Genomic DNA, 144,179 nt, shown 5'->3' on the forward strand with positions numbered 1-144,179 from the left:
TCCTCTGTAGCAGGAGGCATGGCCCTCTACCTGGGATCTCTTGGGCATATATTGGCAATATTTTACAGAAGCAGGACATGGGCCACCATGGTTCTCCTGTTTTACCTGTGGCAGGTTAGGGTGTTAGGTGTGTTTAGTCAGCATTGATGGTCATGTTATGTAGAGTTTAGATTATGGTTTGTATAGGGTGGTTTGGATAGGGATGATCATGTTTTAGGTAGGGGGTTGGATTAGATGACCTCTGGAGGTCCCTTCCAGTCCTGCTTCTCTGATTCTGTGATTCTTTATGGAAGCTGGAATGTCCATTATGAGACATTCACTGCATCCATTTTAAATAGCCACCATGTCATGGTTCATTCTAGTCCATTTGAGAAACTGGTCCAAATTTTATGATGCATCTTGTGTTATGCTAGTGTACCCTAAGTAGGGGTTCTTGAACAGAGGTGATTGTTAATAATATGAGGTGGTACTTTGAATGTTAGGTGGAAAACATCCAGGGAAGGTCTCTTGACATACTTAATGTCACAGTGGTCTTGATAAGGAAAGAAGTATTGCATGTATATGATGTAGATAATTTTAGATATCTTGCATCACCGTGGTGACTTTTAAAAATATGCTTATAACCATAACATCCAATTTTGTAACTAATCTTATGTTCAGTTCTTAATCATGGCCTCCTTATAGGATATCTAGCCTATGTGCTGTGTATTCATTAGGCAGGCATGTAAATGACAATTTGTTAATTCAGAAGTGAGATCTGAATATCCAGAGTAGCTGTCTACATCTGTAAAGATGGCTATGCATTGTATTTTGAGAAACTATGCAATATTATTCTTACCTGGATAAGGATTTCATTTTCTGAATCTACCAGATGTTACAGACAAAAGCAAACAATATGTTAAAGAGACAGCAAGAGAGAAATGACAGCAGGTGTCACTTCAGTGGTAAGAAATCCAAGGAAAGAAAAGTTATTTCTTGCTAATACCGTTCACTCTTTCAGACCTCTTCTATGCCACAGCTCCAAATGGTGAAGGGGACACAGGACGAAAGTGTCGTTTTGTGCTTCCCAACCTTCAGATTTTTAGGAGCCACGTCAGCTTGCATCAAATCTTAGAGGAGGGGTAGACAAACCTTAGAGGAGGGGTGTCTTAAGTAGCATGGGTAGATTCTGCATGTGGCACACAGCATATTGGTTAGTGTACAAGCAACACAGTAGCAGAAAGAGCGAAAACATCTACAAATCAGGCAAGGAGCAGGAAGCAAGGCAGTAGTTTAGGTGGGGGCACAGGGCAGGGAACAAAAGCAGAGCAGCCAATCAAGCAATGGAAGGGGATGGAACTGGTATTCAAGTAGGGTGTAGGGCTAATTTGTGGCATACCTGCCAAAAGACTGGTCCTCACTGTCTCATAGCATCCTCAGGGGAAAGTTTTTATTAGAAGTACCAGGAGCATTTGGGAGGCGTTTCCATGAAGGAAGAGAGAATATTTCAACTTCAAAAAATAAAAGGAAAGAAAAGGCAATACCAGTTGGAGGCTTGCACTATGCACACTGAAGCGTTTGGAGGAAGTAAAGGCAGCACATTTAAAATTAATAAATATTTTATCTTAAAGCTGGCATACTATTCCATAGTGAGATGTACATAAGTGTTCTGTTGTTGAAAATACTATATGTTCAGAAGTTGCCATGAGCTTAACACTTGAAATCCAGGCCACTTATTTAGATACTTCACTCATGATTTAAGGGTCTAACTTATGGCACCCATCTTTTAAAATCATAGCAGAAATTAATTGTTTTTTTGGAGCTCACTGCTACAGCATGTTATCAAAGCAAGTGTTCGAAGAGAGCACACTTTCAAATCAAATAGAATTTTTCAACAGATCATACAATCATACAAAATGAGGGTTGGAAGGGACCTCAGGAGGCCATCTAGTCCAACCCCCTTGCTCAAAACAGAACCGCCTCCAACTAGATCATCCCAGCCAAGGCTTTGTCTAGCTACGTCTTTTAAACTCCCAGGCTGGAGACTCCACAACCTATCTGAATAGCCTGTTCCAGTGCTTTGCTATCCTCCTAGTGAGAGAGCTTTTCCTGATATCTAACCTGAACTTTCCTTGCTGCAATTTGAGACCATTGCTCCTTATTCTGTCATCTGCCACCACTGAGAACAGTCTAGCTCCATCCTCTTTGTAACATACTCTTGGAACCAGATCAACTGTCTAGCCCCATTCTCTTTGTTACAAAATGTATCAAGGGGTGTATCTACATGTGCATTTAATCCAGCCTACATTTACTCTGGTGGAGTCCCCTGTGGTTCAGAATCCTTCCGTGCCACACAGGAGACTCGGATTCAATTCCCAGACACTTATACAAATACAGCCATGGAGGCATCAAACAGTCTGGCCTTTGGATTCCATCTCAGTGGCCTAACGCAGGGTGGGAGGAGGGGGAATGGAAGGTCTGGGCACCCACCACTCCTCCCAAACTCCTGCCTAGGCATATGCATCAAAGGTCTGGGTGTCCTCTCATGCATACACCATGATCCAGAAGGATCAATGGTTGCCAAACATTGTTCTGGAGTCAGCATTTTTGGACAGGCATCTACACATGCAGGGATTAGGGAACAGATTTGTTGTTTTTTGCTCTAAGTTTCCTGCAGCCCTGCAATGGGCTCCTGCTGCTTCTGTGGGGAGCTCCAGGCTCCCCCTGGGTGCTAGCCCAGGGGCAAGCAGGGAGCACCAGGTCAGGAGAAAGCGGGCTGCTAGCTGCTTCCTGCTGGTAGCAGGGAGCTCCTTGCCTTAGCTCTCTGATCATGGGCAGGGTATTTGGAAAGAGCTGCAGGGGAGGGGCAGGTCACAGCCCCCTACCCTGAGCTGCTGGTGGGGCAGCTAGCTATAAGCGTGGAGCTGGGAGAGGGAAAAGGCTGTTGAGTTTATTTCCCCCCACTCAGCTCCATGAGTGCAGAGCTGGGGGGAACAGGTTATGGAATAAGATCCCCAGCCTGTTCTTCCCCACCCCTCTCCAACTCTGCACTTGCAGGGCTGGGCAGGGAACAGGCTCCACTGCTCCTGCCAGCAGAGAGTACCCAGTGCCAGCTCCACAATTGCAGAGCTTGTGCTGGGAGACTTAACTCCCAGCCTGAGTGCCATGGTCATGGGGCAGTTGTGGAGCTTGGGCTGGGAGATAAGGGTCTTCCATTCCCCAGCATCCTGATTGTAATGGCAGATCTGGGGCTGGGAGATAAGGATCTCCCAATTCCCACTCCCCAATCACAATGTCAAAGCAGGGGACTTGGAGCTCCATGCTACAGGGGCAGGGGGACATAGCTCCATGCCCCCTGGGGGATAGCTGACCAGGAGCTGATTTTGCTCCCTGTCAGGCATCTACACAAGCACTACAGCACCATTACTAATCTCAAGTAAATTTGCTACTTGTGTTTGCAGGTAGCAATTTACTCAGGATTAGGGACATTTACTGTGTAGCAAGCATATGCATGTATAGACGCACATGCTTACATAGCAGTAAGCTATGCCAATGTGAAGTTAAGTGTCTTGTGTAGACACACCCAAGATATGACAGTCAATACAGCACTGGATATTAGATGGTATTAGAGTATAAAGATATTTAGTTTGTTTCAGGTGGTATAAAATGGTGAAAGGAAATTAAAAGTAATATAAGAAATTGCATCTGAAATGACCAATGTTTATGAATAGGCAAAATAAACTGCTAGGATTAATTTTAAAAATTGCAACCATTGTTTCCAGGAAATAATAGTTATTTTATCTTCACTATAGACTATATTAAATTACAAAGATATCCATCCTTGAACTGTCAAGCATGATCACTACTTGTGCTCAATGTGATTCCTCTGCTCTTGCCTCTTTCCAGGCTTGATTATGGTATGATCAAGCACAATTTAGGTATCTTTTGCTCTTTGACTTGTGACTTTTCATGAAGGATACAAGAGAATTTATAATATGTCCCCTTTTGGCATTTCTTACATTCCATAATCTCTGAAGTTCAGTTAAACTAGATGACAAACTTGCTTTGTCCAATTCATTTGTCTAATTCCATCTGAATTTTGTTTTGTGTGTTTGACCTTGAGGAACTGGTGAATGTACTTTCCAAAATTATTATGTTATCACAAAAATGGAAAACAAAAACCTGACTTACTATCATAAATCAGCACTGCATGTGGCACTTACGAGTTTAAAGGAGAAATATAAATATCAGTGTTTGGTTTAACTTTGAATCCCAAGTAATAAAACATTCTTCTAGCCTTCAGTGAAGGATACAGATGACTCTGAAAATGTTACAAATCAACAGCCACCCTTTCCTGAAAACTGAACTTGGTTTACTAGTATTTTTTATCTTTGCAACTATACAGTATATAATTGAAGATGTAAAGAGGATATATTTCAGAACTGGGGATGTGTGAAACTGAGACACAGTTAAACCAATTTAGAGGAGATTAAAACAAACAGTTGGAATCTTGCCCCAAATTCAGGCAGAATCTCACCCAAATATATTATGAAGTTAAAATATTGTTTTTAAAAACCCTTAAATATTTTGGGTACCATTTTAACATTTCAGTCACATATTGCTACCTTTCAGGGTTATGGCTAGGTCATAGTGCTGAAAGACTGCAAAAGTCTTTCCTAACAAAATGTTGACCTATTGAGTGGCAGTACAGATTTTTAAACATTGCCATTGAAGGTGTTAAATGAACCAGCTATTTTTGCCACTTATGAGATAAATGACTTCTTTACTCTGTAGGAAAAGTGGAGGGGACACATGAGATCCCAGAACACGAGCATTTTCTAGGATAGATTATATGGCAGTGCCCAGTATAACTATTAAAACCATGACTCGAGGCAGCTGTAAACTTCAATAGTCAAGGTGCTGCATCTCACTTCTCCAGAAACCTTTTCTGTCCCTCTTTGACTTGAAAACCCTTAAACAGTCCATTAACAAAAAAGACAGATTTGCATGTTTCTTCCTGCTGGATTCTTGTCACCTTGCTTTGTTGCTGGGGGATAGCATATATATCCTTTGAAGGAAATAACTTGACTATTTATTTAGAATTACAATACTTGCCAGTTTACAGAACTAGTATGACTAAATCTTACTTCCATAATAACTGGAAGCCTCTTTCAATACAGCAGTCATGTTCATGTGTACATTCAGGACAGACGCAGTGCAAATGTATTTGTCTTGAACTTTTAGTTACAAAACTAAGCAATCTTAAAAAATAGCGTTGTCCATGAATTCCAAATTCAGCTTGTCATGCAAATTTGTAGAGTATTAGTGATTTTTTTTTCCATTTGCAAGTACATATTATTTGAGTAATTATTAACTGATAAATTAGGAATGTTACAATGGTACCTCAATATACGGGAGAATTTAAAGTTGTATGACAGATCCTCCAAGCTTCACCTGTTAAATGATAGAACTCAAAAAACATTTCATGGGTCTGGTTAGTTAGACAAATAATTGAACAGTTTTAAGATATAAAAATCCTAACAGACTCTTCCAGTAAGTTTAGTGGCTGAGTATATGAATTTAGGATCTTTGCAGTCAAAGGATTATTCTGCCTGGGTGTATACTTCATAGGTATATGTCTGGGATGGCTGATTAGTGTGGCAAAGCTAAATCCCAGTTAAGAGATAATACTTGCAAATGTATTATCATAGGGGTCCTGTGCACAATGGACACTGCTACATATTTTATTCAGATGGATGGTAGTTAGAGAATGAAGGCCTGTTCCTGGCACTATGGGTAGGCTGACCCCTATGAATGTTTCCAAATATGAGGCTCTTGACTACAGTTTCTCCCTAGATGGCTCTTTTGGCCTGTTGACTATGGTGAGACTATGGGCCATGTTTACTAGGGCTGTGTGAAGCTTCAGTCCCTGATTCAATTCAGTGGAGATTTGGCCCAATTCAATGGGCAAATCTCCACATCTGAATCAAATCAGGAGACCCTTTAATCTCTCCGAATCAACTCAGAACCCTCTGAATCAATTCGGAGAGATTTGGAAAGATTCAGAGATTCTGACATAGAGACAACTTTAAATGTTTTTTCTACATACCTCTAGGTAGCAGGGGCTATGAACGCTGTGATGCTGGGTGCATGGAGTGTCCCACAGAAGTGTAGGGGGCTCCCCAGCACACTCAGTGGCAGGCCCAGAAGTGGACCAGAAGCACTTCCAGTACACTTCTGGGCCCGACTCAGTGACTGGATTGGGGTGGGGGGCACCTGGGGTCCCCCTGTGTCTGATCGCCAAACTGGGGAGGCCCCCCAGCATGCTCCCCAGCATAGTACTTCTGGTCCACTTTTGGGTTTGCTGCCGAGCACATGGAGGGCCCCCCGCATGCCTGTGGGATGCTCCATGTGCCCCAGCATTGCAGCAATCATGAGCCACGCCTGCTACTTCAAAGTATGTAGAAAATACTTTTAATCACTGATTCTCTGAATCATCATCGAATCTTCAGTTTCGGATTTGGCCAAATCGAATTGGGGACAGTGATCCGAATCAACAAATCGAATCACTGTCCCTGATTCGGGCTGAATCCAAATCGGAATCAAATAGGGCCTGCTTCTCATACCCCTAATATTTATTACAAGGCCTCCAGACTTGGGGCTTGCACATAGGATACCTGCTATGGATTTGGAAGTATGCAAGGCCCCAGGCTGAAGAGTCTGGGAGGTAGGATACTTGGTATTGGTCACGCCACACAGACTTGAATAATTGAGCTCTGCTCAGTTGAAATTTTGAACTGATTTGGCCCTGGAAAGAATTTTATTAAAAAAAAAAAGTGGTAGGTTCTCATTAGTTTTTTGCGCAATATATCTTATAGTCATGCTCAGTGTTGGCTGCATTTATCAATTTCTTAGTTACTTACTATTCCTGAGCATATGCTGCTTTCGGCAGGAGTTTAATAATAGACAATATATTTAATGAGATTTCCTTATATGTGAATGAGAAACTTAAAAACTTCATCTTGTATTTGAGTGAATACAAATATTGTAATCCCAACACATATTAATGACACATCTGCATTTTGGTTAACTGTAACTATTTAAAATGTGTACTAGGGTGCATAAAACCTTCTTTTATGGTTCAGGGTTTAGTAGAGGTGAAGAGAAGAGCTCAATTTGCTCTCATGGCTGCACCAGAAATTGGGGTAGGTAATTGAGTTATCAGGTGCACCTGTAGAGGGGAATGTTATGGATGGGGGAGGGGAGCAGGAAATGGTTGGAAAAGGCTCATCAGGAGGAGAGTCCTGAGTAAGGAAGAGACCTGAGGGAAGGGAGTTATAGGTCAAGGTCCAGTTCAAAAATAGGTAGCGGTCAGCTTCTGTGTTGTGTTCCAAGGAAAGAGGATCTTGTTGCTTTTAAAAGACCCTAAGGAGGAGCTGTGTCTCTCTTCTGCGAAGGAGAGAGAGAAAAAGAGGAGTCAGGTGGGATATTGTGGGACAGCATTTATTAAAACTTGGTCTTAATCAGAATCGTGTAGAAAACTGAAGTTCTGGAAGAGGCTGCAATCTAGGAGAAGGGTACATAAGTCCCAGTCAGCAAGGGGTGACAAACAAAGGCATGTACCTGGTGAGTTTCCCTTTAATACAAATCTTCTTTCTATTTTAATTTTTAAAGCATTATTGAATGCACAGTTTTCATATTTTTATGCTTTCTTGTTTGTTCATGCTATGAGTAGTGAAAGAGTTGAGATGTGAAAATGCAACAGGGTTCATATAAATGCATCTTTTAGTTGGCATCTTGAATCAGTCCTGGATTAAATGAGTGCACTGGTTCACTCCTAAGGGCTACATTTTTTAAATCTTTGCGAGCAGAGGCATCTGGTACTGGTTCTGTTTTTAAGTTGGATTTTTGCAATCTTTACAGCACCCTAAATGTACTTTTTTCTTTGTTTAAAAAAAAATATAAGGGTTCGGGATGGGGGATTCAGCTTAAGTTGTCTTGAGAACTGCTGAGATAATGGACTCTGTCCTCCCTGGCAGAAAGGGATCCTTGTCTCTCTCTATGCCAGGGAGGGTACACCTGTCTCAGTCCATTTTAAACCACCTGTCCTAAAATGAGAAATGAACAAATGACCTCATGGACCCTGCAATCCATAAGAACAATAGCTGTTGCTGTGGACCAAGTTACACTCTGCAGAAAAGTCTGATAAAGGCACCTTTTTAGTTAAGCTTTGTATTTTGGTGCAGCTCTTATTAACTGAAGCCTTAGGCTGAGAGAGAGGCTCTAATTAACCTTCTGTATTTGATTACCATTGAATACAACCATATTCAATACCCTACTTTTTCATTTTACCTAGGAGTCTTGTAAAACTGAAATGTTGCTAGACTCAGCAGAAGTATCAACAATAAATTCTCAATAAAGGCAAAAGAGTGTTAGTCTTTGTGAAACGGTGCGAGTTCTCCTACAGATATGTGTCTATAGCAACCAGTTGAGTTTCCTAGGCAATTCATTGGCAAGAAGCCAAAAGAGAGAAATATAATTGGTCTGAGGCCTGGGAACGGCATGGTAAGCTTGGGTGCAGCTGTAGTGAACTTGCAACTGACAATCCAGACAGATGAGGGGAGAGAAGAGAAGGAAATGATGAAACATAATCTGGAGGTAAAAGCATGAAGTTGAATATTTCCTTAACTATCTATGGGGGTGTGTTGATTTTTTTCAGGTACAAATTATCTTGCAACACTTAAACAGAATATAAGTTTTTCTTATTAAGTCTATCTAATGCCACCCTTTTAGGAGAGAGAAACCCTGCCATATAAGCTTTCAAAATACATGAACTGAGCATTAGTTTGGAGCTACTGTACATTTGAAGATAAAACAAGATGGAGTGCTTCAAAAATCCAACCAGGAAATTGAAATAAGACAGTCCATGCCCAGGATATTTGGAATATACATCTTCCAGTCTCATTCATCCCATGTTAAAGTACAACTCATTACTCCCTTGAAAGTGGACATGCATGCTATTGTAAAAGCAAATGTGGATGTGGATGTTCTGTCACTATGTGCCAAAAAATACAAATTCTCCCCCCACCGTTATCATGATTTTTACATGAAGTATTTTCTTGGATAAGTTAGGCCCTAATGTGGCAGTAATGGTGAGGAAAATATGTAAAGAACAAAGCAGAACAAATTATTCTAAAGAAATGCATAGAGGTGCTATTCCCCTCTATTCTTAATTCTGCTAGAAAAAATGGCATTGTTAGATTGGAAGGATTTCTCAGTAAGCCTACCTCTGTACATGTTTTGTGGCCATGGTGCATGAGTGTACTGGAAATAAGATGGCATGTCCATATGGACTCAAATGAAGGATCACTCTTGAACTTCTGAAGAGTTTGGAAGAGAAGCTAAAGCTCTACCTATTCTGCTCCTATTGCTATAAATGCTAAGTACAGACTGTCAAAAAGCCCAAGGATAAATTGATTCAATCTTTGCAGGTCAGTCTAAGCTCCATAGACTGAACCAATAAGCAAGTGAACAGACATTCATTTTTGATTCTGGAAATGCAGCCACATGTTTGCAGTGGCCCAGGCCAGAAGCTGGGGGGTGATGGAGCATGCCTCCCTGCTAGACTGGACTAGACCGTTTGGGCCAAGGCTAGCCCACTCAATCTGCAAGGGAGGGAAGGTTGTCAGGGTGGTGCAAAGTATTCTGGGTGCTAGGGGACTGTGGTAACTTGAATCTGAAGGGGATCTGAGGCAGAAGTTCAATAAACCAATTTAACCTAAATCAGTGAAGTCTGATGCTACATCCATCCAGGTTTATCTTAAATGGCTTTCAGGCATTTTGAAAGCGGTTTATGTGCACTGAACTTCTGTTGTGTTACAGATTTGAACCAGTTTCCAATCACTTATACCAGTTTATGTGTAATTTCAGTCTGTGGTCAAAGAGTCATTCTGAATGGTTAGAAAGTGATTCCTAATCTACTGCTTTATGCCCTCTTAAATGCAGACAGGGAACACAGGCTTGATTCTTCACAAAGTCACTGCAGATTTTTGCCACTTTCTTCATAATACATAAATATAAAAAAAAAAAAGTGTAATCAAATCGTAAATGAAGAAAGCTTCCATTGGATTTGTTCAGACTCTAACCATCTAGCAGTGCTCCAGCTGCTAGTGAAGACAGTTTGCAGAATTGCACTTAACTTGTACAGGTTATAAAGAACAGAGAGGGAACAATAGATTGCTTTTAATTTTAGACTTGTTCAGGCTAGGTTTTTTGTTGATGAAAAAGCTAGACATATTGAAAGACTTTGGAAAATGATTTCAGTTACCTTGGCTCTAATTCCCTGAGGGAGCTCCTGTTGGTAATTATAGCTACCAATCATGGATCTGCTGGATATGGCCCATGAAGGCCCGATTGGCAGCAAGGGCTACCAATTAGTGGGGTCACTTAAAGATTTCTGCTGTGTCCCCTCATCCCCCAATTTTGGTGTTTGCCATGGCTTTCAGTGGCCCATGGAGGGGTGGGAGATGCAGAGCAGAAAAGGGGATTGGAGCAGCAGGGGATCGGCTGTATGTGGCAGTGTTAAGTTTGCAAGTGCCCAGCCTGCTGCTCTAAAAAAATTGCCAATCTCCTGATCTAGTTGTTTCCAGAGGATTAGGGTCAATTGAGAGAGAACAGGGTCAGATGCTTTTTGGTTCATTCTCTAAAAGAGACTTGGGGACCCTAATTAAAGAAAGGTTTAGGAATTGTGGCCTCTACTTTGGAGGCATTTAACTGGTGCCTGGTCCCTAGAGTGGATTTTGATGACTGGACTTGGGCCTCTGTACAGTGTATGGGGAGAGTTGTGAACCTCAGAAGGGTGGCAGCAGACCCTGCATCCAGATCTGGGAACTAACCAATAGGAAATACTGACTAAATTGGTATATTTGAATTCTTGGTCCTTTCTGGAGCTTGGGCATCAAAACCAGGGCTGCAAAGCAGGCATCATTCAAAATCCAGAGCCTAGGATCTACACCAGAGAATTGGTGCCAGCAAGCATTTGCTCACTTCCCCCATGATGTTTTTAAAGTAAAATGACTTAATGATTGTTGGGTTGAACAGAAATTTGAGATCAGGGCTTCTTCCTTCTAGCTTAATATCCTAACAGTCGCTCCCTTTTGCTCCCCTACTGGTTCCTCCTGGACTCTTACCTTACTTGCTGCCACTTTCCCTATTTTCCACAGGAAGGGTGAAGGGTACCCTAAGTCAGCCCGGCTTTGAGGCCATTCCTTTGCTTTGTGAGTTTGAATTGCTTCAGGCTGTGAAAGACATTGGACCTAAGTATCTCACTTCCTGGGTGAGTGTTCAAACTGGTACCTATTACATAAGGTGGGTGTCACCTCCTCCTCCTGCTGCTGTCTCGTATAGTTGACTGAAAGTGATTGCACTTGCTACTGGTGTAATACGGGTGCTCTGAGTTGCTTCAGGCTTGTCTAAAGCAGGTTAGTTGCACGTATTGCTCTTGGGCATTGTTCTCTGGGTTCCAGGGGGGCTTAGGAAGGATCTAAGTGTTTGGCTGCTCAGGGCAGGCCTCAGCATGCCTGGTAGGCAGTTCTGAAAGTGCCTATGGGAATTCCTGATCAAAAGCCATGAAGAAAGTTTGGGTGCTCCAGAGATGGGTGAATTCTGAGCAAGGATTTTTTTTCCTCTTTGGATTAACATCTTGGACTTGGCTATCTTTAAGGCACTGAAATCCCTTTCTGGCACTACTTGTAGTTCCTTCCAGTGCTAGGTACTGGAGGTTAGCTGTATCCTCAGCTTCATCTAACTCAGTTCAAGACCATGTGTACTTGCATATACTGTATATCTACGCATGGTGCCAAATGTTGTGTTCAGATGTGTAATGCAATAACACGGATGTAAGTGAGAGCATAACATTGCCCTCTGGCCTAAGGCAGAATTTGCAACAGGAGTGCCCAGTCTGCAGCACATGGGCCACAAATGTCATGCACTTTTACCTTCTGTGGCTGATGGCAGATCACAGGGAGCGTAAAGAGCTGTGGCAGACAGGGTAGGGAGAAGATGCAAACCAATGGATCAGGGGAAGGGAAACTGGAGTGGCACTCTGGTAGGAGTTGAGGTTTATGCCTCCCAGAAAGGTTGCCCCCTTCTACCCTGATTAACTGTGCATGTGTGTAGGGTTCTTCTTTGTACATGTTCTGCAATAAGAAAAACATGATCGGTCTTTAACAAGCTTGCATTGAGGCTTCACTTTTCACTGGCCCGTGATTATTTTTGTATTTAGCTTCCTTCTTTTGTTCTGAAGTACCTAATACATCAGGGTAATTAAGTGAATCTCTTCCTCTGGGTTCTCGCATAGTTACCTGTATTATTGATATGAAGCGATGGACACTTCATAGCTTTTCTAATAAAATCCATTGTGTCACTTTTTAAGGCTTATTTATTGAATGAACACAGTTGCAGCAGGGCACATTAACCACAACTCCACTTTTGTTTAGATTAATTTTTGTTCTTATCATTAAATATGAAGTTTATAGAATGCTAAATGGATTGTGGAATGAACTGGGTGCCTTCTATGAAGCTGTGACTACGATAAAAAGAGCTACTGAGGGTGGCGGGGAATAGAGCAGAAGGCGATCACATAGGGCACTGTAAATCCAGTGCATCGGAGCAGACTTGGAAATTTAACGTGCTCCAGCAGCCTCCAGAGATGCGTGCATCAGTGTGCCCTGTCAAAAAATGGCAGCAGAGCACTTTGAATTAAAGCTCATTGAACCGTTACCATTTTTTCAGTGCAGGGATACTGATACGCATGATGCCCGGGAACTTTTAATTGGCATGGCACACTAATTAAAACGCCTCCCAGAGCACATCTATAAATACCTTATGTCACTAAGTGTTTTGAGCCCACTTGATCTGCTGGTGTCAGTGTAGTTACAGCAGTAATAATCTGATCCCATTAATGTAGCCCAGATTAAATGTGTCTATAAATCCACAATGTAAGTACATGCATATTTTGTTCTTAGTCATACTAAATAAATCATAGGGTTGTTTAGTTTTGTTCTCTGTCATTTTACACTAAATGTCTGTTCAACTTACAAACTAGGGCAATTTCTTTTAGGGTTTTCTGATTCACTTGAACCTACTCACCCCTCCCTAATGTAAGCACACACCTGTTGGGCACATTGACATGAGATGCTTTACTGTACAGCAGACTAATTTGCTGCACAGTAAAGCATCGCCATCTACACATGCATGGTGATTTAGGGTGCAGTAGACTAAATTTACTGCATTGCTGGATACGGCTTGTATCTGGGACTATCCAGCAGCACAGTAAATTAGCTTAAATACACATGTAGATGGTGATGTTGGAATTATTTTACTCTAGCTCAAAGTGAGCCAAAGTATACACTAAACGCACATGTAGACATGCCCACTAACTACTAGAAACTGTAGTGGACTATTGTAGTAGTACTGGGCATGAGAATGAGTTGAATACATAGCATTTGATCAGCAGGGATCCCATGGAAAACGGAGAGAACCATGGATTTTACCTTTTTATCAGAGAAACCTGCAGATTTCCTGGTTTTGCAGAGAGCTCTGCAGCCTGGCAGACTTTAGCCTGCAAAAGCTAATTGCAAAAAAGGCAGGAAACCCCCAACCATGTCCCAAGGGGGACGGAAAGGGCAGGGCCTGAGTCTCTAAGTTATCCAAGACTTGGCTTAGGCTCACTTTCCTTCCTGGAGCCTGTGAGGTAAGTGAGGCTTGCAGGGGGCTGGGGAGCACTGGTAGGGCTGGGGGGGGAAGCTGGCTGGGGGCTGAGGGAGTGGGGAGGTGTTGGGGAAAGACATGGAGTGCTCGTCCAGCTGGCGGCACATGGACCAGGAGCAGCGCACTGTCGGCTTGAGTGGGCTCTGTGACTCCATGTGCAGCTTCCCAGCAGGGCCAATAGTGCACTGCTCTGGGTCCATGTGCTGGTGACCAGGTGCGAACTCCATGTGGGGCTTTCCCTAACACTTCCCTGCTCCCTCAGCCCCAAGCCAGCTTCCCACAGGAAGACCCACCTGGACGGCGACACGTGGACCCAGAGCTGAGTGCTATCAGCCCTTCAGGGAAGCTGCATGCAATGCACACCCACCTTGCCCCCACACTCCACACAGATCTTCAATTTTAATAATGGATTTTGGGGGTTCTTATTAGAGAATTTGCATTTTTTTTGGTTGTTTTTTTTTTTTTTTTCTTTTTAAATCAGGGAAAAACCAGGATCCCTTGGAGTTGGTCCAAAAGAGCTACTACTGAAATATCATTGCTGCTGTTGTGAGATTGTTGCAATTGCTACTGGGATTGTAAAAGCAAAGGAGGTAGGTCCATGAGCGTTTAATGTAGCCACCAAAAAATCTCTAAGAATGAGGGGCCTGTTTTAAAAAAAAAATAATAAAAAATTAGAAAACTATACTAAAGCAATTGCTCTGCCCATTGAGGTATATTGAGAGAAATAACAACCTTTGCATCTCACGTTTATTCAGAGGTTTCATGGAGAAGACTTGAGATTTCCTACTGAGGGTATGTGCTGCTACTCATTTATAGTGTTACAAAGGACCTCTGCACTTCTGTAGCACAACATAATATAGTTCAGGGAGGGTGTACAGGCATTCCAGTCCTCTGGCTGGAGAACTACAAAGCCCCCTCAGATGCAAGCTGTCCACCCAGTGGGTAAATAGGGGATTGCTCTTTGAGCCCTGGCCCCCGCAATTCTCAGGGAGCCCAATCACTGAAAACCTTCCCTTTCCTCTGCCAAAAAGGGAGCAGGCTGTCAATGATCTGCTGCCAGAGACAGCTCTTCACCACCCCTAGAGGAGGCAGGAGCAACGAGAATTGTTCTTCTTACCCTCACCACCCCCACTAATACTGATGCCAGAACCCCAGCAAAACTTTGGGATCTACAACTGGAAAATAAAACCTTTTTAGCTGGCAATATTTTTATTTAAAATGTTTATTTTGGATAAGACATGGCCAGGCCCACTGTGTATGAGGCTAAAACTGCTAGTTTAGTTAGTGTTCCAGGATGATTCTTTGTGATAAAATTTATGACCTATGTGAATCTCTCTGCATGCAACTACACTTCAGCTTATTAGGGTGTTATGTGCACATTAAACAATTGCTATGAAGCATTCTTTTTCTACAAGCATGTAGCTATCAGTAAAGCTTAATCAAAGTTATTCATGACTGAAGAGAAAATTAACCTCAAGAATCTAATTTTCAGGAGCAGAGTCTGATTTTTATGTACCAGCAGGATTGCTCACACTATCAGTTATGCAGCAAAATGCTTTCTATCTACCTGACTTTCAAGTGTAGCTTATTTGTATCTACAAATAAGTTAGGTTGTTTTTTTTTTAACTCTATTTTTTACCTTCATTTGACTGTACTCATCAAATCACAGGTGCAAAGTTATTTAAACAGGATCTCATCCTAGTTTCTAAAGATCAATAGATTTAGTTGGGGGCTCAAAGCCCAGTGATTATATTTTGCCACTTTGATAAATATCAGGTATATCTATCTACATTTTATAATCTTGGAATCTTGCTTTTTAAAGTAGCGAGGAAGCAGTTGTCTACAAGAATTATGACCGTACTGCCAATGTTATTGCAAACAAGCTGTGTTAATGATCAAACTGTAAGACAATGTACTCCATCACTATAGAATTTGAGAGCTTTAGAAATAATAACGAACTTTTTCTCAAAACCGCAGTAGAACTACAGATTGTTTCCGTTTCCTATTTGTAAGGTGGAGACAAAACAAAGATTGAAGTCAGAAGTGCCATCTCACTTTGCATGCCCATTTGAGATGCCCACAGCCTAATTGCCACACCCTGCCTCTGCCCCCTAGAGAACGTGGTGATCATATTCTGGGGGAAAAGAGGAATACTCTAAGCATAGTTCCCACAGACTGCAGTTGCACCTTGGAGCATTCATTCTATCTTTAGATCATACCCTAGTATGGTCATAAACCCCTCCTACACATTACAATTATTGCACAACAAATTGGTTAATTTCACAATTACCTTAAGACCAGCTACACATGCAAAGTAGCTATCATATGATGGCTCCTGGTGTGGGCTGCCATGAAACCTGCAGATGACAAGGCTTCCAGTCCAGGCTGTGTCTTACACAGGGTCTCTCAGCCCTGGCTGTACATGGTCCCCACCCTGGGAGTCCCTCAGCAGGGGGAGCTCCCAGCTATGGGAACCTGTTTCTTGCCAGTGTAGTGGGAGCCCAAGATCAGGCTTCCCCTGCACAGGCAATATGGCGCTATTCGGATTGTAACAGTGCCGCAGCTGCGATGTGGTTACTAGAAGAGAGATAACAGCTGCCGGGAACTAAGACAGCCAGGAGGTTGCCGGATAGCCCCTGGCAGCCAGTACAAAGCTGGAAAGGCGTAATAAAAAGGGGAGGAAACTTACCAAGGGCGCCTTCGGGCATGCATTCACGGAGAGGAACCAGGAGAGACACTCCAAGACGGAAGTAGGAGTTTTTGAGGTGAATTGAGATGTCCTTCCCCTGATCGCGTCCTACCTGATAGAAGACAATCTCGGCGGTGAGTTATCCACGGAGCAGTGGCGCGGGAGCCAGCCGCAGCTCTGAGGGGGCTCAGCGTGGGAATTCCCCGAGCGAGGGGGGGAGAAGAGAAAAGAAGAGACAGAGAGAAAAGGGCGGAGAAGCCCTGTCAGGGTCTGTAGCCCCAGCAACTCCAGGCTCTCCTCGGAGGGAAAAGGGAAAGCAGAGACGGCAGAAAGTGAAAGAAAAAAAGAAATTGACGAAGCCAGGCTTTAGAAGCCGGCACAAACCGCGGCCAAGGGGGATCCCGGTGTCGGCAGCCAACAGGCGTTAATTAGCCTTGTTGAGGATGGGTTATTATGTAACAAGCAAACCAGTGACCCTATGTTACTCCAAGAAGGCAGACCATGGGAACCACAGCAAGACCGAGCAATCCCAGTCAAAGGGAGAGAGAGAGAGAGCCAGATTTACTTTAATAAAGCACCTGCAATGAAGATCTGACCTGCATGGTTATTACCGGGGTACCGGGATCTAACAACTATTACTCCCTTCACCTCACAAATCTCATTTAGATCAAGTCGTGGCAGGCGGGAATTGGAGGGAGTTATGTGATTACCGGATACCCAGGATGGGCACGCGCTCACACGGATCTAATGCATGATCCCACAATGCCTGTGTGGCATGGCAGAAGGCATGATTGTGTGGATTCATTGATTTTTAGAATCAGAAGGTAGATAATCAGGTCTGACCCCCTGCTCCAGGCAGGAAAGAACACTGGGGTTAACTAACCCCAGACAGATGCCTGTCTAATCTCCTCTTGAACACTTCCAAGGTAGGGTGTAACAGGGGGGCCACCGTAGGGCCGATTTTCCTGTGGCCCACCCACCTGTTTCTGGCTTTAATGGTGTTTGCCAGTGCTGGGAGCTGAGGAAGTAAGTTTGGGTTGGCAGGAAGGAATTGGGAGGGATAGAAGGTGTTGGGATACTAGGAAAGGGTTGTTCTGGGGGTAGGCCAGCAAGTAATACATGTGTGTTTGGCCAGCAGGTAATATAGTAAGGTCTAACTTAACAATGGACCCCTAGGTACTACTACAAGCAAAGTAACAGAAAATGACATGTCCCAAAAAGCTTCTAAAGAGCAAGAAGGGAAAGTGCTAAACAAAGGTCACATTTCCCTTCATGTGTCACACTTGCTGCTTCATGTTCTTGTGACAAGGTATTTAGCAGAATTTGAAGATTTATTGGAATCTGACAGGGTCACACAATGTGCATTTCTTCTATGGCCTCACACTTATGACCTCTGGGCTGTCAACCACACACCTTTGCACCCATACCACCACAGCTCCGGGTGTCATACTATGTACCATAACATTTACTTGTAGAAATATAGAAAATGAGGGTTGGAAGGGACCTCAGAAGGTCATCTATTCCAACCCCCTGTTCAAAGCAGGACCATCTCCAACTAGATCACTCCAACCAGGGCTTTGTTGAGCCAGGCCTTAAAAACCTCCAAGGATAAAACTTTACTTGTACCTCTCTCTGTGAGGCCATGGTGGGGAGAGGCTCAATTTTAGCCTTTCCTTCAGTAGAGGCAATATATGGAGTTCCTGAGGGTCATTTGGGCCTGAGAGTTCAGATTTTAAGTACTTTTGCTATGCACATGCATGTAGGCTTCTTTACTGGCTTGCTTCCATGCTCTTCCCCTCCACCTTCCTCTTCCTCAGCTTATTGGAAGGGTCTTATGTCCAAGAGCCCCAGGGCTGGAAAAGGGGCTCTTGTATGTCTAGAGATTTGCCTGTCAGTGGGGGAGATTCCTATTCTGGTTTTAGAAATGATGCACTGGATTTCCTTTGGTTTATTTGTTTTCCTCCTTCCCTTTGTTCCCACCCCCAAACACTGTCCTGCTTCACAGCTCTATACATTTAATATTCTCTTAGGTGGGTGCTAGTAAATTAGTAATATGCCTGCTATTCAAATACACAAATTGAGGAACAGAGGTAAAATTATTTGCCCAAAGATGCATAGGGAGTGAATTGAAGAGTTAAGGCTAGCACAAGGGCCTCCTCCCTCCCAATTCCTGGCTATAAGGACCAGATCACTGCTGCACCTTTTTTTTCCCCCCCCTTCTTTCCCCTTGTGGCTGCAGAGCTGGTTCTTATCTAGAGCTGTAATGCAGTAATATCCTCTGGAATGAGTAAAGACTTTCTCTTTTGTGATAAGTCTTGCCTTATCTAGATTGCTGTAAAGGAATGGAATGTTTCTTAAAGAAGATAAAAACTTTTTGACTTTTATGTTCTTCTTTAGCATTCCTTGCTATATCCATTAGAAACGCCCTGATTTCACATTGGATAAGCAACAGTTAGATTTTCTTTTTAAATAAGCATTGGATTAAATTTCAAGTGATTGAAATGCTTTTGACAAAATGCAAGTCCTGGAAGGTTGCTGTTCACAGGAAAAATGCTTTGGCTGAACTTTTTAATTCTCCCAGTTTTGTGGTGATAAAAATCAGGTAGCCTGTGTGATCTGTGGACTCTCTGACAAGTTCATATTTAAACACTTTCCATGCTACAGCTGGTCCATTAACCTGTAGGCCAGTTTCTCTCTTTCCCTGTACTAAGACATCTCTAACCCCCTAAAGATGAATGGAGTACTGTATGCACTGTTCCCAGCATGCAGAGCTGCCTCTCTGGAATGCTCTATGCCCTAGCTATTGGGTTACTGCTCCATGCCCTGTGGCATCACCTGATGGGCTTAACCCTCCTGTCAGCCTCAGTCCCAGCTGCTGGCCCTTCTGTCAAGTTGATGGCATACACTGATAACATGACTGTTTTTTGTGATCAATGTTCCTGATGGATTGAGAGGCAAAAACAAGTAACTTATCAGTTTATTCTACCATAATGATACAGAATATGACATACTATAGTGTGGATTTCATGGATTCATCCCAAAACAGTTGCCTTTGGGGTGCATTGTTGGCATGCATGAATATTCTCCTAAATTAAATTTTACTCCTATGGTATTTAATCTTTATTTGTAGCTACAGTGAAGCTGGGTTCAATTTTTTTTTGTCATTTTCATATCTGGGTGCATTTACACAAGACACTTAATGAGCAGTAGACTAATTCTATCGCTCATTAGCACACCATGGCAAAAACCATGCTAATGCACAGTAGACTTAGTCTACTGAGCATTACATGCCACAAAAAGACTGCTTCTTGTTACTGAGTATTAGTGCCAGCTACTGTGCATCTAAATAGTACTTCAAATTAGAGGTACTACACTTTATGCGCAATAACACTTTATGCGCTTTTTGTACAGCTGCCACTTCAGCTGGATCTTTTACCAGCTGGGTCTCACACATGATGTTACCTCAGAGGCCATGTTATCCACATTCTCTTTTGGCAAATATTCGGCATTAATCCATTATTCACAGTGGGTAGAAAGCAGGAAGAACTTCTGCTCTTTGGTTGCAAAATGTTTTTCTAAATTACAAGAAATGAATATCTCTTGGTCACATCTGAGAGACAAAAAATGCAGCTGAAACCTACCTACTGTTGCTACATTGGGAAAAGTGTGAAAGAACAGTAAGTGTTTGAATAACTAGTTATGGGTCTTATGACCTAAATATAATCATTTGATAAAAACATGTTGATGAAATGATTCACTTCAGTAGAAAAGCAAAACTAGAACTTCATATTGAATCTGTAACTTGAGGTGGTGGCTGTGCTTCCTCTATTTTATAGGATTAAAAGAAGAAGAGAGGAAAAAGGAGGAGCATGTTTAGAAAGTTACACTGGTGTGATTTATTTATTTATTTATTTATTTTTAATGTTCTGTTTTTGTAAAAACGCAGGACTTCTAAATTGGCTTTCTAAAATACTGTTGGTTGCAGTACTTCCTTCTAATCATGCACATGCAGACTAAGTATGCACCACTACCTGCAATCTGCGTGTCTTGTTTCAGGGTCTCTGAAGGTTGCTGCAGAGCCCTTTAGCAGGTCAAAGGTCAAAAGTCATCAGTAAAGACCTTTTCAAACAGTGGGAAACGTTTGGGGATTTGGCAAATATGTGATTACGAATGATGACAACCTCTGAACAGGTCTGTTTGTTTGCTTTCAATCTTGAGTGCATACTGCTTCAAAATATCTGGATAAAGTAAATAATCAACATCCCATGTCATTATTTTTTCCTGTTACCTTTTTTTGTGACCTAGGGGGAACACGCTGGACCAGAATGAAACCATGCATCTTATTTCTGACAATCCAGCTATTGGTTTAATATTCTGCTAGGCATATGGCCTAAAAGTTGGGTGGAAGGGGAACTGACCACCTGTGACTTTGCTGCCAGCAAATATAGTCTTCTCCATTCTGAGTCCTACTTCTTTAGTGACATCTTCCTCTGTCTGCTAAAAACAAATGTAAAATGGGATTTGTTTCCATTTCTCAGCTTGCTTTAATAACTTGAAAAATGTATATGAACACAGAAACATGCATCTCGCATTTTAATCAAAGTCCTTGCATTTTTAACAAGGAAAGATTGCAAATTGATGCATAGTGAATGCATCAGTAAAAGCATGAGAATAGGCCATGACTCAGTTTCCAGCAAAGCAGCAGTTGAACTGAAACAACACTCCCCATTCATTTCAGATTATAGGAGTTGGTGAAGTGTAAATATCTAGGCAGAACAAAAATGGGAGCAGTGAGACTTGGGTAAAGAAACTTTACAGTTTCTGTGTACAGCTATGCACCGGCTAAACCATAAACATAGTCAAACCATAAACTGAACCTCAAGACTCCAGGGCTACAGTTCATCAAATATAACACCACACATGTTTCTCTGGTTGAAAAGAAACTAGAGGCTTTACTAGTATGCTAGAGACCTAGAGCTATATTATTCATTTTAAGATTAAGCAAAACCAAATAACTTAACTGGAACATGAATTACTTTGTTATATTATGTAGTGTGCTAGTGTCTGTGTGCGCACGTAAAGGTATGAATACTATAATAAAATAACACATGTTCCAATTAAGTTATTTGTTTTTGCTTTGAGCTTAAATTGAATAATAATAACTTAATAATAAAGAAGCCCACAACAAATGAGGCACCCAAGTACTTAAATACTGACTTCATTGAGGAAACACGGATGCTTAAATACTTCAAAGTACATGGTGGCTTTTGTGGTACATGGTCTAAATGTGGTTTGGAAGAAAACAGAGAAACAGGTTTATGCTCACTTTACAACATATGCTTTAAGAGCTTAGTTTTCCATAACTTCTTATTGCTTAAATAGAATTTATTCACTTATATTCTAACTGAAACAGATTATGAAAAGAAATCTTTATTTGTAATGATAGTGGTTTGTTTGGGGGTTTTTGTTTGTTTTAGTAAAGGCTTGTGACTTGTAATTTTAGTAATAAATTAACTCATTATTGCATTCCTTAATTGGTCTATGTACTCTCTCTTTCAATAATAACTTCTGTCAGCAGTAGTGAAATTTGATATAAAATTGTGCATGTGAACTTATCTGACTTTACTTCCTAATCAGTAGAAATAAGAAATATTACCTCATTAGTTCAAATAAATGACAGTCTTTACCTCTCGAAATTGTATACACGAAAAGGGATTGCTTCCATACACATCCAAAACAATCCGTGTGAAACCTCACTGAGTAATGAATTGTAGAATCACCAGTGACAGCAGGGTGTATTTTTATGGGGATTCTTCTAAAGCAAATGAAAACATAAGGGCTTTACTTTGTGTAATCCACACTGCAAATTGATATTGTCCTCAAGGACTCTTACACAGGCAGGTTCTCAAAGGGAATGAAGAATGCCTATATTCAGTAATATACTTGGCAACATGGTAATAAATGATAAGTCAATTTTCAGCTGTCACTGTACATTTCTGGGTTCTGTATCCACAGTAGCTTTGATTTTATTTTCTCTAAGCTGATACCTGATGCTGTCTTATTTTTCTCTGAGAATTAACACGGTTTGCCTCCCTCCCCACCCCCCCCCCCAAAAAAAACAAAACACCCTACTTCCTAAGTGACAGCAGAATGGAAATTAAATTGCTGAAATGCCATTTAGAAGGATTCCATTTTTGGTCTTTCTCAGATTTTGTGTTGTGAAATACAAGTTTCATGGAACTTAACCAAATTATAGAAATTCATAGCCTGGATAGTTTTTAGCTATGAGATGCCTATAAGCCTTTTCAAAATGACATACCTTTCTGACAGCAAGATTCTGAACACACCTTTTTTTAAGGACCCTACATCTTTGCAAAAGAGAAGGATTTATTTCTGTGCCCCAATGAGTAGCTATTAAGCTGCTTCAGCTAATGATTTCTATTGACATAGCTTGCAGTAGACATCTAATAAAGTTGGATCCACCTCCAACAAAAAAAAAATCAAATAAGCATTTTATTTTCAGACAGCAAATTTGTCAATGCTATTTACCTTGCAATAAATATTAATAAATTAACATTTAGACTTTTTAACATAATATGTTGCTTGAAGTGAACTTCTTGGTGGTAATAATTTTTTTAAATATTTCTTCAGGTCAAAGTTCTAGTCCATGAGGCTTATTTTGCTTATCCTTTTTATTCACTTTCAGCCACGATGTTTGGTGGGAAGCATCTAATCCTATTGCAGTCTATTACAGATTGATTGGTTTGATTATTGCAGTCTACTAAAAAAAATATTCCAAGTATTGAAGTACATAGTTTAATAATGGACCAAGTTTTTTCTCTCCTGTAACTTTGAGTACAGCAGACTTGATTCAGAGCTGAATATGGCCTACTGAATTTCATCCTTTATCTAATGCCAATTTTGCCTGATTTGTTTTAAGTTTTATATGAAACCAGAGGCAGTATTTTTTTTAACTTTGCATTTCCAGTGGCTTACTAGTTCTGGAGCAAGAAACCAAATTAATATGGTTTGCTCTTTGTGTCATAGAGAAGTAGGGCTGGAAAGGACCCCCAGAGGTCATCCAGTCCAACCCCCCCCCCCCCCCCCCCGGCCTGAGGCAGGATCACCCTATCCAAACCATCCCATACATCCATAATCAACACTCCACATAAGACTGCTATCACACCTGATAAAGCATAGACCCTAACCTGTCACAGGGTAAAGTAGGGGGAACCATGGCAGCCAATGTCCTGCTTCTATAAAATGTTGTCAATATGGCTAGGGACAGACATTCAAAAAGCTTGAGGCTGAATTGATTCAATCTTTGCAGGTTAGTCTAACCTGGCAAGGCTGAACCAGTTTGTAACTGGATAGGCATTTTCTCTAGGCTGAGGAAATTCAGGCACATGCCTGCAGTGGCTCAGGCTACAAGCCCGGGGGTGCTAAAGCAGCCCTCCCTTCCTTTGCACACTGCTGAGCTGGGGGGGGGGAGGGGGGCATGGCCACATCCTGGCAGGACTTTCTGATTAGGGAGATTTGCCTGCACCAGCCCAGGCTTTTCCCCACTCACTGCTCAAGGGACAGGAATGTTGCCAGACCCCTGCTAGCACTCTGAGGCAAAGGGGAGGGAGGTGCAGTGCATGTATCTGATGATACAGATCTTTTCAATCTCCCTCCCTTCTTCTTTATACTGTCTACAGCAAACTGATAGGCAAGCAAGCTAGGAGGGGGCTGATAATGCTGTTTATCACCCAATCAGCAAAACTTCAAACTTTTCTTAAACAGGTTACCAGCTGACCTGTTGATTAGCTCCAAACAGCCCTAAGCAGTCACTGTTCTGTCTGCCTGTCCTAGTGAAATTGGAGACACACACACAGCTGCATTAGCTAGCATACCACATGCATAGGGTCCGTGGGGCTGGGCGGATGGGAGGGAGGGATTTTTCTACTTGAGTAGGGCAGGGGGAAGCCAGGCAGATGCTTCTGTGCCTGCAGTTCTCTTCCAGAGCTGCAGCCAGGGAGCAGAGGGGAGGGGCCAGCCCTGCTGTGAAGCATAGAGCTCTGCCCAGCCCAGAGAGCATGCTGGGATGCTGGGGATATCTGGTTCACCTTAAACCAGCAAGGGGTCTGGGGCAGATGTTGCATAAACTGGTTTGAGCCAGATCAGTTAAGTCTGATGCTACATTCAACCAGGTTTATCTCAAACCAGTGTCAGCTATTTTCAAACTGGTTTATGTGCACTGAACATCTGCTGTGTTACAAGTTTAAACCAGTTTCTGATCATTTAAATCAGTTTGTGTAATTCCTGTCCCTAGCCTATATGATCAAGAGGTACCAGGTAGAGGGCAACACACTCTGCTACAGAGGAAGACAAAAAAATCCCACCATCCACACTATTTGACCATGGGGTAAAATTTATTCCTGACCCCAAACATGGTAATTGGTCTGACCCTGAGTAGAAGGACAAGACCCTGGAACCTCTGGCTTTGCTCCTAGTAAGAAAATTGGCACACCTGAGTCAAAGTCCTTAGCTTTGACTGTGTGCCCACCTCTGCTCCAGAAGGTGCTCTCGGGCAACTCTTGCGTGGGTGGCTAACCGCGCCTGCCCCGCTCCTCTGGGGAATCCCTGGAACTCGCCGACCGCGGTTGCGGCTGGGCCTGCAGCAGGGGGGTTCCCCTCACTGCGGCCTCCAGCGCCGAAGCGCCCCTGGGCGGGCTCACGCGGGGCTCCGATGTCCCCTACACCCCGGCCAACGCCACCTTTGGTCGTGGACCTTCGGTTCCTTGTCCCTGAATGAGGATTGGGCGTCGAGGGGCCTCTCTGCCCCTTGCGGCCCTCTTCCCCGACGCCCCACCGGCGTCTCTGCCTGGTCTTCCCTGGTTCCCTCACCGGAGTTCCCGCCAGCTCCAGTCCGGTTCCCGCCGGCTCCAGTCCGGTTCCCTCACCGGAGTTCCCGCCGGCTCCCGCTCTGGGCTCCTCCCTGGAGCCTCAGCCCACTCGTCCCTGGTTACCTCACCAGTGGTTCCAGCTGGCCCTCTCTCTGGGCTCCTCCTCGGAGCTTCTGCCGGCCCCCTCATCAATTTCACCGCTCTTCCACGGCGGCACGGCTCTCCCAGCCTCCATCGCTCCCGGCGCAGCTGCAGCCTGTTCGGCCCACGGCAAAGGCCCCGTGCAGGGGCCTGGTTCCACTCTCGGGCTTCCTCCCAGGTTCCACGTCCTCCCGCTGCATGCTCCCTCTGTCTTTGGGGCTGTGTTTTATTTCCCCTGAGCGGCGCCTCTCTTTGATGTCGCTCCGCCCCAGCTGTATGAAAGCGTGGCTAACGAGCCGCGTGGGTGGTTCCCCGGCCTGCACGCCGCCGCTGCTCCCCCCCCCCCCTGCGGAGCATAAGTGAGTGTTTCCCCTGGCCCTGGGCTGGGGGCTCCCTCTAGTCCTGTTGTCCCTGGGACATAACCCCCCCCTTAAGATGCCTTGGGGTGCTGCTTTGTTTCCCCTGCGGGTCTTACCTGTAGGGTCGGTCCACCCTTTCCCTGGATCCTTTTGGTCCCCGGCCTGGTCTTCATTTCCACACCTAGACAAGAAGTCCGCGATGGTGTTGGTTTTCCCGGGTTGGTATGTGACGCGGAACTTATACGGTTGGAGCGCTAATGCCCACCAGGTGATCCGAGCATTATCGGACTTGGCCGTACTTAGCCACTTTAGTGACGGACCACGCCCCACTGGTGTAAATTCTCTGCCTATCAGGTAGTACCTGAAGTAATCCACCGCCCGCCGAATTGCCAGGCACTCGCGCTCAATAGTGACGTACCTTTTTTCTGCCGGTAGTAGCTTGTGGCTCGCATATGCCACAGGTCTTTCGCCCCCCCCCCTTCTTGGGTGAGGACTGCACCCACCGCTGTCTCCGAGGCGTCTGTCTGCAAGATAAAGGGTTTTTGGAAGTCAGGGGTATGAATTATGACATCTTTGCATAATGCCTTCTTCAACTTTTCAAAACTTTGTATCATCTCCTCCGACCACCTGACTACTCCTGTTTTCTGCCCTTTGAGAGCCCCCGACAGGGGTGCTGCTAATTCTGCGAAATGGGGCACAAATCGCCTATAATAGTTGGTTAGTCCCAGGAAGGACCGTAACTGGTGACAATCTTGTGGGGCCGTAAAGTTTCGGATAATTTCTACTTTGTCGGCCAAAGGTTTAATTGTGCCCCTGCCGACCAAGAATCCCAAATATTTTGTTTCTTTCTGCGCAAAAGCGCACTTTCGAGGATTTGCGGTTAGGCCGACGTGTGTCAACTCTGTGAGGACGGCCCGAAGGGCTCCCAGGTGTTGTTCCCAAGTCCGGGTGTATATGATGATGTCATCTATATACGCGGCTGCATATTCGGTGTGGGGCACCAGGATTTGACCCATCAAATGTTGGAATGTTGCAGCGGTGCCGTGCAATCCAAAAGGCATCCTAACAAATTCATACAGCCCCCACGGGGTGCCGAATGCCGTCTTCTGCCGGTCTCTCTTGGCTACCGGAATCTGCCAATATCCCTTGGCCATGTCAAGGGTCTATATATACTGCGCATCTCCTATCCTTTCTACCAGCTCTGCCATGTGGGGCATGGGGAATGCATCAAAGACCGCCATGGCATTCAAGCGCCAGTAGTCCACGCACAGTCTTAATGATCCATCCGGCTTACGCACAGGTACTAATGGGCTTCTCCAGGGACTTCTGGAAGGCCGGATAACTCCTAGTTGCAACATGGACTCAACTTCTTTGCGGGCCATTTCCCGGAGATGGTGGGGAATGGGCCGCCATCTCTCCCTCACTATTGCCCCAGGGGGTGTTTTGATGGCATGGCACGTATTCCGAACCCAGCCGGGCTCTTCACGAAAGACCCCTCTGAATTCATCTATCAGGGTTCGGGCCTCTCGCTATTGTGCCAGAGTTAGTTCCTCCCCCAGCCTGACTGGGGTATTTTCTGAAGCGGGCTCCATCCCTCTCTCCAGCCCTTGGGGTCCTAGTTCTTCGTCCTCAGCCTCGGAAAAGGCTGCCCATCCCTCGGGATCCCGCCATTCCCGCAGGAGGTTCACGTGATAGATCTGCTTCTCCCGGAGGTGTCCGGGTCTGTGAACCTCATAATCTACGGGCCCCACCCAGCGGAGGATCTCGAACGGCCCTTGCCACTGCATTAGGAGCTTACTGGTGGATGTGGGGAGCAATACCAGGACCCTCTGCCCCGGTTCGAATTCTCGCTCCTTGGCCCGGTGATCGTACTGGCCCTTTTGGCGGGCTTGGGGTTCCCTGAGGTTCTCGTGGGCCAGATCTCGGGCCAATCTGATCCTCTGTTGGAACGTCTGCTGGTATGTCTTCGGCTCCTGGGAGGGTCCTTCTCCTCGCTCCCATTCTTCTCTTAGGACCTGTAATAGGCTCCGTGGGTGATGCCCCAATACCAGCTCGAATGGTGAGAACTTTGTGGATTCTTGGGGGGTGTCCCTGAGAGTGAATAGTATTAGGGTAGGAGGAGGTTCCATTTCCGGGGATCCCCCTGTATGCACCAGCGCAATGCCCGTTTTATGGTTCCGTTAAGGCATTCTACCAGCCCGTTGGTCTGGGGATGGTAGACCGAGGTGCGGAGCTGCTTTATCTGAAGGGTCCGGCATACCGACCTTAAAACCCCAGACATGAAATTTTTCCCTTGGTCTGTCAGGATTTCTTGTGGGATCCCCACTCGGGCTATCCAATTTATTAGTTCCTCCACGATACGCGGTGCTGTTACCATTCGCAGGGGGGTTGCCTCCGGGTATCAAGTGGCATAGTCCACGATAACTAGAATATATTGGTGACCCGAGCTACTGCGGGGCACAGGGCCCACGACGTCTAATGCGATCCTCGCGAACGGGGTGGTAATGACAGGCATGGATTGGAGGGGGGCCCGAAGAGGGCGTTCGGTTCTCGTCTTTTGACAAATGGGGCAGGCCACACACCGGCGGGCTACTTTCTCCCTCATCCTGGGCCAAAAAAACCATCTGTTCACCTTCGCAAGGGTTTTGTCTCAGCCCAGATGCCCCCCTGCGGGGCTCGCATGCGCCAACTGCCAAATAGCCTGGTGGAATTGGGCGGGCACCACTAGCTGCGGGCCCTCGACCTCGTCCCCCCTGTCCCCCTGTAGGCGGTACAGGAGTCAATCCCTTACCTCAAAGTGGGCTCGTCCTTCTGGTGTCGACGTAGAGGCCCTCTGGGTACCTTGGGCCCGTTCTCGAAGCGTCCCAATCTCCGGATCCTTCTCCTGGGCGTCACGGAACAGGAGACTACTCATGAGGTTGTTGAGGTCCAACATATTCGCCTCATCGGTTGGCCCCTCGCCTTCTTCCAGCTCGCCCAACCAGCCCTCTTGGCTCTGGATCCTTTTTCGGGCCCCTTCTGCGTCCCTTACCCTGTCTAGGACGTCGTATATCGGTGCCCAGTCGCGCCCCAGGAGCGTTTCACAGGCTAACCAGGGCACCGCGCCCACCAGGAGTTCTCCCTGATGCTCCATTACCTGTAGGCGGACCCATTGGCACTCGGTCCGCTTTGCATCCCCATGGAGGCAGGCAATTCTCACGGGGGAAGCTGCCCCCTGACCGTATGGTGGTATCAAATCTTCCCTGACAAGGGATTGAGCACGTCCCGAATCCAAAGTAGCTTGCACGGGGCGGCCTTCCACCCACGCTGTGACAACCGGGCGCTTCCACGCCACATTGCCTCCGCCAACCGCATAACTGCAGTCCATAGGCTCGCCAAGGCCTTGACCTTGCCACCGCCCCGCTGGGGCTTTTGTTTGGTTATCCGGGGCCCACCGTTCCGCGGCCTGCCGCTGGCATTCTCTAGAAAAATGGCCCTTCTGCCCGCACCGGAAACATACCGTATCCCTGGGAGTCCCTCGGTCGGGCGGACGCCTGTGCTCCGGTTCTCGTGGGGCTGCCACTGAGGGTCCCTGGCTCCTTCTCTCCCTGGGGTAGTACGCCTCCGAGGCAGAGAAAGCTTCGGCCAACCTCAGAGCTTCCTCACAATTCTGTGGGATATGCTGCCGGACCCATCGTTGCGTCCGCTCCTCCTAAGTCATTCTGGAACTGCTCCAGGATGATCTGGTCGGCTAGTGCCTCTCGGTCATGCCCTGCTGGGCTCACCCACTTATCCAGCAAGTCACGCAACTGTTGTAACAGCCCTCTCGGCTGTCTTATCTCGTGGCCCTTCTTAGCTCGGAATCGGCACCGGTAGTGCTCGGGGTTGATCTCTAAGCGATATAAGATGGCTTCCTTTATGGACTCGTAGTCCAGGGCATCCTCCCTTGACAGGGCCCGGTACGTGGCTTGGGCCTTGCCCACTACTAAGGCCCCCAGCTGGCTGGCCCAGTATCTCTTATCCAACCCTGCCATGAGGGCATGCCATTCAAAGGCCTCAATATATGCCTCCAGGTCATCCTCTTTAGTCATCTTAGGCATCTTAAAGGATGCTAGGCTGTGCTGGCACCTTTCTTGTTGCTGGTCCAACATCTATTGCTGGGAGCCCAGAATCTGAGTCAGCAGTTGCAAGTTCTGCCCGACAATATCAACGGGGCCCATAGCCAGGGCCTGCACGTCGGCGTAAGTCGCCAGATTGGGGTTCTCCATGATCCCACCTCTGCCACCACGTTGTGCCCGCCTCTGCTCCAGAAGGTGCCCTCGGGCAACTCTTGCACGGGTGGCTAACCGGGCCTGCCCCACTCTCACTGGGGAATCCCTGGAAATCACCGACCGCGGTCGCGGCTGGGCCTGCAGCAGGGGGTTCCCCTCACTGCGGCCTTCAGCGCCGCAGCGCCCCTGGGCGGGCTCATGCGGGGCTCCGACCTCCCCTACACCCCGGCCAACGCCACCTTTGGTCGTGGACCTTCGGTTCCTTGTCCCCGAACGAGGACTGGGCGTCGAGGGGCCTCTCTGCCCCTTGCGGCCCTCTTCCCCGACACCCCACCGGCGTCTCTGCCTGGTCTTCCCTGGTTCCCTCACTGGAGTTCCCGCTGGCTCCAGTCCGGTTCCCTCACCGGAGTTTCCGCCGGCTCCCGCTCTGGGCTCCTCCCCGGAGCCTCTGCCCGCTCGTCCCCGGTTACCTCACTGGTGGTTCCAGCTGGCCCTCTCTCTGGGCTCCTCCTCGGAGCTTCTGCCGGCCCCCTCATCAATTTCGCCGCTCTTCCACGGCGGCGCGGCTCTCCCAGCCTCCATCGCTCCCGGCGCGGCTGCAGCCTGTTCGGCCCACGGCAAAGGCCCCTTGCAGGGGCCTAGTTCCACTCCTGGGCTTCCTCCCGGGTTCCACGTCCTCCTGCTGTGCGGTCCCTCTGTCTTCGGGGCCGCATTTTATTTCCCCTGAGCGGCGCCTCTCTCTGACGTTGCTCTGCCCCAGCCGTATGAAAGCGCGGCTAATGAGCCGCGCGGGTGGTTCCCCGGCTTGTACGCCGCCGCTGCTCCCCCCTCCTGCGGAGCATAAGTGAGTGTTTCCCCTGGCCCTGGGCCGGGGGCTCCCTCTAGTCCCGTTGTCCCTGGGACAGACTGTAGCCAATACCCAATGCCTCTAGGAAGGCTTAAAAATACTCTGATATATAATATATATATAGCAGAAAAAGGGAGTGGGAGCAGCCAGGAGAACCCAGAAGCATGGGTAATACTCATGATAAAACATAAGCATAGCTATGCCTAGATACTCGCCCCCCCCCCACCCCCCCAGTCCCCAATCAGTGACTGTCCAACTTTCTTGAACACCTCCAGTGATGGAAAGTCTATAACTTCCCTAGGCAGTCTATTCTTCTGCCTCACTGTTTCAGCAGTGAAGAAGTTTTTCCAGACATAGTGATTGGCTTACACTCCAGAAACAGATAAAAGACAAACAGTTTACTGTGCTTGACACTTAATCAAGTACCTGAGTGATATTTCCATAAAAGGACTGTGTAATTGTAACCGCAGAGATTTCATAGCCTGCACATGCCTGAGGCAATGTGTATACGCACTGTTACAGCATTTTACAAATGAAATGTTGCCTCTACCTGTTGTTTCAGCAGGAAAATAGCACCTCATTTAACAAACTGAGTTAGCATAGCAATTCTATTATACATAAGTTCCATGTTGGCTATATAAAAGATTTATATTCCTGCAATTTAAACTATACAGCATTGTAAATCTGTAAATGCAACAACAAAGTCAAGAACTTGACTCAATCTTTTTCCATTGCTTTGGAGGAAATTTGACTGCTATGGCAATCAATTTTTAATTACCTTTTCTGGCAATGTAATAACATGGTGATTAGTTTTTTTGACAGGAACCTGGGAGACAATTATGCAACATGAATTATTCAATAATGTGAAGTTACAGAGTAGGAGGCTAGTAATAGGAGCCAGCATTTTCTCTTACCTGAAAGAATCTTGAGGGATCCCTTAGTGCATGTTGTGACGCATAGGTTTCTACCACAACCTCTTGGATATCCACTAGGTTTCAAAATATGGACAGTCTGAAAAAAAAGTACTGTAAAAGGATTTCATGGTAAATGCTTAAATAATAAGCCCAATGTTATTTACCACAAAAATATAATATAATAGTAATAATTTGTGAGTGCGAATATATATCTCTTAGACTAACCTGCAAAGATTGAATCAATTCAGCCTCAATACCAAGAGATTATGGTAGAAACCTGTGTCACAGCATACACTAGCTAAGGGATCCCCTCACGATCTCTTCAGGTAAAGGAAGGGATATACTATTACTATACATATATTTTACTTAAAGAAATAGGCTTTGTTGAAGCCTTCCTTCATACTGTAATATAGACTTTTTAAATCTAAGAGTTTCCATTTGGCAGAGGTTTCTACGAATCAAAGTGTCTGTGAGCCGGCCTGTTATATTTCTAATACTTGGGGGTCCCTAGTGAAGTGGAATATACAGGAAACAATCTTTTCATGAATTGTATGGATCATTACTTGCTGGTTCTATAGTTTTTTGGGGTGTTGAGAGAGGAGGGGAGGGAGTGGTGGGGGAGAGAGACTTGGTAAGTCTTGCCCTCATTTTGGAACAAGTAGTGACATTAAAAAGTTACTGTTTGAATTCCTTATTAATGGTGGTCCCAGTGGTAAGGTGTGAAATGGTTGTAAAATTCCAGTTCAAGTGCTGGACTAAGAAGTGTTTTAAGATTAACTTATCTCTATAAGCGTTATCATAAATTATTACATCTTTCATCATCTTCAACTCTTTTTAAGGGGAAAAAAAAAAAGTCCCTTAGCCCAAATACTATAACTGGAGGAACATCTTCCAAAGTCTAGATCTGGGGGAAAGAAAAACAGCTTATGAACTCTGTCTTTGCTAAGATGTGAACTCTGTTTTTATATGTGCAATCTTAAAGTCTATTTATCTTCATCTTGGCTTGAAATTCCAAATGGTGGTAACAAACCTAATGATGGACTTCTTGAATTGAGTACTAAACAAATAAAATGTAATTTGCTTTAGATAACAAGCCATCTTATACTGAGGAGAACTGACTCTTTAGGGAAATAGGTACCAAATCAATCATCATCTTGGAGAGGTCTTAGAAGTGCGCAGTGGGGACTGATCAAAGGGTCATGTTGCAGACAGAATGGAAGTTTACACAGAGGGAGGCAGAGATATCCATTTTCCTTAGTTTTGAGGCTCTTCGGGAAGCTAGCATCCCCAATAGCCTAATAAGGCAGAGAAAAAGCCTATCTCCCTGAACTTTCAGATGCCCAGGCTCTCAAAGGGAAAGACAAGCTAGATCAAACGGCATAGTGTTTTGGAGGGCCTCGTCCTTTTTTTTATTTTTGTTTTTTGTGGGGTTTTGGTTTTTTGCTTTATGCTATAAACAAAAGTAATGGTGTATTTGGCTTCTGGCAGACATTATTTTCAATGTGTAATAGGATCTGAGGAATTTGATTCAGGATCCTAAAAATCATGTCCTTCCATACCAGTCATTTAAGGTCTAGCATGGCACAATATACTGTTTTTGGGATCTGACTTAAAATTCCTCAGATCCAGTCACACGGCTTTAAATATGAAATTGTGGCAGGTTAAAGTGCAAAACAAGCGTTTTCATGACAAACAACTTTAAAATGAAGTTGTAGCCTAGGGCCTAGTAGCCTTGGTTACAGTGTCTGTTGTGAGGAGAGAAGGAACAGGGAAGGGTTTAAGGAGGGATCTGTGGCAGAGCAGACCTGTTGTCACAGAAAGACCTCCAGGGGAAAGAGTTCAAGTCATGAGTGAATGTAAGCTCTGTGGGTTCTTAAGGGCCAAAGTAAGAAATGAATTTGCAAGAATATAATAATTAAAATGAAATATATCATTTTCTTTAGATTTGCCAAGGAAATTAACAACATTAGACATAACACATATTCAGGTTCACATATTTCCCCACTTCAAAAAGTACTTAAATGCAAAGTATCTATATATAGGATCACATTCTACCCTAGAGTATGCTGACTGAGGGTTGTTCCTTTCTACCATACAGTTCATCAGTAAATACAACCAAGATCTGAACTGCCACTTTGAAACTGTTACAGAGCATCAAATGGCTGGGGAGAGAATGCAAGCATATTGCATGTCCTGGCATAGTCAGATTGAGTATTTGGAGGTGTATGCCAAGAAAGTACTAAATACAATTCCTGAGGAGGTGAGAAATGCATGCTACTATGGAATCATCGTAGATGGGATACCTGATGCCTTGCATACTGAGCAGTTGATATTTATCATTAAAAAGATGGAAAATGGGATGTGCAGGAATGATTTCTGAAAATGATGGACTGCAATAAAAAGAAAGGAGTAGACATCATGGAGCAGCTAAAGAATACTGGTGGAGTATAAGGTAGAGATGCAGAACTGCACAGGCCAAGGGTATGACAATGGTTCAAATGTGTTTGGGAAATATGAGGATGTGAAAACTAGGATACAGGATGAAAATCCTCAGGCATTGTTTTCATCCTGCAGTGCACGTTCTCTGAACCTATGTGGTACTCATGCCATGGAGAAGAGCCCTGAAGTGAAAACATATTTTGGAAATGTATAGAAGCTGTATACTGTATTTTCATGTAGTCCTGCAAGATGGAAAATTCTTCAGGAAACTGCAGGATTCTCTCTTCACTCCATGTCAACAAGTAGATGGAGCTCAAAAATCAATGCTGTTCTCCCCCTTGTGAAAAAACCCTAAAGGGATGCTGGATTTTCTCTTCAGAACTGAGGAAGAATTGGACTTGACAGCAGAAACCCAGGCTGATGTTTCAGGTCTTATTGAGTGTATGCAACCCTTTGAGTTCATCCTTCTGACTACAGTGTGGTAGAAGATATTGCAGTCCATCAATATCCGAAGCATACTTGTCTAAGGATCCAAGTTCACCATGGAAGAAGGGGTGCAACATGTCAAGAGCCTCCTGGAAGAAATTCAATAGTTGAATGATTCCAGGCCAAGTCTTCTCATGGAAGCTAAGGTCATCACTGAGGGGCTAGGTATTGCCACTGAATTCAAGAGAACACACGGAAGAATCCAAAGGAAGAAGTGTTTCCATGATGAGCCAGCCCATACAGAACACAATCTCTTCCCCTGAAGATAAATTCAGGGTTGAAGTGTTCATCACAGCCATGGATATGCTTCTATTCAATTTCTAAAGCCTAGCTGGGACCATGGGGAAACTCTCAGGCTTGTTTTCACCCATACTTGATCCACCAGCTGTTGCAGAAGATGAAGAAATTGTGAAGTTTGTGGAGTCCCTGTCCACTACATACCCATGAGACGTGAACAAGTATGAGTTGCAAGAGCAATTTTGCCTGTTTTACAAAATCAGGATAGACTCAAATTTGTGCACCTCTGGAGGAGCCATAGGCACTGCACTTGAGCTTCTCAACTGGATTTATGGCAAAAGTGTAGAATCGGTGTTCCCTCATATATGCATTTGCTTGAGATTGCTCATTGCCTTCCAGTCTCTGCATCTGGGGAATGCACTTTTGGTAAGCTTAAGATTATTAAGAACTACCTGTGGTCAGCAATTGGGAAGGGTAGGCTGAACCATTTGATCACGCTCTCAGTGGAGAATGCACTTGCAGAGCAAATAAATTATGATGATGTAATTGATGACTTTTCATCCATGAAGGCGAGAGAGAAATACTTTACTTAAAAACAAAATGAGAAAAGGAAAGTTTAAGTTCCTAACTTTGTAGCATAAGTTTAATACATGTTTCACTTGCAAACTGTTCATGTCATTTTGCTTTAGTAACTTGTCTCCAAGGTAAATTCTCTCTGCCTAGCCCTCCTTGCTGCAGGAACAAGCGGAGAAAGCCTGTTTGCTCCCAGTTCCCAGGGCAAGGGAAGGAGGAGCCCCATGTGAGAATTCTCACATGTGATGCGTGTGTGCAAGAATTCTCGCATGTGGTCCCCCAGCTTTGTATACACACACTTGGGTCCTGGTAGGGACAGTGGTGAGGCCCCCAACATCACACCTGCCCCAGGCCACATAACCCCTCTGGGCAGCCTTGTCTTGATGTCTGTTTGTAGAATCATAGAAAATTAGGATTGGAGCGGACTTGACGAGTTTATCTAGTCCAGCCCCCTGCTTGAAGCAAGACCATTTCCCAACTAGATCATCCCAGACAAGGCTTTGTCTAGCCAGATCTTGAAAACCTCCAAGGATTAAGATTCCACAACCTCACTGGGTAACCTGTTCAGTATTTTACTACCCTTCTAGTGAGAGAGGGTTTCTGTTTCCTAATATCTGACCTAAACATCCCTTGCTGCAGCTTGAGACCATTGCTCCTTCTTCTGTCATCTGCCACTATTGAGAATCATCTAGCTCCATCCTCTTTGGAACCACCCTTCAAGTAGTTGAAGGCTGCTATTAAATCCCCTCTGTCTTCTCTTTTCTAGACTAAGTAAGCCCAGTTCCCTCAGCCTCTCCTCAGAAATCATGCGCTCCAGCCCCTTAACCACTTTCATTGCCCTCCACTAGATACTCTCCAATTTGTCTACCTCCTTTCTGTAGTGTGTGTGGGGGGGGGGGGGCAAAACTGGATACAGTATTCCAGATGTGGCCTCACCAGTCCTCAGTAGAGGGGAATAATCACTACCCTCAATCTGCTGGCAGTGGTCTTACTAATGCAGCCCAGTAGGTCATTAGTCTTCTTGGCAACAAGTGCACACTGTTGGATCACCTTAAGCTTATTGACCACTGTAACCCTGTCCACAGGTCATTTTCTGCAGAGCTGCTGCTAACTAGTTGGCCCCCAGCCTGTACCAGTGCACAGTGCATCTAGTCCCATTTTCTATTATTTCTCTACAGAGAAATCCAGAGAGGAAACTCTAATCACATTTTATAATAAGTTTCATGTTCCACTCGTATCCTATTCTTTTTTTACAGTAGGGACTTGCCTGGATGTTGCTACAGCCATGCAAAACATGCCCAGCAAGAGCAGACTCAGCTGAACATATACTTAAGTAGCTTTATATTTCTTCATGTAAAATTGTGTATTCTCACTGATGTATATCCCTGCTAACTTTGTCTTTCTCTTGTACATAACCTATGGTTTTTCAGCCTTTACTATAACCTCCCTCTAGCCATAAACAAATGGAGCGTGACTGCAGAACTAGTTTGAGAACATAGTTCTTCTCATCCATTGTTTGTCTCTTGGTGAGCAGAACCAATATACAATGCATTCATGTTCTGCTGATGCAAAAGGTTCACTACTCATCTTTCAGTGCAAAAACCTTCCAGTGAAATTATGACCAGAACAAACCTGCACTGACCACGGTGCATAAACTGTAAGACAGCTGAATAAGTTGGCATTTACAGCTTGCATGATTGAAAGAACAGACTGTCAAAGGAAGCCAAAAACTGTTGAACTTTAGTCCAGTTTCAACAGACATATCTAGACTACCTCTGGAGGTGGGTACATGCTCACACTCCAAGAACCATACCCTGCCTTCATGTAAATATATCCAAGTAGATGGCTCAGAGCAGCTCGGACTTCTGCTCCTCCAGTCTGCAGGCTTTGGGTGCAAGTGGGTAAGGAATATCTCTTAGTGATGTAGCTAGAGTCTAACAAGGCTGGGGAACAATTACTCTAAAACAATATATGTGTTGGGATACAGTAACTGAATACAATTTACTGATAAATGAACTTAGAGCTGCATAGCATTAACGACGATTGTTCATGAGGAAAGCATGTAGGATGGTATAGCCAAACCTAGCACAAAAGATACTGAAAAGTATGTCAGAATGTTATAATTATAAAGATTATTAATCAGCAAACTGTAAGGCACAATGATGTGTGTTTGATGCAAGTGCTTTTGATCTATAAAAAGGATAAAATAGAAATTCTCTTGGGATTCATGTTTAACTCTGCATTATCCCTGCTGCTGGCTAGTCTGATAGCCTGTCTGATGATACAGATAAAGGCTACACTAAATTTTATAGCTACTCAGGTGTGCTGCATGTTTATTTGAACCAAGTTGCATGGGACATAATGGGTCCATGGAGGCAACAATAGTGACAATAACCTGAACTGTGTTGATCCCAGTGCCAAAGTCTGTCTCCAATATAACAGGGCCAGTGAGAGAAGACCAGCCCTGCTGTACCTTGGATAATTTACCACTATCTTGGGTAACTTCACAACAGAAACTGGCAATGTTTGTGGGGTGAGGAGGACAGGGAACAAAAGTCTTGTGGGTATTTGGCTTCAGTTGGTAGCTATGGAGAGAGGCACTGGAAAGTGACTTGTTGTTTTGCCTCAAGCAACAGTTGCTCTTTCATTTTATGCTAGTCTTTGGTCCTTGGCAACAGAAGAGAGATTCAGAGCCTGAAATTCTGCTCAGTTATTTCCCTAGTGGGGTGAGATGGTATCTAGGATCTTGGCTAAATTTCTTGGCAGCATCTCTTCTAGCCAAATCCATTGTTTCGAATTGGAATGCTTTTGTGTTTAGCACAGCCACTTGTCTCTCAAACATGATGCTTCCTCTACTCCATTGAAATTCAGTTTGGCCATTCAGAATATGAATGCTGCCAAGAAGTGAGGGCTTAGCTGACTGGTGTAACTGATGGATCAAAGATAAAGAGAATAGGTAGTAAGAAATGTGAAGGAGATTTCTTCCCTGCTTCCCCTTACTCCACACACAGTCAATGGCATCAGACATGTAATTGGGAATTGTCTTAGCTTTTGGTATATAGATTCATAGACATTAGGGCTGGAAGGGACCTGGGAAGATCATCGAGTCCAGTCCCCTGCCCAAAGGCAGGAAGTCAGCTGGGGTCATAGGATCCCAGCAAGATAAGCATCCACTTTACTCTTGAAGGTGTTCAATGTAGGTGCTTGAACCACCTCTGATAGCAGGCTATTCCAGACCTTGGGGGCTAGGACAGTAAAGAAATTCTTCCTTACGTCCAGCCTGAAATGGTCTCGCAGTAGTTTATAACTGTTCGACCTCGTCATCCCTTAGGGTACTCTGGTGAACAAAAGTTCCCCCAGATACTGATGGTCACCCCTGATAAACTTATAGATGGCCATCGGATCATCCCTGAGCCTGAGCTTTTCCAGGCTGAAGAGTCCCATAGTTCTCAGCCTGTCATCGTAAAGTCTGTTTTCCTGACCTCTTATCATGCATGTGGCTCTTCTCTGGACTCTCTCAAGCTTCTCCACATCCTTTTTGAATTGTGGCACCCAGAACTAGATGCAGTGCTCCAGCTATGGCCTCACCAAGGCCAAGTACAAGGGGAGAAAGACGTCCCAGGATTTGCTTGAGAAGCATCTATGGATACAAGCCAGCGTTTTGGTTGCTTTATTAGCCGCAGCATCGCAGTGAAGGCTCATGTTCATTTTGGGGTCAATGATGACCCCCAAGTCTCTTTTTTGCATAGTGGTAGCCAGCATAGCACTGCCGGGCCTATAAGGATGCTGCAGGTTTTTCCTCCCAAAGTGGAGAACCTTGCATTTTTCAGTGTTAAACCCCAGCAGGTTCTTGTCCGCCCATTTGCTGAGCCTGTCCAGGTCAGCCTGGATTGCCCTCTTGTCTTCCGGTGTGGATGCTTTGCCCCAAAGTTTGGTGTTATCAGTAAACTTGGCCAGTCTGCTTCTGACTCCAGTGTCCACAACATTTAATGAAGATGTTGAACAATACGGGTCCAAGGACAGAGCTTTGGGGGACCCCACTGGTCACAGGGCACCATGACGATTGACTTCCACCAATTACCACCCTCTGGGTCCGACCACGAAGCCAATTTCCTAGCCAGAGGATCGTTGTGGACCCAAGGCCACAATTGGCCAGTTTTGCCAAGTGGTGATCATGGGATACCAGATAGAAGGCTTTTTCTGAAATCAAGATATATGACATCAATCTCTTCTCCCTTGTCCAGGTGATAGGTTACCTAGTCATAGAAGGAAATGAGATTGGTCAAGCAAGACCTACCCGTAACAAACCCATGCTGGCTATCCTTCAGGATGTCGCTGTCGGCCAGTCCATTAAAGATGGCCTCTTTAATAAACTTTTCTAAGACCTTCCCCAGGATAAAGGTCAGGTTGATGGACCTATAGTTTGCCAGATCCACTTTCCTCCCTTTCTTGAAGATAGGCACCACACTGGCCTTCTTCCAGTCTTCGGGCACTACACCAGAGTGCCAGGAGTTCTCAAAGATCTGTGCCAGAGGCTGGGCTATGATGCTCGCCAGCTCTTTGTGTACTCTGGGGTGTAGATTGTCAGGGCCAGCTGGCTTGAAGGTATCCAGCTTCTCAAGGTGTTCCTTTACGAGGTCAGCATTGATGGAGGGCAGGGGATCTCCCTCACCCAGACCTCCCTGTCCCATAGTGGGCATGAGCATCCCATGGGACTGATGAAAGACCGACGCAAAGTACCCTTTTAATACGTTGGCTTTTTCCTGGGTGTCAGTTGTCCCATCTGGTTTAGCAGGGGTCCAGTGTTGCCCTTGCTTTTCCTCTGGCTCCCCACATATCTGAAAAAGGACTTCTTATTGTCCTTGATACTCGAAGTTAGTTGGAGTTCAGTTGCAGCCTTGGCTTTCCTGGCTTGCTCCCTGCAGGACCAGACCAGTGCAGAATATTCCTCCTTGGAGGTGAATCCCATGGTAGCTCTTGTATAACATTTGACAGCATATCTAATAAGCTGTGAATTCAGCAACTGCACTCTTGGACACTCCTGGGTTGTTGTTATAATTCTCTGGAATCATATCCAGGGTGGATCTTAACAATTGCCCTCAGTATATGTATGCAGAATTTATACTTGCTCTGCCTTTGACTTGACCCAGTCCAGTTCCGTGGAGGGAGAGGAACCAAGAATGCCTCTGGTTCCTCATGGCAGGGAAAAAGGAGTCCCCAGTGCTACAAAACTGCCACAAGTGAATCCTGCAATGCTGAACATGAGGGCTTTGGCCTTAAAGGGACAGTACAAGGAAAACACAATAAGACACAACAGTATCCTTGGTCACTTACACACATGCAGGGAGCCTGCTCTGACGTGCCTCACACATCACATGCCTCAGTGGTGCAGTACTCCTCCACACAGAGAAAATGGCAGCAGCATGCCTTGAACTAAAAGCACATTCAGTGTATTTTAATTCAAAGTGCACCGCCACCATTTTCTCAGCACAGAGGCATGCTGTGCCACTGATGCACATGACTCATGGGTGCTAATTAAAAGCTGCCAGCACTGTGTCAGAAACGCATGTAAAAATGGCCCTTATCCCCATGTTCCTGTGGCATAGCAGTGCCATTATTTACACACATTTGCCTAGCAGGCCAGTGGCTAGGGCTGTGCAAAACAACACCATTTTGTTTCAACTTGTTTAGCTGTTTTGATGGGACAGTGTTTCGTTTTGTTTTTTTTAGTTTCAAAACTAAATGCACTGTTCCATTTTGTTTTGTCAATGCTGTTTCAACCTTTTGCCCATAGGCTATAATGGGAAAACACAAAACTGCCTATAACGTTGTCATTTATTACCTGATTCAGATGAAACTTTCAGAGATGGTAGCCCCTTCTGAGGCCGTGAAGTCTGCCAAGTTTCAAGGAGATGGGTACAGGGGTTTCTGGGAAACTGTACCTCAAACTGCTGACAAGCAAAACTTGTGAACTGTGTGTGTGTGTGTGTGTGTGTGTGTGTGTGTGTGTGTGTGAAACTGCAGCTGTTTTTTTCCATCCCTCCCCCAGAGCACTGGAATTGGAAGGGACCTCAGAGAAGGATCAAAGTCATTGTCCAGCTACACATGTCTATATCAGAGCAGTTCTTCTTCCTCCTCCCTCTCTTAGCTTCTGTTTCCCTGCAAGCAAGCCCAGCTTCAAAACTTGAAATATTTTGAAACTTTTTAAAGATCTCAAGTGCCCTCATTTCATTTCGATTTTGTTATTTTGAGCTCGAAATGAGTTAGAACGAAACATCTAGAGAAAAGGGGCGGGGGTGTAGCTCTCTATGTTAAGGAAAGCTACGCGTCCCTGCAAGCCGATATTGGCGACCAGGGTGGACGGCTGGAGACCCTCTGGGTTAAAATCCGTGGGGAACACGGCACAGGGGACACAATGGTGGGAGTCTATTACAGACCTCCCACCCAAAGTCCAGAGCTAGACCAGGAGTTTGCCCAGGAACTGGCTGAGGCAGCTTGCTCCAGGACCATGGTTGTCATGGGTGACTTCAATTACCCGGACATCTCGTGGGAGGATCGCTCAGCAAAATCTGAGCAGTCGCAGAGCTTCCTCTCATGCGTGGATGACCTCTACCTGACTCAAGAAGTCTATGGGCCAACGAGAGGCAAAGCGCTGCTCGACCTGGTGCTGGCTACTGGGGAGGACCTAGTCGGCGACCTAGTGATCGATGGGAAGCTGGGTGACAGCGACCACGAGCTGATCACCTTCACCACCTGCCGAAAAGCTGGCAAGTCAGTCAGCAACACGGAAGTCCTTGACTTCAGGAAAGCCGACTTTGACAAGCTCAGGAGGCTTGTCAGTGAGGCCCTAAGGGACTGTGACCGCAGGGAGAGGGGAGTTCAAGAAGAGTGGTTGCTCCTCAAGGGAGCGATCCTCAATGCACAAACTAAGTCTATTCCATCTCCGAGGAAAGGCAGCAAGAGGGCACAGCAGCCCCCCTGGCTCTCCAGGGACCTAGCAGACCTCCTGAGGCTAAAAAGAAAGGCCTACAAAGGATGGAGGATGGGAGTCACCTCCAAGGAGGATTATGCTGCACTGGTCCGGTCCTGTAGGGAGCGGACCAGGAAAGCCAAGGCTGCAACTGAACTCCAGCTAGCTTTGAGCATCAAGGACAATAAAAAGTCCTTTTTCAGATATGTGGGGAGCCAGAGGAAAAGCAGGGGCAACGTTGGACCCCTGCTGAACCAGATGGGGCAACTGACAACTGACGCCCAGGAAAAAGCCAACCTATTAAATAGGTACTTTGCGTCGGTCTTTCATCAGCCCCATGGGACGCCTGTGCCCGCTACAGGGCCGGGAAGTCCGGGTGAGGGTGATCCCCTGCCCTCCATTAATGCTGACTTTGTGAAGGAACATCTTGAGAAGCTGGATACCTTCAAGTCAGCCGGCCCTGACAATCTTCACCCCAGGGTACTCAAGGAGCTGGCGAGCATCATAGCCCAGCCTCTAGCGCGGATCTTTGAAAACTCTTGGCGCCCTGGTGTAGCGCCCGAAGACTGGAAGAAGGCCAACGTGGTGCCTATCTTCAAGAAAGGGAGGAAAGTGGATCTGGCTAACTATAGGCCCATCAGCCTGACTTCTATCCTGGGGAAGATCTTAGAAAAGTTTATTAAGGAGGCCATCCTTAATGGACTGGCCGACGCCAACATCTTAAGGGATAGCCAGCACGGGTTTGTTGCGGGTAGGTCTTGCTTGACCAATCTCATTTCCTTCTACGACCAGGTGACCTATCACCTGGACAAGGGAGATGAGATTGATGTCATATATCTTGACTTCAAAAAAGCCTTCGATCTGGTGTCCCATGATCGTCTCTTGGAGAAACTGGCCAATTGTCGCCTTGGGTCCCCCACGATCCACTGGCTGGAAAATTGGCTCCGGGGTCGGACCCAGAGGGTAGTAATTGATGGAAGTCACTCATCGTGGTGTCCTGTGACCAGTGGGGTCCCCCAGGGCTCTGTCCTTGGACCCATACTGTTCAACATCTTCATTAATGATGTGGACACTGGAGTCAGAAGCGGACTGGCCAAGTTCGCCGATGAAACCAAACTTTGGGGCAAAGCATCCACACCAGAAGACAGGCGGGTGATCCAGGCTGACCTGGACAGGCTCAGCAAGTGGGCGGATGAGAATCTGATGGTGTTCAACGCCGATAAATGCAAGGTTCTCCACCTTGGGGGGAAAAAAAACCCGCAGCATCCTTATAGGCTCGGCAGTGCTATGTTGGTTAGCACTATGGAAGAAAGAGACTTGGGGGTCATCATTGACCACAAGATGAACATGAGCCTGCAATGCGATGCTGCGGCTAGTAAAGCGACCAAAACACTGGCTTGCATCCATAGATGCTTCTCAAGCAAATCCCAGGACGTCATTCTCCCCCTGTACTCGGCCTTAGTGAGGCCGCAGCTGGAGTACTGAGTCCAGTTTTGGGCTCCACAATTCAAAAAGGATGTGGAGAAGCTTGAGAGATTCCAGAGAAAAGCCACGCGCATGATCAGAGGTCAGGGAAGAAGACCCTACGATGACAGGCTGAGAGCCCTGGGGCTCTTTAGCCTGGAAAAGCGCAGGCTCAGGGGTGATCTGATGGCCACCTACAAGTTTATCAGGGGTGACCACCAGTATCTAGGGGAACGTTTGTTCACCAGAGCGCCCCAAGGGATGACGAGGACGAATGGTCACAAACTACTACAAGATCGTTTCAGGCTGGACATAAGGAAGAATTTCTTTACTGTCTGAGTCCCCAAGGTCTGGAACAGCCTGCCACCGGAGGTTGTTCAAGCGCCTTCATTGAACACCTTCAAGAGCAAACTGGATGCTTATCTTGCTGGGATCCTATGACCCCAGCTGACGTCCTGCCCTTTGGGCGGGGGGCTGGACTCGATGATCTTCCGAGGTCCCTTCCAGCCCTAATGTCTATGAAATCTATGAAATCTGGTGAAATTTTGCACGGTCCTACCAGTGGCAGAGCTAGAAATAAAACTGATGTTTCCTGAGTGCCAGCCCAGTATTCCATCAACTAAGTTACTATGTATGTATGTAAATACTATAACCAGTGTTTAGTTGAGAAGCCTTGTGAATTTGTATAACGTGATTAGTATATGAAATAGTATACAGAGATCAGAACAAACCTTTCCAGTACTCAAGGCTCGGGAAATAATACAGAGTGTCTGCTTAGTCTTTCTTTCCTTACACAGAAGCCTAGATGGCACCGTGTGTTCACTGCTGAGCAAAAGAAAATATAAGAGTGCTGCTGTTTTGGTGGTTTGCTGAAGTTTGTGGGAAAATTCTCTTATTTTTAGGGAATGGATACAAATGCAAATCAATCTCTTTCCTTGATCAGTTTTTTTTTTTTTTTTTTTTTTTCATGGCTTGTTGGCTTCATAGGAAAATTTCCTACAATAAAGCATTAATAGTGATAAGTATAATCACTGTAGATGCTGTTGTTGCCTATACTTTTCTTTTTGCAGTAGGGAAAATCAAATCTTCAAGAATCAAATCCTGGTTGCATTTTATTTATAACAACTAGGAGCACAGTAAGACCTACCAAGTATTTCTCTCCCTCCTCCCAATCATATAAGTCTCTCAGTTCATTTAAAAAAAAAAAACACTGAAAAAGCAGCTGATGGGCAGCAAGAGGCTGCATATAAAGGAAGAGATTCTAAGAGGAGGTCTCTGCTTTTGGACCTCCCAAGGAAAAAGGCCTCAAGCTCTAGCTTAAAGATAAAATCTCTATCTTTAAAGATAAAACAGATAATGGGCTCTGTTAGCAAACTGATGTCTGATAGCCCTTAATTGGAAATAAAAGGGACTTTTTGCGTTTTTACATGTGCATTTGAGATATGGAATGAAGCCTTCATGGATTCAAAGAAGGCTATAAAATGCATCCTGAAGTGGCTTAAATTAGAAACTGCCATCTTTTTAGTTTGCCTCCCTGTTACTCTAAATACTCAAGCTTCATAATAACCACACAAACTTTAGATACATATTAGAGAGGGATTCTAATCTTCTCACCACTTCCATTTCTCTTTTCTTGAAAATAGGCCAGTGTGGCTTTGAATGAGCATCCATCTACCAAACTTAGTCCAGATTCCATTTTTGGGTTCTGAGCACCTTTTTGGTTCAGGGTCTGCATGTATGCAATAATTACCTTGTCCGTGAGAAACTTCTACATTCCACAAGTGCCCAATAAGGAACAGATGGTAGGGGAGCTAAATGATTGGCTAAAGTGGTTAATTTGAATAAAACAAACCTCAGAACATGAAACATATTTAGAGTCTTGGATCAATTGACTTGTGGCTTTATAGGGACAGATTATAAGAATAAGCTTTGTCTGGCAAAAATTAGGAGAAGATACTGAGCCTACAAATGATTAAACCGTATCAGCATTGTAGAGGATAAAGATTGAGGCCTTGGGGATGGAGAATTCAGACTATGTGCATGTATAACTTTAAGGATTGTGAATAGTTCTTTTGAAATGAATGTTACCAAGTAATGAGTAAGCTCATAAGACCTGGTGTGGTATGTGGACATAACTGTCAGTAGCAGTAATGGGATAAGAGATGAAGAAAAAATATATGGGTTGAATAGTAGATTTCTATGATGGGCAAGGAAACAGACTCCCAAGAGATCTCGCCAAATGAACAATCTGGAATTAGCAAGGAGATTGCCATCTGCTTTGGATGGGTACCATCCATTTGTACAGCATGTGACACTTGATTTGCCTTGGTGTTTTTCATGTAAGATGTCAGTGGTGCCTACTCGCATTTGCCACCTCCTAATAAAGTGAATATATGCACAATACCTATGTGGGAATCTGAAAAAAATGTGAAATACGGTTCTGGTGTGACTCCACTATACAGCTCTGTAACTCTATACAGCTGCTCCCTATGTAGTTGGTGTTCTAGTTTAAAATGCAAGTCATTACTACTAGTTTTAATGTCTCATCACTCTGACAGGTTAGAAAACTTGCTAGCAAAATTCTTTTCACTACAAATGTCAGGCAATGGCACCACAGAACAACCTCCTTATTATATTGCCTGGAGGAAAAGAAGTACTATAAATCTGAAATACTTGCTTTCCAAGCTAATGTACTCTGATGGATTTTTAATGAGAATTACATGCACATGGAACCCATGTTGCACAAATTGGTACTGTCCTTCATATAAAATACTATCAAGTAAATATTGCATGGTTTGCTGACTTGCATTTTAAACTTGAACACCAACCAATTATTTCCACTTACACATTTTTCTACAATCTAAATGATTTTTTTTCTCCTGGCTATTCTTTTTATTATGCATTTATTTACTATATCTGGTCAACTTGAATAGTCTTCTCTGTTTTGGCAATGATTTATGTATGGCCTCTGTTTCACTGGGGGCACACCTACATGAGATGTTTACTGTAAAGCTAATTAGTCAGCTCTTCAGTAAGCATCTACATATGTGGCCCTATTGGGCCATAGTAAACTAATGAACTGCCATAAGTTGGTACTTTTCAACTTGCATACTATCCTATGGTAAGATTAGTTAGTGCACTGCAACACACATGTAGGTGCTGATGGAACTGGCAGGGGCATGAGGGTGCTTCAGTGCAGGGGCTGCCCTCCAGCTAGCCCCACATTGGAGCACCCTTGTGCCCCAGCCAGCCCCTCTGAATCAGGCTGAGGTGAGTCAGAGCAGCCCTGGGCTGGCAGGCTGACCCTCCAAGTCCCCTGTCATCTGCAACTGCTGTGACCTGTCTCAATGTGCTGTGGTCCTGGGTGCATGTACAAACAAGGTGCCCGGGAGAAATAAACTCTAGCGCAAACTGAGCTGGAGTTTTCAGGTGTGCTAATCACATGTAGATGTAACCAATATCAACTATCTGGCTTTGGACCCCAAGCATTCAACACTGCAAAGATACAGGAGAGATTTAGTTTTCAAGCAGAACTAAAATTCAACCTGTCCATAAAATCTGTACATAAAAAATTATTCTCTCAAACTTTTGGGATACACCACTGAAGCTGCAAGCTTTACAGCATCTGACTCTTGGATTCAGTTCTAAAACTGTTGGACCAGTATAGGGAATGAGGGGGATGTATATGTTTTAATAAATATTAGATGTACTTTGCTGGTGCCTATTTGGTCTTAAAAGATTAACTTGGAGGTAATCTGAGGTCTTTCCTTACGCTGGAAGTACAGACAGTGGTCATAGAATATTATGATTGGAATTATTTAAAGACAAATGAATTCTTTTTGAAGCTTCACTTTTAAATGAAGTCTAGTTTACAAACACAGACTAAAGGAGCTGCTGGCTTTAAGTCCCTGCAGGAGCATTGGCACACCCCAGTCAAAATCCTCAGCCTTGGTTGCAGCTAACACCTAACGCCTCTGAGGAAGGCTTAAAGAAAAAAAAACCCGACACATATAGCAGCAAGGGGAGGGGCAGGGGGAAGGGCGCAGAGTTCCCACCCAGCTCCATGTCTACACGGTTGTAGAACCTAATTCTACCTTTCTCAGGTAAACAGATGACATATACATTAGCAATTATACCATCTAGGAGAGGTGTAACTGGGAATTATGGTGTTCTAAATACAGGGATGGGGAAGAGGATGCTGAGTGAGGGGGAGTTTCAAAAAGCCAAAAGACTGCTGGCTGCTATTGCAGGGCAGTCTCCCCTCATACAGAGGGCTGCTGCTGTTGCTGCCATTGCCTCTGCTATGTGGGCTTCCTGAACAGCTGTGGCAGTGATGGATGTTGCTGCCACCATACAGGCTCCTCTTGTACCAGTGGCCATTTCTGGAGCTGTTCTGGTGAATTCCAAGTGCTATTCTCCCCCTTCTGAACCCAGTGCCTGGACTGGTGCCCTGCTCGCCTCTAGTTATGCTACTGCCATTAGTATAGTGAAGAGTTGTGTTGGAATGGCAGAAAAATACATTTGAACTGCCTGTTAAATGAATATTCACACTGCCTGCCTTCCTTTCAAAAGTGCTGCCAAGTCTTTTGATCTGATATCTTTCAAATTACTTTGATTAGTTTCCATGTTTTCTCTGCACTATAGCAAGCATCTTTCATTAAGGAAAAGCTGTTCCTGGCATGAAAAGGAACTCCTGAAGTTAGCTGACTTGGAAGGTTCTTATAGTGCTGTATTGCATATGCAGAGTGGGCTAGAGGGCCCAAGCTGTGTTTGCACTTTGTTTAATATAAAAGACTGCAGTCTAGAGGGCAACAGTAATTTGCTTATATAATTTTAATAGAAAATTGTAGCCTATACTTCTTTTGAAATATAAAGCAATACTCCACACTGCTAAGTTGCTCCCTCTGTCCCCCTCAAATTTACCAAATTCAGTATATTTGCTTATCTGTATAGAAAAAGTAAGAAGACTGTCCTTGCCATGAACTGCTTATGCTGAAGAGATGTTTCAATAAACTAGGTAGGGAGGAAAAGGGAAAAAATGTAAAGAGGGGAAAGGCTGTTAGTTCCTAACTCTGGGAGGGCACCAGGGTCCAACTTTTTAGCATGGACTACTCTGCCTATCGGTGCCTTATAGCTCTGGGAGTCCCAATACACCCAACCAGAAAGACGGCTCCAAACCTTCCCCAATCCCTGACCTGAACCTTAGCTCAAGCTGCTCCAGTTGTCATAACTCAAGCCCTAGTAGGAGGCTGAGCAGTCTGACTTCAGGAACTAGCTTGGAAAATGCCCAGACTTCATCCTGAAGCCTAGCTGGAAAATCCCTGCCTGCCAGAACACGCATTGGAGCAATGGTTTGAACAGTTCAGCAGGACTTGGTATCTACAACCCTCCCTTTCTTTACAACTTTATTGTAATGGAGGCAAGGGTAGGGGGATGAATTGTTTGTTTGTTTCTTTTATTTTTGTCACATAGGTTCGAAATCTGAAATGAACTGAGAATCCCTGGTAAAGGCCACATGTTTTTGGTGCATTCTATCTTGGAGCTGATCTCTTTAAACAATGGGGCTAGGGACAGATATTCAAAAAGCCTGAGTCTGAATTGATTCAATCTGTGCCGGTTAGTCTAACCTGACTAGGCTGAACTGGTTTGCAAGTGCACAGACATTCTCTCTGGACTGAGGAAATTTAGACACTTCCCTGCAGTGGCTCAGGCTAGAAGCAGGGGGAAGGGTAGAGCAGTCCTCCCTCCCTTTCATAGTGCTGAGCTGATAAAACACTGTTTTATCAGCCCATCAAGAAAACAAAAGCCTCTCTCATTAGTTCAAGCTCTTCTTAAACAACTTTTTCTAAAGAAGAAATGGAGAGAGACTACCACAGAGGTGTCCAACCTTTTCAAATGTGGGGCCAGATCATGAACTTTTTATCACCCAGTGGGCTGGCGAGCCATATTCAAAGACCTCACAGGAAGTGGTATCACATCACCCCCCCCCCCAACAAAAGTACAGTGTTTACTTTCATTTCCTGCTGCAGCGCCTCAGGCTTCAAAAAACAGCTTGGAAGGCCACGTGGTGGCTCACGGGCCGCATGTTGGACAAGCCTGCACTACCAGCTGACCTGTTGATGAGCTCCAAAAAGCCTTAAGTGGACATTGTTTTGTCTGCCTGTCCCAGTGAAATTGGAGATGAACACACAGACACCTCTCAGCATTAGCTAGCATACCACATGCCTACGGTCCATGGGGCTGGGGTTGTATCTTTTCAAATCATAGTCCCATCCTGTTTTTGTCTCTGCATCCTGTTTCATGGACTGTTCTTGGGGTTGCCAGCTTTGTGTAACTTTTTATGGATAAGCCATAAAAGAGAGGCTGAGATCCTTGTCCTTAAAGTCCTTAAAAAAAAAAAAATTGAACTGTCAGTAAAAAATGAAGAAGCATAAACTTGACTGAAGATTTGTTGTTGGAATGAGACTGGATATAAGAGTTGGTGGGCAGAGGATGCAGAGCAATACTATGCTTGTATCTGAGTGGGAACATAGCTAAACAGCCTACAGGGAGCTCTTTCAGGGTTTTATGGGCCATGGGAGCTTCCAGAGCCCTGCGTGTCTCTCCCCTCTCTCCTCCAGCCACATGCTGCCACTGTGTCCCTTGACTGTTGCCTGCCTGTAATGGGTGCAACAGGGATAGTACCAGAGCTGTGGAACTGGAAGAAGGGAGAGGTAGCAAGTGGGGCTCCATGTTGGGATGGGCAAGGCTAGATCCCTTGGGTTGGTTTGCCAGTGACTGAGACTATTAACTGTTTGGGTTTCACTTAATGTTTAAGGTTGTCTCTAGGAGTGCTTGTTGCTTTTCTCATGTAATAAACCCTATTTTAGTTGAACGTTGCTTGCAAATAGGGAAGTTTGTTCACATTAGAACGCAATTTGTTTTCCCAGGTTTCTGGGGAGCATCTTGAGCCAAACTAGAAAGTTGGTATTAACTGCAGATTTGAATCTGGCCCTTTTTGCTGCAGTCCAAAGTCTGGCAAAAAGGTTATGTTTACAATAAGTAAAACGTGTTTGGTTTAAAAAAAAAAAAATCAAATCTTGGGTTGGTGACCCTGATTTCTTTGGCCTCGCTTTATCTGAAAATCAGCAGTGATGACATGTTGTCCTGATGGCACAACATTTCCAAGATATTGTAGGACATATCTTCATGATTATGGTTTTTCACTGGCATAGCCTATTGCTAGGTTGTTTTTTTATTATTATCCCTTCATATCAGTCACCCTATATATACTATAAACATTTTCTTCCTCTCTTCTCTGGGCGAGGGCTTAACTGAGGATTGTCTTGTGCTAGCCTCTTGCATGAGACAAATCTCACCAGGATGATATCAACATACTCTTGTTAAAGAAACTGAATCCTACATCGGCCTGTAAGCACTGGGTCAACAGGATGCCCCCTCCCTCTTTGGCAAAGCACTCCACAAGCTAGGAAGTATTCACAGCAAAAAGAATTAGGTTGCAATAACAACTGATCCTCCTAAAAAAATCAGCACAATCACCTGGAGCCCCAGCCTAGAAATTTAGGGATCATTATCTTCCATGGTGCCTTTTTAATAGGCAGTGTTTCTCTAATCACAAACATCACATCCACATAAAACTAGGAAAACTCCTCGGGAAAGAAGTAACATCACTTTTTGTGGGTAAGGGAAGGATTCTAGCAACATATACATATACATAGGAATGGTAGTACTTCATTAACTTTCTCAGTACCAAAGAACATGGTTTCTTACCTTCCAGTTTATTCATGGGTAGTGGCATCCATGGATAATGGCATTTGCAGCTTTTGAGCCATACACGGGCAGTCCTGTCCTAAAACTCTGCCAATGAACCCAGCTCTAGTGATTTCAACTTTTATTTGAAATTAGGGTGGGTGGATAGAAGAGACAACTGCTCTGCTGCAGTTTTTCATGATGTCATTAAAGACCAGCTACTTCACTGCATGGGATCCCCTGTGAAGAAGAATCATAATGCCTTGGTCCCCTTAATAAGAGTTTGCCTGTAAGGTAGGCCTCCCTGTCCACCCCCCTCCCCACCATGCCTGTGGTTTGAAGTCGGTTCTACCACCCAACCACATCTGAGATTGTGTGGATATGGACACTCCCAGAGTTTCACTGGAAGATGCAGTAAGAAATGTATGCAGATAAAGTTCCTTTCTCTTTTGAAGTTTGGGGCTGATAGCTTATGCACACAAAACTGTTGTGTGGCTGTCTTTTCCCATGCTAATCAGTAGATGGAAGCAGAGAACTCTTTACCCTCTAAAGCTTCAGGCCCCAGCTTTTCCCTTTCATTTGACAGACATGCTTACCCAAGGGCTTCTCCTAGGCTTGAGCATATTTTCCCCCCCAAGGCCAGTAAAATCTGAACATAACGTACAGAAACTTGTGCTTGCTACAAAAGTAGAGTAGGTTACTGCGTTCAACTTAGCTTTTTAAGGAGAAAGGTTTCATAGCTGCTGCTCACACTGATTCCTAGTCATCTTCTCTCCTAACCAACCCTTAGAGGAAAAATACTTTTTTGGGCAGCAAAATGTTCTATAATGGACATGTGAGAGACACTTCCTAACTTCCCTTTTTATTAAAGGCATGGGGTTTCATGTTTTGCTTAGGCTGCAGTTGATTTACAAAGGAAAAGGCATCGATTCTGCTAAGTGATGCAATTATTCTAACAAATTGCTTATAGAGATATTCAAACCAATGGGGTTATGCACAGGGTTTTTTCCAGGGCTAAAGATTTATCTACAGCTGGGGTGTCAAACATATAGCCTGCAGAGGTGGGTCATCTGACCTGCAGACTTTGCCCTGATACTGGCTATAATGAGGGAACTTCCCACAGCAGCAGAGAAGCACCCACAATACCATGCACAGGTTTGCATGGCTGCTGGGGCTCTGGTGCTGCTGGTCTTGTCTACTTGGGTGCTAAGCATCCAAGTGAAAGCAGAGCTGGGGGAGAAAGCTGGGCACAGTGGCTTGTTCCTATGGTGGTGGCTAAGTGCCTGGGATGCCAGGCTTCTTCATGTCAGGCCCGCAATTGGCTTGAGACCACGTGTAGCACTCATTCTGGACCAGTCACATATGGTGCCACATGCAGTGTAGTCCCAGACTTACTGGAGTGGAGGGGACCTGTGCAGGATCTAGTATGCAAGGATGGGGAGGAGGGAGTTCATTGGGCCTGATCTGGCCTACAGGATAGGCTCTATGCCATTCATTTGGCTTGTGGACTGATCCTGGACCACCCATCTGACTCTTGGGCAGATAAGTTTGATGCCCCTGATCTATACAGATCCAATTCAAGGACTATTATAAAAAATATTAAATGCCTAACTGCATTTTGCTTCATCTCTGTGCATTATCTTGGCTAGCAGGAATATTTCATAGAAGTAGGGTCAGAAGGGACCTTGTAGATCTTCAAGTCTGACCCCCTGCCTGGGCAGGAGGGAAACTGGGCTCAAGTGACCCCAGCCAGGTAGGTATCAAGCTGCTTCTTAAAGATCCCCAGGGTAGGAGCCAGCACCACTTCCCTTGGAAATTGGTTACAGATCCTAGCCGCCCTTACTGTGAAGTAGTTCTTATGGATGTCTAATCTGAACCTACTCTCCAACAACTTGTGGCCGTTATTCCTTGTTATCCCGGGTGGCGCTAGGGGAAACAAGGTCTCCCCCAAACCCTTGTGGTCCCCCCCTAGTGAGTAGATAGATGGTCACCAGGTCCCCCCTCAGCCTTCTCTTGTGAAGGCTGAACAGGTTCAGATCCCATAGCCTCTCATTGTAGGGTCTGCCCTGCTGTCCCCGAATCATGCGGGTGGCCCTCCTCTGGACCCTCTCAATGTTGTCCACATCCCTCTTGAAGTGGGGTGCCCAGAACTGGACACAGTACTCCAGCTGCGGCCTGACCAGTGTCACATAGAGGGGGAGGATCACCTCCTTGGCCGTACTTGAGATGCACCTGTGGATGCACGATAGGATCCGGTTAGCCCTGCCGACACTGACCTCGCATTGTCGGCCCATGTTCATCTTGGAGTCAGTGATGACTCCAAGATCCCTTTCTGCCTCCGTGCTCTCAAGAAGGGAGTTTCCCATCTTATAAGTGCGCTGCCAGTTACTACTGCCCAAGTGCAGCACCCTGTACTTGTCCGTATTGAAATGCACCCTGTTTTTGTTAGCCCACCCTTGCAACCTATCCAGGTCTTTCTGCAGTCTTTTCCTCCCTACTAGCATGCCCACCTCACCCCAAATTTTGGTATCATCAGCAAATTTGAACGGGTTGCTTTTCACCCCACCGTCCAAATAGCAGATAAAGAAATTGAACAGTGCGGGGCCCAAGGACCGAGCACTGGGGGACTCCACTGCCCACTTCCCCCCAGGTCGAAAATGACCCGTCCACCACCATCCTCTGAGTACGACCCTTCAGCCAATTAGCAATCCATCTGACCATGTAGGCATCGATGCCACAGTCGCCTAGTTTTTTAATGAGGATGGGTGGGAGACAGTGTCAAAGGCCTTTCTGAAGTCCAGAAAGACTACATCCATGGTGACACCTGCATCCAATGCTTTTGTGACCTGATCATAAAAGGCAATCAGGTTGGTCTGACATGACCTGCCCCTAATGAAACCATGCTGGTTGCCCTTGAGGATCATCCCCAATGCCAGCCCATCACAGATGTGCTCCTTGATAATCTTCTCAAAGAGTTTCCCCAGGATTGAGGTAAGACTGATGGGCCTATAGTTGCCCAGGTCCTCCCTCCTCCCTTTCTTAAAGATGGGGACCACATTGGCTATCTTCCAATCATCTGGCACCTGGCCCAAGCACCACAAGCGCTCATAAAGCCGTGCCAAGGGCCCAGCAATAACCCCTGCTAGCTCCCTCAACACCCTGGGGTAGAGAGCATCTGGACCTGCTGACTTGAACACGTCCAACCCTTCCAGAAACACTCTAACCCAGTCCTCGTCAACCTTAGGTCTTGAGGCGTTACCCTCGAGTCCGTCTTGAAACACGGTGGGGGAGTCCCGGTCCCTGCACAAGAAAACGGAGGTGAAGAATTTGTTAAAGATGTCTGCCTTCTCCTCTGGTGCAACCACCAGATTGCCCAGTGCATCTTGCAGGGGCCCCACATTTCCCGGTGCCTTCTCCATCCTCCCTATATATTTGAAAAAGGACTTTTTATTCTCTTTGATCTTTGGATCTTATTTAAAGCATATTGAATGTTGAGGGGGATTTTGATCTCTTAAAAATCAAGTGTACAGTGTAAATGCATGCATTTTGCTCCTTAATCATTGGCCCTCTAAAGGGACCAAAACTGCTCCAATCCAGTCTGGATTTCAGATATCAACCTGTGATAAATTGCTCTCAAAACATAACCCAGTTATTTGTGAAACTGATTCCAACACTGGGTTTGGGTTTCAAGTTTGTTTTTTGAGGAGAGGCACAGAGGGAGACTTTGGCTTGAACTGACATATTCAAGAAAATTGCTTGGCTAGAAAAAGAGAATATAATTACGCAACTCTGTCATAAATAAAATTACCTAGCTCTACTGGTGAATCTGCTATAGGCATATAAACTATTCCATTCTGGATCATCTGACTTTTGGTAGAATTTAAATATTAATTTTTTTAGTATTAATATTTACAATGTATCTTGAAAAAGAAAATGTTATTGTGCAAACTCTTAATTTTAAGAGCAGCTCAAACATGCAGATAGGCATACTCGGGGAAGTGCTTGCGTTCCATTCTCAGGGGCTGCTGGGAACAGAGCGAACATTCCTGTATGTTTTCTATCAGAATGGTATTCTAAGTCCATGTCTTCCTAGCATTAACAATTTTCCTTCCTATGCACCCAGCTGCTTAACATAGAAATAAACTGCAGAAATGCATTCTGCAGTTTATTACATTATAAATCATACATTATCCTCAAAGTAGATGTAGAGTGCAAAAGCATATGGGGAAATATTGAAAGATTTGAAGTCTTATTGGAAAACTTTCAAAATGCAGGAAACTGTCACTTTTCCTGAGATGGCTAATCCATACACATAATGCAATTTGGAGGTATTGCATGCTTGTTAATGTAGTAATACTCTAAGGTTTTGTTTATTTTGAGGTTCTATTTTTTTTTAAATAGGAAGCTACATAAAATGAAACTCATTCCAGACTTTGCCTAAATCCGGTTCAAACAATTTTCTGAAACTTGAAAGAGCTTGCATGATGTCTGTTTCCACTATTTTTTCACTTCTCAATTTGTCCAGATATGAGAACAAACCTGGAAGCATATACAAAATCATTGAAATATGTTCTGTTCAGCCAACTAGAAGCTGGAAATATCTTAATCCTCAGAGTTGGGTTAATACTGGGAAGAGCTGTGTAATTTTTTATTTTTTAAGTATGTGTATATGTGGGTAGGGAGAGGAAGAATCTGGTCTGAATCCAGAGATTCATATAAAGGTAGGTTGCTTCATGGTTCAGAATAAGCTTACTAAATCCACTTGTCACTGCGGAAAACAAGCTTCTCGCTTGATACTGGTCCAAATGAGCTTGCATTTTTATGCTTGTTACAGTCAATGACAGTGCACGCTGTGCAATTTGGAGAAGAACTTGAAATGTAACAAAAATCATCTTGGCCAGTGTGGTGCAAGTGAAAGACCCACGCAGCTATTTTATGTACGTTATAATCTGCCCCACCTCCAGGGCTCTCTGTTCTTTATTACTGCCCCCCTTATACTAGAGAGAACTAGAGGGTTGTATATCTGGAGGACCAGAGCTCACTGATCGCTAGTCAGAAACTGGGATTTCCATTTCTACGGATTAACAAAGTTAAAATTATTAGAATTGTTTGTGAAAGGCCTTTTTAATGTGATTAATTTAATCAATAGTATTGTGTTGATTATATGTAGTTGTATATAAGCATTAAACAAGTTCCCTAAAACCAATGGAGCGAGTACAGAAAGACAAAGAAAAGGGTTAAAGCACTAATGACATTATGAGCCTTGCTAGAGTGATATGTGCTAATGGGCTGGATTAGGGTGGGGGCTGATGTATTAGCCACAGGCACAGACAAGTTTTAGGAAGCTGAACAAGTAAAACAAAGGGATATAATTAAGAGCCCAGATGGCTCCTGTGCTAGGGAGGTATCTTTGAAGGAGATAAAGGAATGTGGATATTATGAACTGCTGTTTCCTGGAAACAAGAAAAAAAATTAGTCTGGTACCCAACCACGTATGATTATCTGTAGGCTGGCTTTGATTAGTTTTGGAAAATGCGTGTCTTGGAAAGAAATAAAGTGATTTAGAAATCTAGAGAACTACAAATGAACGTGAAAGAAAAGCACATTGTGCCAGCGATCCATGTTGGAATAAGCTTGGCATGAGTCAGGAATTCTCTGGGCTGGACTGGATTTGCAGTAACCTTGGCTAAAATCACTGGCTGGGTAAAGCTACATGGTATACACAGTGCTTTACCTAGAAAGGAGGCCTATGTTCATCAGTGGAGTTTGTAAGTTCAGATCTGGCATTTGTTATTTTAATTATTGAACTAGAATAGTAGAAAGTGTGCAATTCCCCCCTTTGCTCTGACTCAGTGGGATCAGCTTTACAGTAACTGAGTGTGTCTACAAGAGACGTTTATTGTGGAGCTGACTAATTAGCTCCACAGTAAAATCTCAGCATCTGTACTGAGATTAGTGTGGCTCTATTAGGCTGCAGTAAACTAATAAATGCCACTGCAGGTTAGTATTTGTCAACACAAGTAGTATCCTACAACAGTGTTGCTTAGTGCACCACAACACGTGCTCCAGCCAGCCCCATCCGCATCTACTAGGGTGCTTCAGTGCAGGGGCTGCCTGCCTGCCAGCTAGCCTTGCGCTGGACCACCTTTGTGCTTCAGCCAGCCCTCCGCAGCACGTTGAGCAAGGTCAGAGCAGTCCTGGACTGACCCCCTGGACTCCATGCCATCTAGGACTGCTCTGACCCGACTCAATGTACTGTGGCCCCAGGCGCACGTTCAAATGGCATGCCTGGGAGCAATAAACTCTGGCGCGATATGTACTAGAGTTTATTGCTGCATGATTATAGCATATTTAGATCCCCGCCCTGTCCTTCAGGTACTTCCCAACATCTTTCTCATAGGTACATGCTTATTGATGCCCATTACTATAGCATCTGAGTATCTTTCATATTACATTTGAAAGCAAAGACCTTGCTTAAATTTGCCTATTGTGGCTTTTCTCTGTACAAAGTGTTCCTTGGGGTAGTAGATATGAATTTTAATTCTGTTTGTTTTCAGGGGAAGGAGGTAAATGTAATTCTGGTTGTGACAACAAAAGAGAAACGTAGACAGAACTGCTGCCGTGAAGCAGCAACAGCAGCACAGGCCCAAAGACTAGGTAAGGTAGCTAGTTAAAAAGTTCCTTTGAGTGGGGTTGAAAGAAGGGAAGGTCAGGCTCTGTGCAAATTATGGTATTTCCCTCCTGCCCCCAGGAGCAGGATTAAAATGTTTCTTTTATATATTGTTCAAATTTTAAATGATAGCATCTTGCTTGCCCCTGTGGTAAAGCCTATGGAAAGTTTATCTTGCATCAAGGCTGAACCAATTTAACCCCAAATTCCAGGCATTTGACTTTATTCCATGTTTGTTTACAACACTAAAAAATCCTCTGTTATCACAGACTTTTTTAGCATGTGCAAGTGCCCACATATAGTGATAAAGTAACTTCTTCACCATCTTTTGGTGATAGAGGGTGTTTTTACACATGCTCCAGAAGTGGGGGAGCTTTAGTTAAATGAGTCAAATAAATTTTAGTTAAAGCACCCCTGCCGCCATTTTGAAAGAGAGATGCTGATACATGAGATGTGGAGGCTGCTGAAGGTGTGCTAAATTAGCACGCTTCAGCAGATTTAGAATTACAGAATAGAAGAACTGAAAGGGACCTGTAAAATCGTCAAGTCCAGTCCCCTGCTATGGGCAGCAGGTACTTGGGCGAAAACAAGCTCAACAAGGTGCTTGTCCAGCCTCCTCTTGAACACCTGCAGGGATGGTGATGGCATCACCTCTGCTGGGAGCAGGTTCCAGATTCTAGATATACTTACGGAAAATAAGTTTTTCTTTATATCTAGCCTAAATTTTTCCTCAACTAGCTTATGCCCTCCTACCAAGGGGTGCCTTTTTGAAGGGTTGCTCCCGTAGATCTTGGTGTTCACCCCAACATACTTGTAGGCGGCTGCCAAGTCACTTCTCGGTCTTCTCTTCCTCAGACTGAACAAGCACAATTCCCAGAGTCTCTCCTCAGGGCCTATCCTCCAGGCCCCGATCATATGAGTTGCCCTTCTCTGCACCCTTTCAAGCTTATCCACATCCTTCTCTGAGTGCGGTGCCCAGAACTGGACACAGTACTCAGCTGTGGCCTCACCAATGCCGAATAGAGGGGTAGGAGCACCTCTCTGGATCTGTTCACAACGCATCGGCTGATGCACACCAGGGTTCTGTTTGCCCTGCTGGTGACTTCATTGTACTGTTGGCTCATATTCATTATCTAGTCGATTGTGACCCCCCAGGTCCCTTTCAGATGCAGTGCTAGCCAGTGGACCAGCACTGATCGTATAGTTACGGTGAAGGTTTTTCCTACCCACATAAAGGACCCAGCACTTGTACCTATTGAACCTCATCTGATTGCATTCAGCCCATTGGACCAGTCTATCGAGGTCATACTAGATCCTTACCCTATCCTCTGTGCCTGCATTTCCCCACAGATTGGTGTCCTCCTCAAACTTCTCCCTCATCCAGGTCATTGATAAAGACGTTAGAGAACACGGGCCCAAGCACTGATACCCTGGGGGACCCCACTGAAGACAGCCCTCTAGGACGGCCATCCCATTGATTACAACTCTCTGGGACTGGCCTCTGAGTTAGTTGATAACTCACCTCTCTGTAGACTGGTTTAGGCCAGTGCCTTCCAACTTAATTGAGAAAAATTTCATGGGAAACAGTATCAAAGGCCTTGCTGAAGTCTAGATAGATGATGTCAAGCTCATGTCCCAAGTTCAGCTGATTAGTTACTGGTTATAAAAAGATACCAGGTATGTTAGGCATGACCTCCAGCCATGCTAGTTGCTTCTTAAAATCCCACCAGTTGTGAGCTTGCAGTTGATGGCCTCCTTGACAATTTTTTCAAAGATTTTGTCCACAGGACTGAAGTCAGACTGACTGGTTTGTAGTTTGCAGGGTTGCCCCCTTCCCTTTCTTAAAGATGGGTACCACATTAGCCTTCTTCCAGTTGTTCGGGATCACTCCCAAGTTCCACGACTCTTTGAATAGCTTCGCCAGAGGCACCACTATGAGCTTGGCCAGTTCTTTGAGGACTCTTGGATGCAGGTTATCTGGGCCAGCAGACTTGAAAACATCCAAATGTTCTAAGAGTAACCCTCACCTGTTTGGGACTGATTTCATGTGGACTGCAGTCTTCCCTGTCTCTGGGCAGTTGACGAGTTCCCATCTGATTTCAAGAATGCTGATGTGTAGTAAGTATTTAGGAGCTCTACCTTTTCACAGGGAACCACTGTGGGCTGCCCCCCCCCCCCCCCCATATTCAGTAGGGGTCCCACAGTGGAGCTTTTTTTTTCTTGCTCCCTGTGTACCTATAGAAGGACTTTTTTGTTGATTTTTATTTCTGTTGCCAGCTTCATCTCCATGCGTACCTTGGCTTTCCTTATGTTATATCTGCAGACCCTGGTCATATGAGTGTACTCCTCTCTGGATGCTGAACCATATTTCCATTGCATGTATGCTTCTTCTTTTCTTTTTCAGAAGTTCCCTAATGTCCTTGTTGAGCTAAGCAGGTCGCTTGGCCCCTTTCCTTCTCTTTGACCAGGTGGGGATGGCCTCTTTTTAAGCAGTGAGAATTGCCTCCTTAAGGAAACACCACCATTCCTGAACTCCCAAATCATTCAGTCACTGGTTGTGAAGGGCCTTACTAACTAGACTCCTGAGTTTACCAACGTCTTCCCTTCTGAAGTCTAGGACTTCTGTTCTGCTGACAGGATTCCCAGCCTTTCAGTGGATGGTGAATCTAATCAGATCACTGTCACCCAGAGTACCTCCAATCTTCAGGTCACCTATTATGTCTTCTCCCTTGGTCAGCACCAAGTCCAGAGTGGTTCTACTCCTAGCTGGTCCCTTCACAACCTGTGTCAAGAACAGGTCATTTATAGGTGCCAAGAAGTTGATTGACCTGCTGGAGCTGGCTGAATGGTCTTCCCAACAGAAGTCAGGGTAGTTGAAGTCACACATGACAATTGGGTCTTTAGTACTGGCTGCCTCGGTCAGTTCCCTCGAGAATTAATCAAGCCTGCTCTGATGCGCTGTAATTACAGCACATTGGAGCAGTCTCCCAGCATGTCTACCAGCACGTGTAAATATTAAGGGTTGAGAGGCCTGAGCTCTTTTGACAGTGTTTCTCTCATTTTTTGTGGCTCTCCTTTTGAACTTGCTTCAGTATTTCCACGTTCTTTATGGACAACAGAGCTGGTCCTAAAGGTAGTTTCCAGGTATAACATATATATATGTAAGGTTATAACAAAACCTGTTGAGCTGTGACAACATATGTAAGAAATCACATTGCTGATTAGCAGAAAACTGTTCTTTGTGTTTAATACCCTAACAAATGGTATCAAAAATATCTTATTATTTGGATCATAGGAAGGAATGTAAACCCATTCCTGAGACACCATCCATTGTTGTCTCCCTACTAACTGCTTCACTTTGAGATCTGTGACTGAACCAATTTTTAGTTCATTTACTGCATACAGTATATGCTTTTAAATCAAGATTCAACGTGGTGTTGAGTCCAAAACCCCAAGGTAGTATATGAACACAACTGTCCTTATTTTCCAGACCTGCACTACAGAGTCAGAATCCAGTCTGAGGATTGCTTTGTACCTTGTTACCTAAATTTTTCCCATAAAAAATGGGGGATATCCCTATGTACCAACCAGTCTCCCTGGCAAATGAAGCGTCTCTGTCTGACAAATATTCATACTTATGATTTTATGAATAATATTGTGTTACAGCCATAATTGTCAACGGACAGAGTTAATAGTGCTCTGTGGTCATTTCCTTGGATATCACACTAGGGAAACATCCTTTGTCACAGCTTTTGATGGTGACATTGAAAAATTCAAGCAACATTTCCATCTGAATAAGAAACATTTATGTAGCTAATCAGCCTTTCTTGTGCAAGCAGGAGATGGAATCTAGAGACTGACAGTCATTCAGAAATCAAAAACTTGGATGTCTACATTCAGACACAGGCCTCTTGCATTTCAGAGCCTGTGGTACAATTGTATAGATGATGATCAGAGCCTCTTCACAAATGCTGAATATAATGAAATGCAAAATCATAATTGCTGCTAGATTGTGCAGTCATTAAATCTAGTTTATATTTAGAGAGCCCATCTTAAGAATGCAGAATAGAATAAGAGAGTCATTTACATGCCTGAAAGGCATTTACTCCATAAGCAGCTGAACTGGCACTCTGAGCACACATCCTAATTATAGCTGGGCAGGAAACAGTTTTCCCATCATATGAAAAATTTCAAGAGCTTTCCTGTGCTGTATCGGAATGAAAACATTCTAGGAAGAAGCAAAGGAAAAGGATCCCAGAACATGGATGGATCTAGGATTTGGAAAAGGGGGTTGCAGGTGGTGTGGTGCATCATAGCACAACACACACATTTTCTCCACTTAAGAAGAAACTAGAAGCTTTTCTAATATGCTAGTGGTCTGGGGGTATAGTAATCACTTTTAAGATCCAAGCAGAAACTAATATAATTGAGTTTGAGTGGAGCTGACTGCCAGGTTCAGTGTGGGGCAAGTACTTGGTGCCAGAGGCGTACATCCATTTTCCCCCCCCCCCAGCCTGGCTATAGACAGAACTGCTTCCTACACTCCAGCACATAGGTCCTCCAGACACTTAACCAGAGTAGCCCCAAAGTACCTCTCACTTCAAGGCAAAACCTGCCAACACATCTCCACCACCCCCACTATTACTACACCCCACAACAGAGCCATCAGCATCCCAGGATCTTACAGCTGCACCTCCAGGAATGTAGTATACTTCATCCAATGCACCAAATGCCCTGATGGAAGATATGTAGGAGAGACCAGACAACAACTGCGCACCAGAATGAACGCACACCGGAAATCCATCAAAGACAGAAACACCCAATTACCGGTGGGGGACATTTCTCACAGGAGGGCCACTCTCTCTCCAATCTCTCAGTCCTGATCCTCAAGGGAAACTTACACAACACTTCCCAGAGACGAGCCTATGAACCCCATTTCATCAACCTCCTGGATACTAGAGATCATGGACTAAACATAAACATTGGATTTTTGATACATTATAATCTGCCTGGCAACTGACTCCCCAGCCCAGCCCAGCCCCTGGCTTCTTTACTTTTCATTCCATCCAGGAAGAGCACGCAGCAACTGCTGCAGCTTCCTTAGCCTGATGAAGGGTTTTTGAACCCGAAAGCTTGCTTAATAACTATTCTCCAACTATTTGGGTTGGTCTAATAAAAGAGATCAAATTCACCCAAGGAACCTTGTCTGCCTATGTCCTTAGACCAACACAGCTAAAACCTACACACCCTCTCACTTCAAGAAGCACAAGAATCAAAGGGAGTTGTGACTGTACCACCAAACCTTCCCAATCTACTCCTGCCCCAAAATAGCTCGTTATTTAGAGGACTTCTCTAGGATAAAGGAGACATGGTGCAAGTCCCTGCTTTGGCTGATGTATAGCAAGCTCTTTTTCTTCAGGGTTCTGATCAGAAATTCCATCTAGACTGGAGGAAATTTACAGAGTAATTGGAAGGACTGAAGGAGCCTTCCCATAACTTCTCTTCCTCCTTTTCACATCCCCAGTTAGCAATTTGGCAAATGGAAGCCTAGAAAATCATGGATGGAGAAGCATGTCCTTGTGGATGCCTGTTCCATAACAGGTATTTTATAAACTTTTAAACTAGGGCTGTCAAACTATTTAAAAAAATGTATCGTGATTAGTTGTGTGATTAAAACAATTAGCCACAATTAATCACAATCTTAATCGCATTGCTAAGCACTCAAAATTATGCACTGGTTTGCTCATTTTAAAGGAGAAAATTTGACGTTTTTCCATAAGAAACAGAAAACCAGGATCCCTGGTCATCTTTAATTTATTCCTCCCACTGCTGCAGTGGAGAGGAAGTTGGTGTGGGAAGGTCAAGCAGCTTGGCCCCTGCTTATGCCTGTTCTCCTACTACCGCTGCTCTTCTCTTCCATCTGCCCCCTTCCAGTCTCTGCTCTTCCCTTCCTCCACAGCCTCTGCTCTGTGCTGGCAGGCTCCATCCTTGTTCTAGCTTGAAGCACTGAGCACAACCCCAGCCCAGTCATGGTAGCAGTCATGCAGACTGTGCATCACTTTTGTAGGGTCCAACTAGAGCTGGGCTTGCTGCCTCAGGCTGCAGCATGCATGGAGCCTACCAGCACAGAGCAAGGGTAAGGTGGGGAGGGAGAGGAGCATGCAGGGGAGCAGAGGCTATGTGTATGGGGTGGGGGGAGGGGCGTGGGAGATAGCAGGACACAAAGGTGGTGTGGGGGGAAGGGATGTTGCAGACTGGGATGCAATAGATCAGGGGGCTGTACCCTCACTTGAGCCACTTGTAGGGCTGCCAACCCTCCAGAGTTGCCCTGGGGTCTCCAGGAATTGGATATAAATTTCTAGGAGACTGCTGAGAGTCACTCTGGAGATCAATGATGGAGCAGTCATGAAAATAAATATTAAATGTTGAATCTGATTTTATACAGTAGTCCAGTGGATTTTTAAAATGTAATAGTAATGTGCATGTAAAGTCTACACACCCTAATCTGTAACTGATATACACAAGCACATTCACATTGTTGCTGGCACATTGGTATTCTGGAAACCTCCTGGAATAAATTCAAACAGAGTTGGCAACCATGAACAATGCGTGCCACCAGAGGATGGGGGGCACAGTGACCACCTGCAGGTGACAACACAAGGGAGGGGGAGGCACGGCAAGTGCTGACCAGTAGTCCACGACCACGCACAGATGCCACTAGTAGTGTCAGGGTGGGGGGTGGGGAGGGGAGGGAGGTGGTGAGCAGTGACCACCAGCAGGCACCGCCAGCAGTTGTGGCAGTGGCCAATATCAGGGGGTGCATGTATACCCACATGCACCCCTTACATGTTGCCAACCCTAACCACTTGCCATACAGGTAGCTAAAATTTTGTCTGCATATTTTTAGAGCCAATACTATATAAAGTAGCTGGATCTGGATCTCCCAAATGGTGCGCCCTGCTCTAAAATGCCTTGGTTTATTGCCTTTGCCTAGGGCCATGCCACTGTCCATTATTGTCCACCTCTACAGTAATTTGGAAAATATCAGGCTTTTTGTAAACTAGCAATCTAGCAAGTCTTGCACACTCAGAAGTGGCTCCCAACACAAGTTGCTAGCATTAACTGTTGTTTGACTTCTATTTGAACAGACTGAGATTTGTCATTGCTTTTTCCAAGTGTCTATTCCAGAACTAGAAATGTGAAGTACAATGTATTAGTTTATAAAATCACACAGTGGCTGAAAGCCTCTTGAAAAAATAGCTATAACCTCTGCTTATAGTGAAAAGTTCCAAGCTTTTTACTTGGGACTTGTTTTTTTTTTTCCCAGTTCTTTTTGTGAATGTGTTCTTTTTTTGTTTCTTTGTTTTAAACCTGGATTATTCCATATATGAAAGCCTTTTCTTTATTTTCATGAATAGCAATGAAAACTATTGGAAGTCTCCACTCCAAACAATTTAACATATCTTAAATGAAATGCAGAACTGATGTTTCCACAACAGTAAAAACTGTATTTAGGTCTTTAATATCTTACATTGGGGCTAAATAATACAGGTTGTAGCCATCTTGGTCTAAGGACATTGGCAGACAAGGTTCTTTGGGTAAACCTGATATCTTTTATCAGACCAACTCAAATACAGTAAAAGCTCCATTAACCAGTATGTTACAAGCCAGCATGTTCTATTAACCAGCATGCTTGTAAGGTAAAGTGAAAATGGAAATGCCCACCATGGCACTTCCAGTTTCTCCAACCCCCCACAGCCTGGGGCAAACCAACCTGCACTGCCAAGCCCCCATGGCCCGGAGCGTAGCATGCTGCATGGGGCCCACTTCCCTGTCCCTCAGGGCCTGTGGGGCCCATGGGAGGGGAGGTGATGCCCTGGATATGGCGAGAGAAGCGGAGGCCCAAACAGGCAAAGACACCTGTTTTGGCCTCTGAATTAACTGGCATATTTTGTTATCTGGCATGCCCCATTCCCATGGGAGCCAGATAACAAAGCTTTTACTGTAGTTGAAAAAAATTCTTTTTTGCAAGCTTTTGGGTATAAATATCCTTCATCAGGTTGAGGAAGCATCTGCAGTTGGTGTGAAGAGCACACACCAACTACAGATACTTCCTCAGCCTGATGAAGGATATTTATACCCAAAAGCTTACGAAGAATAATTTTTCCAACTATTTGAGCTGGTCTCATAAAAGATATTGGATTTATCCAAAAAATCTTGTCTGACTATGGGCCTAATTAATGAATTTATGGGCTGCAGTACTTTCCTTTATTTTCGATGACATTTCTGCAGACACTTCCAAATTACTGGACACATGCTGTAATTGTGTACCTGGACACTTGTTAATAAAGACTGCCTGCTAGGTGGAAGGGAATTTTGCTGGGAAGGCCTTAGAGATCCTCGGATGATGTCAGTTGTCTGTCCTAACTCCCTTCAAGTAAGTGGAGCTATGACCACTTACTCCTATTAAGGATCTATTTCATTACATTAGAATAGGCCTCAGGGGTTACCATCAGGATTGCTTCTACTTTCATGCTCAGTGATTTGCATAAATGTAAAATAAGCCCCTGGATCAAAATTGCAAACTTAAATGGGTTCAAGACACTACAGAATGATGTAGGGCAGGGGTTGTCAACTGGAGGTATGCACACCCCCAGAAGTACTTTGAAAAGTCCCAGGTGGTATGCAGGGGCAGGCAGGGACAGACTGCCACCACCCTGCGCTACAGCCTCACAAGAGCAGGACCATAGTAGGGTGAGAGCATGGCTGCACGAATGCTGTGCTGCCTCTGCTCTGGCACTCACCATGCCCCAACTCTGCATCTGGCCACTTGTAATTCCCACCCCCTGCTCTGCATCCAGCTGCTAGTCACCCCCCTGTGGGGGTATGCTTACTAAAAAGGGGGCTGCCTGGGGTACACTTATTGAAAAAGGTTGAAAACCCCTGATGTGGGTTACAGGAAGATAAAGGTAACCACAACAGAAAGAAGTTGCTGCATGTATGGAGCATCCAGATTTTGTATTCTGAACTCATGGCTCTCTTTTTTGCCAAATGAGGCAAGAGAGATTAAATGACTGACTAACACCCCCTCCACCTAATCATTGTCTGCTAGCTAGCTTTTGAAAATCTGCAAAATATGTGGATCTTAAGAGATTCGTGCATGCAAAGAATGCATCCCCAAACCTATTTGCATAAGGGGTAGTGAGGAAGAGGGCAGAAAAATTGTTGTGGAAGTTTAGAGAGTAAGTTCATTGGAATGAAAAGAGCAGGTTGTAGTGCAATGAGATAAGAGATCGGACTGCTTCATAAATCTAAATTATCTAATACTAAGCCACGGAGTGCCGCTATGAGGTAAAAATATCAGTACCTTTTACATATGGACAAATAGAGGTTCAGACCACAAGAGCTTTGGGATTTGCTGTCATGTTTGTTTTCTTTGAAGATGGTGTATAAAGCGCAGTTGGCTTCAACAAAACATTTTTTCACATACTAATAAAATTCCCATCACTGATTTAAGCATTCATATTGTGATACCCCTTTTTATTATTCATTGTCTTCAGGAATTGAGATGGCAGTTTGTCTCCAGTGGGGCAACTGTGACCAAAGTGTTGCTGTATAATGAAGCAATTAAAAAGAAATTACTTTGGTGTTTTGAGAAGAATGCTTCATTCCTCAGCTGTTTAGATGATGAAGGTTAAATTAAGCCTGAAAGTGCTTTCTTGAATGTAATAAAGCACCCTACTGATGGAAGTCAAGCTGAGTAACTTTGTCGTTGTATTAAATTTTGGACTGAGCTTGGTTTACTTTTTAGAAACCAACCAGCAATAGCACAGGAGCTAATTCCAATTCAACATAATTACTGAAATACAGCTGGAGAACTGTGTCCTCCAGTACTCCAGCTGGAGCATACTGGAATACTGTGTCCAGTTCTGGGTGCTGCACTTCAAGAAAGATGTGGATAACCTTGAGAGGGTCCAGAGGGCTACTCAAATGGTTAGGGGCCTGCAGGTAAGGCCCTACGAGGAGAGACTGAGGGACCTGGATATCTCTTCAGCTTCCACAAGAGCAGGCTGAGAGGTGATCTTGTGGCCGTCTACAAAATTATTGGGTGGGGGGAGCAAGGAATAGGAGATGCTCTGTTTACCAGGGCACCCCTTGGGGTAACTAGAAACAATGACCAAAAACTGACAGAGAGCATATTTAGATTGGACATCAGGAAGAACTTCTTCACATTTAAGGGTCACCAGAAGCTGGAATGGGCTTCCAAGGGAGGTGGTGCTCTCTCATACCCTTGAGGTCTTTAAGAGGAGATTGGATAAGCACCTGGCTGGGGTCATCTGACCCCAGGGCTCTTTCCTGCCCAGGGCAGGGGGTTGGACTTGATGATCTACTGCGGTCCCTTCCAACCCTAAAAATCTATGAAATTTATTAAATAGATGGGAAGTAATCTCAGAGCAAACTGGACTTGTTACAAACTGCTAAAACAGACTACCCTCCTGTGTTGTTCCTCATTCAGGGATAATGGATATGCCACAGAAGTAGGTTGATTTCAGAAGAGTATGGGCAACTGCCTTGTTGCAAATCCATTTGTGGGTTGAGCCCTGAGCTTCTCTTCACTGCCCAAGGAACAGATGAAGGTTTGCCCTGGGATAACTTTATCCCCACAAGCATCAGCTCCAGTGCTCCTTATATCAGACCTTGAAGCTGCACCAGGGGAATCTCTGCCAGCTGCAAGTGGATACACTTTGGTTTGTGAAATAAATTATAGACCCCCTCCTGGCCATAGGATGATATTGCCTGTTAAGAGTCATCTCTGGGTGAGTATTCCAGGCTATCAGTAGGGAGACAAAACAGTAGAGGGATTTATTATATAGAAGGAAACACTTGTACAAGCAAAACTGACCATAAGTTTGAAAAAAAAAACAAAGCAGGCAAGAAGTTTCTTGCCCTCCTCATCTGGCTACACCCTAGCCTTCCTGAAGGTCCTGCCAGTATTTCCAGGAAGTCTGTTACGCCTCAGCTCTGTATTCTTGGGCAACCCTGGCACAGGATGCAGTCTGTCTGACTCACAAAGGACTCCCCCCCCCCCCCCCTCCCCTCCTCTACCTAAACGAAACTGATTAAGATGCAGTGAGAGACGCACCTAAAACTCTCCAGATAAGGGTGATAAGAGTGAAACAACTGCCCTAGGTCTCATTTACATCCGAGATTGAACCAGATGACCATTCATTTACATGAGAGATGGAGAACAGAAAGCCTGAAGCAGAGACTGTAGTGAATTCTGGGACCAGAGAAGCAGGAGAGCGCTGCATGATGGGGAATCTGTGCTTCCAATGTTAATCAACCCATGTTCACACACACCCAGCTCAGCATTTATCAGACCAGTTCTAATCTGGATTTGCTAAGGACTCCCCCCCCTTCCCCCCCCCCCCGACACACACACACAGCTCTAAGTTTAATAGGCATCTCGGGCCGTACATTCCCCGGTCCCAGTATGGGAGGCCTATTTAAACTTGATTGACTAAAACTCGGTTGCCGGGTAAGGGAATGCTGAGGCAGGAGACCGAGTCAGGGGGGGTATGGGCAACATTTGAACAATGGTTAAGGGTTCATCACAGCATCCAGCCTGCTGGAGCCCTAATCCCAGGTGTTGTCGTATCTTTCCCGAGATGACTGGTGGAAGTCCTCTCCACAAAAGGTTATGAGCACCCCAATAATTGCTTTAGATCTGGAAAAGTCATGCTAAGCTGAGGCTTGTGCACAACAAGTAAAAATCCAAAATCCTGATGCTGCAAGCTATCTATTGTTCCTGAAGAAACCATGAGATATCCCATCAGGATATCTGCCATCCATAGGAATCTCAAGCTGGCTCCCAAGTATTTGGGTTACTCCCTAATCTTAAGTGTTTCCTGATTATCAATCAGTTTCCTGAAATGGTCCAAACCAGATAACCCCTTGTCGATAGAAAAGACAATGATTTACACTACTGAGGGTGCTTCGAAGCAGCTGAACTGAGGGTATAAAAATCTGTAAGTGTGTGTGCTTAAAAAAAAAGAAAAAGAAAAAGAAGAAGCAGGAGGAAAGAGGGAGAAAAGGAAAGAAGAAGAAAACTCCTGTGCTGACACCATCCCCTGTCATTCTTGGGACGCTGGAAGAACAGATCATCTCTCTCTTCAAGGATTGTGCTACGGACTATGCCTGTCAGCTTTGCAGCCTGCGTACCATGGACTAGGTGAGATTCCCAGCGTTCTCTCTCGTCTGTCTAGGCATAAACTTCTGAACCTGAACTGTATTAGTTAAGCTTGAGCTAAGTTTCCCCAAATACTTAGTGAAACCAGGGTAGTATTGTCATTGTTTGTGTTTGTTTTTCTTTTGCATGTCTATTACTACTAGTACTATTATACATTTCATATGCTTAGCAATAAATAACTTTTATAGTCAAACTGGTAGTAATTGGGTATATTTTTCCTTCTCTGCTTCTCTTTCCTCCCGTGCTCTGCAGCAACGCTTCTTTTACCTATGCTAAAGATCCCTGTGAAGCCTAGATTATTGTGGGGTTTGCTCATCAAGAGGCCAAAGATTGGGACGTGCTGAGTTTGAAACACATAAGGGGATCAGCTTGTACAGGCTGATTGACCCAGTTTGACTCAGACGTGCCCCTATGAACTGAATGCTGGCCCATGAGGGTGTCAGCTGGACACCCAGCCAGATTCAGAGGGATTCTGTTCACCTGTGTGCTTGTGTCTGACTGCATTTTATTGTTGCTCTTATGAACTGATTCTTGGCATATGAGGGTGTCAGCCTGTCCATGCTGATCAGCCCGGCCAGGTCAGGCATGTCACATTAGTGTGTGTGTGTGTTTGTGTGTATGACTGATTTGTTGACTGGAGGAACCCAGTCCCATTGAGATTGAGTCCTGCAAGATAGCTCCACTGGGGGTGAGGGCTTGCAGAAGGGAGAAATACAGCTCCATATAGTAACACAAGCAGCACATTGACAGAATCACCAAGACCCTAGAAATTATCCTTTAATAAATGAGCACACCCCAAAGTAATGGGCAAATTTGGTAACAAGTCAGACTTCCTGCTGATTCTGCCAGCTCTGGCTACTGGGGACCCTGGACTCTCTACAGGCCTGGGATCATCCAAAGACTACAGTTCTATCAGAGGTGGACTCTAAATTCCTGCAAACCAGACCCTATGCCAATCTTCATTATACTAATTTCTCAAGAGTCTCAAAATTGTCTAGAAATTTCTGGTCTCCCTGAGGCACCTGGAATTTCCCTGGCTAAAGGGCCATTTCTCTTGGATTCCTTTGCTATAGAGGAACTGATTTCCTCCTTACTCAGACAATGCCTTGGGTGCCCAAAAGAATAATGTCTCCTCCTTTATGCATCTGGGAGAGACAATTGTCCTTAAATAAGCATTCCTCACCACCTTGGCTAAACCATGTCCCAAATAATAAAGATTACATACAGGCGGCATAACATAATCTAACATACCGTAGCATAACATAATCGTAACATACCATGATAACACCAAATAAATGGCGATAGCATAACATAGGATTTTAAACAAGATCACACATGCCATATCAGTGAAAGCAACAAAGAAATCATGTATGACACCCCATGAACCCCTGGTGGTGCTTTCCCCCTACCTTGGAGGCATTTAAAAGGAGATTAGACAAGCAACTGGCTGGAGTTACTTTCCTGCCCAGAGCAGGGTGTCGGACTCAATGATCTAATAGGTCCCTTCCAACTCTAGAAATCTATGAAAGCCCCAGACCATGGTCAGCTTTGTGATAGATATGATTCTTATGTTGGACTTCTGGGAGCTGTTTGGAACCATGTTATCTGACTCACCTAGTACAGTAAGGATGTAAGGCTGGTATTTTCTGCACACAAGTTCCTGTTCATAACTGTTTATGTTCTGCATTGGTTCCTGTGCTCATATAAATTTAATGAATTATTCCCCTCAGCTGTGCAGGAAAGGTGTATCTCAAGGAGCAGATACCTTTGCCACTGTGTGGTTAAATATTAGGACAGCCAGAATGTCTCCTTCCAAATTCTTTCCCTTGTGTTGTCACTTAGAAGTTAACATAAACAGGTATGTTTTCACACCCCACACTTTTTTTTCCTAATAAAAGGGCTCTAGACATGATGAAAAGAAAATGTTATTTCTGCTCTTAACTATGCAGGGGAACCCACCGGCAAGGTAGCAAGTGAGCCCTGAATTCTTTGATAGTTATGGCAATGCCTCAACTTCAGATGATGGATAGGGTGAGATATTAAGAACTGGATGAACAGTCAGTCTCAGTGCCTTTTAAAATGGAGCCAATTTTTTTAATTTGAAGGGGGAAAAAAAGGAGAGGGGCAAACATAAATATCTTTGTGGATCTAGAAAGTCCATATATTGTGGGGCAAGCCCTACCTTGTGAAACGAGCTTGAAAATGTTGCTGTTAGACATTATTTTATGTCCTAAACTATCACTTTAAGTGTTGAGGTGTTGTAAACCTTATGTACAAGAAGGGTGTCTGTATGGTGTTTTGATGTTACTGGTTTGAGTGGCTAAGAGATGAGTACTTCTAATTTAAACTTAAGAGGAAGAAAGTTACTTTTAATAAACTGTCTATAAATGAGCTGGTATGCTTTGGAGTGTGTTCCTACTTGCTTCACTCAAATAACAATAGCAAGTTGAAATAGCTGCTCCCACTTGCAAGGTGACATATTGTACACAAGTTGTTATAACAGTAACAAAGCTATGCAGTGACATTGATTTGATGTCTCCTGATTGGAAAGGCTGCAGAAAATGTACATGTTGGCCAAGACTACTTTTCTCCTCTCCTCTCCTCTCCTCTCCTCTTCCCCCTCCCCCCTGCCTGCCCCCTCCCAAGTAATTAGCCATTCCAGAAGCCTCCTAATTTTGGTTACCTAACTTTTAACATCCCAATATGCCTGATGAGCAAAGGATGGCTGCTTCAAGGTGGATCACACAAATAGCAGCTAGAATTAGTGACTTTTAAAAGTCTTCAGTGATATTTTACAATGGGATAGTCAAAGGTCATTTGAGAGGGTTTTAAAACTGATTTTTGTCCATTCTTTCCTGCTACTGCGTTTTAAGAGTTCAGCATCCCTCATTCTAAGATTTTCAGTTAGGACTTAATCATTGGCAATTTTGCTATTGCCTGGAAGCCAGATCCAAACCTTAGTCGAGTTTTTTTGTTTTTGTTTTGTTTTTTCTCTGATCTGCAGGGGACTCAGTATACATCCTGCAATGAACAAAAGATGGATAATTGATGTAAACTAACTTGGGGAAACAAGGTGTGTTAAAAGTAACAATTTCAAGTTATTTTCTGTTTTTCTAGACACAGGTGGATTGAATCCCTGTGCCTAAAAAAGGGTATATAAATGTGAAAAATATAACCATAATTTTTAAACACATGGCTAGATTTTTAATAGTAAATTACCACTGTGACCAATGTTGGAGGAAAAAAAATAGTGTTGAGAGTTATCAACTATTTTCACTCTTGTATGATTCATCCTTCAATACAAAGGAAACCTTGAAACAAAATTACCGATAGCAGATAAATGTATAAAATGATATATGGGTCATGGGAATTCAATTCAGTATTAAAGCTGTAAAGCATATCTTAGCATCAGTAGCTGATTGTACTCCACTATGTAACGTTTGGTAGAAATAAAAGTTCTCTTGAAGGATAAGTAGTCTGAAAGGACAAAATAATATAGAATGGTAGAAAATAGAATATTTCTTTCTACAAGTGTTTCATATCTTTGTTAAGAATTGCGCTGATATTTCATCATTTAGTTTATTGTTGCTCCTTGTACAAAACCTTTGTGGAGAAACAAGCCAAGATTTCCATAAGTGCATCATGACTGGGGGGAATCTTTCTCCAGAACCACCTGAAACATATCTGATTTTTAGAAGATGAGCCCTTTCTAATCACATTCAGACATGGGAAGCAGGAACAAAGCCAGAAATCCCTATATAACCAACCACTGGCATCTTACTCCTTCAGATGAAATGGAAGAAATATGTGCTCTGATATGAAAAGAAGGGTTTGACACTATAGCTTTTATATCCTGTGCAAGGGAGTTTTTACAATCCCCCCGCTTTACATTAGCATGAGTATACTGAAATAATAGGAAGGAATGTGATGCTTTTAGTGAAAGTGTGTTAATGGAAGCTCTCTCTTTTCAAGAACAGAGCAGAGCACTTAAAGAAGGTTTTGAAGAAGGCTGTATGCAATGTATGAGAGGCCTGATGTAAGTAGCCATAGTGGAGGTCCCCACTTTTTGGTATCTCTGAACATCTGGCCTGCCTGGCTTCCAGAGAGGCCATGAATAGAGGGATATAGTGGGTGGGGGCAGGTTCTGCCTCCAAATTCCCAGTGACAGAGCTGCAGTGGGCATGTGTCATCAGTAGGGACCTACTGAATTTGCTATTTTGTGGATTCCATGAAATCCGGCATTGCCCACAAAGTCTATGAAATCCATGAGGAAAAAAATCTTAGAGGGAGTTAGCAGTCCTCTGCTGCACTGCAGTAACCCAACCGGGGGAGGACAGGTAAGCGCCCACTCAAAGGGCTGCGGGGAAGATGACTCCACCTGTCACCACTGATTGACTGTGAGGGCTGCCTATCATGTGGCTGTCAATTGGCAGTGAGGGGGAGGGCTGCATGACGCCCTTGCAGCCAATCAGCAGTGAGGGGTGGGGCCAGTGGGGCTCCTCAGCCAATCCAGAGGTGAGGGTGGCTGCTGTGCTCTAGATGCTTGGGCTCTGTTCTGCCCATAAAATCAGGGGGGCAGCCCCAACGAATTAGGTTGCTAGTCATCAGCATGGGGTGAGAAATGGCTGTTAACCTCTGCACCACTACTTGCTCTACTGCTACTCTTTACAGCCCCCTCCCCCTGCTGTTTGCCCTGCCTCCATGTCTGGATCTACATCTGGCCCAGGGTGCTCCTTGTGGTTTAGATCTGGCCTGGAAGGAGCCCTGCAGTCCAGAACTGGCACAGGTGGCACAGGTGATTTTGATGTTCCTGTTTGAGACAGAGCAGAACTTCAACTTCTCTTTCCAGAAAACCAGGTGTAAAGTTTGTACTTAATAGTACAATAGTACTTAATAAGGTATTGTTAGGTGCATCTGGAACTTTAGGGCATTAGTCTGGATTTTGTCCAGCTCAGAAGGGATTAAAGGCCAGATCCAAAACAGGACTTGGGATCCCAAATTCAAAACTGCAGTCTGTCCCCCGCCCATCACCACCACCACTCCCACATCCCGACTCAGCTGTTGCCTAAACCTGCCAACACCTAACTCACTATAGTACCACCTGATTTGACCAGTGGTTCCCCATGAGCCTGCAGTTCTGTCTTCTGCTTATGTGCAGAATTGCCTCTGTCTGAACAGTTAGGCAACTAGTTCCCACATAAAACCTGCTAATCTCCAGAATCAGGCACTTTAGTCTCCATGTACCATGGAACCTGATCTGATAGGCATGTTCTGAGCATGCCTAAATTGCATACTGACATTTAGTTTAGCAGAAAACACAGCTGTCACAATCACTTTCTTTTAAACATATGGTAGAAAGAGGAGGAGAAAGAGATGGTTTCTGCCTTTTGCATGCTTGTCGCATGGTTTTAAAGCATATACCCATGATATTAGAGACCTGCATTGTAAGTCCTCCTCACCCTTAAGGAATTCAAAGGAACATCTCCCACATCTCAGGAAAGTGTCCTAGCAGCTGGACTGAAATTTAGTTTCGGTGGAGGCAACCTCCATCCATCTTTCTAAAGCTGGTCTACTTTACAGAGAAGAATGCAAATGGGAACAGGACTGTAGCCTAGTACTTGGGGAATACAAATGGGTGAGAGAGTCCTGGGTTCCAGTCCTGGTTCCTAGGCTGTTTATATATTTTACATTGTAGTCTTTCAATAAAGACATAGTCCTAATGAGCATGGACTGGAACCCAAGCTTGTTCCAACCACTAGAATATACAGTCATGCTCTTTGGTTGCTCTGCTGACCCCACAGTGTATTGGCTGCCCACTGACCTGGCTTCAACAGGAGGAGTGTTGGTGGTCTTACCCCAGTGTGACATGTACTATATGTAGCATGGTAGACCATGAACGCTTAAATTTTTGTTCTAAGTCCATCACTGACTGGCTTTCTTGCATTCATACCAGGCTCTGGCCTCTTTACTATTCATTACAGGAAGAGCACACACCAACTGCAGATGCTTCCTCAGCCCGATGAAGGGCATTTATACCTGAAAGCTTGAAAAGAAAAATTTTTCCAACTATTTGAGTTGGTCCAATAAAAGATACCAGATTTACCCAAAGAACCTTGTCCGCCTATGTCTTTAGGCCAACACGGCTACAACCTGCACCCCTGTATTAATACATAAGCACATTTCATCAGCTTCCATATATCTGTTCATATCTATTGGTTTACAGTCTAAGCTTTAAACCAAACTTCCAGTATGCTTTTACTTATGCTAAGTTGACACCAAACTCCATCGTTCCTTGGTGCCAGGAATAAAATAGACCCCAAAGCAAGACTAATTAGAATTTTGTAATGCTGTCTAGCGAGTTTAACATCTTTACTGGGACCTGGTTGTAATGAAACCATTTTTAGACCTGCTGAGTTTTCAAATACTTGGTTGGAACTACAACCTAAATTGATCTTCATGATGACAAATTCATGAAAAATTCTGTAAGACTCTGATGTAGAAAACACCCTATTGTTTAAATTACTGGAAATGAGTGAGCTGTAAAATATAGGGACTTGAGAGGTGTGTCAAACTGGCTTCATGAACAGCTGCAACCATTGCAACGGATGCAGTGTCCTTGCTATGTCATTGCCTATGTCTTTGCTGTGCAATTTACATTCCTAATAGTCACGGTCAGTGAATTTAGGTTTGGTCTGATTTATATAGGTTAAGCTGAATCCTTTCAGAGTTGAAAACTTGGGGACTGGACCAGTATTTCAAGCAATAGACTATTGTATAAAGGCAGGAAACAAAACAAAACAGAAGTGAGCCCTTGCCAGTTCTTTCACTGAATACACTGAGGCTCTTTTCAATGGAGAGTTCAGGGTCCTGGATTGGAAGTGGGCTGAGGGGCTTCTTTTGCCAGGCCTGAGTTGGGCATCTCTGCTTCAGAGAGGGGTGGGATTTCGGACAAACCCTGGTATTTAGCATTTCCAATTGGCACATTCTAAGTGGCTCTCTACTCAGCCTGTGGTCTTTATGCCGTTTTTTCTGTGGAGCCTAACTCTTGCCAGGCTCTGTACATTGGGAGTCCAAGTGCTTGTTTCTGCACATCTTAGATTCCACTCTGGGATCAGGTACCTAAAAATGTTGAGAACTGAGGGTATGTCTACATGTTCATTAATGCGCCGTAAGTATGGCACATTAAATTTAGCACCTGTAATAACAGATAGTAACTTAATGCACTATAATTGGTGCTACTGCGCATTAGTGCAAATGAACCCTTTTTTTTATGTGACGCTTAATGCTCATCTGACTAATCTACTGTGCATTAGCATGTTTTTTTCCCAGCTGTGCTAATGTGTAGTAGAATTAGTCCAATGGGCATTAAGTGTCTTGTGTAGACGTGTCCTGAGATGCCTAACTTTATAGGAATCCAAACCTTTTATTGAGTTTTGGCTTTAATAATAGTTCCCATCTAACTGATTTTTTTTTTTTATTGTTGTTATAAGTTCAGGTCTTGCTTCAAAGTTAGTTTCATAGTTTATAGGGTCAGAAGGGACCTGAACAGATCATCAAGTCTGACCCCCTGCCCTGGGCAGGAATGAGTGCTGGGATCATAATACCCCAGCCAGATATCTATCCAACTTAGTCTATAAAAGCTGATGTTACATTTTAAAAGACATACTGCATGCTGGATTTGGATTGTTGCCTATAAAGCCAGCTGTTCATATGCTAACTTCTTAACTAGCAGAACTTCCTTTTAAAAAAAATATAGATCTGCTTCATAAAGGAGAGTGGGTTGTACAAAAAAGTGTCAATTTTTGATCCTGAAATGTTCACTGAAATAAAATACAAAATAAACCTCCAAGAAAAGACTGGGATACACAGCAAAAGCAACAGGATATTGCTTAGTTTAATCCCTTCCCATATTTAAAGCTTAACCCTCAGTGTTTGACTCTGTGTGTGCAAAGAATACATTTGAAATTATAGTAAATCTGAATGGATGGGAAGTCACTTGACCCTGAAAATCTCTGCTTAATCTTTTCTCAGCTCCCATCAACAAATGACAGTCACTTATGCAATAAGGCTTGAAAGCTTTCAGCTGGGATTTCAGCCAGTGACTGTAGGTATATCATTTGGGTAAAAAGGCTGATTCCCTATATGATTCTTAAGTTACTGTATTATGCAGGTTTGTTTATGGGCTTTTGCCTAAATAAAGCACGTGCGGTCTCGGAGCCCTTGGCAATAATTTTTACGAAGATGTGGGAAGTGGGAAAGATACCCAAGAACTAGAAAGGGCCAATGTAGTACCCCTCTTTAAAAAAAGGCAAAAAGGAGGACCTGGGTAACTACAGGCTAATTGGCCTCACCTCAATGCCCAGGAAGTTACTGGATCATATTATAAAGAAGCTCTGTGTGCAAGTGCTTTTGCAATCTGGATGAGGAAAGACTGATCACAAGCAGCCAGAATGGATTTACTGTTACACTAAATAAATTTGATCTTCTTTGACAGAGTAATGGGGTGTATTAAAGGAATGCAAAGGATATGATATATCTGGAGTCCAGGAGGCTTTTGACAAGGTCCCACATGACCTCTCATAAACACTGGAGAAATGGGGGCTGGACAAAATTACTATAAGGTGGATAGACATCTGACTCAGTAACCAAAAGCAAAGGATAATTATAAACAGATCCATGTCATAATGGCAGGAGGCTGAATGGGGTCCCACAGGAGTCTGTCTTGGGCAAAGTGCTTTTCAATGTGTTTACTGATTATTTGGATGCTAAAATTGATAGCTTCTTGAGTAAATTTGCAGCTTCCATGAAACTGGGAAGGCCTGTGAAAATGTTGAAGGATAGAAGTACAATTCAGAAGAATCCTGACAGATTGCAAAGCTGGGCTGGAGCTCAGAAGATGATGTTTAATGCTGAGAAATGCAAGGTGCTACACTTTAGGAAGAGCATTCAAAAACACAAACACAAATTTGGTGACACCTGGCTGAATGGCAGCACAACAGAAAAGAATCTGGGAGCCTTGGGAGATCAGAGACTATATGAGTCCGCAGTATGATGTAACTGCACAAAGGGCAAATGCAGTTTGGGGTTGCATCCGTAGAAGCATTACATGCAAGACATAGGAGGTGATAGTGCCTCTTTACTTGGCTCTGGTTAAGCCTCATCAAGATTACTGTATACAGTTCTAGGCTCCAAACTTTAAAAAGGATGTAGAGAAATTACAGAAGGTCCAGAGATGGGCAACAAAAATGATAAAGGGTGTGGAAGGTAAGCTATATGAGGAGAGGCTGAAGAAAATAGGCATGTTCAGTTTGTGGAAAACATGCTTAAGAGGGGACATGATAGTGGTCTTCAAATATCTGAAGGGATTCTATAAGGAAGAGGAAGAATACCTTTTCTCTCTTGCTGCAGACACTGAATGCAGATCAATGGTTTGAAATTGCAGCAAAGTAGGTTTAGATTAGATATCGGGAACAATTTCTTCCCTGTTAGGGCAATAGACTAGGCTGTCTAGGGAAGTTGTGACATCTCCATCATTGGAGGTGTACAGGCATTGGCCAGGGATGATCTAAGAGTAGCTATGCATATGCATAATGTTTTTATGACAAACTTTTATATTTCCCCACTAAATATTCTTTTACCCATTGTACAATTAGTGGGTATATTTCTGTAAAGTTTTATATCTTCCCCTTTTTCAAGAGGGAATCTTTTTATTTCATTGGTCAGTAAACTTCTTATATTGATTCAAACTTTGCAGCAGCAGCAGCCCCTGCCCATGCTTACATATGCTTGATCCCTCAAAGGTAAGACCAATGTGTTTCAAATTCATGCTTACCTCAGACATGATAGAAGAAATATTCTGTTACAAAAAGAACACTGGAAAAATAAAGCATCAGTTAATCAATGTAAGGATACTCCTTATGTTCCACAGCACTATCAGCAGCCAAAATAGTAGCTATTAAAAACAGGAAGGGGAAAAAAACCTTGATTATGAAACAGTTTCTGAGAGTTTTCCTCCAAATGATCTGAATGTCTTAGGGTTAAGCACATATCCTCTCTGAAAATTTTTACAGTAACTTTTTAAAATGGGGAACTAGTTATGCAACACACATACTTAGCTAATATTTATGGGCCTAATATTCATGGGTCAAAGATAAATGTATGTCTCCTATAGCCACATGAAGAGAAGGAGCAGCTGCCCTCTGCTCCCCCTGTGTTCTCCAAACTAGGTTATCTCCATTCTGGGCAATGTGTCAGATGAGCTTTTCCTTGTTCTGTCCCCTCCTGGTCTTGAGGGGAAGAATAGCTCCTACTGCTCCCTGCCCATTCCCCCATTCTTATCATTGTTCTGGCACATGCATCTGGGAATGGGGGAGCACCCTGGCCCCACAATAATCACCTCCAGCACATGCAGTGGAAGATGAGGAATGAGGGATGAGTGGAACTCTCCCATCCCCAGCTGTACTGTAGGGGACATTGAGATCCTTTCTCTGATGTCAGGCTGATAGCATCCCAGGAATTGAAGGTGCAGACAGAAGTGACAATTTTTGCCCAATCTGGCCCCTGAAAGTGCTCTACAGCTGTGATCAAACAAGTACATGGCTGCAGAGCACTTTAAGAGGGCTCAATCCTGCCATAACCGGAACCCTCATTTCATGAAGGATCAGGTGAAGGCACTTCAAAGCAGAGCATCTTTAGTAACTTCTGTCTATGTGAGCCAGAAACAGGGCTTGGCTAACACAGCCCAGCACTGCTCCTGGTGCTATTTATCAAAATGGGAGGTGGGGAAGGAAGCAGAGGGAGCTCATTTTGGGGGTTGCCCAGCCAGTGCTAGAGGGTGGGTTGGGTGGATTGATGCTCCCATGAGCCCATGTGGTAGGAGGTCTCCAACCCACTCCTCCCCACTCCGGCATAGCTGGGGAAACCCCAGAATAGACCTCTCTCCCCTGCCTTCTCCCCCTCCCATACTGAGACAGAATGAGAGCTGGGGTGGGGGCAGCAGAAATTGAAGAAGAGGCTGCAGAGATGCAGCCTCTTTCCCTGGATGGGCTCCATGTTGGAGCTTGATCACCCACTCCCCTAACCCAACAACTAACATCCTCTGGGTTGGTAGAATCAGTCTAACTCATGGCACTTTATGTGAAGTGCCATGAATTAGACCCAGGAGCTGAACTTCTGTCTGTATCTTTTAGAAAAGTTGGGTAAGAATTCAGCCAAAGCTCCCAGTTTCATGCCCAGGTTTTTTTTTCTAGTAATGAATACCTTTTCATACCTTATATTGTGTTCAACCCTGTGGCATCTGATCACCAAAATAAAGTTCTCATGCCTCGTCCGCCTTCCATGGACCACTGGATCCTTTCATAGGAATTTTTGCAGCCCAAAGGCTGCCACCATGGATTCCTGTTGATTAAAAAAGGAAATAACTCCTGGTGAAAGATGGACACTGCTGGATGTCCTGGACACTGACCACCTATGAGAAATCTAAGGGGCGGAGGGTCATTAGGCCTCATCAGACGGCCAGGGCCTTTCGTATGTTATCTCTGTTCGGGGTGGATTTTGGGGTCAGGGATGTACATAGAGCTACAGCCTGCCCTCATATACCTTGTAAATACACAGAGGCTCCAATAAAGTTCAAAAGTACATTATAAACTTACAATCACAACAAAAACATCAAGCATCAACTATATACACTGGTTAACTGAAATGCACCATAAATAGACCTGCTGGGGGGCAGCAAAGGGCAGCGTCAGGGCCTTCACAGGCTCACTGAGCTGGAGTGACAGTCAGGCCCTCAGTCTTTTTCCTCAGAGGGTCTCAGACCAAGAATGAGGGAAGAGTGATTCTTACCAATCTAATGGATGATTAAGGTCCTGATCCAATAATGCTTTTATAGATAAGTATCCAATTATAATCCAATTTGATAGGTCACCCCTTTCCCTCTCTCACTGCTACAGTCACTGCTCATACACCTCAGACACACGGGTATAATCACCAACCAAGTAAATTTGCACACCGTTCAAACCTCAAGTACTCTCAAGCATCCATATTCCATTCGTACGCCGAACCTTGCCTCAGGATTCCTTATATACTCACCAAAATCATACCATGTGTCAGTCATGCTTCTCACCAATCATACTTATGTGCACACAAAACCCTACTATTGTGCTCTTGCACTCAGGTATAGCACATGGCACTCTACTGGACCACACAACCTACTGTACATGCTCCCTGGATGTAAGTGGGTCACTGACTTCATCAAGGCGGAAAGTTCAGCTATTCTAGAACCTGCCCACTTCTAATCAGTGTGTGCATGCTCAGGAGGGATCTCATGTTATGGACGACATCCAACACTGGAAGGGCATGATGTCTTATCCCATCCCTGGTGAACCTGGGGCACTGGGGATTTTGACTTCTTCATGACCATAAGACAATTCTATTCATGACTTGCTGTTATCCTTTGGTAATATTTCAGTGGCTTGAAGATTTCAGGAGCAAGTGATGAAACAGGATATTGGAGTGTGTTTTTTAGCATATGGATCAAAATTTTCTTTAAAATTTGATGGAGTTGTCGTTCCAAAAATTCTATCATGGCTTTGAAAATATGATTTGGGAGACAGAGAATTATGAAAAGACTTTTAATCAAAAAATCAGTAAAGCTGCTCCTTCATGAGGAAGTGTAGCCTTTTTTGAAAATGCATGTTCATTTAGTTGCACATAAAAAAGATGTTGCATAACTTGCCTTTTTCCTCATCCCATTCAGATAGCATAAAGTCCCCTTTCTCTGAATTATCACAATGCTCAAATTGGGATAGTAATAACTGATGTTTGCTAAGAATATATGACAGGTGCAGTAGAAGTCATAGAAGATCAAAGTAAACAGCTTCTCCCAATTTTGTATTGCTTATTTCTTAATCATTTTAACCATTCAAATATGTATCCAAACCCTCTGTTGTATCATTTTTAGTTGTTTCCTGTGTTCCATAGGAGATGCTAAAAGGAGACATTCAGAGGGGGGAAAAAAGCAAGTTTATACTTCACCTACTCAATTGTGACTTTAATGTGACCCTGTCTTGAGTCTTCTGGCTGAAGAGATACCTAATCTTTCAGTGGTTGACCCTCTTACAGAAAGGTGCATATTTTTCTCAAGAACTAGAAAAACTTGCTGACGTCAAAAGCAAGCAATATACAGTAAAGATGCTGGTTAACAGAACTTACAAGCTGGCGTGCTCTGCTAACTGACATGTCAGGTTGTAAGATAAAGTGAAACTGGAAGTGCCCACGATGGCACTTCTGGTTTCTCCAAGCCCCCACAGCCCGGGGCAAAGCAGCCTACGCTGCCAAGCCCCGATGGCCTGGGGGCATAACAGGCTGTGTAGGGCCTGCCCCCCTGGCCTGTGGGGCCCATAGGGTCTGCAGGAGGGACGACGATGCAGCGGGAGGGGCGGTGGGAAGCCTCAGATGCAGTGGGAGAAGCAGTGGCCCAGGCCGCTCAATTAACCGGCATATTTTGTTATCCAGCATCCCCCATTCCTGGGGGATGCTGGATAACAGAGCTTTTACTGTACTTCAGAGAAAATAACAAGTAGGAAGCAAAAACTTATCTAAACAGAGTAATATTTGAAATTCTTGTAGCCATATGTCCGAAGGGATTTATTTCTTAGACCACTTCAAAAGTCTGTTTTGTAGATGCAGCAGAACATGTCTGGAAGGAAGGAGAAAAGTATTTCTGAAGCTACCATGCTGTTTTTCCAGAAAAGTAATACAGTTTTAAAACTTCTCCCTTGTCATTGCATCTCTGTGTAAGACCTTGTAGTGGAGGAGAGGCTTGTATGTCCCAATGATCCTCAAAGCTATGTTGCCCAGTCTCATACTTCTAGCAGGGTCACTCACAGTCAACAGGCCTGAGGGGAGGTTCCAGACCAGCTGCAGTCCAACCCCAAGTTCTCAACAGCAGATCAGATGAAAGGTGTCATGATCTCAATGGCTGTAAAGACAGAAGGCTGCAGCAAGATGTAGGTATCCAATTGTCTAGGGGTCTCTCTTGCTACAGGGCCCAGACCACCAGACTATATGGTTGCTGTTTTCACACACTAGCTTCCTCATGTTAAATAGTCATGCACAGGAAACAACATGCTTTCCTGTACCAACCTCCAAAAGCCCTGTGATGGACTAGTGGTGATGGAGACAGGACTAGTGAATTCAGCAATCTCCAGTTATGAATCTGCACACAGGTAGAAGTATCCTGATGGTCATCTTGCACCTGGGTTGAGATGGGTACAATTCCACAGCTGCTGCTGTAACCGAGTAGTCCTAGTCAGGATCCCCTATGCTCACCCCACATGACAAAAGGGCTAGAAAAAGTACCCTAAATCTAGACTGTATTATCTGCTCCTGGCTGGATAACCAAATCCAGTGAGATCACACTCTGCTGTTGAAATCAGACAATGGTTTTTGCCACATGGAATGTACACACCTTGATGGATAGCCAAGATGGTGAAGGACAAGATAGACCTGCCAACATTTCCAGGGAACAAGTGAGATACAACAGCTTGACATTGAGGCTCTTAGTGAGACAAGATGGTTGGATGAGGGCCAGCTGAGAGAAGAGGGTAGGGGCTACACCTTCTTCTGGAAAGGGAAACCAACCCAGGACAGACGTGTTCACAGTGTTCATAGATTCATAGATGTTAGGGCCGGAAAGGACCTCAATAGATCATCGAGTCCGACCCCCTGCATAGGCAGGAAAGAGTGCTGGGTCTAGATGACCCCAGCTAGATGCATATCCAACCTCCTCTTGAAGACCCTCAGGGTAGGGGAGCGCACCACCTCCCTTGGGAGCCCGTTCCAGACCTTGGCCACTCGAACTGTGAAGAAGTTCTTTCTAATGTCCAATCTAAATCTGCTCTCTGCTAGCTTGTGGCCATTATTTCTTGTAACCCCCGGGGGCGCCTTGGTGAATAAAACCTCACCAATTCCCTTCTGTGCCCCCGTGATGAACTTATAGGCAGCCACAAGGTCGTCTCTCAACCTTCTCTTGAGGAGGCTGAAAAGGTCCAGGTTCTCTAGTCTCTCCTCGTAGGGCTTGGTCTGCAGGCCCTTAACCATACGAGTGGCCCTTCTCTGGACCCTTTCCAGGTTATCTGCATCCCTCTTGAATTGCGGCGCCCAGAATTGCACGCAGTACTCCAACTGCGGTCGGACCAGCGCCCGATAGAGGGGAAGTATCACCTCCTTGGACCTATTCGTCATGCATCTGCTGATGCACAATAAAGTGCCGTTGGCTTTTCTGATGACTTCGTCACGCTGCCGACTCATGTTCAACTTGGAGTCCACTAGGACTCCAAGATCCCTTTCCACTTCCGTGCCACCCAGCAGGTCATTCCCTAGGCTGTAGGTGTGCTGGACATTTTTCCTCCCTAGGTGCAGCACTTTGCATTTCTCCTTGTTGAACTGCATTCTGTTGTTTTCTGCCCACTTGTCCAACCTGTCCAGGTCTGCTTGCAGCTGTTCCCTGCCCTCCGGCATGTCCACTTCTCCCCATAGCTTTGTGTCATCTGCAAACTTGGACAGAGTACATTTCACTCCCTCGTCCAAGTCGCTGATGAAGACATTAAAGAGTATCGGTCCAAGGACCGAGCCCTGCGGGACCCCACTGCCCACACCCTTCCAGGTCGAAGCCGACCCATCCACCACGACTCTCTGGGTGCGACCCTCCAGCCAATTTGCCACCCACCGGACTGTGTAGTCATCCAAGTCACAGCCTCTTAACTTGTTCACCAGTATGGGGTGGGATACCGTATCGAAGGCCTTCCTGAAGTCTAAGTATACGACATCCACCCCTCCTCCTGTGTCCAGGCGTTTTGTAACCTGGTCATAAAAAGAGACTAGATTGGTCAGGCACGATCTGCCTGCCACGAACCCGTGCTGGTTTCCCCTCAGCATAATTTTTCCTGCCGGGCTCTCACATATGTGAGCCTTGATAATTTTTTCAAAGACTTTGCCAAGGATGGAGGTGAGACTGACTGGCCTATAGTTGCCCGGGTTCTCCTTCCTCCCCTTCTTGAAAATGGGGACCACATTGGCCCTTTTCCAGTCCTCCGGGACTTGGCCCGTGCGCCACGAGCGTTCAAATATTCCCGCCAGTGGCTCTGTAATGATGTCGGCCAGTGCCTTCAGCACCCTCGGATGGAGCTCATCCCGGCCTGCCGACTTAAAGGCATCCAGTTCTTCCAAGTGACTCTGCACCACCTCAGGATCTACGCATGGAAGTCTGGCGCCTTGCTGCTGCCTCTCTACAACCCCAGTGAGAGACTTGTCGTGCCCCTCACTTAGGAACACTGAGGCAAATAACTCGTTGAGGAGTTCAGTCTTGTCCCCCCTGTCCGTCACCAATTTTTCTGCCCATTTAGCAGGGGTCCTATTCCTCCCTGGGCCTTCCTTTTACTCCCTATATATCTAAAAAACAATTTCTTGTTGTCCTTTACTTGGGATGCCATCCTCAGCTCCATGGTAGCTTTGGCCCGTCTAACTGCCCTACCTACAAGCACGAACAGAGGAGGTATATTCGTCTTTGGTGATCTCTCCCTATTTCCACTTTTTATGTGCTCCCCTTTTGGCCCTTAGGCTGCCCTGGATTTCTGCGGTCAGTCAGGGAAGCCTCCTGGCCCCTTTCCCTCTTTTACCCCGCATGGGGATCGTCTTGCTTTGTGCCCGAAGGATCATTTCCTTAAGGCACAGCCACCCTTCTTGGGCTCCCATCATTTCAAAACTCCTACTCTGCAGTGCGTCCTTGACTAATCGCCTGAGTTCACTTAAATCAGCTTTCCTAAAGTCTAGTACTTTCACCCTACTAGTTACCTTACCCACTCGACGTCTTATGGTGAATTCTATTATTAGGTGATCACTGTCCCCCAGATGGCTACTGATCTGTAGGTCCTCTACCATGTCATCCCCCATTGCCAATACCAGATCCAGTATGGCATTCCCCCTAGTGGGACCATGTACCTCCTGTGTCAGGTGGAGGTCCTGTACACAGGTTAGAAACCTGCGTGAGCGGTGGGACTTTGCCGTCTGTGTCTCCCAGCAGATGTCTGGGTAGTTTAAGTCCCCCATGACTACCGCCTCTTTAGCTTTTATGGTCTCCGTGAGCTGCCTCAGGAGCCCCGCATCTATTTCTTCCCCTTGATGTGGGGGTCTGTAGCAGACCCCTACCACCAAATCCCTTTCTACTTGCCCCCCATGTAGCCTAACCCACAATCCTTCTACTTCCTCATCCTTGGATTCCGTCTTGATGGGGGTTGACGTATATTTCTCATTGACATAGAGCGCAACCCCTCCCCCTTTTTTCCCCACCCTGTCCTTTCTGTACAATCTATAACCCTCAATATGTACCGCCCAGTCATGGGATGAATCCCACCAGGTTTCCGTTAGCCCTACTGAGTCGTAGGTGTTTTGTGCAAGCAGGAGTGCTAGTTCATCCTGCTTGTTTCCCATGCTCTTAGCATTAGTATATAGGCACTTGAGCCCTGCGACAGGTGCCTTTGCTGCCCCCCCACTCTGAGTCCCAAGGGGCCCCTTATTACTTACCTTCTCGTTTCTTACCTGTGCCATGGTGCTGGCTGCCCTGCGTCTTGCAGGTTCCCAATGTTCTCTTTCTTCAGGCTGGGCTGTCCTTGTGGGTGCCACATGGTTTGGTGGTCCACAGCTTCCCCCGCCCTCATCTTCCCCTTGGATTTTGGTTTCACCATCAAGAATTTGCTTGTCAGTCAACTTTATGGAGTTCCCTGTGGGCATTAATGAATGTTGTATGACCCTCTGTCTTAAGCTCAGTAATAACCAGTATGCTAACATCATCAGTGTGCTCCCCAACACTTGGTGCTGATGATGATATCAAAGAACAGTTCTATTTCAACCTTGACCATGTTCTGACTAACACTCCTAAGGAGAACAAGATCATTCTTGGTGACTTCAGTGCCAGAATCTGACCTGGAACTCTGGAATGGTACCACTGGGGAGGAAGGAATAGAAAAAGCCAGCCCCAATGGCAACCTTCTTCTGAGCAAATGCATAGAGCATGGTCTTGTCATTAGACACCATCTTCAGACAAAGTGACAGTTATAAGACCACCTGGGGACACTCACTCTAAGTACTGGTACCTCCTTGAGTGTTATTATTAGAACCCATGATTAAATGGATGTCCACATCACACGAGTCATGTGAGGAACCAATGACAGCTGGACAGATCACCATCTTGTCACATCCATTATGAACATCTGGCTTTCTCTGAAACAGTGAAAAATGCCAAAAGCAATGCAAAGGACACGCCAAAGATCTGTAAGGATCTCTAACAGTGTATCTATGAAAATTTCTCTGTCCTGTCCACAAATAAAGCAATGTTGAGGAACTCTGAAAGAGGCTTAAAATCTCTGTCCATATGGCCTGGGCTAAATCCATTGACTATTCTACCTATCAGCACCACGATTGGTTTGATGAGAGTGAAGCTGAGATCCAAGCCCTCCTTGACCAGAAGAAAAGGGCTCATTCTGCGCGTCAAGGAGATGCCTCATCTCAGCAAAAAAAGGAAACATATCGGCTCTTCAAAGCTGAAGCACAGAGGAGGATTCAGAAAATCAAAAATCAGTGGTGGCAAGATAAAGCCAAGGAGATCCAGCTGTATGCTGCCAAACGTGGCATGCATAACTTTTCCCAGGTAACAAAAGCCATCCAACTTCCCCCAGTCCTCCTTTCCTGCAATTGAAGAATGGCTTTATGCTCCTTAAAGACAATGAATCTACCCAAGCTAAATGGAAAGAGCACTTTTGAATCCTACATTGATTTTAATGGATACTATCTTTGAGGCCATCCACCAACACCCTGAAAAGGGATTCTTTGCCAACTGTCCTATCCTACAAGTCTGGCATGCCATCAAGACAATGAAAAACAACAGGGCTACTAGACCAGATGGCATACCTGCTGAAACCTACAAGGCTGGCAGCGAGGAACTGATTCTTAAACTCTACAAATTTATTCTCTGAATTAAGAACAATGAAGAGATCCCTAGAGACCTAAGGAATGCCAACATCGTGACATTTTTTTCAAGAAAGGATGTAAATCTGTGTGGAAACTATCACGGTATTGCCCTCCTTTCCACAGTATGGAAGATCCTCTTCTGCAACTTCCTAAATCATCTTCTACCTCTTACTAGAATTCTGGCAGGACTTCCTCAGTGTTGTTTCAAACCATCCTGTGCGGCAATTGACTTGATCTTTGTTGCCTGCCAGATTCAAGAAAAATGTCAGGAACAACATCAGGACCTGATATGGCCTTCAGTGACCTTACTAAAGCCTTTCATTCCATCAGTCATGAAGCCTTGTGGAAAGGACTGGCCAGATTTGGATGTCCTGAAAAGTACATCAAGCTCCTGAGATTTCTCCATGAACAGATGACAGTTACCACCTTTGTACCAGATCAGAGAGAGATCCATTTGGCATCTGAACTGGGGTCAACAAGGATGCTTCATCACCACAACTCTATTCTCCATCTTTTTGATAGTCATCAAATTAATGAATTGTCATGGTAGTTCTCATCAAGAGCTGCCTTCTCTACAGAACTGATGTTGAATACCAAATGGATGGAGGGCTCTTCAATCTGGGATGTTTTCACTTGAAGACCAAAGTACTTAAGATGACCAAGGTTGACTTTAAATATTCTGACTGTCATCCTCATGCATAATGAGGAAAACCTCCAGATCATACTGATTCTTTTTGGAGAAGCTTACCGAACTTTGGGCCTCTCTCTCAACTTCAAGAAGACTAACATGCTCTATCAGCCTGCCCTGGGCCATGAATGTGACCCTCCTCCCAAAATTACTATAGAAGAAAAGACCCTGGAGATAGTTGAGCACTGTCCCTACCTCTGAGAGTGAGCATTGATGAGGAAATCCACCACAGGATCCAGTGTGTAAATCCCTGCTTTGGGAAATTGTTTTAGCATGTCTCTATTCATTGTGATCCCTAGAGAGATACCAAGGGACAGGTCTACAATGCAGTCATCATTCCCATTCACCTCTATGGATGTGAATCATGGGAGACTGTTGCCATCTCAAAATCCTGGAGAGGTATCACCAACAATACTTCTGGAAAATCCTCCATATAAAATGATAAGATCACTGCACAAATGCCAGCATCCCTGCTGAAGCCAGTTTTACCAGCATTGAAATGGTAATCCTCAAGCACCAATCTTGCTAGATCAGACTGTGTGTGGATGCCTGATTGTTGACTCCCAAAACAAGTGCTCTACTCTCAGTTCAGTAATGGCCTGAGATCTCGTGGTGTCCAGAAAAAACACTACAAGGGCACATTGAAAGCATGCCACAAGAAAACATGCCAACATTGACAGTGAGAGGAGCTGGCTGTTTTTCTATATGTTATGGATTGTGCTGGCACGAAGAAGTTTGCTTTAAGTTTGTGGAATATTGGAGAGTCAGGACTAGAATCCATATTTCAACCCTCAGGGGTAGTATGCGAAATTGTCAATATTTGAAGGCAAATAACCTTATAATAATAAAATTTAAAATTATTATATAATTTGGAGGAACCTAGCTTTAACAAAGTGAAAATTTCCTTTTATACCTACCATTATTTGACATAGTAGGTAGTAGTGGAGCAACACGCAATATAATGCCTGAAGCTTCCATCACAAAATGAAAATAACCCTGAAGAAAGAGTTGAGAGATTAACTGACGGTCTGAATGAGGAGAGATGGCATTTGCAGTCTATAAGCCTAAGGGGGAGTTGGGGGGGGATCCAGTATGATAGTGTTTCAGGATAGAAAACATATCTCTATGGTAACAGTGTTTTCTCTAAGGGCTCTTTTTTTTTCCTAAGAAATATTGTATGTGGGTGCACACCATAAGACTACTAGGGCTGTATGTGTGGCTGGCATAGAGAAGAGAGGAATGTTAATCAGGATTCGCAAAGAAATTCCTACACAAACAAGCTTTGAACAGAGACATGGGTGGTTTTAAATTTATTGCCTAAGTTTCTAATGAAAAAATGTCAGAAAGGATTCCTTTTTAAGATTTAAAAGGGCCTATCTAATCTTAAGCTGCATCTGGTTTTGGAACACACATGTTTTTCTTTCCTCTGACTTGCTGGCTTGTAATTTGCATGGAAGATGAGTAGGTGTTACCTTTCTTGGTACTGGGGAAGATACTAATGGCTAATGAACATGGGAGAAGAAAAGACATCACAGCAAAAAGACATCTTCCAAAAATTGTTGCTAATGCAGGCTTCATTTAAATTGCAAGATGCAATTCTGATCATATAGTGGTTATGTACAATGTGTAGTGACTGAGACTAAAATTGATCAAGAATACTTTGATGAAGTGAGAGGTGGTTACCTGTGTTAGTGTGAAGTCAGGCAGAAGTTGGGGCGGGGTGACACTTTACAAACGGGTTTAGAGAGATGTGAATTTATGTAGGCAACAACCTACTTTATGAAATGATAACATCCTATGTTAGCAGGTTCCTAGATTTCACTATGCTATATTAGCAGTGTGTGTGTGTGTGTGTGGTGGGGGGAGTTAGGGTTAGGGGGGATGGGGGACCACATCACCAAAGCTTCTAGATCCACCTGTAGGTTTAGGCATAAATAAGAGAATCAGAAAAAATGATGTATATTAAAAATACAGTATACCTAATTAATCCATTATAGCTTGGAAATAGATATTTTGGTCTAGAAGATTGGTTGACTATTTACAGGACCTTTGTCCATCTCAAAATACTTCCTAAGTTTCAAAATATCAGGTTTCTAGATGTCAAAGCAGTATTTTTTTATTGTACAGCATGCTGTGAATATGTTCATACTCTGATATCAAAGTACAGTTTCTTAAGAGCTGGCAAATGAGCTGTTGTTTAAATGCTCCTTACTTATGGGTATTCAAATAATGACATTCCTTTGGGTAATTGTATGAGTTACGTAGCAACTTAGTCATGGAAGTTGGTGCTGTCCAGCACAATAGAACTGCTAGTCAGTACTTTCGATACTGTGGTGTCACTTTGGGAAATATCTCTATCTTGACAACACTTCAGGACTTTTCCACAAATGCATTTTGGAAAGGGTGGTGCCTCAGTAAAATATGCTTTCAGTAAAGTGCTCTGAATACCTCCTTACTTTTTGATGAATATCTGTCACATCTTAAGTGATAACAATTGTCAGACTACAGCATATATTTTGTATTATGTATACTGAGCATTCATCTCTAAATTAGATTTTTCTTACTACCTAAATAAAACTGTCTATGAAAGTCAGTTTATGGCCACAGGAGTAAAACAAAAATAAAAAGTGAACACATACTACTAACTTATGGCCTCTCAATATAGCCTGTATACATTGCATAATTTAAGGAGAAGAATCCTTCCATTTTGACTGTACTTATTTCATTCTTCTATCCTTTACATAACCTGCTATATTTATTTCTCAGCCATCCTACAGCAGAAAGCATTCAGAAATCATTAAACAACTTTTCAAATTTATCCATTTGCATGTTAAAATTCTGTTTTCTGTGTTTGCGAAAGCCTAGAATTAAACACAAAGGATCACATCTATCCCTTATAATAACATTGAGGGAAGTTAAAAGGAATATGTTGCTGAACAGTAGCCTAGGTTATAGAATCCTTCTTTATCATGTGACCTATTGAAATGGACCGGCCCCAAAGTATATGAACTCCACTTGTCCTCTGTTAAATGAAATCAAATTGGTCCAGCATGTACATTTTGTTCTTTTATTTCCTGTAGCTATTGGTAACAATAACAAGAAGCGTGCACTGTGAAATGGGGCCAGTTGGTTTTTCTGCTTGCTATTGGAATATGTTCTTGATGTGCAATAAAAAAGTCAGTAACAAAATGCTATAGACAATAACAACAGGTTTGTTACAATACCCAGCTGAAAACTAGACAAGTATTCAGTATTAACAGTCTGAATAAATAAATAAACACAGACCCGTTTACCTGTAACTCTCTTTTGTTGAACTAGCTAGTATGCATCATTAACCTAACAAATGTTACGATAAGAAATAGGCAGGCAAATAAGGCCAGATCAGAAACCTGGACCAAGTCTGTCCCAGTTAGATCGAGGCAAATGTATCCCCTGATCAAGTACCACCTGCAGGAAGCCCAGAGCAGCACCCTGGTCTCAACTGGGCTGAATGAGGGGATTAGGGCAACTAATCCCTTGAAGCTACAGGCAACAGACCCCACCCATCCCAGCCCAAAAAAGCTAGGCCTAGCCTGCAGTATCCTTGTCTGGGCAAAGGTGAAAGTTCTTGCTCCTGATCCTCCATGCATTTCCTTGCTGGTTCTCTGGTTTTGACTCCTGGCTCCAAATCTGGCTTCTGAAGCTGCTAGGACTCTTGGCATCCTCTGATTCTGGTTTTTGGTCTTGATTCTGGTTCAACCTGAAGCCTTGACTTTTGGTTTCTCACACAAGTTAACTCTCAGATTATCCTGCCTTTGGCTCCAGATTTTGACCCCGTTCTTTCTTGACTTCAGCCATGACTCCTGGTTCCAAGTTTCAGCACCAGACCCCTCTACTGCATTGGGAAACCAACCTGGACTGTACTCATGCTTCAGGTGCCTAATTACTAGAGCAGATCACAACCCCTCCCCTTTCCCCTTACCACAGTCCTTAACAGATGCCTGCAACTTTCACAAATGTGTACTGCAGTGTGTATGAAAGCTGATGTTTAAAAAAAAAAATGATTATACTAGCCAAGGATTACTAAGGGTATGTACAGATTTTACACTCAGAAGTTCAGGAGGTTAGGTCAGGTATAAAAAAAAAAAAAATGACCACTCAATCTAACATAGTTCACCCATGTGTAGACTTTATACTTAAATCCCTACTTAGGTCCATCGAAGTGACAAAATGCTAGACTCTATAGACCTTCCCTGAAGGTTAGACCAACCAACTACCTCCCCTTTCTGATCCCACCAACTCCTCTGCAAAGCCACTAGCCCCTTGATCCTGTCATACCCTTCCCCCTGGACCCCAGCAACCCCACCACAGCCTCTATCTCCTTGATCGTGTCAAACCCCTCTCCCCCAAACCCTCACCCCCCCACAGCCTCCCCAATCCCACCAACCTCCCTCCCCACAGACCCATTAGCCCCCCCCCAATCCCACCTGCCCTCCCAACCACTATTACTTACTTAGATCAGGCTCCTAGAACAACCAAAGGTCCATAAAACCAGCACCAGATCTACAATCACATGTCTTACTTTAAGCCATGTGATTGTAGATCAGGTTCTAGGAACCCCTGTACTGGTCTGCAATTAATTTGCAAAAAGAAAGATTCAAGTGAGGAATCACTGAGTTACATTGGGCAGCCGTTGTTTACCCAATCTAACCTCCCAAGTTTCTGAGTGTAACTTCCATACTTACCATAAGTAGAAACACAAAGCTATACTGGAATTGTTCTCTGAAATTGCTTTCTTTAAGCTTACTTGCACACTGATTAAAAAGTCTACCTGAAAGCTCAAGGACAACCCCATCCAGACATATTGGGGGTAATTACATGTAACAGGGATGTCAAAGATAATTCCATAGGCTGGATCTGGCCGGCAAAACCATGTTCTCCAGCCTGTGGATAATGGAAGAGATTTTCTAATAAAACAGTTCATTTAATTCTGGGTATGAGTATCAGTGAAGGTACAGCAGCACAAGTTTTGAGGTGGACTTCTTTTTTCCTCCAGAATGTTTTAAAGCAAATAACATATCTAGTATCATGAAGTCTTCTCAGAGGCTCATCTATTTGTTTCTGCTTCCTTTTCAGCAATGGATAATGAAGTTAAGAATAAACTCTCCAAACTTTGGCAGCTAGGGTATCTAGTCTGAACATTATTTTCTGATGTGACGCAGTGTTGCCTTGTGGTGATGGGACACAGCAAAAGGAATACATCGAAGACAGTGGAAAACTGCTTTTAAATAAGTGTTTATGCCCCCACAGAGACATCTATGGTAGCAACGTAAGCAAAGGTTTGTGGGTAGCATAGTGCATGGAGCTGAGTAGTAGTACATTTCAGGAATTCTGCACTTTAATCATTATAAATACTTGTATTTAGGATAGACTCAGATTTCCTATTTATTGATCTTTAAAGGAAAAGAAGTGGTGGAGATGCAACTTCAAGGTGGGGGGAGGGGGAATTTACATTCTGATGCCTTTCTGTTACTTTTTGTATTTTGTTTTTTTGAAGACAAAATACAGGCAAAATCCCAAGGGTAGTGGTGAGCTGGATGCCAAAAATCACCATCCTTCCTTCCCTTATGCGGAAGGGGGAGATTTTTTTTTTTTAAAGGGGATGAATGTAATCCCAATTCAGCACACTCTTTATCCCTCTTAATGGTGGGTGGTGCAGAAGCAGCTTCACTACTGTTGGGAAAGTTTAAGAGAAGCTGCTTTATGGGACCAGAAATCAGCAGGCAGGGGAATATGAAGTGGGATTCGGTAGGAAGAGCTCACATCCAACTAAGGACCAACTCTCACTTCAGATTCCCCTGCCTGATGATTTCTGATCACATAATCCAGAGAAGAGGGGAGCTGCGGTAGAACATGACAAGCAAGTATCCAGAGGATAATGATTCTAACCATACCAAGAGCAGCTATATCACAAGATAACTTACATATAGCCCACAAGACTCAGAAAACAGTCTCTTGCCAAATCCTTTGTAATACAGCTGTAGTTATATTAAAAAAAAAACCCACTTAAACTTGAGCAAGACAGAAGATATATACATTTACATGACTATATTGAAAGCAATGATAAACAATAGCACAGTTTTTAAATAAATCACATCCATGGGTCTTAGTCAAGCAATGTGTGCAGCTGGTCTATTATGTGTGCTGCCTGGGATTAACTTTCTGTAAATCTCCCAACACAACATTAGATTCTAGGGTCGAAAAGACTTTCACTGAAGAGGGGTGGGGTCCAGAATGTTTTACTATTAGTTTCCACAGTTTACTTTACCTTTCTTTTTCTTTCCAGAGAGTTGATAAAAATATGTCTATCACGTTAAGTTTTGAGGTGGTGATGATGGTTGTTGATTTTGCTAATCTTGCATTACTACCATTTATAATTTGTAGCTCTGTAATCTTTTTTTCTCTGACATTATGTGGAATGGTTCCAGTATTTGTTTGTTGGGATTAGTTTCTGCTTTAGTCCAAGTTCAAAGAAACACTCTGAATGTGGGTCAGGATAGAATTAGCCCATCCACTCGTATCATTCTAAAGCTGCATACAAACGTATCATAGACCATAACATTAATCATAATGAACATCTCCTGCAATTAATAGTAACTTGCCAGAGTTCAGTTGGAATGAATTTTCACTGATTTGTTTAGTCATTAAGGAGAAAAGTGTCCATTACTTTAACATCAAATTTTAAGTTGGTATTTTATGACTCTAGACTTTCACATGTCGTTTTGGAGAAGTAGTCTTTCATAACTTCAAAAGACTTTAATAGAATCACAGAAAAATTAGGGTTGGAAGAGACCACACGAGGTCATCTAGTCCAACCCCCTGCTCAAAGCAGGATCATCCCCAACTAGATCATCCCAGACAAGGCTTTGTCTTGTGTTATTCTCAAAAGGCCAAGGAGTTAAGCTTATAAAATGATAAAGCTTGTTTATTCAGAGAGCCTTCTTAGCCTACTAGTCTGCTGTTCCCTCCTGCAATCCCCCAGCAAATGTTAACGACTTATACATAACACTCTTAAAGGTATCCACACATCTTCCACCTTTACATGCAACATATCCCCATATAATACTGACATTGGCAATTTAGTTCAACCCATAGTTAAAGCACATTTTAACAGGTCTCTATTAGTCTTTGTGTTGGTTTTTTAGCTCTACGTGATCTCAGTTTCTCTGCATTCTCAATCCTTATTGGTTCAGTTCTTGTTTGGTTTCCTTGCTCAGATGTTTCTACTTCCATATCATTTTCAATCTTCTGTGTTGTTTCTGGTTGTTTTGATGTTCTCTTTGTTTCCTTTGGGATTCGTGCAATTCTGCTGCTTTTCTCCTCTTTATGAGCTGCTAGTGTCATCTACTCCTTCTTAACACCTGTCCTTCCAGTGTGACTACTTTATAGAGTCTGGGATCTACTTGATGAGAAACTAGTGCTTTTTGTTCCTATGTTCGTCCCTCTAAAATAAGCACCATATCTTTGTTTAGCAGTTGTCGTAACTCCCCAGAACCCCTGTCATAGTACCATTTTTGTTTGGGTTTGTTGATTTAATGTTTTCACGTCTTGCTTTTCATTCTGATGAGCATCATTCACAAGATTTGTCAGCCTTGTTTTGAGTTGCCTGTTAAACAGCATTTTTGCTGGGGACAATCCATGTCTCATGGGTGTTTCCCTGTCATTTAAGTGTGACAGGTGTCACAATCAAATTAAGTAGTGCCCATGTCACAAGCAAGTAAAACCACTCAAAACAGTTTTTTTTCTGCACTAGGTTAACTAAGGGTTAACAATAATGATAGTAACCGCTTTTTTTTCTGCGCATGCCAAAGAGATTTATAACTGCGACACCAACATAAAATAGAACTTAGCCTTCTGTGCTGTACATAAATCATTATAATTGGTCAGAAAAAACAAGGAGTAACCCTATGATAACACCCTAGTGAAGACCGCTAGATAATTGGCGATTCTAATTAAATTTATGACATGGCGAAAAGCAATTGGCTATTACACAAATAAAACCTGTCTTCACTTCCGTGAAGTGGGAGACCTCCGCACACACACCTGAAAAACCTCTGAACATATGCATGAGAGTAACTGACAAATTGATCACTTGTCAGTTTCCCCCATCTCGACCCAATTCTCAGACGTAAATTGACGACCTGCCGGCCCGAACATTTTTCTCTGCCCGACCACCGAACTCTTATGCAGACCGACCTACGACCTTTAAGCTATAACTAACCAAATATCTTTGACCTCCGTCCTTCACCACCTTGACGGCATGAGTAAATAATCTTGCTTTACAACCGATAAGCGTCCACCTAATTAATTCCACTCCAAGTGTCACAAGTACCCGCCTGACGGCCTTCTAAGGCCCCAGACCCATAGCTGCCCGGGTGGGAGTCAGGGAGAGCTGCTGGCCAGCTGCCCTGGGTCCCGACAAAAGGTAAGCATCAGTGTGTGAATCTGTAGCTTTTTTCAACAATTTCTTCCATATCTGTATTCCATTTTCCACCAGACCATTGGATTGTAAGTATTTAGGACTTGAAGTGTTGTGGCAGAATCCATATTTGTTTGCAAACTATGTAACTCAAGACAGTTGAATTGAGGTGCATTGTCTGTTCTCACAATTTTTGGAATCCCATGCCTAGCAAAAATTGATTTGATGTGAGTTGTGACATGCTTTGCTGTTGTGCTTTCAAGCAATGCAGTTTCAGGGTAGTGAAAATAAATAATCCAGCACTAATACGTATTTTTTTTCTTCCATGTATGAATAAGTTAATGTCCACTTCATACCATTGAGCTACAGGCTCCTCCATGACCATCATGGGCTCATTTCTTTGCACTGATCTGTACTTTAGGCACATTGTACAAGCCTTTACAGTATCATTATTTATGTTGGGCCAATATAAATAATGCTATCCTTTTGCATTTTTCAGTGCCTAGATGCCCCTCATGTGTTCTGCTTAACATGTCTTTCTTTAGCACTGCTGGAACAAGTCATGAGACTTTGAACAAAATGCCATTCAGTACTGATAGCTCTTGAACTGAAAGTAGCAGCTAGGTGTATGTTTTTCAGGTTAACCAGCACAAATAGCTGTTATCACTTTTTGCAATGTGGTGTCCTGAGGAGTAGCTTCTACAATTAGTTCCCACATTTTATCTGTAACAGGAATCATTCTTTTAATTAGATTAACATGTACTATGTCTGAGTCTGGAATTCTGTCATTTTCCATTGTGTAATAACTCTGGGCAACATATCTGCAATAAGTAGATGTTTTCCTAGTGTGTATGTCGCAGAGCACCGAGGTGCCCTGCTCCTAAAGAGGAGAAACTGCTAGAGAAAAAACCCTAGCAGTGAATAAGGAGCCCAGCTGTTGGTTGCCAGGGCAACTGGAGTCAGCAAATGACCCATACCTGCCAGCGGTCAGCTGGCTGTAAGGGGCAGGGCCTGGCTCTTATAAAGCCCAGGAGCTGAGGCGAGGGTAGGCCCCTGCCAGCAGCCAGAGAGGCAGGAGCTCCTAGGCCAGGATATGAGAAGAAGCCTGACCGCAGGTACAGCTTAAGCTGAGTAAAGGATGGCAGCTCTAAGATGTCTGAGCAACATGGTTTTAGCCAGGTGGCTTTAAGTTATGTTACAGCCTAGGGGTTTGTGTTTTGCTTTGTTGTTGTTACACCGGTGGTTTGGGTGAGGCTATCAGTGGTTGGAGGAGGCCTCATAGGGGACCCACAGTAGCATGGGGACCCAGCGCCAGAAAGGGTGTGGTGTACAGGGTGCATAGACCCCAGCCCCAGAGAGGGGGTGCTATTGAGAAGCCCCAGTGTGGGCATGGCGAGCCCCAGAGAGGGGGTGCTATTGAGAAGCCCCAGTGTGGGCATGGTGAGTGCCTGAGGAAGGGGGTAGCAGTGCGGTGAACCCTGGAGAAGGGGGTAGCAGTGCGGTGGGTCTGACAGACAGGGCGGCTTTACTGAGAAGGCCCAGTGTGGGCACGGAGAGCCCCAGGAGAGGGGCGGCATTCCTGAGAAGGCCCCGAGAGAGGGCAGCAGTACAGAGGAGCCCCAGAGAAGGGGGCAGTATTATCAAGAGGGGCAGCATTGTGGAGAAGGCCCTGGAGAGAAGGGCAGCATTATTGCGAAGGCCCCAGAGAGAGGGTGGCGCTGCAGAGGATCCCTGAGAGACGGCAGCGCTACGGAGAGGACCCCAGAGAGGCAAGTGTATATTTGACAGACCAACGTCTATTCCAGCTGCGAGGCTTGGGGCATGGTATAAGGGGTGGTTGCAGCCACGCATAGCCCCTAAGGCTAGGGTGTCCCTGGAGCACCCATCATAGAGTGAGAACCCATAAAGGGGCCCATGAAACCACGGGGTCTGAACCAACACCAAGAAGTGACCAAGAGGGTGTAAGGCAGCCTCCCAAACTTATCTAAACATCAAAGACGTGGTGGGTGCCCTTGGGCTGACTTGGCATGGAGAAAGGGGCCTTAAGGACCTCCTGTAGGACCCCGCCTGTGACAGTGTACTATATGTCTAGATTATACATTTTCAGTTTGAAAGAAAAGTCTCTAATCTGGGTGATACGTCTGATAACTCTTTCTTTGCTATAGTTACTAAAGGTTTATGATCAGTTTCAGCTATCACAGGCTTCCTATAGATGAATAGATGATACTTCTTACAGCCATGTACCACAGCTAAACTTTGTCTCAATTTCTACATATAGACACTTTGACTTAGAGAGTGCTCTAGATGCATATGCTACTGGTCTCTAGCTATCCTTCTGCTTTTGAAGCAAACCTGCTCTAATGCCTTCTTTTAGAAGCATCTGTTGACAATTTAATAGGTCTTTTAGGGTCATAGTATTTTAACATTAGAACTTTTATTATTTTTTCCTTCAAGTTTTTAAATTCAGCTTTATGTTCTGGTTCCCATGTCCACTGAGCGTTCTTTTACAGGAGCGATCTAAGGTGTTTGGTCTGGTCTGCTAAGTTAGGTAGATATTTCCCCACAAAATAAATCATTCCTAATAATCTTTGTACTCCTTCCTTATTTGTAGGGGTGTCGTGTTTGTAATGGCTATAACCCTTGCAGGATCAATTTGCACCCCTTTCTCAGAGAGCTTTTCTCCCAGATATGTTATTTCTTTGACCCTGAATTTGAAATTTTGTTTGTTCAGTTTCAAGCCTGTTCTCTGAGCTCTTTCTAGTGCCTTTCTTAGACTCAAGTCATGTTCTTCCATAGTATTTCCCTAAACTAATACATCATCAATATAAAACATAGTCCCATCAAGACCTTCAAAAATTTGTTGCACCTTTCTGTGAAATACCTCAGATGCACAACAGAGTCCAAAAGGAAGCCTATGAAAGCAATACCTACCAAAGGGTGTATTGAAGGCACATAATTAAGTGCTATTTTTTTCTACTGGAACTTGCTAAAACCCAGAAGAAGCATCCAAAGTGGGGAAATATTTAGCTTCTTCCTTTTCCAAATTAAGTTCAGGATCCTCTAGCAGTCTTTTCCTGAGGTTTGTATCCCTTTTACCCAATACTATTTTGGTCTTGGATCATGGACTCTTTTAGATCTCCAAAGTTGCATGTCTGGCTCATCAGCCAGAGGTCTTCGGCAAACTCCTCTATTGTCTCAAATTCTTTCTGCTGTCTCATGTGGAAATTATACTGTTCAGAGGTTTCATTTTGTTTGAGTATACAATATTCCTTTAACTTTTTTATTACTGTGCCATAGCTTTTCTGTTCTCCTGCCGACAGTTGTAGGCTATTATAAAGAGAGATGGCCTCTATGGGCCTGCTATTTATTTTTTTTTAAATAGTTACCTTGAGTGGATATTCCTCTTCTGTAGCTCCACTATCCATCATATATATGCTGAAGCTCTGCTTAAAATTATTCCAGTTTTCTACTGTATTGCTAGACAGCTTTAACTCCTCAGGAATTCTGAGATGCTCTATTTTTTTTTTTCTTTCTTTTCATCCCGCTCCTGGTACCATGTGTTGTTCTCTTAAGACCAAGGAGTTAAACTTATGAAATGAATAATGCTTGTTTATTTAGAGAGCCTTCTTAGCCTACTGGTCTGCTTTTCCCTCCTGTAATCTCTGGGCAAATGTAACAACTTATATGTAACACTCTTAGAGGTATCCACACGATCTGCCCAGGTCTTAAAAACCTCAAAGGATAGAGATTCCACAATCTCTCTGGGTAACCTGTTCCAGTGCTTTACTAGCCTCCTAGTTATCATGTTTTTCCTAACAGCTAACCTAAACTTCCCTCATTGCAACTTGAGACCATTGCTTCTTGTTCTGTCATCTGCCACCACTGAAAACAGTCTAGCTCCATCCTTTTTGGAACCACCCTTCAGGTATTTGAAGGCTATTATTAAATCCCCTCCAGTCTTCTCTTCTCCAGACTAAATAAGCCCAGTTCCCTCAGCTTCTCCTTAGAAGTCATGTGCCCCAGCACCCTAACCATTTTTACTGCCCTCTGCTGGACTTTCTTCAATTTGCCCACATCCTTTCTGTAGTGGGGGGCCCAAAAATGGACACAACTCCAGATGTGGCCTCACCAGTGCTAAAGAGAGGGGAAGAATCACTTACCTTGATCTGCTGACAACATTCCTACTTACAGCCCAGTATGCTGTTAGGCTCATATTTAGCTTATTGTCCACTGTAACCTCCAGGTCTATGTCTGTAGACCTGCTGCCTAGCCAGTTAGTCCCCAGCCTGTACCGTGCATGGGGTTGTTTTGTCTTAAGTGCAGGACTTTGCACTTGTCCTTATTTAACCTCATGAGATTTCTTTTGATACGCTCTACCATTTTGTCTGGGTCTTGCTAAATCCTAGCCCTACCATCCAGTATATCTACGTGGTGTCATCTGAAAACTTGCTGAGGGTACACGCCATCCCATCTTCCAGATCCTTGATGAAGATATTGAATAAAACTGGCCCTAGGACCAATCCTTGGGCACTCTACCTGATACCAGCTGCCAACTAGACATAGAGCCATTGATTACTACCCTTTGAGCCCAATGATCCAGCCAGTTTTCCATCCACCTTGAACTCCATCCAACCTGCACTTCCTTAGCTTGCTTGTGAGAATGTTATGGGAGACTGTATCAAAAGTCTTGCCAAAGTTACGGTACATCACATCCACTGCTCTCCCTGAATCCACAGAGCAAGTTATCTCACCATAGAAGGTAATCGGGTTGGTCAAGCATGACTTGTCCTAGGGTAAAAACTTTCTTCACAGTTCCTCTATTGCACAAGCTGCTGGTGCCTTACCACTACCTCCCAGGTTTTAGTTGCCTGCTAAATGATCTAATCCCACCTCGTGTCATAGAAAATGATGCATACACTAGGTGAAATGTATTTCTTCATAGAGGGAGCACACAAGGCCATTTGAAACCTGCTTAATCCTTTATGATGGCCTTCCACAAAGAACTGTCTAGCTCTGTGGAATTACTCATGAGTGTTAATTTAGTGGAAAAGGTACATCTTTGGTAGAGGTGTGTTCTGCTCTTGGCATATGCTAAGGAGGGGAGGGTTGGGGGGGGTGAGTGTGATATGTGTGTGATATATATTGTTTATTAGAGCAGTTAAGCTTTTGGACATGGTTAGGCTTTTGGACCATGGTTTCTCTGGTGATAAGTGAGCATCGGTGAGAGAATAGTAATGGAATAAAGAACCCAAAAGTAAAGATAACATCCCCCAGAATATCTGTCAGTGCATCCCCATTAGTTCTAATCCAAGTGACTGTAGATTATTGCAAAATATTTTCACAGTTGCCATGCTGAAAAACGTGATGGCTTTAGCAGCAGAATAGAAATCTAGAAGTCCTTTAACCTGCTACATAGATACAGAGGTTAAATAAGGGTATGTTTTAAGATGATTACACAGTAAATAAATGCTTACGATTACTTCTTGGTAATGAGATTCAGCCAAAACTTTGAAAGTCACAGAATCAATTTATGACACTGATAGCAGTGCTACAGAAAATAAGCCAGATTCACAGATTTAGTGGCTAAGGGTTTTTAGTCACGTGGTAGAGTTGAACAGCAATTTTGTACATTGCCTCCACAAAATCAGAATGGGCAAGACCAAATGCTATATGAAAGCTAAAAATGGAATGCCATTCAACCCCATTTCCTTAATATTTATACAGGGTTCTATATTTTTAGAATGCTGTACTGACTAAATCTTCAAAATGGGCCTCTGGGGTTGCAACTGTAAATAGAACTGACTGGAAAAAAAACTTGAAATGATTCATAATTTGGATTTCAAACCACTATCTGTTTGGCTTGTTTTAAACTATGTAGCTGTTAATTTTTTTGGAAGGGGAAGAAAATGCTTAAGAAATCTAATGTAGTATTTTAATTTGAGCTAACACTAACACAGATTAGCATTCCCAGTTTTCACATAACAAAAGTAAACAAAAACACAAAAGTATGACCATGAGCATTGGAGTAGCATTCAGTTTGGCTTGGGTTTTGTTTGTGACCTAGCTGATTGAAAAACTGAAGCCAGTCAAGATAATGCTTGTATTTGGTTGCTTTGCCATACTGTACAAAGAAGGGTGGCTTTGCCATACTATAAATTGGTGAAGGGCAGATTGCCCTTTTGCATGATGATCTTTGTAAAGCACAGAGTAAATAGTACCTTTTGGATTACACCTGTGCATTTGTTATAGTTAAACTATGTCTATCATTGCAGTCTATAAATAATGAGATATTTCAGCATAATGGAGGTCAGGACTGCTGGGTTTTATTTGTTATTGACCCATTTTGATACATTAGGACAGCATTAAGCAGTTTTGTTGGATTTGAAACCAAATGCCCAAAATGGGACTTCAGTGGGATTTAGGTGCCCAAAATATGAATAGTAAAATCTCCACCTACACTCCGTTTCTGACATTTTTAAATTCTGTAAGCACCTACCATCTAGCATACCCAGCAATATCTCAGTTTTAATGGAGACTAGCAGCTTGGCACCACTTTAATGCCTAAGATCTACTTGGAAGCTCCAACTAAAGTTTCCTTCCCTGCTTCTCCTTCCAGGACTCAAACCAATAAATGTTTTTAGAGCACATCTTCTAGATCATACTCCACATTGTTGCAGCAGCTGGTATTTTCTTTGAAAGCATAGTTACTGGTACTACCAGTGCCCTTTCTTCCTTTTCATCCAAAACCCCAGTGGTTAGAGCACTTGGCCAGAAAAGTGTAAGACTGATCAGTTCCCTCTGCTTGAGGGTTGTGTTCCCACCCTTCTAGTGTGCAGAACAGTTCCCTAAATGCAAAGCTATTGGCTATTCTGGTGCAGAGAAGAGGTTAATATCTCAAATCCTTCTCTTTCAGCTCTTCTCACTTTTCTCTCTTCCATATAGAGAGTGGGAACAAGAAAGAGCATGATTTCCTCTAGCCTGCTGGTGTTTGCTGACCTGAGACAGGGCAGTCCAGAGTCCAGTGCAAGAACAGTACATGTATTTTATGCTTAAATAGTCTATAGATAAAACGTTTTGGGCACTGCAGTAAGTTCCTTTTGTATATCCAGGTCTTATCTTCTCTACTTGTCAACCTATAGCTCTAGAAAGAGAAGGAATAGCATATTCTTTCATTATTCAGGGCAGAGGTGTGTATGGAGGAATTGTGTTGATTGCTGGAGGCAGGGGGAAGAGGGAAGGAGAGAAGCAGGAGAGGAGTCTTACCTCCCTGCCTCTTGTCTTTCAGGCAGTGTGCTGTTACTGCTGCAGCTGCTACTGTAGCAGGTTTAGGCTGCTGCCTCTGAAGGACAGGCAGCAGCATTGGCTTCTCCTAACACCCTGTTTGCTTCTCCCTTTCCTCCCACCCCAGGGGTTATGCCTCCTATAGCAAACTCTCCTCAGGTGAGAGGCATCATTCCACTTCCCTACCCCTACCACATACACTACTGACCATGGGGCTGCATCTATCCATCTTCTATGACTGGGCTGCACAGGGCTGGCTAGGACCCCTGGGGGAAGGGCGCCATACTGGTGTCTCCTAAAACAGTACCTGGAGCTGCTGCCCTGTTCACCCCCCATTAACCCTCCTCGTTGCTTAGTTACACTGCTATTGGAAAGCTAACTGCTCTAAGACAGAAACCATAAAGAGCAAGGGTAGAGAATGTTTCCTTGTGGTACTGCAGTCTATGGATTCCAAATGGGAATTAACGCTACATAGAGCTATTCGTTAGGACTAGATTCTGACACCCAGAGTTTTAGTGCAGCAAGATCATGTTTTGTGTGTGTGTATAAACAATATATATACAGATGTGTGTAGGATAGCTAAATGGATAGATGGAAAGAATAACAGTAACAGAAAAATCTTGATTTTGGAAATTTGGTTGGATATCAGTCAAGAACATTGTTTCAGCACATTGCTCAAGAATTATCTTGCTCTGTTGTGGCTCAAAGAATGAGAAGATGCCCATATCAAGCTATGGGGAAAAATTTGCTTGGATGATAGCGTGCTAGATTCAAGTCCTTGCATAAAAGGAGGGAATACAACATTAGCTTTTGCTTTTTATTTGCTTGCATACTGGAAGCTCACTGTTCTTTCGTGACTAACCTGTAATTGTTGAATAAGAACACACATACTATTTCCAAAGTAAACAGTAAAACTAAGTTACCTGGAATTATTGCAGACTTCTTAATTAACGTGGACATTACAGGATATTAACATTTTGAAGTAGAAGGCACAATGCAAAGCTATAGGAGTTTAATTTTCTTTAGCCATAAATGGTTGTAGGAAGAGTTAACTGCTATTTACAAATGAATAACTAAAAGGAATAAATAAAGTGCAACAACTATTACATGAGCAAGAAGCTCCTCACAATCTGTCTCTGGTTATTTGAGGAGACTTCTGTAGTATGGATGGTAGCTGGGAAAACAAATGTACATCTGTTAAAGCAACTTTTTTTTTCTTTTTTTTTTCAGGGCCAAATCCTGCACTGCTGTCTGCTGCAACATCATTGTAGTTTAAGAAAATCCAGAAGATTAACTTAAAACTGTGTTTCTCCAAGTATCTCTACTAGGCATGGTTTTTTGACCACTCTACCATATTTGTTTGGGGGAGAGGAGAGGCAGAGGGAATTAAGTTTGATTGCATCTCTGGCTGTATATATACATTCATATAACCTGGAAGAATTTGCAACCTTTCCTCACTGCTCCCACCTCCCAGCAACACTGGGAAGCACAGCCAGCACTCCCCAGACACCCCAACCCCCATTTATTAACACAAGACCTTCTTTATTTCTTTTTTTTTTTTTCGCTTCATTTTATTTTATCCCTCAGTGAGTGACTTCCTTCATTTCACCACACTTCCCCACCCCCAGTTTTTTTCCACTTGCCATTTCATTACGTCCCAGCATCATGTTCCCACCCTCCTCCTCCACTCCCCTCCCTGCAGACTAATCTCTCGCACATCCCTACCTACAGCAGGGATAGAAGCCTGTCCTGGATCACCAGCCTGTAATGGTAACTCACAGCTGTAGCTCCTAGTCAGGTGCCTGCTTGCCAGTCCTCTAGTGGCAAGTCACTGCTGTGCAGGCAGGGGACAGTCAGAGAAGGTTTTTAACCTTGAGGGGTGCCTGTAGATGTGCGGGGATACTACTCCAGTGTGCTGTAATTAGTGTCAGAGCAGACTTGATTGATTGAGCCTGCTGACAAGTGCTAATTAGCGCATTCCAACAGCCTCCATGTATCATGTGTTCAGCACCCCCACGCTTCACAGTGGTGGTGGTGGGGGGGGGGGAATGCTTTGACTAAAGTTCATTCAACAAAGTTTGGTTGGAGCACCCTCACCACCATTTTGAGGCATGGGGATGGTGAATACACTAGATACTGTGGGCACTTTGATTGGAGCAGCTCTTGGAATGCTCTAGTTAGAGCACCCAAGTCTCAGAGCACGTAAAAACACTCAAGGTGTCTGCTCCAAACTCGAACTAGAACTTACACTGATCAACATTTGAGCAGCTCAAAGTGCAACTTGTAACAAGGCCCTTATACTGACACTTATGAAGGGAGAATCCATCCTTGTATACCTAAACACTACCAAGACCATTTATATTCGTGGTATCCTGTTTGTATTTCTTCATGTGGCAATGATATGTTCTTGCATGTGCAGTTATGGTCTTGTTTTTGTGTACAAGAACATGGCCCTGTGAAATGTTAAACACCTTCAACACCAGCTGAAGTAGGATTATGCCCACTTAATGACCTTGCAAGATGAGTCCCATATTAAAAGAGCAATTTGTAAACTTGTTTTGAAAAGATTAAGCTCTGATCCAAAATATAGATTGGTGGGTGCTGCTTTTTTAGTCAGTGGCATCATTCATGTGTTTGGAGATATATGCATATGCAGGATTGAATGGTCAGGTTCATTTATTTTAACAACCTCATAGTTCCCTTGTACCCCTGCTTTATGTGTGGCAGATAAGAATGTCTTGATGTTTTGGAGTAATGTGCTTTGTGTGACAGAGTTGTTGTGTAGTTTTCAGAATAGCTTATATAAGTATTTAGTATGGTTTGGATAGGGATGACCCTTCCTTGAGCAGGAGGTTCCTTGAGTCCCTTCCATCCCTGCTTTTCTATGGTTTTATGAAAAATTACGGCTTCACTTCTGCATGCAGCATTCAAAAGTGGAACTGTTGTGTGATCAACAAAACAAAGGGGATAAGAAAGGCTTTGCAAAAGCAAGTGTGTTTGGAATCAAGTTAAAGGCTGGGAGACACCAGATATCCGGTGAAGGGAAAGAGCTGCACAAAGAGAAGAATGATTAAGTTCTAATAGAAGGCAGCCATCAGTAGTGGTCCAATTTTTGGCCAGGCCAGAGCCACAGTATGGCTTTTGAGCCTAACTTTTGGGGCCACAATGGCTTGTTCTGCCCTACAATAAGCGTTTCTAATATTGGCCCTCTCACTAGATCCATGTGCCTAAGCACAAGGCTTTACCATTTACTCATCTAACAGCTGTTATTTCCAATACTCAGGGCTGCCTCCTGATCGATGAGGAGTCCGCAGCAACCCTTTGGACTTGGTAACGGGGGTCCCTCAACACCAGATACCCCCACCATATTCTGGGCATCTCGGGTACTTCTTTGGTGTGGAAGAAACAAGCCTATTACTTTTTTTATTTGCTAGGGCATAGTTATGGAGATAGTTTTTACACCTCACCGGAAGGCAGTACTAGCCTGAGGAAGCTAGCCACAGATGAGCTGCTGCTTCTGGTTGCTGGGGATGCAGTTGGATTGGTGTTCTGGGGAGGAGATTGGACTGAGCCAGATGCAACATACAGCATATACCTGTTTCCTTTGTCATGCAGACCTCAACCAGACATCTCATTATTCACAATGTAAGGACCAATGCCCAAATGGCAGTCTGGAGAACAGACATCTTTAACTTATTGCCTTGGTATGGAAACATGTCAGACAAGGGATGCACTGGAGAGCAGAGGGAATGTAGTGCTCTGGGCGTTGCTTCTTCATAGGGGCCTACATTTTATGATGTCTTTGGAAGTCTGGATCATGGTCTTGGGCACCATCAGAATTCCACTTAAATTGAATGGATGTTTCAGGCATGCAGCACCTTTTAGGACCTGGGGTATTGGTCCTGTGAATACATGTCATGGAAACAGACCCATTTATCTCAGGACCTGGTCCTGTGAACCCTGACAAAATAAATCAAATTACCCAGCACTTCAAACAAGTAAGAAACAAAACTTTGTCAAAACTCTATGAACACAGCAGACTGAACTTTTTCATACTTACAATTTTCACAATTATACTGAAGACTCCAAAACAATACAGCACAACAGACAATTTTCACTAATTTGCTTAAATGAGGCCAGGAGGACCATCTGTCAGGAATCCACAATGACTCCCAATTTCATATACAGGTGAGTTTAATAAAGTAAGTCTCAGAAGATTTGAAAAATGCCAGTCAGACAACCACAGCACAAAAAAAAATGGTTTAAGTCAGTAAGATGTAGGAATACTAATTTCACACTTGAGAGAGCAGAAAAAAATTATTATATATGTGTACAGTCCAAAATTTTCAAATGTTTGATCTCTAACTTTGTAGCTTTTCTCCTTGGTATGTGTGCTCCCAAGCCCTTGCCAACATATCTTCCAAGAACATGAAAGGCTTTTCAAGCTTGTGTTTAAAACACAGAGCATTTTTGACCAAGCTGAGCACTGACTGCCCTTCTGTGTACATGGAAACTGGAATTTCCAGCTCACAAGGACACTCTCATGGACCCAGAGGGAGACAACCATCAATCTTCAGCTCCCTCTGTGCAAAAATGAAGTTTATTTCCTACCTATGGGGACTTTTTGCCATCTTGTACCAGCTATACTTTTCCCAGGGCCTGACAAAGAGACTTTGATCCTAAAAGTTTGCAGAAAAGGACAATTTTCTTGTGATTTCCCAATTAGTCTAAAAAAAGGTATCATTTTGGAACCAAGAGTTCTAGTTTTTTGTATGTCAAAAGAGTTTTTGACACTGTAGTCTTTTCTCTGAGGGTAAATAGAGACTTTGGATTTCTCCTTGAACAAAGCCTTTTATCCTGGGATCCTACACAAGGCCAACCCTTTTGTCCCCCATTAAGTACTTGTGAAATATCTGGAATAACACTTTTCCCTGGAGTAGTAATCCATGTAATTGCTATTCAAACTGTGCATGTAAACAACTGTCCTACAAACCTGTGTTGATGCAAGTCAAAATGTAAGGCAATCAGCGCTCCCCTCCCTTCCTTCCTCCCACCCACCTCCGGTTAAACCTGACTCTGTTTATAGCCTAAAAAGAGAACCCTGTTGTTTTTAGGTGCATCTCCCTCTCTGTGTGAAAAACAACCAAACACGTATGTTTTAGGCAGTGAGTTGCTCTGGAGCCAGGGTCAGGATCTTGCAGCAGTGACAGTGTGGGCCAGAGCCAGGGCAGAGCTGCAATCCGCTGCCCCAGGGGTGTTCAGGCAGCAGATAGTGGCTCTGCACTGGCTCCAGCCCACACTGTCATCACTGCAAGATCCTGGCCCCAGCCCTGGAGCATCTTCCTACCCATCCAGGTGCCCTGCCAACACACCACTGAGGCTGGTCTTTGTAGAGACCCTGGCCCCGCATTGTCATGGCCCTGCCAGTCCTGAGGGTCTCCATGAAGACCTGCCAGAGGAATGCAAACAGGGGCTGTTGGGAAATCAAGTCAAATTGCCAGTCGGATTTGCCATTTGGTCCATCCCTGCTGTGGAACAAATTGCACAAATCAAACAAATGCAGTTGTAACCTGAGGGTGCATCTAATGCTGCAAACACAAAATGTTTTAGAAGTTGATTTAGTTGAATTATTTGCACTTAGGGTTTTTGAATGTCTAAACTTCCTTGGAGTACAGCCTAGAGTACAGTTGCAGCATGAACCACAGTTAGGTAAAAATTTATTTTCCTACACTCTTTGATCTGTATGATTTGAACCCATAGGTATATAGGAAACAACAAGCATGGGGAATCTGAGCTGTGCAGGGTTAGGAAGAATACACAGTGGGCAATGAACTCAGATTGACTGACAGTCAATTATTCATATTTAGTTGCTCTTGTCATAAAAAAAAGTATTTGCACCATTTTCTGGCTGTACTACTAGATTCGTCTGCAATATTCAGAAAACGCCCCCCCCCCCAATCTAATTAAGTATCTACTGTGATGTTGATGCTATACCAAAAAAAAGTAGTGAAATTGCCTTGAGAAACTGCATTGTGTTTTATGTATTTATTTATTTAGGAGAGAATAATACATTAAAAGTTCCACGGATGTCCCCCAAATGCTTTGTTTTCTAAAAATTACTTCAGAAAACTTCATACAGATATTGTCATGTTTATTTGTGTATTATGTAAGTCACTAACAGCTTCATTGCTTGTATTTATTCATTACTCCACTTGCTCTACTTTTCAGTGTTGTGGTAAAGTTCCCATAATAGGCACACCTGTATTAAGACTAATTATCTCTTTACTTATGGCACTGAACAGCCAAGTTGTTAGTGTTTGTGTGTTTGGGGGGTGGTAGGGGTAGGACTATACAACCTAGTTCCAGAGTCTAAAATGATTGATAACCTAGAGGTGAAAGGAATTGTATTATTATCCCCCTGAGAGATCCTTTCTTCATACTTCTAGTTTCTCTTAAAAGAAGATAATTGGAATTATTCATGGATTATCTGAATCTGCAGATAATTTAGTCTTCATACATCTCTAATGAAAATGCTTTTCCTAATGCATGTCTCTTCCCCAATATTCCAATATCGAAACTTTAATTGAAAGTAATCTCTTGACTAATTAGATTCTTTTCTTTTTTACTTGCCTAGTCTTTTCTAAAATTATGTATGTCTCTTTCCATGATTCACTGCAATTCTCCATCCTCCTCACAGCCTTTCATATACTTGGGGCTTAGAAGGTCACTGCTTTAGAGATTACAGGAGGAAAGTAAATATGGCTGGTATTTTTAAAGGAGGTTTCAGAAGTCTGGCCCCTGGGTCCAACTGGCCTTCAGTGTGAAGTGGGGGGCGCCTTTGAAGATCTCAGTCTAAATCTTTCTACTTACATGTACAGATATAAAACCCCAGAACCGTCCCCTGACAAAGATAATTGTTAGATTCTCATCAACAATTTAACATGGTAAATCTGAGACTCCTGCTGTTTCTTCACTGTGCCACAATATTACTTAAATTTGGTAGGAAGATGCATTCAGAGTAATTGGTACATGTCATGTTATAACAATGCATATCTAAGGATGTAATCTCATTTTAGCTTTGCAAGCAGAGGAAATGCAATTATGTTAAGTGTGGTCTCTCAAACTTTCTAACACCCTTAGATACTTATTCCCTTTTAAAAGCCCATTTGACATCGCACCCATTATGTGAATTAAATACATTACTCTCAAAAATAGCAATACAAAGTAAGAAAGGATGAAGACTTTCTCAGTTTAACACTTAATCAGATAAGACCTACAATCACCACAAAATTCTGGGGATTTATCTCCTAATTGTTAGGGCATTAAAACAGGAATCTGCAGCTCCTTTTCTTATTTCTTATCAAAATGGTCCTTGAGAACTTTCAGCTACTGCAGCTAAGTGAGTTACAGATGGACAGAAAAGTTGTTTTTATGTTTGTCCAATCTGACTTATCATTTTTTGGACATCAACTGCTGAAGCACTTCTCTCTCTTCCAGAACAGAGAGAGTCCTTATCTTTTGTGATCACTTCTATGAAAGGGACCAGCCTAACGTTTTGGAATATGGCTAGCTAGCTAGATCAAAATTATTACTATTATACTAATATTATAAGAAAAAGTGTGGATAAAAATCTTGATGCCATCACCGGCATCCAGCTGCAGGATGGGTGCAGCCCAGATCCTCATGCCAAAAACCAATGGACTGTTGCCTATATTTTGAAATTGTTTTGTTTTGTTCCCTGCCCAGCAGATGATTACAATTGATCTGGGAATCTCAAGGGCACTGTTGAGACCACTATTACCACTGTCATCAATCTTAAAGGGTTGCAGGTGAACAGTGGTAAACCTTGAGCCTTAAGGCATACCTTTTCTGTATCACTCTGTAATCAGTAAGTAACACTCCTAGGCTCATCTTTTTAAGACCCGAGGGGGGGGGGGATAAATATTGCATATCTACAGATTTTCTGCCTTTCAGATGAAGAAGTTAACCATCTGAAATAGAGGGAAGTAGCTATTGGTTTTTGGATGGTAACAAAGAAGTCTGTGGCTTTTAATTCCTGTCTTACCCCTTCAGGCCATGCTGCCTCTCAGCTATTCCCTTATCCTCCCAACTGGTCTGAAGTTGCTTGACTATTTAGAGGTGCCATGTGTCTCTTGTTTGGGAAGGAGCTTAAAGGACCCCTGGCACTGTCAATAGGACACCAGACAGCATCAATTCTTCCCTTAACCAGAATCTAAGATCTCAAAATATTCATAGCTAATGCATTTCACAAGACCTGGAGACTAAGGGCTGAAAGCTATGACACAGACTATATACTATGCATTAGCAATATGTTTGTATCATCAGAATGACAAGACTGAGCAGGTTACTTGTGTTTAAAAACAAAAAAGCCCTAATCTTTCTAGGCCTAGAAGTAAGGGAAAGCATTACTGTAGATTTCATAAACCTAGAAGATCACCCATGGGCTCTGCTTCTGTTTTTGCAGTTGCCATCTTCTTGTAACTAATTACGGACTCACCAAAAGCATTAAATTAAATGGTTACATTCATAGCATTGATTCATTAAAAAGAAAAAAAGTGGGGAATATATCCCTTTAATTAAGAAATTGACAGAATAAGAAAAACATGGTGTTATTTGATTTAGGTTTATAATGTGAAAGTGAGATCTAAAGAAAAAGTTATAGTCATACGAGTTAGATTATGTCAGCAAAAAAGCAAACCTCCTGGCAAGAAATTAAATTTCAATATCACAGATTGCCTAGGGAGACTTCTACAAACTTCTAGGCTATGTGATCCAATTTGAATAGTACTCGGTGTTCTCAGGAACTGTCCTTACAAATAAATTGCAGGACCTGGGGTTGGGTTTTTAAGTAGGCACTATGCAGAAAAATATTGCAGGAGGAAAGGACTTGGAGAGCTTCTGCTGCCTTCAGGCTGAGGATGGGGGGGGGGGGGGGGAGGGGGGCAGGAGGGGGTCATTATGGATCTTAGTGCATTTCAAACAAATAATGGTTCAGCAGTGAGTTGTTAAGCTGGGGTTTGAGAAATCCCAGTACTCAGTAGGATCATAGGAATGTAGGGCTGGAAGGCACAGCTCCCTTCTCAAATAGGGACTACAACATCCCAGCCAAGTGTCTGTACAACCTGATCTTGACGTTTTGCAGGGATGAAGATTCCACAACGTCTCTAGGTAGCCTGTTCCAACGCTTGACCACCCTCATAGTTGGAAAGCTCCTCCTAGCCTCCAAACTAAATTTCCTCTGCTGTAATGTGAAGCCACTGCTCCAAGTCCTGTCCCCTACAACCACTGAGAAAAGCCCATTCCATCTTTCTGTAATTGCCTTTCAGGTATTTGAAGACTGTAATCAAAGCTCTCCCCTCAGTCTTCCTTTTCCCAGGCTAAATTCAGCCTTTTCTCATAAGTCCTGCTTCCCAGGCCCTGAATTACTTTTGTTGCTCTGAGCTAGACTCACTCTACCTATCCACATCTTTCTCGAAAGGTGAGGGCTCAAACTGGACACAGTAGTCCAGGTAAGGTCTCACCAGTGCTGAATGGAGTGAAAGGATCAATTCCTTTGACACTCCTGTTAATACATCCCAGTAGACTGGGGTAGACAATTATTTGTACCTGGGGCCACATAAGGAGTTTTGATGAATTGTCTCAGACCAGGTCAGTACCCCCACCTCCCACACACAGCTCACCACAAGTCACCAAAGCTCCCTATGTGGGATGGGGCTGTGGGCAGGCAGGGAGTGGTGTTTGGGAGTGAGATGAGTGGGCGAGGCCGGGATCACAGAGTGGGGTCATGGGGTGGTCTCTGTCCTGTGGGGGATGTGTGCAGGGGAGCATATGCATGAAGTTGTTGGGAGGGAGGTTCCTGGGTGCTAGGTCCCAGGAGCTGGCTGGGAGCTAGGGGAGGGAGGATGGGGCTGGGGACACATGCAGCAGAGTTTGTCTGGGAGGTGCAGTCCATGGCTGCCCCTGCAGTGCTCTGCATAGCACCAAGCCCCAGCTGCTCCTGGCTGGGGGAGCCTGCACCATGTTCCAGCCTGTGCCTGCCAGTCCAGAGCTAGCCAGCATACACAGCTTCTGACAGGGTTGCTCCCAGGCCCCCTGCAGGTACCCGGGTGCTGCTTCCCTTCATCTCTGCTGCTTTCCTTCAGCTTCTCTTCCTATTCCTGCTGCACTGCTCTGGGCCAGGAGGAAGCTTCAGCTGGCCAGCTCCTGCCCCAGTGCATAGGACTCTGGTTCCAGCTCCCAAGTGCCTAGCACCCACTCCACCTTCCCAATGTGGGCAGCCAAATTTTGTGTAAAATTTATTAATATATGCTTAAGAGATCCCAGGTAGAGGGTCATGCCACCCTCCCCCCCCACCCCTTCAGCTACAGAGAAAGGCAAAAACTGCTACACTGTTTGAAGCTTTGGTCCCTGATTTGCTTTGATGGAGATTCAGCCTGATTTGGTGGCTAAATCTTGGAATCTGAATTGAATCAGAGGACCCTTTAATCTCTCTGAATTGAATCGGAACCCTCCAAATCGATTCAGAAAGATTTGGAGATTTGGACATGGAGACAGCTTTAAATGTTTTTTCTACATACCTCTAGGTACCAGGCAGCTCATGATTGCTGTGATGCTGGGGCACATGGTGGAGATTGGCTGGGAGCTCGATCCAGGGCCCCATGTCCATGCCCAATAGAAGATATTGGGCTGAAGCTCCAAACTGCCTTCCACCCACTTGGCTGCCCATGCCAGGTGGGTGGAGTGGGTGGAAGGCAGCTGGGAGCTAGAATCAGAGCCCCACATGCTGGGGCAGGAGTCGCACAGCTGAAGCTTCCTTCTGGCCTGGAGCAGCACAGGAGAAGCAGGAGGAGGAGTTAGAGGTAATGGGAGCAGAGGAACATCCAGGTGGTTGCAGCTGCACCAAAAGCAGCCCCACCATAAGCTGTGTGCACTGGCCAGGGCTGGGATGGTGGGTGAGGCCTGGAGCATGGTGCAGGCTGTCCCAGGCTGGGCTCAGTCCCATGCAGGGATGCTGTGGGAGCAGTCAGAGGCTGGATTAAATCAATTGGCAGGGCCCCCCCCGGCGAGCTGAATTCAATCAGTTGGCAGGCCAGATCCAGCCCACAGGCCGTATTTTGCCCACCCCTGCATTAGACTGTTGGTCTTTTCTGCAACAAGAGCATACTCCTGGCTCATATTTAGTTTATGGTCTGTTGTAACCCCTAATATCCTGGTCCACAGGACACCTGTAATGTCTCTGGGAATCCAGTGCTTGAATTTAATGTGTATTACAAAATTTTGCTGTCTTTTCTGTGTCAGCTAAGTACATAAAAGGATTGCCCCCTGAAGCTGGCAGAGCTATGCTGGCAAAATCCTATTGTAGATGTGGCTGGGGTTGCTGTGATGGTGGCAGAAGGTTTATCTTGGCATAGCTTCTAGATTAGATACCAAATGTGAGATCCCAGAAAACCTGAGCCTTTCCTCTGCATTTCCTACTTTCCATATTTGGGGAAGCAAACACCAGTCATGTTAACAAAATGCTATATCACACCCTGGCATTTTAGGTGCCATCAGACAACACTTAAAGCTTTATTTTCTAGCAAAAATGAACACAATCTGTAATTTCACAGAACCCTAGAGAAGTAGGGCTGGAAGAGACCTCTATAGATAGGGTGAGCATATATCCTGGATTGGCTGGGACAGTCCCAGATTTTGGAGGCTGTCTTTGAGTCCTGGCTGTAGGATACAATTGAAGCAAAAGTCCCAAATTGGTGGGAACCCGCCCCCACATGCCTGGCTACTGAATGACTCTATTGTGCAAGTGACTCTACTTGCGGCCCAGCAGACTCTGGACCAGGGAACAGCTGCCAGAGCTCAAGTGAGGGTTGGGGCTTTGCCGATGGGGGGCAGGTAGGGCCAGGATGGCTCAGACCTCTGCCCTGAAGGGAGCAAGGGGTCCCTCCCACCCATCCAGCTGCCTGAGATCTATGTGGGGGTGAGGGGTGGCTCCAGGCCCCACTCCAGACTCTGTCCTCACAGGATTGTCAGGCTCAGGTAGGGCAGGGTGCTGCAGGAGCTGTTGCTGAACCCTACCTTTGCAGCATGGATTTGAGTACCCCCACAGGCTTTGAGGGCTGTGCTAAAGGTGACTGGGAAACAGGATGGAGGACGGAGCTAGAGGGAAGAAGAAGGGCAGAGAAACAGGAAGGCAGCATGATCCACCAGGTGGGCAGAGACTCTGGGGTTCACACTTGTATGCGGCAATGCCTAGGCTCAGGCCGGATGCTCCCTCCCCTGAGGAGCCTGGTGGAGCTGGTGGGACTGTGGCCCTGGTTGGCTCTGTCCCACTTAGGAGACCTGGGAGGGTGGGGGACCATGACTCCATGGTCCCATATGGTCACCCTATCCATAGGCCTTCTAGTCCAACTCCTTGCCTGAGGCAGGATCATCCCAATCTAATCCATCCTATACAATCCATAATCTAACCTTTTAGTAAAACTACCAACGATCGTGACACAACACAAGGCAACACCCTAACCTGCCACAGGTAAAGTAGGGGAACCCTGGCAGCAAATGCCCTGCTTGTATAAAATATTATTAATATATGCTCAATAGATCCCAGGTAGAAGGTCATGCCACCCCCACCCCCATCTGCTACAGAGAGAGGCAAAAACTGCTACACTCTATACTAGGGATGTTTGAAGCTTTGGTCCCTGATTCGCTGTGACGGAGATTCAGCCTGATTTGGTGGCCAAATCTTGGAATCCAAATCGAATCAGAGGACCCTTTAATCTCTCCGAATTGAATCAGAACCCTCCAAATCGATTCGGAAAGATTCAGAGATTTGGACATGGAGACAGCTTTAAATGTTTTTTCTACATACCTCTAGGTACCAGGTGGCTCATGATCGCTGTGATGCTGGGGCAGATGGAGTGTCCCACAGGAGAGCAGGGGGTTCCCCAGTGCACTCAGCAGCAGACCCAGAAGTGGACCAGAAGCATTTCCGGTCCACTTCCGGGTCTGTCGGGGAGCATGCAGGCCCTCCCTCCTCCCCATCCCCCGACTCAGTGATTGGTGCCTCCTGGGTTGTGGGGGGCACCTGGGGTCTGCCCGCAGCCGATTTAGAGCCAGGAGGGGGAGGAGGGAGGAGTCCCAGCGCGCTCCCGGCAGACCCAAAAGTGGACTGGAAGTAATTCCGGTCCACTTCCGGGTTTGATGCTGAGCACGTGAAGGGCCCCCCTCCCTGCACCCCTGTGGGATGCTCCATGTTTTCCAGCATTGTAGCAATCACGAGCCACACCTGCTACCTCAGGGTATGTAGAAAACACTTTTAAAGTTGCGTCTATGTCCGGATCGCTGATTCTCGGAATCGGCATTGAATCTTCACATTCTGATTTGGCCAAATCGAATCAGGGACAGTGATCCAAATCAATTAATCGAATCACTTTCCCTGATTTGGGCCGAATCTGAATCCAAATCGAATAGGGCCCACTTCGCACACCCCTAGTCTATACCAATCTGACTATGGAATAAAATTCCTTCCTGAGTCCAAATATGGCAATTGATCTGACCTTGACCAAGGGGGCAAGTTACTTTGAAATAATAACCCATAGTCAGAAAACCGTATGCAGTTCTGATGGCCACTGCGACTTTGACTTAGTTAACAGATTTGTCTGTGTGTGAGATCATTACAGTCCTCCAGAGGCATGGTGGAGCTGTTTTAATAGGGTTTTATGCTTCCAATTTGACTTATTAAAGTGAAGGAAGATCTGGCTGTTTGTTTAAATAGTTTTTGGACCTCATTATACTGCCATTATTTAAGTACAGAAATAACAATATCTCCTCTACCTTCTTATCCTGTTGTTTTCACAAGAGGGGTGTTTGGGGGTGAGTGTGAAGAACTTAAGTAAAAAATTAATATTGTAGCTCTTGAGGAATGAATATCGTATCTAGATCCTGCTTTTGTCAAACTTCTATTGAACGCTTTAGCCTTCCCTCATAAAGGGACAGCTTCATTCTGGTGATATGCAACTGTTATGGCCTTCGAGAGGAGAGATGGTTTCTCAGGCAGCAAGAAAAGTTTTTGATTATCAAAATAAAGACCTTGACCTGGACCCCTCAGAGATGTTGTAGTATGGAGCACCTGGAAAATGCATTAAATGCAAACTGTGTTGCTGTATAATTAGACTTCTGTGTTTTGGTTATTTAACCTGCATACCTGACACATGGAAGATATTGAATTTTAGCCAATTATTTTAATGAAATCATAATTTCCCAAGCAGGAAGGAACTTTAACCACCTGAAATCTGAGATACTGCTCCTGCCTTTGTCTAAGATAATTTGCATCACAGAGCCTCAAGGGAGAGCTGAGACTCCATACCAGCTAAGAACTGCCTTCCCAAAGTTTTCCATCTACTGACTCCTCTGTGAAATCCTGTGAAATACGAACTTTCATTTCTACCCAGGAGAACTTTTACAATCTTTTCACTGATGCCTGATGAAGGGTGTTTGTGCCCAAAAACTTGCAATTAAAGAATTTTTTTTGCAAAAAATCTTATTGGTCTAATAAAAGATATCACCTCTACCACGAGCCCTGATTAGTTATTTGACACATTTAGAGCATGAAAGAAACTTTCTTAGATATAATGAAGTTTGTCTGGATTTTTAGTTTCTGTTGCTTCCTTTCCCTTTTTGCAGTTTAATGTATTTTGCACAGTTACTTACTTTTAACATTGTAGTAAAAAGAAAAAAAAAAAGAAAAAGAAAAAAAGACAAACACCCCTCTTGAAACTGGAAATGTATACTGCTTCTAATTTGCCTTCTAGAGAATATGAAATTTAGGCATCCTAGCTACACGTATGAATTATTAAAAGATAGGTTGACTGGCAATTTCAATTTTAAAACTGGCATTTAAAAATGGTTTCTCACTGATGCGGCTGCAAATAAGGATGCTTTCTTAGTCACATTAGTGACTTGAATTTTTATCACATAACATGAAGATCAACACTTTTTATTCACAGGCAGTAGTCGATCCATATGTTTTCTTGCCTCTGTTTCACTTGATTTGATCTAAAAATAATTGTGGCTCCATTTAAGCAAGATACTTAAGCATGTGCCTAACTTGAAGTAGATAATTAGTCTCATTGATTACACACATGCTCAAGTATTTTCCTGAATTGGGGCCTAAATAAATATATGGCACCTCCTTTGTGTGCTTTATCAAAGTATTTCAAAGATATTTACAAATGCTAATTACTAATAGCGATAGGACCCTTGTCCTATACAGTATTGTATAGCATTTACAGATCAATATACCGAGGTCTGGAGAGGTAAAATGACTTGCCCTAGGTTAATTGATGGCAGAGCTGGAAATGAATGAATCCTAATCCCATGCTATAACCATTAGACAGCAGTCTCTTCATATTAAAATAAACAAAACAAAACTGCAACGTATACCCACAACCTTCAAGAGCTGACAGACATTCTTGCAGGGTTAATTTGCGGTAGATATTAATTCTATGTCTCAACTTTTTAATTGGGTATCACTCCCATAAAATTATCTATCTTCCTCAATGCATTTTCTTATGTATTTTATCTAATTCCCCATTTTTGCAGGGGCTTAAGGCATTTGCATTACCCATTTGTCTCCCTCTCCCTTCCTGTGGCATTTGCACTAAAGAACCTAAGTTCCAAAGTGGTTTGTAGCTATGGTCTGTAGATCAGTGTATGTTCTGATGGATCATGTTGGACACTATTTAGTGCTTTGTTGCCTTTGATCCCATGGGACTGGACCCAATTACCCACATGATTGTTTCCAGTCCTACGTTCTGATTTTTACCATTGTTTTTGCAGCACTCAACTGTGTTCACTGTTTTCATATGCCCTACTGTAACTTTATTGGTTTCAGCATAGCCTCTTCCCAGGAACATATGCTGTCATCTGGCAATCTCAATTTTTTTTATATTTTATAACTGGCCTCAAGATGCTGAGAGAATACCTCCAGCTACTGAAGTTGTTTTCTTCCATGCTCCACGCACACATTCATCCAGTTTTTGGACTGAGTTAAATTTGGCCTAGATGAAAGCAGGCTTAACTCAGCTTCTAAAACTCAGTTTCTAGAATTGTGCATGGTTCTTATATAATATGAGGTTTATGATAAATGCCTTAGCAAAACCTAGATAGATAGTATCTATGTTCATATATTATTCTTGTGTGTATACATCTGTAAATCTGACCTCCTCAATTCATTTTGAAACCCAATCTCCAAACAGTACTAATTTTGCTCATAGCAGGGTACATCTACACATGTAATTAGCATACAGAAGTAAACTCTGACTTAGTTCATGCCAGAGTTAACAGCTCCCGGGCTCAGCATATACACATGTGCCCAGGACTGCAGCAGTCTGAGCCAGAGCAGAGCAGCCCTAGGCTGGCAGGGGGCCCAGGGGTTAGTCTCAGGCTCTGGGTAGCGGTGTTGGGCAGTGGATAGTCTGGCTGGGGCATGCAGGTGCTATAGTGTAGGGCTAGCCAATAGGCAGCCCCCTCACTATACCACCCTTGTACCCGAGCCAGCCCAGTCCCTGTCTACATGTGCACTTTGGCATACTAAATGACTCCACCATAGTGGAGTTAATTACTGCACCCCAGTACAGGCACATGTGTAGATGACACTTTTTACTGTGGAGCTAATTAGTCAATTCTATAGTAAAGCACATGTGTAGATGAACCCACAGTGTATCAGCTAGGTAGTTTAAAGCTATCTTTAGCACAAGTGTTAAAAATTCTGCTGTACTTGTGATTGTAGTGTAAACATATGCTGTGTGTGTTGAGATGGAGGGCTTCACAGTGTTATAGTTGGGTCAAAAGCATGCTTATATAGTACTGAGCCACTCCAACTCTCTCCTGCATATCATCAGCAGATACTATCCCTGATAGCAGCTTGAGTGGTTTGCTATTTTCTCATGTACAAGGCAGTGGCAGATAGTCCACTTCTATATTTGTTCCTAACAGAGGAGGCAGAGGGTTTGGGTACATATATATATTTTTTTTTACTTTTCTTTAGCAGTGACACAATTTTTTGCTTTCTATCTGCCCCCAATCCATGCAGTGCTGCTGCATTTTTAGGATGATGTTTGAAGGCTGGTCTAGGTTTTACTTTCACTGCTCTACTGTAGCATGTGAATGGAAAAAAGAACAACGTATAAAATGTGGCAAGCTTTTACCTGATTACTGATGTTTGCACATACACTCATGCTCACTGATGCTATATTGAACTAATTACTTCAGGTCACATTGTTTCATAAGCTAGATAAGACCTATGTGTAATATGCCATTTCCTGTGGAATTAGCGAGTATGTTTGCTTATGGATTGGATGAGGATTTGAGCCCAGACCCATGAATTTCATAATTATAGTGGTAACTGTATTGAAACTACACAGCTATTCCCCATAGATTTCTAAGGCAGCAGTTCTCTGGTGTGTTCTCTTCGTCCCAGCTTCATGAGACCTGATAAGCCATGGTCTCATGGGGCACTCCTAAAGGGGTTTCCGCATGGTCAGAGACGGAGGGTGATGCTGTACAGCTGGCACTTCTGTGATTTCTTTTGCACTCCAGGCTACACTCGCTAGATCAAAGACTCTTCTGCTCATAGAAACGGAAAGAATCATATGCTCCCACAGTTAAAACAGCTCATTAGTGAACTAGCTTGAGTATCCTGCTGTCTGTAGCTTGTCTTTTTGTTTCTTACTTTGCTGATAAATTGCTAACAACTTGTTTTCATAGTGTGGCTGTACTGAGAGTCTAACCCACCAGCGTGGCATCACTCATAATGTAACTGCTGAGCACTCTAGGGAAGGGATGTGTCCTATTGAAAAGGGCTTCTAAATGGAAGGGTCCTTGGGATGAGGGCTTGTCTTTCCACATCAAAATGTATACCTCCTAGTACAATGAGGTTCTGATGCCTGTCTGAGGCCTCAAGAAACTGTTCCAATATACATGAGAGATACTTAACAACCATTGATCCTGTGGATCATGATGTGCATGCATGACCATCACACCAAGACCTTCAGCACGTATCCCTGGGCAGGAATATGGAGGAGTGGAAGATGCCCTAGATCTACCGTCCCTCATTTAGATCATCAACACAGAGTCCAGAGGCCCGACCAAGTCCAGCTATTCAATGCCTCAGTGGTTGTAGCTTCTGCCAGAAAGCAACAGATTAGAACTTCTGCAGGCTACCTAATGCCTCAGCAAGAGCATGTTTCTGTCAGGGTGATGTCCTTTAACCTTTCTCCAATCCAGGAGTACCCATAAGGCAGTGGAAGCTAAGGTTTTGAGGTGCCTTATACTCGCTTTACTCTGGAGGTTGCAACATTGTGGTATTTTATAGGAGCGACCTTGCCACGAGTAACTCCACCATATTGCCACCTAGCCCTCCAGTTGGATGCAGCTTATGGCCATATCCAGGACCAACATATGCGATGACAAAATAGTTAATGTATAAGGTCCAAATGGGTTCTGAAGCATTGACTGATATCTCAGAAATATTACTACCATTTCAATTTGATCTTTGGCCTTGAATGTTCTCAACTAACCATAGCTGAGAACTGGGTCCCTGCAGGTTTCTGATCATCATGGAGCATTTTTATAATGTGTAATAACATTGTTTTATGGTCACAATGACTTGCTAGGAATCTTTCATTTTAATCCAGTTCATGCCTGGTCTGTGGTTTAAAATGAAGTGAGCGATTTCAGCCACTTGTCCCCAGTCCCTGGCTCCTATTACATGCAAGATCCTCTAGGCTTCCTCACAAACACTGAAAACTTTGCTTTCCCCAGATACACTTTCCTTCATATTGTCAGGGACAGCAAAGAATGATGCTGCTCACTGCTTGATATTACTGCCCATGGGCCAGTGAAGGTTGGGAGCCTGTGGTTTAAATTGAAAAACTGTAATTTCTTTGCTCTGTTAGCTGTATTAAGGCTAAAGAACATATTCTGTATTTCACACTTTGGAAAAATAAATCGTATGTTATTTACAAACTATTCTGAAAACTCTTAAAATTTAAGCTAATCTGTCTAGGTATCGTATCTCTGAATACTCACTTGGCATTGTAATGAATATCCCATCAACATATGGTTGCGCTAAGAAAAGTGCCAAGTTTTTACAGCACCTGTGAAAATGGATACAAACATATTGTCCCAAGACATCCATTTCTCCCTACACATATTTTGAGTGACACACAAGTATTAGACACTTTTTCAGTGAGAAAAACTGAAACAAAACAAAAAAACGGGAATTTTTTCTCTTAACCTTTTGGGTCCTGATATTTTTTTTTTAAATAGGTCACTTTACATAATCACAGAAGTGTCTTTTGTGCAGGGCAGAATTAGGGTATATATAAACATTCAGGGACATTAGTGTGAGGTTAGATTGCATTAAAAATGGATACCCAATCTTACTGAGCTCACCCAGGAACAGAGCTTACACTTAAGATTGCCTACATAGGCAAATCTAAGTATAGAAGCCCCAGACGTTTAGATTGGTCTAAATATGGCAAACCTGGTCCAAGTTAACTGTATGTCAGAGGTATTCTAATTTAGATTGGGTCTGGTGAGACTGATCAAATTGAACTTCTGTACAGTTCCCAGCACAGCCCTGGAGCTGGAAAAGCCCAACCACTGGCCCCAGCCTTGGAGCTGTGCTTTCCCTATCCTGGCACTGTTTAGCCCCCTGGACCCTCCCCCAGATGAACAAACTCCCTCCACACAGACAAGCCAGCTTCCCCTCTGAGCCAGCCAAACACCCATCCTGCAAGCTGCTCCCAATACCATTTGCCCTGGTGGTCGCTGGTGCCAAGAGCCAAGGAAGTAAGTCAGTATTGGAGGAATGACCGGGTTGTTTTTCTGCAGGGTGGGCAGTCAGAAGACTAAAAATGTCCCCTAATGTTGGGGGAAATGGGGGAGCCTCCCATGCCCCAAATCCCCCCACAGACCCTGCTTGCCCCCCTGATCTCCTGATTTTTTTCCTCCCCAGAGACCTTCCCCGCTCCCAGCTTACCTTGCATAGGATGGCCATTTTTAACTTGATCTAACTTCTCCCTAACCTCCCTGAATGTCAGTAGGCACCCTCAAGGGAGATACCAAAACCTGAGAAGTCTAAACATCGCAAGGGACTGTGTTTGTGTAAATGGTTCTCATACTAGTAGTCCCATTATAATTACTCAAGTAGCCTATTATAGGGTACCCAAAAGAAAAACAAAATGATGGACCAGATTTATAGATAACTCTGGCAGCTTTTCACTGCTCCAGAATTGCTAAACAGCTGTTAATTCCATTCCACAGGTATAAACAACATATAACTTCTTCACTGTACCACCAAGCTGGTACAAAGCAGCCTGTGCATCCCAGCAAATCTGGCCCAGTAACTTCAAGAGCTTTAAAGAACAACTTCAATAATTGATGGAGTAGCATGTGGAACTAAGAAGATATTATTAATTAGTGCTTAATTGCATGAGAAGATCTTGCCTTCTAAAGCAGCATTTCTTTTAAATATGAAAGAAAGAATTGTTTCCCACATTGTTTTAAACACCTGCAACCTGTGTAGTAATAAAATGGTGAATGGGCATTGTCTTTTTCTGTACATAAGGAACTACTAAAGGAATTTAAAATGGGCATGTATAATAGTCTTGTGTTTTAAATAGAATAAACTAATTTTACTTGCAGAAGGTATCTTCTCCATACCGTGGCAGCCCTAAGCATTATAAAGCTATGACACACACCTAATCCTATTCAGTACTGCTTTAAAACTGCCAGCTGTTACAGTGTTAAATCCAGACATCTTCACTAATGCTCTTTCAAGGTGACCTTGGAAAACCATTGAAATGTAGAGTGAAAGTAATTAGTGATGGTTTTGCTTTTACTAATTACTGTGATCATAGAATTCTTTATAAATAGTGTTTAATCAACACCATCTCATTACTTGAAACTAACCATCTGAATTAGATTCACACATCAAATCCTACATTTTGTCACCAGTTTTAGCAAGTAAAGGTGTGTATATATACATCTCTCATGCATTTCACGCTGTGTTGTATGTGAATTAATCACATATCTATTTTTGTTATACAAGTTAAAGTAATGATATATATTTTAAAGTAACTTTGCACTGAAAAAGATTGCTACTCTTTTCCACATGTTGAGTACTGGTACTCTTTCAGACTGCTTCAGCACAGGTATGGAGCTATGATATATGTGGCATCAGAAACTATATAGAAGATCACCTCAACCAAAGGTGTTAAAAAGCAGTATTTGGTGTTCACTATCCCCAAGGAGGCTGAAGAGCATGTTTACTTGCTTTATCTTCTCAGCAGTTTCCATTAACAGGATTTCTGGGGGCCCCTGCTTAAAATGTAAACCTGCTGGAGATCGTTGCTGGAGTTCAGGAGTGGCAATGCCATTTGCCTTGGGGTATATCTCCTGCCAACATAAATAGCTAGGCTGGTTTAGGGAGAAGTAAATCACATCTCCTTGCACCAGTTGCAAAGAATACCCCATATCTATGATTATCTGTCTCAACACTTAGCAATTAAATTAAAACACTGGGTACAGAATTTAATTGAGAAACTGGTGTAGTATGATTTGTGCATTTGTCATATAAGGGAAAGAAGGCCATAAGCACTTAAAAACTCTTGTTGACTTGAAAGAGGGAGTATAGATCAAAGCTACAGTATAGTCTGATACCAATAATTCAGCAAAACTTTGCTCCAGTTTTCAAGGTAACTATTTTGTAGAAGTATCACCCAACTGGAGTAGGCATTTGCTGACAGCAATCCCAGGAACCAAATAAGCAGTTGAAGTGTTTCCTCTACTTTGAAAACAATTTCATTTCAACCTAATGGTATGAAAAGTGTCAAAATTAGTTACAGGTAGGGAATGGGTAAATGAAGTTGTATATAATAAAAAGCATCCTGTACCTCTTCACAGATCAGAGCCATTTGATATTATATATTCCTTTATCTTTGAATCAAGTTCATTCTTATTTTTTTGCAGCCTCATTTTGAAAAAAAAAAAAAAAAGATTTGTATGGTGTTGACTGAAACCAGAATGGTGCAGAAATCAAGCAGTAACCATTTTTGCAATATTTCAGTGAAAGAGATTAGGAAAAAATATTGGGGATACCTATCTTAGGCTACAAACTTGCTGAGACTGTTCAATCACTGCATGCAGGTCACATCTTACTTGTTATTTGTACAGCATTTATGTGCACATTTCAGATATGAGGAAACTAAAACATACAGCCATGCTGAAGAGCTTGCAATTCAGATTAGATAAGGCACAATGTGATAAAAAGGAATAGAAAAGGAAGGAGTTGTAAACAGGAGACCCTATACATTCATTACCATTCTTGTTTTAGATTATACCAATTTCAGGTTGCTTTTGATGTTTGTATTGAGCTACGGTTAGTATGAGCTACATGAGTGTGACATGGAGAAGACAAAATGATAGACCCCTGTGTCTAGTTCTTCTAAGAAGAAACAGCACGCTTTTCCTCAGCAAGTGACAATAGCCAGAGGAATACTCTCCATTGTAGCCAACGGCATGTCAGCATAATGAGAGCCAAGTGTTTTGTGCCATACCATTCTGTGGTCAAATGCTCTCAGTCTTTCATCATGTTAAGTAGACCTGGTGGAAATCATTTCCAGAACATTTTTTTAAATGTTTTTTTCAACATTTCAACATTCATTTGAAAGCTAAAAACTGAGGGTTTGTTTAAAAAAAACCAAAAAACAACCAACCTGTTCTCAGTAATCAGGGGGGAAAAAAAATGTTTTCTAAATAAACCTGAACATTCTTACTAAAATTGTTTTTTTTTTTTAAAGCAAAATACTTAGATCTCACTTTTTCTCCAAAGAAAAGCCAAAACATTTCAATCCTGTCACAGGGCACTGGGATGTGCCTTGCTCCTTTGAGAGAACAAGCAGCCTGAGAGGCTGCTTGCAGATATCAGGAGGGAGCTAATGAGGGACTCCCCTGACCAGAAAAGGGCTTAGGCTGGAGTTGTATTATCCCAGAGCCTGCATGGGTCAGGTAGAGTCTCTCCCCAGCAACCATGAAGTAAGGAGTGCCTGGCTGCAGGGCTCCTGGAAGGACCTGGATATTGCTGCAGACCTGGGAACAGAGGCAAGTTCCCTGGGCTGAGAGACACTGGGTTTACAGGCAAGTGGCCTTTGTTTTATCTTAACCCCTAGAGCAGTGGTCCCCAACCTCAGGTCGTGTCCCAAATGAGGGTCACGGTGGCAATGCTGGTGGCGCCACACACAAAGAACAAGCCGTGCTGTGTGCTGGGAGCTCCCCCTGCCCTCACCCCTGGGCCACCACCGCCGCTGCACTCCACTCCCAGCAGTGGGTCATGGCAAAAAAAAGTTGGGAACCACTGCTCTAGAGGGTTTGAGGTGCCTACCCAGAAGGTCCACGTGCCCAGGGAAGGGTGTGTGGGACCAGAGGGTCTCAAAGCCCAAGACAGCTGAATGTATACACTAGGGCAGTGTTTCTCAACTAGTGGGATGCATCCCACTGATGGGACTTGAAGGTCGTGTAGGTGGGACTTCAGCTCATGGCTCGATTGGAAAAAATCAAAGTTGTTTGCACTTCAAATAGGTGAATCAATGGACATCTCGAAGAGTGGAGTTTTGTTTCTATCATGGTGGGATCAGGGGTTTTTGACAAAATGGTTGGTGGGGTATAAGTTGCAAAAGGTTGAGAATCATTGGGCTAGGGTATAGCCTGGGCTAAAGGTATCCCCATTGGAAGATGATGAAAGTTTTGGCCTCTTAGAGGAGCAGAGGGCTGCTTCCACTGTTGTTTGTTTCTGTTATAGTCCAGGGGCTTATGGCTTATTGTTACTGTTTATACTAGTGGTTTGAGTTGGGGCTGTAAGGGGTGGTTTATGAAGGTGCCATTAGTGCCTGAGAGGTACAGAATAACCTTGAGCATTGCCAGGGGCATGCTCAAGGCCTGAGCTATTGTTGAACCCAAAGAGAGGTGCAGTGCAAAGCTATAGAGAAAATGGGCCAGGGGCCCAGCGTTCAGGAGGAATGCAGCCACACAGGCCAGGAGCCTGGTGACTAAAAAGGACAACTGAGAGGTTGCGTCTCAGTACCAGGTCCAATACAGTGCATCCAGGCCAGGAGGGCTAGCTATCTTAAAGGGGCAGAAGCTGAGGAGGCCAAAGCCCCAACAGAGGGAACGTCATAGTAACATCCACAAGGCTTGGGTCATGGTTTAGGGGAGGAAATGGAGCCACGCATTGAGTCATTAAGTTTGTGGGTGCCCGGGATGGGCACAGATACACACACATTATAGCCCTCCAAGCTACAGGAGCTCTGCAGGGGCAATGGCCAGCTGAGGGGGTTCACTGAACTTAATGGTCGAATCAAAGCGGCTGTGGTCCAGGTGAGACCTAGTGGTACTGCAAGTGGACTAAGGCGTACTGTAAGGCCTGTGGATAACCTCCCCAGATACAACCTCTAGTAAGAACAAGGTGTGGTGGGAGAGCTGTAATAGAGATTGAGCTGGGAAGAAGTCAAACGGCCAAGGCTTTATGGCCATCCCTGGGGCACGACTTCACCACAAATCCAAACAAAAATTTTTATCAAAAGCTTTCTATTTATCAAACATTTCACTGAAAGGAAATAGATTAGCACAAAGTTGAAGCACTAATACTAGTATCATAGAATCAAAGGACTGGAAGGGACCTGTAAGATCATCAAGTCTGGGCCCCTGCCATGGGCAGCAGGTAATTGGGCTCAAACAAGCTCAACAAGATGTTTGTCCAGCCTCCTCTTGAACACCTCCAAGGATGGCAACTGCACCTCCTCTTCTGGGGGTGTGTTCCAGGTTCTAATTACCCTTACAAAAAAGTTTTTCCTTATGTCCAGCCTATTTTTTTTCCTCAATTAGCTTGTGCCCATTGGTCCTTGTCCTCCCAATGGGTGCCTTCCTAAAGAGTTGCTCCCCTAGGTCTTGGTGTTCACCCCTGACACTTGTAGATGGCTATCAAGTCAGTCTTCTCTTACTCAGACTGAACAGCCCCAGTTCCCAAAGTCTCTCCTCATAGGGCCTACCCTCCAGCCCCCTAATCATACAGGTGGCCCTTCTCTGTACCCTCTCAAGCTTATCCACATCTTTCCTGAAGTGTGGTGCCCAGAACTGGACATAGTACTCCAGCTGTGGCGTCACCAACACCAAATAGAGGGGGAGGAGCACCTCTCTCGATCTATTGGCAACACATTGGCTGATGCACGCCAGAGTTCTGTTTGCCCTGCTGGCAACTTCATTGTACTGTTGGCTCATGCTCATCTTCTGGTCAATTGTCACTCCCAGGTCCCTTTCAGATGCAGTGCCAGCTAGTGGACCACCACCCATCATGTAGGTATGGTGAAGGTTCTTCCTACCCAGATGAAGGACCCAGCATTTTTCTCTGTTGAACTTCATCTGATTGCATCCAGCCCATAGGACCAGTCAAGGTTATCTTGGATCCTTACACTATCTTCTGATGTGCCTACATTTCCTCACAGCTTGGTGTCATCTGAAAACTTAATCATTGTGCTTTCCACCCCCTCATCCAAGTCACTGATAAAGATGTTAAAGAGCACAGGCCCAAGCACTGATCCCTGAGGGACACCACTGGAGATGGCCCTCCGGGATGAGGCCATTTCAGTGATTACAACTGTCTGGGATCGGCCTCTGAGCCAGTTGTCTACCCACCTCACTGTCGACTGGTCTAGGCCAGTACCCTCCAGTTTAATTGAGAGAATCTCATGGGAAACAGAATCAAAGGCTTTACTGAAGTCTACATAAATAATGTCAACCTCATGTCCCTTGTCTAGCTGGGTCATTACCCGGTCATAAAAAGACACCAGGTTTGTTAAGTATGACCTACTCTTGACATACCCTACCAGTTAGAAGCTTGTAACTGATGGCCTCCTTAACAATTTTTTCAAAGATTTTTCCCAGGACTGAAGTCAGATTGACCAGTCTATAGTTTATGGGTCATCCCTCTTCCCTTTCTTAAAGATAGGTACAACATTAGTCCTCTTCAGGACCATTCCCAAGATCCATGACTCTTCAAACAACTTTGCCAGAGGCCCTGCTATGAGTTCAGCCAGTTCTTTCAGGACTCTCGGATGCAGGTCATCTGGCCTAGCAGACCTGAAAACTTTCAAATGTTCTAAGAGTACCCTCACCTGTTCAGGGCTGATTTCATGTGGTCTGATGTCTTCCCCTTATTCCCTGGGCCTCTGGAAAGGGGAACAGCTCCTGTCTGATTTCAGGAATACTGATGTGAAGTAGGTATTTAGCAGCTCTGCCTTCTCATGAGGATCAACTGTGGGCTGCCCCTCCATATTCAGTAGATATCCCACAGTGGAGCTTGATTTTTTTTTCTTGCTCTCTATGTACCTATAGGAGGACTTTTTGTTGTTCTCTATTTTGGTTGCCAGCTTGATCTCCATGTCTGGCTTGGCTTTCCATGTCTCATACCTGCAGACCCTGGCCATATAAGTGTAGTCCTCTCTGGTTGCTGAACCATTTTTCCATTGCTTATATGCTTTTTTCTTTTTCAGTAGTTCCCTAATATCTCCACTGAGGCAAATGGGTCTCTTGGCCCCTTTCCCACTTTTTGACTGCATGGGAATAGCTTCTTTTTGAACAGTAAGAATTGCCCTGTTAAGGAAGCACCACCATTTCTGAACTCCCAGATCATCCAGTCACTGGTCACAGAGGGTCTCTCTCTAACTAGACTCCTGAGTTTGCCAAAGTCTGCCCTTCTGAAGTCTAGGGCTTCTGTTCTCCTTACTGAATTCCCAGCCTTTCAGTGGATGGTGAACCTAATCAGATCATGATCACTGTCACCCAAAGTACCTCCAATCCTCAGGACACCTATCATATCCTCCCCTTTGGTCAGCACTAAGTCCAGAGTGGCTTTACCCCTAGTTGTCTCTTCCATAGCCTGTATCAAGAACAAGTTGTCAATAGCTGCCAAGAAGTTGGTTGCTGGAGCTGGCCAAATGGTCTTCTCAATAGACATCAGGGCAGTTGAAGTCACCCATGACAACCAGGTCTTTAGTGCTGGCTGCCTCAGTCAGTTCCCTGGAAAATGCCTGATTGCTCTCTTCTTCTTGGTAGGAAGGTCATTAGTAGACTCCCACCATCAGGTCTCCCTCTCCTTAGGACCCTTGTATCTTGAGCCAGAGGGTCTCAAGGAACCTTTCCCTGCAATCAAACGTGACCTGCAGGGAGGGGTACCATTCTTTCACATAGAGGCCCACACCCACTCCCTTCTTCCCAACCCAATCCTTTCTAGAGAGCCGATAGCCCTCGATATCCCAATCGCATGGGATCATATGTATCATCCAACTGGGTCTCTGTCAACCCAATGAGGTCAAACTATTTGTATACCAGAAGGAGTGACAGTTCATCCTGTTTATTGCCTATGCTTCTGGCATTCCCATAAAGACACCTGAGTTCACCCCTAGTCACCTCAAGTTTTCTGTCACCCTGCAAGTCTCTCAAGGTCTCATCTAAGTGTCCACTACGTGAATGCCCTCCCCAGGGTCATCTTGGCCAGAGGATTTATGTACAGGAGTGGAACCTTCCCCCATTCCCCTGGACATGCCTAGTTTAAAGCCCCCCCCCACCCCCATCTGTTCCTGGGATCCCTGCATGTCCAGATCAAGCCCCTGCCAGGCCCTGCAACTGAAAGGGAGTCAGGGAGGGTAGAGGCAGTGGGGAGGGGATAAAGGCATTGTCAGGCAGTTGAGGGCCCAGTGGGTGCTTGATCTGGTTGCAAAGGGGTGACACAGGCTTCAGGAACCACAGGAACAGGCATGGAGGGGGAAATTCCTCCTTCCCCTGCTGCTGGTGCCACCACTGCTCTTGGACTGATTGAGGTGGTGGGCCAGTGTTTTGGGGATAAAGGGCCAAACATGGAGTCGAAGGGGAATCTAAGGGATTATGGGGAGGGACTGCAGGGTGATTTTGGGAGCAGGTGGAGTAATCCAAATGGCATGGGAAGACCTCCCCCCCATACCTATCCAACCTATACTTTGGCTAGAGTGCCAGTGAGCGGGGCAGGCATGGAGCAAATTTGCAGCTGTTAGCCACAGTCCCACTTACCAGCCCTCTAGGGGTAGGTCTGAGCTGTGCACATTAGAAAGTGTATTAAATCTGAACATGTGACTGATCATAACACTCCTTAACTTTAACATATATTAACTTTCCTTAGAATTAGCACTTGCTAACTCTAATATGTAATCTCACCCTTAGTCTGGAGAAGAAGACTGAGGGTGGATCTGATAAAGCTCTGATTTTAGTACAGGAGGCAATTTTATTTAATTATTTGGCAATCATGTCTGAAAAGAAGACTCTTCTAATTTATTTTATGATAGTAACATAGGCTTGTATCTGAGCCTTAAACTCTGCACAGACTATGGCTGAACCAGTTTCAAATTGTGGGCTACCCGGCCCTCTGCCATGTTGAAGTTTTCCCTAGTTAGTTAACCTATGCATATTATTGCTGACTTATACCTGCATGTGACCTTGTTAATTGAAGTGTATGCAAGACTTAGGAAATTTGGCTCATCAAATATAAATAGTTCTATAAAATAATTCTGTGCTGTACTGCCAGGTTCCTAATGTTTATGAAATGTCCATGCAATGGATGACAAACAGTACATAAAGGTGTGCTTGAATTGGGACAGATAGCCCACTGATGTTAACAGCTAGCTCACTTTCCCATCCTGCAGACATGGCCTTTAAAATGATTAACAAAAGCATCTATTTTATGCTAGGAGGTTTTATTTGCTGGGCTGAGGGGTTGAAATTTTCAAAGGAATTAAAAGAATGGTTGTATTTGGAGCTGTTAAAATATGTCATGAAATGACAGCAGCAAGGGAGCACTGGCTGTTCAGAATCCTTTGTTAGATCCAATGAGATTTAACAAAGTTGGGAACACTGCAAGCACAATGAGAAGGCCAAAGGTAGCCTGTGGAATCCTAAAATGTGACCTGTGGCTGCCCTCTGGTTTACTGTATTATGAATATGAACATATGTTTCATGGAGACTAATGAGCCTAATTGGCAAAAGCCCATCTGCTGTTCCTTTCCAATGATTCTGGATATCTTGAGGTTTTTTTCTTTATGAATGTAGCCAACAAGCAATTTCAATTCTGAGCTGGGTCCCGGCACATCATTGTTGTTAGCATTTGCTGTTTATTTTGAAGTTAAAATGTGAACTGAGTAGAACCCTTGGGTTCTTGGAATCAGATTTTAGAGATGTCCTTGTTGCCAAAATGGGGCACGTGCCACCAGTTCCTCTTCGTATGTGCGACAAAAAGTAACACTGTTATCATATTTTCTTTTCTTTTTTTTTTAAACCTTTGTTTATTATCATTATTAGCCCCTGCTAAGTGAATGTAGAACTTCTGGATGCTGGAATACTTATGGAATGAAAAGCTAAAAAATCCTCATTATTTTGTGGGGTTACAGGCAAAATAATTCTCGCCCTGCTGAAGTGATAAATGTTTTGTATTAACTATGAAGCTGTTGCAATAGATTGCTGCAGTATTTTAAAAGAATCAATAGTAAATCATTTCTTTTTGTTGGCTATTGGAGCTGCAAAGCAACATTCCATTTTTAAAACTACATGAAGTGTGGAAGAGCTCAGTGCCTGGAAAAAAAAGTTATGCGATCTATAAAAATTAAGAAAGACACATTTCCCACAGAACAGCAGACTGAGTTTGAGACATGTGGGGATGCCATGGACATCTCAAACAAATGTTATGCTCCCAAATTGATGTCAAATTTTCTTTTGCATGAAGGCAATTTTCATAAGAATTTTATGAACTTTCATAAGAAACATTGTTGATTGTGTTTAAGTAAACAGTATAAAAAAATGAAAAACTGAAGCGGAAATTATTATCATAAACCAATCGTGTGTTGCAATACACGAATATATTTTATTGGAACACAATCTGTATATGTCAGAGTAAGTTAGTGCCTAATCTCTTCATACATAGGAGACCATTATGGCTTTTGTATACTACACCGTAGCATTTCTTTATCATAAATTTGAGTTTGGCATGGGTTGGATGCAGTCTGTGGGTTGCATCTTTAACACCCTGGCTTATTGTTATCAATCTCTGCTTTTGTTCTACTGTCCTCACCATATTGTCAGGTCACCTAATTTCTATGACCTGACTTCAACTACCATGCATGGTAAAGTCAAATTGTTAATAAGATTCTCTAATAAGCTTGCTTGGATACAAAACTGTGTTTGCTTTGTAAGCATTTGCATTTCAATTCATGGTAATCAGCCATTTTAAGCACATATTGGAGAAAATAATCTGTGTAATGTGATAATGAGTTTATAAATATGTGACTGTGTACCAGACACCCATCTCTAAAATTTTACAGTGAATCCAGTTGGGAAACTGAAACCATAACGAAGTGTCTTATTCCATCTACTCTGCAGTCTTAAGGCATAATTGCAGTTTGTGTAGGCGTAACTGAATTAGCTTTAAGGTGGCACATTCAGGTACTAGTCAGTGGAATAGCTTCATGGCATAGCTATAGACTTTGCCTTAGAAATGCTTGCCCAAGATCCAGGGAAGGTTTATTTAGCCCTTGCCAAAGGACCTCCTGCTGTAGTTAAACTGTTAGCAGTTTCTGAGCTAGCTAGTTTCTTGATTGCAGCATAACCATTACCCTTGTTTAGCTAATCAAGGTTAAGCATCATAGTTTGAATTCTAATAAATCCTTTCAGTGAGCTGCTGTAACCATCTATACAATGAGTGTTTATTTGAATAATGAATACATTCAAGAAATTCCAATCCTGTTTGTTGACAATATATGAATGCCAAGAGCTAAATAAATCAAATAAACTGGACAATTTTCAGTGAGCCATTTTGAAAAATTAGCCATTCCTCTTCTCAAGGTTGAGGTAGCATTTTTTTTCCTCTCAAAATAAATGTAATAACTGTAGAAACCACTTTCAATTTTGTTAGAAGTTAGACTTCAAAAATTTAAAATGTCTTGGCATGCAATTAAGCATGTAAAATAAATGTGCAGTTGTGTGCCTAAGTTGCCTCTCTGTTTGGATACAGTTACTATTCTATCTCATGCTAGCTTGGCAGCTGTAAACACAAATGGCCAGAATGACTAGTTTGTGTCTACAAGTGATGTATTTGAATATTCAGTTGTGGGTTTTATACATTCAGTTAAGTACCTGATTTATGATCACATTTTTTCATTTAAAACTGTGCACCTAACTTTAAAATATAGGTCCCAAATAGCAAGTTATACTATAAAATAAAAGAAGCAGGGAAATAGGCATTAGCCTTAGTTTTAATGCAATACTTTTCCCCTTGCCAGTTACAACTTTACAAATACTAATATGCCTAGGTCTCAGGATAGCAGAAATCTGACAAAGTATACCAAAGGACATTATTGTTCTGGGAGGAATGACCTCCAGACATCAACTTGTGATCCTTTTGCTCTGATTGGGTAAATCACATGACTTGTCATATTGACTTCAGTGGAACTATATCTGTGAGTAAATACTAACCAAGAGAAGTAAGGGGATCAGAATCTGGCTTTTTGTGTATTTTTCAAAGGAGCTCAATAGTTTTATATTTATATTTTAATTTTCTTAACACAGCTGTTCTTGGCAAAGCTTTGTCTTCTTTTTTTTAGATAGGTATAAAAGATAGTGTCCAATAAACATACAGCTTATGTGGAAGAATTGCACAACTAATTGAAAATGTAGATCCTGTTCAAGCAAATATCCAAATAGCAAACATTTTGTCCCCTCTCTGTCCCATTGCTAGCATTTGAATTTTCTAGTTCATAGACTCTTTACTACTAGTATTTTCTTTTTCATAGATTTCATAGACATTAGGGCTGGAAGGGACCTCGGAAGATCATCGAGTCCAGCCCCCCTCCCAAAGGGCAGGACGTCAGCTGGGGTCATAGGATCCCAGCAAGATAAGCATCCAGTTTCATCTTGAAGGTGTTCAATGAAGGCGCTTGAACAACCTCCGGCGGCAGGCTGTTCCAGACCTTGGGGGCTCGGACAGTAAAGAAATTCTTCCTTATGTCCAGCCTGAAACGATTTTGTAGTAGTTTGTGACCATTCGTCCTCGTCATCCCTTGGGGCGCTCTGGTGAACAAACGTTCGCCTAGATACTGGTGATCACCCCGATAAACTTACAAACGTTCGCCTAGATACTGGTGATCACCCCTGATAAACTTTTTATGACTCTCCTGTCTGAAGCCAGCTGTCATCTGAGATCTAACACATGCTGCATACCCACAACATAGGATAGCCCTCTTAAAAGACTTCTTTGAATGCTAATTAACTTACTCTTACAACTCTATGCCTAACTTTGTGTGAACAATTCCATAGAAAGTCTAAGGCAGACAAGGTTCCTTGGGTGAATCTGATATCTTTTATTAGACCAACCCAAATAGTTGGAAAATAATTATTAAGCAAGCTTTCAGGTTCAAAAACCCTTCGTGAGGCTAAGGAAGTTTCAGCAGTTGGTGTGTGCTCTTCCTGGATGGGATAAAAGAGCACACACCAACTGCTGAAACTTCCTTAGCCTGACGAAGGGTTTTTGAACCTGAAAGCTTGCTTAATAATTATTTTCCAACTATTTGGGTTGGTCTAATAAAAGATATCAGATTCACTCAAGGAACCTTGTCTGCCTATGTCCTTAGACCAACATGGCTACAACCTACACCCCTGTAACACAGAAAGTCTAAGGGATTTGGCAAAAGTACTTTTCCTCATAGCAAATTTTAATATACACTTACTTACCTTGGTGAAAAATACACAGGAGCAGAAACATTAAGAATGATTCTCAGGCTTCTACAACATCTTTATCATCTACTGACAAGAACAGCATACAAAGTTCTAACCAAAATGTGCAATCTTCACAGTTTTTATTTCCTGGCTTTATCTCTCATTCTGAATTCCAGATTCCCTCTGCAATACTCCTGCAGCATTAATTTGACCATTAAAATGGATTGCTGACATACTTGCAAGAACTTGGAAAGGAAAATCCTCCATTGCTCCAAACCTTTTTTGGAGGGGGAAGGAAGTGGGGAGGGGAAGACAGTGAGTCGCATTGAAATTGCATTTGGGGAACAGCTGACAGGGCTGCAGAACTGCAGAGAAGAACTTAAGGGTTATAATGGACTGCAAGCCAAATAGAAATCTACAGTGCAAGACCACATGCTGGAATGCATTAACAGGAATTTTTCATACAAATCACAAGAAGCAATTATTTCAAAACTGTTCAGTGCTGATGAGGCCTTACTTGGAGCACTGTGTCCAGTTTGGGGCACTGCACTTTGAGAAAGACCTGGGGAAGCTGGCAAGAATCCAGAGCAGAGCAACAAAAATAAGAGGTCTAGAAAATATGAAGTATGAGGAAAGGTTGGAAAAACTGGGATGTTTAGACTGAAGAAGAAAAGACAGAAGGGGTATTTGATAATTGATTTCAAATACAACAAATATGTTGTTACGAAGAATCTGGTGACCAGTTGCTCACTGTGGGTATATACAGACACTCAGGAAGGTTAGATCACGTTAAAAATGGCCATCCAATCTAGCTTAGTTTGCCCAGGTGTGGATCTTAAAGTCTTAGTTAGGTCGATCTAAGTGTAAACTGTATAGAAGTTCCAGGAAGATTAGATTGGCCTAAAGATGGCTGACCCAATCTAGGTTAACCCTACCTCCAAAGTAGTTTAACTTTTAGACCTATCTAAGGGTGCTGCTATATGAACATGGAGGCTGCTCCAATGCACTGTAATTACAGTATGTTGGAACAGACTCGATTAACCGAGTCTGCTGGAGCATGGTAATTACTGTGCTCCATTTGCCTTCCACACCTCAAGTATTAGTGTACCCGTACTTCAAAATAGCGATGTGGGGGTGCTTGAGCTAAAGCATGTTCAAATAACTTAGTTCAAACACCCCCACCACCGTTCTGAAGCATGGGGATGTGACACACAAGACAATGCAGCACTTTATTTAGAGCGACTTTTGAAGCCACTCTAATTAAAGCATCTCCTCCCTCCCCCACCCACCCACACACACTCAGAGCACATGTACAAGTGCCCTAACTCTCCTGAACTTCTGTATAGTTCCCAATGCAGCCCCATGGCTGGAAAAGCGCAGCTCCTGGCCTCAGCCCTGGGGCTGTGCTTTTCCTACCTGCCCCCCCTGGCACTGGGCTATTTTTAGCTCCCTGGCCTCTTGCCCCACCTGCAGATGGATGATCCCTCCTCCCACAGGCCAGCAAATCCCCCTAGCCTGCAAGACACTCCTGATGCAAGTTTTATCGGTGTTTGCTGATGCCAGGAGCCCAGGAAGTAAGTTCTGGTGGAGGGAGGGGCAAAAGGAATACCAATACTAGGTTTGTTTCTTTGTTTGTCTGGTTAGGTTTTTTTATAGGTCTTCTCTCCCTGGGGTTTGCATCCTTCTTTATTTATAAAGGGAAATCAAATTCTCTCTCAGCTTTCCTCTTAGCTCGTTTATTCTTTTCTTATAAAATCTTCATTCTCTCAATCATCCTGTAAGCCTTCCTCTACACCTGTTCCATTTTTAAATCCATCTCTCTTGATCATTAGTAGTCAAACTTTCATGTGGCACTGTACCTGAGGGTCTTAGTGTCTTGAACAAAGACATTTATGCCTCCATTTCTCTTACGTAATCGCATTGCATTAGAGTTTTTTCACAATTTTGTGGCTGGCTCAGTCATTGGGTTGGTCCTTATGCAGGCTTTAATCATGCTGTTGTTGTTTCCATGATGAGCCCCTTGATTAGAACCAAAATTCTTACTACTCCCTAAGAAAGTGGACAGGTGAAACAGTTACACACTTTAAAAGTGGTGGTGTGTGAGACACTACAGTGTAAGCAGTACAGTACTTAACCTGAGGCAGTTTAACCCTGAATGAAGCAGACTTACATTACAATGGTTTAGTTTCACCTTACTGCAATATAGGTTGGACAGGCAAAACAATTACAGCAGATCAGCTAATATATGACCTTAAAATATAAATTCCTCCCAGAACTCCCTTAAAATGCACATCTGTCTATGCTTTTAAGTGCATGATCTCATGACTGGTACACTTAAATCCTTTCCTCTTTCTATTGTTCCAGGTCTCAAGGTCATTCTTTTCTTCCTGTCCACTATTCCAGTCTTTCTTCATATTGATGATACTTTTCTGCCAAAGGTACCTTTCTGGTACCTTTCTACATTTCAGTACACTCCTACTTTTTATGCCAAAGTCATTAACAGAAATATTAAACAAGATCAAACCAAAGAATCATTCCTGAGGAACTCAACTAGTAACTTCTCCCCAGCTCAACAATTACTTGTGACATAACCCATCGTTCTCTCCTTCAGCTAATTTCTTACCTACCATGAAATGGGTGTGTTAATCTGTCTTTTCCATTTTAACTCACAATTTTTCATCTGGTACTTGTACCAAAAGCTTTTCTGAAGTCCAGATCAGCTCTAGCTCATTTTCCTTTGCATGCATCCTTTATATTTTGAGTCTAAGTAACTTAAGTTAAAAATGTTTTAAAGGATGTATGGTTGGGAATATATTCTTTTGTAGTAGGGAGTGCATGTACATGTGTATTAAAACCTTAGGCTGTGTGTAGATGAAACAAGAGGGGTGTGTGCATGACACTTTAAAGCAAGCTAAATCCTTTGCACCATTTTAATGGTGTCGGTGTTTGAACACCTCGGCAGTGTATTGCACATTAATTCCAGCCACTGTAGAAAATTCAGCTGCATAATGCACTTTAAATGACTTGGGGCACAGCAAACTAAAACTCCTTTGAAGAGTTTTTAGTTTGCTGCCTCTACAGCTGTGTAGCGAAGCACCCAGCTCCATGCAGCTCCACAGCTCTATAGGAAGCCCTCCAGGTAACCTGACAGCAGTCCAGGAAAGGAGCTCCATGCAACAAAAGCAGCAAGCCTGATCTTTTTTTTTTCTCCCTCCTGGAGCCTGCCTGCCTGCTTGAGGTGCTCCAGGACCCGGTTCTTCCTTCTGCAGCTGCAGTTCCCCCCAGGACTGCCCAAGCCGGGTGCCTGTGGGCAGTGCCACTGGGATGGAGGGGGGGGGGGTGAGGAGGCGCAGCTGGTTAATTGATTTCTACAAGTCTGTTTGTGACAACATTTTCTTTCAAGGCCACTGTCTGACACAGGCAAGCAGCAAACAGACACATGGGCTGGGAAATTGAAGACATGTACCACAGTGTTCCATAACAGAGATAAGGGACTTTGCCACGTTGGCCAGTTCACAGTGTCCAGCTGCAGAGCCCTTAAGATTTCCAACTTTGGGGAACAGATCAAATTAGGAGACCAGTAAAGCCCAAATTAGGATGTGATAAGTTTGTGAAACAATAGACCAAATTAGGAGGAGACCGGTAAAGCCCAAATTAGGATGTGTGCATGTGATAGGTTTGTGAAACAAAGGAATATTCTGACAAGTCAGAACATGGACAGTACGGCAACCACAGGGAAACCAATCAATGATGCCCAAAGATGAAGTCTCACCAGAAGAGGAAAATGATACAAAAGGAGGGATTTCAGAGCAGAAAAGTGTCCCTGGGAGGGGAATCTAAGGCCACCATGGACAAAGGGCATGCCAACACCCCATCTCATCCACCTCGCTGTGGGAAGGTGGGCCTCAGCTTCCAACCTCCAGAATGCTGACATGCTACATTCAAGAGAACCTCAGGGTGAAGCTCACATACTGGCCAGACATACCTTGACTCTGTGAACCCTGGGGCTGGTAGATATAGAATTGTTTGCATTATTCTTATCTGCTATCACTGTATAACAATTAAATTCACCTATTATCAAATGAAGAGTTTATAGTCAGTCTGAGGGTTTTGGTCTGCCAAGAACAAGGTATCTGGGTCATAAATCCAGTACCAACACTACTGAGGATTCAAAATTGATGGAAAGAAGTCCAAAGAAATTCCACAATTAAGGCCGATGATCTTGGCATTATATTTATAGTAATAATTAGAATTTTATCCATTTGTATAAAAAAAACCCTTATTTTAAAAATTGCATTACCAAAACTATTGTGAGCTAGATTATGTCACCCTTTCTCACATTTCTTTTACTGGAATAACTATAGAAGAACTTGATGGCTGCATCCACATGAGTGAGGATGTTTGTTTCCCTAAGGACAAGTATCCGTGCACAAGCTGTGCACAGATTTGGTTCTGGGGGCCTTGGGGAACTATAGCCATGGTGCTCCTACAGCTGGGACCCTGGCTGGCAGCCAGAGTGTGGCTCCAGCCAGCTTCCAGTTTTAGGTGGCATATGCTGCTGCCATGCTCTCCACCCTGCTTTCTTTTTATTTTTTTTTGGCATGTGTGTTGTTTTTTTTTTGACCCCAGGGTCCCGCAATGGTAGTGCTGCCCCACCCCTCGATGAGCGCCCTGCCACCTGGTTGCCATTTTGGGACTGGTAGTCCCACCCCTAATCTCTGACCTTTGCCACCAGAAGTTCCTCCTTTTGGGACAAATATTTTGTCCTGATTTATTTGTGTTTGCATAATGTATCTAGAGGTGATTTGCATAACAGCTCAAAATACAGTCTTACTCTTGTACATTGTGTGGGAGGTAAGGGGGTATATGTGGGGTGGGGTTGTTGGGGGTGTGCATGTGCAGTGTGGGTATGGTGGGTGGGGTGTGCATGGGAGGGTGGGGGTGGGTGTGGAAGGGTGTGGGGTATGTGTTTGCAGTGGGGTCTGTGGGAGAGTGTGGGTGTGTGAGGTGTTATGGTGGGAGATGGGAGTGTGTATCGAAGAGTGTGGGTGTGTTTGGAGGTATGGGGCAGGAGTGTGCATGGGGGCTTTGGTAGGGCGTGGATGTATTTTGGGGGTATGGTGGGAGGTGGAGTATGTGAGAGGGTGTGGGTATGTGTGTGAGTGGAGGGAGCGGTTCTTGGAATCCCT

The 144,179-nt window shown here is 43.8% G+C and overlaps 1 long non-coding RNA gene across 1 annotated transcript; it reads left to right on the top strand.

Annotated features, from left to right (window-relative positions):
• Positions 1-7,265: 7,265 nt before the first annotated feature.
• Positions 7,266-111,324, top strand: LOC132249533 (uncharacterized). Its single transcript, XR_009461007.1, has 3 exons — positions 7,266-7,605; positions 11,202-11,314; positions 107,359-111,324. It is a non-coding gene; the product is annotated as an uncharacterized LOC132249533 (long non-coding RNA).
• The last annotated feature ends 32,855 nt before the right edge of the window (positions 111,325-144,179 follow it).

This window comes from Alligator mississippiensis, chromosome 3 (genome assembly GCF_030867095.1).
Source record: "Alligator mississippiensis isolate rAllMis1 chromosome 3, rAllMis1, whole genome shotgun sequence".
Classification (NCBI taxonomy): domain Eukaryota; kingdom Metazoa; phylum Chordata; order Crocodylia; family Alligatoridae; genus Alligator; species Alligator mississippiensis.